The 144,179-nt window shown below is 41.7% G+C and overlaps 1 long non-coding RNA gene across 2 annotated transcripts; it reads left to right on the top strand.

Moving 5' to 3' along the window:
• Window positions 1-87,230: 87,230 nt before the first annotated feature.
• LOC142144383 (uncharacterized) lies at window positions 87,231-142,325 on the top strand. 2 transcript variants are annotated; one of them, XR_012689694.1, is made up of 3 exons: window positions 87,231-87,348; window positions 131,487-131,678; window positions 139,488-142,325. It is a non-coding gene; the product is annotated as an uncharacterized LOC142144383 (long non-coding RNA). The 2 variants fall into 2 exon arrangements; XR_012689695.1 differs by lacking the exons at window positions 87,231-87,348; window positions 131,487-131,678 and adding exons at window positions 132,132-132,886; window positions 134,272-134,705.
• The last annotated feature ends 1,854 nt before the right edge of the window (window positions 142,326-144,179 follow it).

Here is a 144,179-nt window from a genome sequence, read left to right as displayed (position 1 = left end):
CTGCCAGTTCTATTACTACGATCATTGTTTGTGTAGTTCTAAAAAATAGGAACTGCCAGTTCTATTACTACGGTCATTGTTTGTGTAGTTCCAAAAAATAGGAACTGCCAGTTCTATTACTACGGTCATTGTTTGTGTAGTTCCAAAAAATAGGAACTGCCAGTTATATTACTACGTTCATTATTTCTGTAGTTCCAAAAAATAGGAACTGCCAGTTCTATTACTACGGTCATTGTTTGTGTAGTTCCAAAAAATAGGAACTGCCAGTTCTATTACTACGGTCATTGTTTGTGTAGTTCCAAAAAATAGGAACTGCCAGTTATATTACTACGTTCATTATTTCTGTAGTTCCAAAAAATAGGAACTGCCAGTTCTATTACTACGGTCATTGTTTGTGTAGTTCTAAAAAATAGGAACTGCCAGTTCTATTACTACGGTCATTGTGTAGTTCCCAAAAATAGGAACTGCCAGTTCTATTACTACGGTCATTGTTTGTGTAGTTCCAAAAAATAGGAACTGCCAGTTCTATTACTACGGTCATTGTTTGTGTAGTTCTAAAAAATAGGAACTGCCAGTTCTATTACTACGGTCATTGTTTGTGTAGTTCCAAAAAATAGGAACTGCCAGTTCTATTACTACGGTCATTGTTTGTGTAGTTCCAAAAAATAGGAACTGCCAGTTCTATTACTACGGTCATTGTTTGTGTAGTTCCAAAAAATAGGAACTGCCAGTTATATTACTACGGTCATTGTTTGTGTAGTTCCAAAAAATAGGAACTGCCAGTTCTATTACTACGGTCATTGTTTGTGTAGTTCCAAAAAATAGGAACTGCCAGTTCTATTACTACGGTCATTGTTTGTGTAGTTCCAAAAAATAGGAACTGCCAGTTATATTACTACGGTCATTGTTTGTGTAGTTCCAAAAAATAGGAACTGCCAGTTCTATTACTACGGTCATTGTTTGTGTAGTTCCAAAAAATAGGAACTGCCAGTTCTATTACTACGGTCATTGTTTGTGTAGTTCCAAAAAATAGGAACTGCCAGTTCTATTACTACGGTCAATGTTTGTGTAGTTCCAAAAAATAGGAACTGCCAGTTCTATTACTACGGTCATTGTTTGTGTAGTTCCAAAAAATAGGAACTGCCAGTTCTATTACTACGGTCATTGTTTGTGTAGTTCCAAAAAAATAGGAACTGCCAGTTCTATTACTACGTTCATTATTTCTGTAGTTCCAAAAAATAGGAACTGCCACTTCTATTACTATGGTCATTGTTTGTGTAGTCCCAAAGTGTGTGTGGTTTAGGGGTACGCTCTCTTGTGCTGCATATAATGGAGTACAAAAATTTTGAGGATAAAGTAGGGAAAGATCAAGACCCACTTCCTCCTAATGCTGAAGCTGCTGCCACTAGTCAAGACATTGACATAGACGCTGAAATGCCATCAACGTCGGCTGCCAAGGGCGATGCCCAATCTCATATTATAGGGCATGTAAAATCCAAAAACCCAAAGTTCCCAAAAATTTGCAAAAAAAGAAAATTAAAATCATCTGAGGAGAAACTTAAACTTGCCAATATGCCATTTGCGACACGGAGTGGCAAGGAACGGGTTAGGCCCTGGCCCGTGTTCATGACTAGTGGTTCAGCTTCACCCATGGATCTAAGCACTTCTCCTCCCCCCCCTCTAACAAATTTAAGAGACTTAAGCTGTCATCAACAACTAGTCCAAGTCCAGCGAGTCCAAGGGTTTTTGTGCTTGCGAAGCCTGACCTTCCCATCACTGTACGGGAAGAGGTGGCTCCTTCAACCATTTCCAGCACGCCCTCTGCATATGCTGGAAGGATCACCCACAGTCCAGTTACAGATTTGCTAATGAAGGTGTGAATGTTGTACACTGGGAGGAGGATATTGATGTAGCTGGTGCTGAGGAGGAGCTTGACGAGGAGGATGCTGATGTGGTTATCATAAATAAGCCACCAGGGGGGGAAACAGTTGTTGTCCATGGGATGAAAAAGCCCATCGTCATGCCTGGTCAGAAGACCAAAAAATCCACCTCTTCTGTCTGGAGTTATTTTTATCCGAATCCGGACAACAAATGTATGGCCATATGTAGCTTATGTAAGGCTCAAATAAGCAGGGGTAAGGATCTTGGCCACCTAGGGACACCCTCCCTTATACGTCACCTGAAAAACCTTCATAATTCAGTGTTTCGTTCAGGACCTGTGGCTAGGACCGTCAGCAGTCCAGGGACACCTAAATCCCTTGGTCCTGTTGGATACACACCACCAACACCCTCCTCGTCAACTTCCTCCACAATCTCCATCAGATATAGTCCTGCAGGCCATGTCACCAGCATGACTGAGTCCTCTTCAATCCGGGATTCATACGAGGAATCCTGCAGCGGTACGCCTACTACTGCCACTGCTGCTGTTGCTGCTGGGAGTCGGTCATCTTCCCAGAGGGGAAGTCGTAAGAACGCTACGTCTTTCACCAAACAGTTGACCGTCCAGCAGTCGTTTGCCCTGAGCACAAAATACGACAGTAGTCACCCTATTGCAAAGCGGATAACTGCGGCGGTAACTGCTATGTTGGTGTTAGATGTGCGTCCGGTGTCAGAACTGCATGCATCCCTATGACTGCATCAGCAGAGAAGGGGGAACTGCGGTGAAGTATTGAGTACTGGACTGTAGGAGTCGTGAACTAGGTTATATTACAACTAGATAACATTACGAACTACGTAGGAGTAGTAAGGAGATATATTTGCAACCATATTCATATTGCTCATTAAGATCTGTGCTAGAGAGAGTAATGAGCTGTATATATTTCTATATTGCTGCAACCATTATGATTATTATGCTGGAGGAAGAGGAGTGTAAATAGTTCAGTTTGTGATAGAGATGGTCTGGAACCCAAATTATTCTGACTTTCATTGCACTGCACCACAAAGTGACATCACCTGTATCCCACTACTTACAAAGAAACACCTGCATGTGCAGAGATCCCCTGATCATTTACACCCATGCCCCTCAGATAGTCAGGGCTTGAGAAAGAGGTGCACTATGTAACTTTGCACACCATACCACACACAGTGACGGGGTTACATGTAGATGTAGTGAGGTTAAGTGCAAACGATTTTGAGATATTTATTTAAAAACGGAAACTTCTCCAAAGGTATGCAACTCGATGACTAAATTTGGGATTGAAATTACAGGATTAGTGATCACCACCAGAAAATCATGCTAATTTGTAATTTGATTTGCCCACTTGAATCCCGGAAATATCAGGATTACTTCTTATGGATCATGCAAAAGCCTCCATGCACAACACAAAAATAAGCGGTGATAGAGGACACCCTTGCCATGTGCCCAAGGCCGGATTAACTAGAGGTCTAAGTGGGCTACAGCCCAGGGGCCTCAGGCATACAGGGTGCTCTTGACAGAGCTCAGCAGCATTATTGATCGAGATCTCCACAGTAAGGAGCTTACAGTGACAGGAGAAGTTAAGCACTTTGGGGGGGGGGGTGGGAGGCTAACAGGGGGGGGCCTCACGGGAGGAATGGGGGGGCCCTTAGCCCAGGGTCCTCCATTCCCTTAATCCGGCCCTGCATGTATCATTGATGATTATCACTGGATCTGAGAGATCAACATTTATTTAGGCAGTGGGGCTTTTTTTTATAATGCAAGGATTCTGTGTAAACTAATTGGGCCCATACCTAGATAATTTAACACATCTCCTAAGAAGGACCAGTCTATTCTATCGAATGCTTATCTGGCATCTGTTGATAGAGGCATAGGCTGGGTGGAGGAACTGGAGGCCAAGTATGGCTTTCATCCTGTTGGCAATAAGCTTTGCATATACTTCACATTCATATTAAATAGTGAAATGGGTCTGTAACTTGGATTTCGAGACAAGTCATTCCCTTTTTTGGGTTTAGCTGAGATATGAGCTTCCAGATATTGTTTCATAAAGTCAGTGTTCTCAGAGACTGAATTGAAAGCCTGGATCATCAAAGGAATTAAATTATTCTTAAAGGATTTATAATAAGAGATTGTAAATATGTCTGGGCCTGGGCTTTTCCTGGTTGGGGTGAACTTAATTGCTTCTAATAGTTCCATGGATGTAAAAGGGAGGTCTAGCATGTGTTTATTTGCTTCTAAGAGAGTGGGAAAGTTAGCAATCTTTAAATAGGAGGCCATTTTATGCTGCTTCAGGTTTATGTCTTCCTTGACCCCTTGAGATAAATTATATAATGTAGAAAAGTAAGAGCGAAAACGCCGGCACTATATCAGTAGTAGTACGGCAGTTATCTGTGATTGCCTGGATGAACGTGGTGACTCATTGGGCACGCAGGGCTGTAGCTAACATTCTCCCAGGCTTGTTGCTCCATTGGAAGAAACAACTAGGGCACGTGCAGATATCTAATTTAACGTTGAACATTGTTGGAGGCCACTCTTATTTCCACCAATTCTGTCATACTGTCTGTGGTCGAGGATTACTTATGACTTGTCTCTAGGGCTACAAGGAGAGAGTTTTATGTAATGTAATGTAGTTAAGGTGGCACTGCTGGTGTCAGCATGTCTGGAGGGCCAACTACCAGACTGCCACAGTTAGCATGCACCCCAAGAATGCATCATGGACATATACCCTGGGACTATATGAGCAAAATGTACAGCACACATGGTCATTATTAATTACAGTCAGTCCACCTGAACTAGGGGAATGCATTTATACTATCTCTATACTTGAGGTGAAAACTACCACAATTATCTTTATACCATAGTAGTCAGAATTTAATGGATTTGGGTAAGGTTATGTGGAAAATCTATATGTTATTGATTTTTGTGGTTCATTAGTATTTCATATGGTCTTGCAGATTAATGTTTTGTTATTAATATTGATTTTTTTATTTAATCTTTTTTCTATGCTATTTTGTTTTTAGTACAAGTAACATAGAAACATAGAATTTGACGGCAGATAACAACCGCTTGACCCATCTAGTCTGCCCATATTTAATTAATCTGTGGTACCTTAAACCCTATTGGATAATTTATTCTTTATAAGGATATTCTTATGTCTATCCCAAGCACAAGCATGTTTAAACTGCTCTACTGTATTAGCCTCTACCACCTCTGATGGGAGGTTATTCCACTTATTCACTACCCTTTCTGTGAAGTAGTTTTTCCTCACATTTCCTCAGAACCTACTTCCTTCCAGTTTCAGTGCATGTCCTCGTGTTCATCATCATCATCACCATTTATTTATATAGCGTCACTAATTCCACAGCGCTGTACAGAGAACTCACTCACATCAGTCCCTGCCACGTTGGGGCTTACAGACACACAAACTGAATCATCATCTTCATTTACTGAATGCTATTATCCAATGTCATTATTGAATGACATTACTGAATCATCATCTTCATTTATTTATATAGTGCCAGCAAATTCTGTAGTGCTTTACAATTGGGAACAAATACAGTAATTATTATTATTATTATTATTATTACCATTTATTTATATAGCGCCACTAATTCCGCAGCGATGTACAGAGTACCCACTCACATGAGTCCCTGCAGTCCCTTACAGTCTAAATTCCCTAACACACACATACAGACAAACAGGCAAAGATAGACACAGACAGAAACAAACAGACACAGACACACAGACTGGGGTCAATTTGTTAGCAGCCAATTAACCTACCAGTATGTTTTTTTGGAGTGTGGGAGGAAACCAGAGCACCTGGAGGAAACCCACGCGAACACGGGGAGAACATAAAAACTTCTCACAGAAATGGCCTTGTGTGAGAGTTACACCCCAATAGTGTAACTTATCAGCTCTGGTACCTGTGCAACAAATGGGTTATCGATCGATAGGAAAGAGACACACTCAGTCTTTTTGCAGGGCTGAATGAGAATCAATTCTGACTGCCCTATAGTCAGAATGCTTTATTTATACATGAAAAGTGTGCTCGCAGGCACATTTGTTATTTAGAAATGATTGCATGTTCACAGTGAAATTGGACATAGTATCAGCTCAAGATGTCAAGGCCTGTAACTGCTTATCTCCAAGGATAGTTCATTGTCTTCATTTTCACCACGGGCTCTGGGCGTATTGTAAAACAGATATTCCATTCTGATATCTGGATTGTTTGACATATAGCTCAGCATATTCACATGAGAAAGAAACAGAGAAAAGCTTGTGTCAGTATTATATTCAGAAAAGCAAAGAAAAGCAACTTTCATTTTATAAGTTTGATCAATATATACTTTTTACCATATTAACTTTCACAGATCCTCCTTTTTATCATACTTTTAAAATGCTACCTGTCTTTTTATGTCTGTGGATTACACCTGCACTTTGCCTACTTCAATGAATGGAATCCTTTCTGGACCCTAGACGCTGGTAAAGATACATTCAGTCAAAGTCTTATAATCCACATACATTCATCTTATTAAGGTATGACAAAAGGAGGCATCCGGGGGGGCTTGTAATATAAATCAGGGGTAGATTAGGTATAAAAATATGCAGTGCACCCAGCAAGTGTCTTAGTCACTTATTTCACAAAAAGGGGAATCACCTTTTGTGCTGCATAGTTTGAATAGGAAGGTAAGTATAAGGTATCAATATAGCTGAAAAGGTCTGGGGGCGCAAAACATTTTATAAGCAATAAAACAGTTCCATAAACTAAGCAGTGTAATAATTATGCATAGTATCAGTACTGGATGTATCAGTACATTTAACATTGCAGATACTGAGGGGGACGCTCCTGTAAATACATCCCACCAATGCTTTTCCAAATCCTCCTTCAATTTGGTAGCCATACCTTTTAGCTCATTTCCTTCAATAATAGTTACCATTTTAGCATGATTATTGGTATAATTTACCTGTTTAAGATGATCATTTAGTAACTTGGTTTCATTAATTACCCTCACTATCATCCCTATATCTAAGGTCAGTTGAGGTAATGTTAAATAATTATACATGAACATTTTGTCCACCTGTGTCATTTTATCTTTTTAGAACATTAGCAACTTTCCTTGCCATTGTAAGTGTGTTACATTTATTAAGCACCCTGAGAACGGGTAAGCTAGTCCATAAGTTTGTGTTATTGCTTCATCATATGTGATGAGGCAAACCATCTGAGGAGCCACCTCTATTAATGTCTCATATTCTTTTTCTTTTGGATGCAATGTCCATATACAAATGCTGGTATCATGCTGTAGTAAACATGGTTCAAAGATAACAGTCTGTTGTGGGCATACTGGTCCCTTGTCCGTGTCATCACAGAGGTTTAAATTATGTGACCTGTTTTTGTTATCAATATAATGTCCCTTGAATGCAGGTGTCCATAGGTTACCATCCTGCAAAATCATGAGCATAACAATAAATTTACATACTTGAACTTTTGTTTTTATTGTATATGTCTCTAGAGTTCCTGCACAGAAGGTTCCTTCACATTTTATTTTTCTTCCATCTAACTTGAACCTTTCTTGGTTGGTCAGATTAAACATTTTTCTATAGAATAATATGTTTCCAGTCATAAGCTTTGTTTGTGCAGTGTCCTTCTGCTGCTTTTGATACAAATATTGCAACGTACACTGGGTCCAATTTACATATTTCGTAATGTTTACTTGTGTACTCCAGCTATTGAGTATGGTTCTGTTGTATATCTGCAAAAACTCTTTATCCCACTGTATGTTTTTAGTCAAAGGGTTAAAGACTGTGGGCATCCAATCAGCTTGCATATGAACTATTTTACTGAGATCTGCTCCGGTGTAGTAGCCTTCTTACAGTGGCTTGCATGTATCCAGGAAACCCTTCCTTCCAATTTCACTGAGGTAGGTGTAGTTAGAAGCACTTGATATGGACCCTCAAATCTGGGTTCCAACACCCTTCTGCCGTGCCTTTTTATGAAGACGTAATCTCCTGGCTCCAAAGAATGGGTACCAGATAGGCTATCTGGATCTGGAATAGAAGAGAACACTAGATCATGCACTTTAGTTAATTGTCTTTGTAACTCTCCCATATAGGTCACCATATCCCCATAGTTCTGTTCCATCTGTTGTGGAAAGTAGCACCCTGTTTTAGGAGGTCCTCCAAACAATATTTCATAAGGGCTTAGCTTAGTCTTTTTGCTGGGGGTCACTCTTACAGAGTAGAGGGCGAAGGGTAGACACTCTACCCAGGTTTTACCTGTTTCCCTCATTGCTTTCTGAATTTTTAACTTGAGTGTCCCATTCATTCTTTCCACTTTTCCACTACTCTGGGGGTGGTATGGCGTGTGAAAGGCCAGTGTAATGCCCATTCCTGCCATAATAGCTTGCATTATGTCTCCTGTAAAATGTGTTCCTCGATCAGACTCAATAACCTCTGGAACCCCATATCTACATACCACTTCAGCTAGCAATTTCTTGGCCGTATTTTTAGCTGTTGCTTTGGCCACTGGATAGGCCTCCACCCACCCCGAAAATAGGTCAATACAAACCAAAACATATTCATATGTGCCACACTTTGGTAACTGTATATAATCTATTTGCAATCTCTGAAATGGGTACCAGGCTTTTGGTGTAACTTTGCCTGGTACTGGCACAGTGTTGCCAGGGTTATTTGTTCCACATATCACACATGTCTTTACATATTTTGTGGCAACCACACTAAAACCTGGCGCAATCCAATGTTTAAATACTGAGTTGGTGATGCCATCTTTAGAAATATGTGTAGGGCCATGTACCAATGCTGCCATCATAGGGTACAATACTCGAGGTAAGCAACATTTTTCTGACGTGGCCCAAATGTCATTTTGTAGTTTTGCTCCTCTAATCTCCCACTCTTTCTGTTCTGCTTGGGAGGCCTGTTTTTGCAATTTCTTTAGTAGTTGCAAATCAACTGGTTTTCCCTGGTCTTGGATATTTACATAGTTAATGCTAATATGGGACCAAAATCATGTGCTACACCAAACGCATATCTGGAGTCTGTGTAGATGTTAGCTATTTGATTTTCGGCCAGTACGCATGCATCAATTAAAGCCTGTAATTCTGCTTCTTGAGCAGATTGGCTAGGATTAAGGGCTTTCTTAATGAGCACCGTATGTTCTGTAGTAACAGCATATCCTGTTTTGGGCTGGCCATCATGATAGGACCTAGAGCCACCCACAAATAGAATCAAGTCTGCATTAGGTAAGGGATCCTCAAAGACATTAGGGAGTCCCTGGTGCTCAGAATCCATGAGAGCCAAACAATCATGTGGGGGAAAAAAAATGTGTGTCAGTGTCATCCTCACCATTACCACTATTCCCCCCTGTTAAATCTTCTACCTGTGGTAACAGAGTAGCTGGATTTAACACAGCACATCTTTTGATGGTGAGGTTGCTGGGGCTTAGTAAAGCTACCTCGTATTTAGTTAATTGTGCTGTAGACAAGTGTTTTGTTTTTGCTTGATTCAGTATTTCCGTGACTGCATGTGGGACCTGTAAGGTCAATGGATGATCCAATACAATATCACTGACCTTATCTTTGAGCATAGCAGCAGCCGCTACAGCTCGCACCCAGGAGGCAGATCCCCTGATTACTGGATCCAATTTTCCTGAGTAGTAACCCAGGGGCCTTTGCCTTATGCCGTGTTCTTGAGTTAACACATCATGAGCAAAACCTTTTCTTTCATGACAAAAAAGAGTAAATGGTTTGGCATAGTTTGGAAGACCCAGTGCTGGGGCTTGAACAATTGTGTTTCTCATTTGTAGAAAGGCGTCTACTTGTATATCTGTAAAGTTCAGTGGTCCCTTTGTGTTACCCTTCACAGTATCATATAGAGGGTCAAGTAATGCGGAGATATTGGGAATACATTCTCTGCAATATCCCACTAAACCCAAGAATGCTCTCATTTGTCGAGCTGTGGTGGGTATAGGTGTGTTTTGTACCGCCTGTATTCTGTCTGTAGTTAGGTGTTTTTTACCTTGGGAGATGCAATGCCCCAAAAATGTCACCTGTGGTTGTGCAACATGTAGTTTTTCCTTACTGACTTTACATCCCACATCACATAAAAACTGCAATAAATGTACTGTTTCCTGTTTACATTCTTGCTCTGAAATGGCACATAAAAGTAAATCATCAACATATTGTAACACTTTCGTTCGTTGATTCAATGGCTGCCATTGCTGCATAACGGTATGTAGTGCCTCAGAAAAGGCTGAAGGTGATGTGGCCCCTCCCTGGGGCAACCTTGTCCAGCAATATTGTTTACCATCTACAGTAAAGGCTGTTATTGGTTGGCTTTCTGCTGCTAGTGGTACTGAAAAGAAAGCGTTAGCCAGATCTATTACTGTAAAGGAACTGGCAATATGAGGTATTTCATTTAGCAGTGTGTGAGGGTTTGGTACAATAGGGGTGTCCATAATCAATCTTTTGTTTACCTCTCGTAGATCATGCACCATCCTATATTGTTTTGGTTCACCTGGCAGACCCCGCTTCTGTACGGGAAAAAGGGGCGTGTTCCATGGGGAACGGCATTCCCGTAATACACCTGCGTCTAGATATTGCTGTACCTGTATGATTATAGCAGCTTTTTGTTCCTGACTAAGGGGATACTGTTTACATGAAAACTGTATAATTCCGTCCCGCAAGTGTAGAACCACTGCTTCTACTGATAATTTTCCTACATCTGTTTTACCTTTAGACCAAAGGGTCTCTGGCAATTGTTGCAAATTTGAAACGAGTGAGATTTTAATGGACGTGTTCGTTTTTGGCTTACAATCCTGTAGTTGCAAGGCAGCCAATACCTGCACATTTTGTAATAAAGGATCATTATTCTGTAAAAATACCTGTCCATCCTTATAGTGTATTGATGCCTGTAATTTGGACAGGATATCAGCCCCCAGTAGATTGGCAGGACATGAAGGGGATACCAGAAACTTAACATGAATCGGCTGTTGCTCATGGCCTTTTATCATTACTGGTAAGGGGTGCGTTTCCCGGAGCTCCACAGGTTGGCCAGTTAATCCTGTGGACACAATTTTTACTGTGGATAGGTGTTTTTCTATTTGGGGACTATATTGCAAAACTGAACGGCCTGCTCCGGTATCAAGCAAACATTTGGCCAAATACTGGACTGTCTATAACGCGTCCCCTTGATACAAGAATGCCAAAATCCTATTCTGTCCTGTTGTTTGCCCCTCCCAATGGAGGCGACGGGGGAAACTTATTTTGATTTTTTAACCAATACTGATATTTTGCACAGTTTCCTGGGTTTCTACAAAAATAACACAGCCCAGATTTTGGTTTTAGAAAACCGGTTTTGGGCTTTGTCTTTTCAGACTCCATTACATAAATGGTAGTAGGTTGTTTCTTCTGTTTTTCCTCTTCCTTATCCTCTATAGCTCTCAACACTTCCAGCATTGCTGTTGTGTTCATACTTCCTGCTTCAGGGCGAGCTTGTAACAATTTTTCCCTTAGTTGTGGTTTTAATCCTGTCATGAAACAATTTTTTAACAAAATCATTTCTCTTGGTATCGTAGTACCAAAGCCTGAGTCTTCATGATGACTTAAACACATGTCATACCATTCTAGGAAAGTCTGTTGGGGACCCTGCCTTAAAGGCGTGCCTGCTGGTAACAGGGCTTGCTGCTGGTCCCCCCAGATATTCAACCTATTGATAAACAGCATTCCTGAAGGCTCAGTTTTTTTATCTACAGGTATTGGTACTGCGGGATCTTCCTTTATAGCAAGCACATTTGCAGTGGCACTAGAGCCCAAAATGAGCCTACTAAGGTGTTCCATGTCACTCCAGCTTGCCTCATACACCTGTCTAATCCTTCCCAGATATGCTGCACACTGTCTAGGTGCTTTTCTGGGATCTGGACATCTTTCCATTATATCTCTTATTTCAGGGGGGGCACCAAGGTCTATGTTGAGTATCTGTTCTGATTACGGGATCTGCTTCTCCTACTCCTGGGGTAATCCTTTGCTGGGTTGAAACTGGAAGTATTTTTACTGATCCTTCCCTAGTTTTAGAAACACATGGGGGATCATCAAATTCTAACCTCCTACCACAAACTGGGCATTCATATTCATTGATTGGTACACACCATCCACAGTCTTGACAAACCCTGCCCTGTGGCTCTGTTATTAGAGCCAGGGTATTGTTACTTGTACCCCCCCTTGATATGGGGATGGGCCTTTGTCTGGAAAACCATATCTGGGTGGTGGTTTAACTGACCTCCTCTCACGTACAAGAGTAGGTGGGGATGAAGACGGGGAGTCTGGTATGCTTATATCTTGTAACTCTGGATACATCATGGGCGTTAGTATGGGAGGAGGAGAAGTACGTATTGCTGGAGGTGCTGATGCAGCACCATTCCTCATCCGTCTTGTTTCATCCTCTAGCTGACCGAAGTCCACCCAATTAACAGGTAGCTCCATTTCACATTTCTCAATTTCCTCTGCTAATTGTTTCCACTTTACACATTGTTCTAAATAACCTTTTGCCTTTAGTTGTTTGTGGTGTTGTTTTAACAACTTTTGCCACCTGTCTAACTTTAGCGTGCCTTTTTCTGAAAAACCTGCTGCTTTAAAAACTTTATCCATGCCCTTTATGAGGGGTGAACCGTCTGCTTTTGAGTCTTACAACTGTATATTTTTAAACTGCTTTATCTACCAAGGAGATAACAGGTCAGTGGCACTACGTCCTCTCTTAATATTTAGAACTGTTTTAATCAACAGGGCAATGAATAATATTGCAAGTATACAACAGAGTACTGTTATTCCTTCTGTACATTCAATTTGCACCCATCTAATATGGTCTTTGCACATCTCTATTCTCTATTATATAACCGCCCATACAACCCGGTAAATATTAACCTTCTGTCTGTGTGTGTGTGTGTAGAGCACAAGGTATTATGTCACGCAATATCCACGTGTTTTTCTCTCTTGCTAGGACTACACTGTAACATATCTATGCAACTTCCTCATTTGACATAATTCTTACATTTCTTATCAAGTACTTTAAACATGCAATTTCAACACAATTTTTACTTTATATAACCTCTAAAGGGGTTATTCTGGTCCAGAGCTTGGGATCTTCGTCAATCCAGACGAGTTACCCCCGGACTTGTTACCTACCCCACTTCCACAAGGACAGAACTCTAAGAGTAAAAATAAAGCTTTTTACTCACCATATGGATTTTGTCCTCTGTCCTTGGGGATGAGGTGGTCCCGTGTGCCGGAGGGTCTGGATATATTGAAGATCGCGGATGAGCCCCCACTGAAACTGTCAGAGTTACACCCCAATAGTGTAACTTATCAGCTCTGGTACCTGTGCAACAAATGGGTTATCGATCGATAGGAAAGAGGCACACTCAGTCTTTTTGCAGGGCTGAATGAGAATCAATTCTGACTGCCCTATAGTCAGAATGCTTTATTTATACATGAAAAGTGTGCTCGCAGGCACATTTGTTATCTAGAAATGATTGCATGTTCACAGTGAAATTGGACATAGTATCAGCAGAAAAGAGTCTATACATCTTTTTGTTTAGTCACTGCTCAAGATGTCAAGGCCTGTAACTGCTTATCTCCAAGGATAGTTCATTGTCTTCATTTTCACCACGGGCTCTGGGCGTATTGTAAAACAGATATTCCTTTCTGATCTCTGGATTGTTTGACATATAGCTCAGCATATTCACATGAGAAAGAAACAGAAAAAACACTTGTGTCAGTATTATATTCAGGAAAACAAAGTAAAGCAACTTTCATTTTATAAGTTTGATCAATATATACTTTTTACCATATTAACTTTCACACCTTGGTTGGGAATTGAACTCATGACCCCAGTGCTCTAGCACTTCTCTTGCTTTGATGAATGTTTCCCTCCTGTACCTAGTTCAAACCCTTAATATATTTGAAAGTTTCTATAATGTCCCCCGTTTCCCTTCTCTGTTCCAAACTATACATATTAAGATCTTTGAGTCTTTTCGGGTAAGTTTTGTGCTGTAGACCATGCACCATTTTAGCTGCTCTTCTTTGTACAGTCTCTAATGTATTTATATCCTTCTGGAGATATGGCCTCCAGAATTGAACACAGTATTCTAGATGAGGCCGTACTAATAACCTATAAGGTGGCATTATTACTTCTTTCTGCTACTGATTCCTCTCCAGATGCAACCAATCATCTGACTTGCCTTCCTCATTGCTTTGTTACAATGCTTATCTGCCTTTAGTCACCTGAAATAGTGACTGCTAGATCCCTTTCCCCTTCAGTAGTTTCCATTATTATGCCATTAATGCAATATTTAGCCTTTGGATTTTTGAGACCCAAGTGCATGATTTTGTATTTTTTTGGCATTAAACTGTAGATACATTATTTTTGTATGCACATACTAATACTTTAGGTTACCATTTAGCTCTTTAGTGATGCCTACGTACTCTGCAACCTGTATGAATCCCTTACACTATTTCTTAATGTTGGTAGAAAATCTTATCTAACGAACATATGGCACAAACCAAGTAGTCAAGATAGTATTAACATTACCTTCTGATATGGGATATCTGCACCCACATCATCACCACCTAAAACTAATAGTCAACTACAATGAGAAACTGACCTCCAGCTGAATCTCACTGAAGAACAGTCGGAGGCCATCTTTTTAAACTCCCATCACATGTCCAAATGCTTGAATCATACAGAAATGTTCATTAAATTGATTAATTGTCTCTATCTTACCCCGGCCAGACTTCATAGAATGTGGTCGTCCCACTCAAAATTTTGTTGGCGCCAGTGCTCTATGGTGGTAGATATGCTCCATGTTTTCTGGATCTGTCCAGTCCTACAGTCATTTTGGACGCAGGTCTTTGGCCTAGCTAATAAAGTTACCAACCAAGCTCTCATTCCTTTCCAATACACAATAAATACGTCTATAATCACAACTCCATCGCTGCTAAAGCTGCAGTAGCTCAGTCATGGAAGGCCGTCATTCCCCCCACTTTAAAAAATGTTATAGATAAGGCCCAAGACAGTTTTGAGATGAAGTGAGGCATGGCCTATTCCATGGTTCCGTCATCTCCACTGATAAAATGCATTAACTGGCATGTCTATGAGACAGAGGGACGGGGCGCATCAGTGCCTTGTTGTAGTTCTACCACTCTCCACCTTGTTCCTGCTTCCACTCTTAATAAGACTCTGCAATCTACCCAAGCAGAGACCGCTGGCTTCCCCCCATGTCAAGAAGATCCCATGTAGATTGTAATTACTGCTATATATATATGTTATATGTGAATTGCCGATCCTGAAGTGTTGTGTTCCTACCCCACTATGTACCCCACTGTCTTTTTCCTTTGCTTATCTCCCTTTGTTTTCAGTACCTCAAATAGTTGATAAAACCAACTATGGATTATAAAAAGATAGTATTAACCAAGTTCTAACTGGTATGGGTGTATGGAGTCTATATTTCTGGTAGTTCAATGTTCTTATACATTTACTTACTAATGAATGATAATATGTACCTATGAATGTGAAAAGCCTGTTTGCCACCTATATTGAATTTTTTGTTCTTTTTGTTTTCTCTGTATATCTAAATATTAATGCAATATAATCTATGGTAATTATCATATTGGAATGAAGAACACACTTATGAGTACTAATAAGTGCTCAAATGGCAGTGTATTTGCTTAGAGTATACAAATTTAAATGAGTCCTGGGAGTAAATGTATCAAGGTCCTATTTTGAATATCCCGCGATTTTCTCGCAGATGTTTCATCTCGCAGATGTATTAAAGTGAGATTTTATGTAATATCGCCAGAGATGTGATTCTGTCAAAATTGCTATTTCCAAAATCGATTGTTTGCCACTCTAGCTATACAATTCTCAAATGTAAGAAGTTGTGATTAAGCAAACTCTCCCAAGTTTGCTGTAAAAATCGCTAGATACAACACGTTGCTTCCTAGCTGTGTAATTAGTAAACACATCACTGTTACACTGCCCTGCCTATACAACCAGAGGTCTGGCATCTGTCAAAAGTTTAAAAATAGATACATGTTCAAAAAAAAATGTGTGGGGTCCCCCCGCCCGAACAGTATTAACCCTAGCTCTGCCAGCCTATTGCTGTTTCCGTGAAAATCAGGGAAAAAAATTGTGTGGGGTCCCCGCGATTTTCATATAACCAATACTAGGCATACCAGCCGGGGTGGTTGGCACTATAGCAGGGGGACACGCCCTGCCATAATGACAAATCAACCCCAGGCTGTTCAGCGGAGGGCTGGATTCCCTAGGGAGTGGGGTCCGTAAAAAAAAAATGAGTGGCCCCCTAGGAAGACCCAGCCCAGTGCTGAAAGCACTAGGGCTCTCCCTACTCCTGTTGGCTGTGGGTAGCAGGGTATTATTGGCGATAAGGTAATAAAACAAACGGATGCCATTTTGTTTTGTGGAACTACAAGTCCCAGGCTGCCCTAAACAGTGTGGGCATGCTGGTGCTTGTATAACTACAAGCATCAGCATACCCATGGCAGCTAGGACATGCTGGCACTTGGAGAACCACAAGTGCCAACATGCTCTGACACCGATGGCTGATTGAGACCTGTAGTTCCACAAAACAAAATGTTAAATAAACCACATCTCCCTGTTTAAAACCACAACTTTTTAATAAAAATAATAAAATCCCAATAAATACACTAAACACCCTCATTCATACCACATAAATTTATTATAAATAATAAAACCTCAATATACTTACCGATCTGAATTTTTCCTCTTTTGTCAGCAGCTTTTAATCCAAATATGTTTTAAAAACATGTCCCAAATAATTTGTAATTCCAAATGTCCATGCTTGTAAATATCTTCTGTTTTTCTGGCCAGAAGGGCCTCTTTATTGCTTGTAGACTTATTTTCTTCGGGCCAGAAGGGTCCCCATAATTGTATTCCAAATCCCGAACATGCTTGGTTAAAAAAATAATCCCTGATTACAGCGACGCAAACTTAGCTTGTGTCTAATACAAGCTCCAATAGGCAATGAGTTTAGCACAGGAGCAAGGTCTATTTATAGTCTAAGGGATTTTCCTACGCTGTCACTGGACCGTACTGCAGTTAAATGCTCTTGAATCTGTCAAAACCAGCATGTAACTGACTGTTTTATTGCGTACCCCCAACACCCCTTTTCTATATGTAAGTTTTTTTTACTTTGAAAACATCAACTCTTTATAATGGATGTCCCCTTCTAGCAATAGTATTAGCTGATGACTGAGGAGTTCCATTCTGCTGTGGGGAACCCTCAGATCCCTGGAGTCTGCTTAACCTCTGCATTGTCAGGGCCTGAGTAAGGGTTCATGTAGCCCTAGGCAAACTCATAGTGCCCGCCACAGTCTATGCCAAACAAATATACAATAGGTAATACGAACTTGTCCTTAATTTAAAATCAGACTTCCTTCCACACACCGCTCCCCCCAATGTATATGTTCCCGTGTTTTCAAAACTCAGCACCACTTGGCTTTTTGAGTTATGGTAATCCCTGTCACTCATTTTGTTTTCATTAAAATCACAAATATATTGCACAGTGGAGCCAGGAAGGAAGATTAATGATAGTGAAGATGTGAAAGTGAAGGGGGCTATCATGTCTGCGCCTGTTGTCATTCATTTCTCTCTCCCTTGCCTATCCTCAAGTGTCCGACCAAGCATGACTCATTGACTTAATACTAGAGATGCTCGGGCTCGGTTTTCTGAAAACCGAACCCACCGAAAATTAGGGGATCCGAGTAGGCTTGCGAGCCGGTTTGGTACTTTCGCGCGTCCTTGGATCTGAATCGAGGCAAAACATTATCGTTGCGTTGTTGGATCTTGCGGGTTTTGGATTCCATAAGTACCTCCCTCCCCAGGAGATCCAGCACCATTGCTCACACAGAAAACATGTACTGTGTGTTTCAAAAAATGCATTAAAAATAATCCTTATAATAAATGGATATCCAGTGCGATCACTACAAAGGTAAAATGCTTCAAGCATCTGCAAGAAAACACTTATTTTTTAACAATTGTGTATAAACTCTAAATGTGCTCAGTGACTGGTGGTGGTTTGAATTAATAACAGTGCAGGGAGGGTTGGCAGACAATGGCAAATGTGAAGGGGAGAGCTATTCCAAGGGTTTGCTGGTGATATACTAAGTGCAAAGGAGGCAAGATTAATTATATTGTAAGTGCAATGGGGACTGGCCATATGTTCAACAAAGTGATCTGAGAATGGGACCAGTGCAAGGTACACGGCAGGAAATGGAATCAAAGCAAAAACCACTAAAGTATCATCAGAGCTGGAATAAGGCACTGAGGGGCATGGGGCACATAAAACAGTGGTTTATCGTTTTAAACAAATACACAGGCAAGCTGTGTACACCACTGTGGTGCATGCAGCTCTGCGTTCACGAGCAGTACAGTGTAAAGTGGGATATACCTCCTAAATGTCTTTGTAGTCGAACCAAATCCTAACTAAGCAAGACAGTCACTCAAATTTGGGAGTGCCCCACCTGATTCAGGACTGTCGGCAGACTGTCCTGCTCTCTCATGCCTGCTCTTGTCACTTTCACTCCCTGTGGCTGCTGGTTTCTTTAGCTCACTTACTGCTTGTCTGGATTCTGGGATGTTGGAGACCCTATCTGAAAAAAAAATGGGTACATGAAATTTAGAAAACGCCAACCATACCCAGGATTAAATCAATAGCAACCACGTTTAATAATTAGGCCTCCCTGCAGCCCCAACATTAAAATAATAGTACTCACATTTGATAAATAGATCTATTTCCCTCCAACCAGCCTTGACATTCAATTAATAGTATACACATTTAATAAATAGACCTATGTCCCTCCAACCATCCCAACATTAAAGTAATAGTATTCCCATTTATTAAATAAACTTATTACCCTCCATCCAAACAGCCAAAGCAATAAATTAATAACATTTACATTTGCGTTTTCCCACAACCATCCTTGGCATTAAATAATTAATATTCACATTTAATAAATAGCATTTATGCCAAAAAGCAACCCCACATTCAATTAATAGCTGCAAACCACCCCACCATTAAAATAAAGGTCCAGTCACCCCATCTTAATTTAATAGGGCCCAGCATTAAATTAAATAGCCCCACCAATAAATTAAATTGCCCCACCATAATCCCACAAATAAAATCACACCCATTAAATAAATAGCCTCCACCCATTAAATAATTACCTCCCGCCTTAAATCATTAGCCTACCCCCACCCATGTACTACTTTCCTCACACATTATAGCATCCTCCCTCCCCATAGTTTTTTCGTGTGCAGCATCCCCCCTTATAAATATATAAAATATAGTTTTATATGTGCACTCCCCCTCCCTATAGTTTTCAATATGCAGCCCCCCTCCCTAAAATTTTATATGTGCAGCCCCCCTTCCTATAGTTTTGCATGTGCAACCCAACCTTCCCTATATTTTTGAATATGTAGCCCCACTCCCTATAGTTTTGTATGTGTAGCCCCCCCTTCCTTATAGTTTTCTATATGCAGCTCCCCTCCCTATAGTTTTGTATAAGCAGCCCCCCTCCTTATAGCTTTGTATGTGCAGCCCCCACCCTATAGTTTTGCACGTGCAGCCCCCCTATATTTTTCAATATGCAGCTCCCCTTCCTATAGTTTTGTATATGCAACCCCCTTCCAATAGTTTTGTATGTGCAGCCCCTCTTCCCTAAAGTTTTCTATATGCAGCTCCCCTCCCTATAGTTTTGTATGGGCAGCCCCGCTCCTTATAGTTTTGTATGTGCAGCTCCCCTTCCCTTATAGTTCTCTATATGCAACTCCCCCCTATAGTTTTGAAAAAGCAGCCCCCCATTATAGTTTTGCATGTGCAGCGCCCCTATTATTTTTATATGCATCCTCTCTCCCTATACTTTTGTATATGCAGCCCTCTTCCAATAGCTTTGTATGTGCAGCTCCCCCTCCCTATAGTTTTCTATGTGCAACCCCCTTCCAATAACTTTGCATGTGCAGCCCCCCTTCCTATAGGTTTCTATATGCAACCCCCCTCCCTATAAAGTTGTATGTGCAGTCCCCCCTTCCTATAATTTTATATGCAGCCCCTCCTCCTTATAGAATTCTATGTGCAGCTAATCCCTTTCTATAGTTTTGTATGTGCAGCCCCCCTTCCTTATAATCTTCTATGTGCAGCCCCCTTCCCTAGAGTATTCTATGTGTAGCTCCCCTCCCTATAGTTTTCTATGAGCAGCCCCGCTTCCTATAGCTTTGTATGTCCATCCCAACCTTCCATATAGTTTTGTATATGCAGCACCACTCCCTATAGTTTTGTATGTGCAGCCCAACCTTCCCTTTTTTTGTATATGCAGCCCCACTCCTATAGTTGTGTATGTGCAGCCCTCCTTTCCTATAGTTTTCTATATGCAGCTCCCCTCCCTATAGTTTTGTATGTGCAGCCCCCCTCCTTATAGTATTTTATGTGCAGCCCCCTCCCTATTGTTTTGCATGTGCAGTCACCCATCCTATATTTTTCTATGTGCAGCCCCCTCCTTATAGTTCTGTATATGCAGCTCCCCTCCCTTTACTTTTGTATATGCAGCTCCCCCTCCCTATAGTTTTGTATATGCAGCTCCCCTTCCCTATAGTTTTCTATATGCAGCCCACCTCCCTATTGTTTTGCATGTGCAGCCATACCCCCCTATATTTTTCTATGTGCAGTCCCCCTCCCTACAGTTTTGCATATGTAGCCTCCCCTCCCTATAGTTTTGTATGTGCAGCCTCATTCCCTATAGTTTTGCATGTGCAGCCCCCCTCCCTATAGTTTTGAATATGCACCCCGCTTCCTCTATCTCTGTATGTGCAGGTCTCCCTCCATATAGTTTTGTATGTGCAGCCCCCTTTCCAATAGCTTTGTATGTGCAGCCCCCCCTTCCTATAGTTTTGCATGTGCAGCACCCCTCCCTATAGTTTTCTATGTACAGCTCCCTCCCTTTAGTTTGTATGTGCAGCCCCCCTTCCAATAGCTTTGTATGTGCAGCCCTCCTTCCTATAGTTTTCTATATGCAGCCACCCTCCCTATAATTTTGTACGTGCAGCCCCCACTCCCTATAAGTTTTTATATGCAGCTTCCCCTCCCTATAAACTTCTCTGTGCAGCCCCCATTCCCTATAGTTTTCTATATGCAGCCACCCTCCCTATAATTTTGTACGTGCAGCCCCCACTCCCTATAGGTTTTTATATGCAGCTTCCCCTCCCTATAAACTTCTCTGTGCAGCCCCCATTCCCTATAGTTTTCTATATGCAGCCCCCCTCCTTATAGTTTTGAATATGCACCCCCCTTCCAATATCTCTGTATGTGCAGCTCCCCCTCCCTATAGTTTTGTATGTGCTGCTCCCTCTGCCTATAGTTTTCTATATGCAGCCCCTTTTCCAGTAGCTTTCTATGTGCAGCCCCCCTTCCTATAGTTTTGCATGTGCAACCCCTCTCCCTATAGTTTTCAATGTGCAGCCCCCTCCCTTTAGTTTGTATGTGCAGCCCCCCTTGCAATAGCTTTGTATGTGTAGCCCCCCCTTCCTATAGTTTTGCATGTGCAACCCCCCTCCCTATAGTTTTCAATGTGCAGCCCCCTCCCTTTAGTTTGTATGTGCAGCCCCCCTTGCAATAGCTTTTGCATGTGCAGCCCCCTTACTATAGTTTTCTATATGCAGCCACCATCCCTATAATTTTGTACGTGCACCCCCCCTCCCTATAGGTTTTTATATGCAGCTTCCCCTCCCTATACATTTCTCTGTGCAGCCCCCCTTCCCTATAGTTTTCTTTATGCAGCCCCCTCCCTATAATTTTGTATATGCAGCCCCCCTCCTTATAGTTTGTATGTGCAGCCCTCTCCTTATGGTTTTGCATGTGCAGCCCCCCCTCCCTATAGTTTTGTATATGCAGCCCCCATCCCTTTAGTTTTGTATGTGCAACCCCCCTATAGTTTTGTATGTGCAGCCCCCCTCCCTATAGTTTTTGATGTGCAGCCCCCTCCCTTTAGTTTGTATGTGCAGCCCCCCTTCCAATAGCTTTGTATGTGCAGCCCCCCTATAGGTTTTTATATGCAGCTTCCCCTCCCTATAAATTTCTCTGTGCAGCCCCCCTTCCCTATAGTTTTCTATATGCAGCCCCCCTCCCTATAATTTTGTATATGCAGCCCCCCTGTAGTTTTGTATGTGCAGCCCCCCTTCTTATAGTTTTCTGTGTGTAGCCCCTCTTCCAATAGTTTTGTATGTGCAGCCCCCCATTCCTATATTTTTGTATGTGCAGCCCCCCTTAACTATAATCTTTTATGTGCAGCCCTCCTTCCTATAGTTTTCTATGTGTAGCCCCCACCCTATAGTTTTGTATCTGCAGCCCCCCTCTCTATAGTCTTCTATGTGTAGCCCCCCTTTCTATAGTTTTGTATGGACAGCTCACCTCCCTATCGTTTTGTATGTGCAGATCCCCCTTCCTAGAGTTTTGTATGTGCAGCCCACCTCCCTATACTTTTCTATGTATAGCCCCCCTCCCTATAGTTTTGTATCTGCAGCCCCCCTCTCTATAGTCTTCTATGTGTAGCCCCCCTTTCAATAGTTTTGTATGGGCAGCCCCCCTCCCTATTGTTTTGTATGTGCAGACCCCCTTCCTATAGTTTTGTATGTCTGCTCCCTTCCAATAGCTTTGTATGTGCAGCCCCCAATAATTTTTTTATGAGCAGCGCTCCCTCCCTATAGTTTGTATTTGCAACCCTACCCCCGTAGTTTTCTCTGTGCAGGCCCCCTCCCTATAGTTTTCTATGTGTATGCCCCTCCCTATAGATTTGTATGTGCAGCCCCCTCCCTATAGTTTTGTATGTGCAGACCCCCATTCCTATAGTTTTGTATGTGCAGCCCCCCCCCTACAGCTGTCTATGTGCAGACCCCCTCCATATAATTTTCTATGTCTGTCCCCCTACCAATAGCTTTGTATGTGCAACCCCACCATAGTTTTTTATGTGCAGCCCCCCCTAGAGTTTTCTATGTGCAGCGCGCTCTCCCTATAGTTTTCTTTGAGCAGCCCCTCTCCCTATAGCTACCTATCTGCAGCCCCCCTTCCTATATCTTTGTATGTGCAGCCTCCCTCCCTATAATTTTATATGTGCTGCACCTTACTTACCATTAGATGTTCTTCTGCAGCATCGCTCCCCAGATCACACAGACAGAAAGTGATGTGAACACTTCTTGTCTGAGCGCACAGGCAGCCTCAGGCCATTCAGCAAAAGGCAGCCTCACAATTTACTACCTGTTTCTTTCCCCTGACCAGCAAATGCCTTTGGTCGTCACCCCCCCTACCCGTGGTCCCCCCACCCACAGGCCCCAGCGACTGGAAAAAAAAAATATTGAAAATAATAATAATAAAAAACTGATACAAGAGGTGCCTTCCAGGCAGCCTCGTTTGGCTTTCGGGCAGCCTCGCTCGGCCACCGGCCTACCAGGAAACTTCCTGGTAAGCCATATGCCCAATCCGGGGTGTATATTGTACTTTTTGTTTTTGCTCAGCAACTTCTTATTTTTTATGAATAGTAATATACATATTTTACCATCCATTCACAAGCCCCACCCATAGCCATCAGCTTAAAGGGAAAATATAAATCTTTTTGTGTAGTGCTATTTATTTAATACCTAATAGTAATAAAAGTTATATTAAAATGTATGTCTCTACCAAGGTTTTTTTGCCACATCATCTCTCTTTTTCCCCTCTAACTGTGTTACAGATAGCTACAGGCCTTAACTTTGTCCCTAACAGCTCACATTGGTTTTTACTGACAGACTGACGTTTTGTGAAACAAACATCCCCCTTTCTGTCCCTCTTCAACACACATCCCCCCCAATACACTTACCTTTTCGTTCTTGGTTTGATGCGGCGACTTCCACTCACTGATAGACTGTGAATTCTCCCAACTTATCAGCTTCTGGGAGCTGCCGCATTGCAAAGGAAAAATAGTAAAAAAAGAGTTGAATTCAGGGGTCAGTGCATGTAGGTCCCAGCGGGCCCCTCAGCCTTTGGTTCCGATTCTGTTTAGGCCCTACACAGTGGTACCTTCTGCAGCCCCCTGATGGTGGCCCTGTGCACAAGTGCCCAAAGGCTCAAAATCTCCTTCAAAACTGGCCACATAGCTGGCAAATTGTTTGTTCAACAAATAGTTGTTTTGGGTCAGTTTGGTCTAAATTGGTCAAGGGAAATTCTGCATGTGTGAGAAGTGTTGTCAGGATCCAGTTGTTATTATGCAAATGTATTTAAATCAAGTTAGCATTAAATGATTAAATAGCGGTTGCCTTGAGTCATCATGAGCAAGCTGAGTGTGTGGAGTAGATTTACTAAAAGTAAAAGTGAAGGTATTGCCCATAGCAACAAATCAGATTCTATCTATCTATTTATCTAGTACCTTCTGGAAAATGACAGATAGAATCTGCTTGGTTGCTATAGGCAACACCTTCAATTTTTCTATGTAGGTTTTAGTGAGTCTACCCCTATGTCCTTACATTCAAACATTAACAATATCACATTAAAATATGTTAGTTTAAACATGAATATCAGTAAGTAATCACAGATGCGTTGCAACTGGAAAATATAATCAGTCCTTTATTATTGTATTAAGCATTGGTATATCATGTAAAGAAATGAGATAAACCCTGAAATCATGTTTTGCCGTTAATGCAATTTCATACATTTTTGTTTCTCATCTGCCTGAGCAACATTCCTGTTTTGTTGTTATGGATGTAGATTGTTCTGAGTCATGTCACATAGAGCTCTGCACAGAATGGCCATGCTGAGACAAGAACTGATCCCATGGTCATTTGGTAACACTTCTTCAGAGAGACCACAGGAGAATGGCTATGCTCATTCCCCTTGTGTCTCCCCTTTCTCTCCTTTCTCTCCTTGGCTGTCTTAAACCTTAGCCCCTTTTAGGTTTATTCATGAGCTGAACTGCTGGATGAGAAATGGTTATTTGCATTATAGCATTACATTTAAATGCTATGAAATACTGGAGCCTATAAATATTTCTAGATAGAACATTTTATGAGCTGCAACATTTAACTGTGCTTTCCTCCCTGGGTTTATTTCTTGCATGTCTTGGGAAGAATCTCTAATAAATCATCATGTTATTGAATTTTAAACAGTAAATCTCTTGCTCTGCCCTTATTATGTCTTATTTCTTCAGTAAATATAAATTCGTGTTTCAATACGAAAATAAGACAAAAAGGTTTATTATACAAAACTGTCTGTTGCATGTCATATTTATTTTGCTTAAAATGTGGATATTCATCTTTCTTTTCTTTTTCTTAGTTTCAAATATGGTATTAGTTAAAAATAATACACCCGCCATCCCACCCCCTACAGATATGAAAATTATTTAGTTCCGTTTAAGCTTCATAAATGCTCCCACCCATTCATATTTTTTAATGTTACACAAAATTGAAACACTAACTACATTAAAGTTTTTTTCATCACATTGCATATTATTAGGAAAATTATTAAAATTACAATAGTTTTAAGGATTAGGAATTATCAGAGGATATAGCACTATAATTTATGACATTATAGGACAAGAGCAGACAAGGTGAACTTCCTATAATGTATATAAAGGAGAAGTCTCATTTTCCTCATTGGCTTACACAATAACATGCTACTATCTAATGGCTAAGAGGAAATTATGTGTACAGCCCGCAATACAGATAGTAGTTACAAGTTGAATCCAATGGACTAAGTTCTGGGCAGCTGTTTCATTTAAATGATAAGCAAACATACAACAGTGGGGATGGAGGCTATGTATAACCCCAATGTGGTCACTATCAATATGTATTGCTGCAGGCCGCAGTGTTACATAGAGAGGCTTCAACAGGATCTCATCACCATCCAGAGATAGAGTTATTTTTCTACGATTGCCTACTGCTGCTGTCCTGTAGATGTCTATGCGTTGTACAGAAGACTTTTGGGAGGTTCCTTAGTTCTGCAACTTCTTCAAAAAGATTATTTGTTCGGACTAGACAAAGTGAAACCACTATGTCCAGTCCAGCCCACTTGGTTTCATTATGTCCAGACTGGTAGTAAAGTGTAATGATGGCAATAGCAGAAAGAGACTAATTTAAATTATGCATTTTAATATTTTTTCAATTTAAAAAAAAAAGTGACTCATCCTTGCCAAGCTGACATATGAGTGTCATATCCATTTTATATGGTCACTAAAGGTTATTAAGTAGAGAGCAGGAAATGCCAACCACATAATGTAAAGCTAGACTGGTACTGGCCTTCAACCAAATCTATAAATGATGATGTAACAACTTAGTGAGTCTAAGATGGCATCTGATAAGCTGATCTGCTCTGCTACATACAAGAGTCTCATTTGGTAGCAGTAAAGCTATGCAATTATCATGCAGATCACATGATAAACGGTCATTTGGTCAGATATTGTAAGAGTCGGTATGCTTTTACGATCATGTTTAATCGTACCAAAGCACATCACATTATTTGACTTAGTTTTCTATTCCTCCTAAAAATCACAATCAATGACTTGAACAATGTTGGGCAAATTTGGAAGTATGTACACACTCATGACCATCTGTCCTTCACTTCTGCTGAAAGTTCCTCCAACAGCGCTGCCTTTCTGGGTGTGCATATTCAAATCTCTAATGTTGTATTCTATCTGCTGTGTTTTCTTAACATAAAAAGTAAGTACATGGACATACAGTGCAATTTCCATAGCGAATCAATAGTAAACATACTTTACATGCTCTATATGTCATCTATTTGTTCCTGTATCCAAGTATATGCAGCATAAATTGGAAATACATGTACAAATATATATTCTCAATAAAGTCTCATTCATTTACTGGTTTGCTTTGCGTAAATTTCTTAAATGTTGTTTTATCTACCTGTATGTATTGTTATTTGTGATATACAGTGACAGAATCACTGGGAAATTGGCAAGTGGCAAGTATATGTGGCCCAGGCTGTCTGTTGTATATGCTTTTAAACCTGGGGAAAGCTTCCCAAAGAGTATGTTCAGCTCTAGGAAAACTGGTAAGAGTCTCCGGGTTGTAAATTGAGAGAGAAGGGTGGGATATATTTATATATATATATATATATATATATATATATATATATATTGTAACAAAAGGAGGCATTTGGCTGGTAATATGCAGAGAAAGCAGGGAAGTAGGGTAAAACATTGGCACAGTTATGTACCTAGGTGGAGATTAAACCAGGTAAAAACATATGTGTAGTAAAAGTTGGATTACTTACAAGATTTAAAAAGCTGCTTCCTCTCAGCAAACAGACAGGGTGTATCTGAAAGTCTAAACAGAGCCAGGGATGGGCGTGTCCTTTTTAAAGAGAAGGTGGGTGTGTCACCTGTCCATCAAGCTAGGCCTGTGGGAGGAGTGTCAGGTATAAAACCCTGCTTGTTTTATTGTTCAGAGAGATCAACGCTGGGATAGCTGACTGATCTTGACAGAGAGCTGGACTATGTATAGTAAGCGTTTAGGGTCTCCATAATTGCTGTGCAAGTATACAGTGTCAAACAATTATTACAATCCTGACAATAAAGAACCATAAAAAGGAAGAAGTTGTACGCGTGTGCTTCACCAGTAGCGGGCTCTTGCCACAATATATATATATATATATATATATATATATATATATATATATATATATTTCTCGATGAGAAGCAGCAAGAATACCGAAGTGGACTATCCATCGAGCCTACACCTAACCACTGGGCACTGCTTGCAAAAGTCACCCTAAACTAGTTCAATCGAAGAAGGGAAGGGGAAGTTTCCAAAATGTTGCTGACTGCCTTCTCCTCAAGACTTTGGATCTCCACGAAGATGTGGCCGTTGCGCTTACCGAGGTTGAGAGGAAGCACTACCGGCACTTAACACATTAACGCATTGAAATTCAAGGAAAACGAGGGAGAATAGTCCCCATCTTGCTGACACCAGCCACGAAAGCTGCAATGGAACTTCTCGCAGTGAAGCATGAACAATGTGGAGTGGATATCCAACATGTCTACATGTTTGCCAGACCAGCTGCCTGTTAACACATCAGCGGCTCTGATTGCATATGACTGTTTGCCCGAGAGTGTGGGGCCAAACATCTCCACACACTGTCTTCCATGAAACTTCAAAAAGCACGTTGCCACTTACTCAAATGTCCTCAACCTAAACGATACAGAACTGGATATGTTGGCAGACTTCCTTGAGCACGACATCAGGGTGCACTGGCTGTATTACCACCTCCCAAAAGGTACCCTCCAACTCTTCAAGATCAACAAACTGTTAATGGCTCTCGAGAGTGGTAGACTGGCCGAGTTCAAAGTCAAGAATTTGGAAAAGATGTACATTGATCCGGACGGTAAGTAAAAAGTTTGGTGTCTGATGTATGCTTTTGAATTTTACAGTGGTCATTTACATATCTGTTTCTTTTCAGAACCGGTCCAGCTACTGAGTGACATGTCTGATGATCAGCAATGAATCCCCCATGACAGAGGCACAAGTGGTCAAGCATTCAGTCCACACTTCCATGTCAGAAGAGAGGCGGTGTATGGACCTGGCAACACGGGACCAGTGCGCAGTCATGGCTTTCACAGGTAGGTGTAGCACACAATTTTGCTAGGCAATAGAATTTTGTCTTCTCTGTATTTTTGCAGAGCAATAATGGATAACTCTACTTCCTTTAAGGTTGCAAGGAAGTGTGGAGGAAGACCTAGGACAGAGAGGAGGTCCAGGATGTGGAGAAATACCTGATGAAGTTTATAAAGACATGCTGGGTGCTCAGAAAGCATGACTGTGTTGCGTGCCTCATGGCTGAACCATCCACACTGAAAGATCAGAACTGGTCGGGGGTGAAATTCTACATAAAGAACTGCATAACAGCGTTAAACAGGAATCAAACTTGTTGAAATAATGCACAATGGTTGAACAGGGCTGTAACCTCCATGGCTAGGTGTCAGTGTATGCGGGCATAGGGATGTCCTCAGACGACCAAAATACATGAAACTTTGGCACTATTGTTACTGTTTATTAACATATGTATGCAGGACTGTGGATGTTCTCAGACAGTCAAAATACATGAAACTTTCCCCATCTTGCAGTCCGTGTCAGTACTTTATGCAAAGTTAAAGTATAAATCTCATGTTGCAACTCTGGTGATAAACTGCTCCTACACATACCCCTATGATTGTTCTGTCGACAGTCCATTAGGAAAGGGGTGTCCCTACACGCCATGTTCCAGACATGGGTCCCTATGATGCAATAGAAACAAGTATTTTTATTTGGTTTAAGTGATATGTGCTCTTTTATTTTGTTTTGCTTTTGTTGTGTACCCAGCTTTACTGTGGTATTCACATGCAGTCTAGGGATTGCTTGAGGAGAGAGGGTTCAAATTATTTCATTTCAAGCTGGTTAAAAAATCAGACTATCAAATTCCAATTTGCTGCTGTATAGTTCTCATTATTGAGGAAGGATTGAGAAGGATTTCATAAATGTAAAACATTTCAATTGAATTCAGCCGAATAGGTTTTTCTTCTAAATGTCTGCTACCAATAGTTTGTAAGAACTTGAATACATTGTGAACAGTTTTAAGAACAGACATGCAACTTCATTCACTTCATTTATTCATTATAGACTTAGGGCTTGATTTACTAAGCTGCGGGTTTCAAAAAGTGGGGATGTTGCCTATGGTAACCAATCAGATTCTAGCTGTCATTTTGAAGAAGGTACTAAATAAATGAAAGCTAGAATCTGATTGGTTGCTATAGGCAACATCCCCACTTTTTCAAACCCGCAGCTTAGTAAATCTAGCCCTTAGAGTGTTTGTTGACAACAAACTTGTCATTAGTGCTTAGTTTCAGCAAGCAAGAATTACCTGTGCACGACAAGTGATTATTGCTCTAATTCTGCTGCTCTAATTTCAGAGTTAGGCCTAATATTGAACAGACAATAAAGTCAAAGCAAGGGATTATATGAGGTTTTGAACGTGTAGCATCAGCTAAAGAAGAGGTTTTTGGGCCAAGATGTAGAATGGCTATCAAGTACTTCATTGATCAAAGGTATATATATTAGTTTTGCCAGTGTTTGTTCAAGTGCCTTCTTGCAATGGCTCTAGTACCCTGTGCGGATTTGCATTGAGTAACACTACTTTAACTCTTTTACTATTATGCAATTTCACAGTACTTGTAGGATTGTGACAATTGCGTGGAACAATATCTTTAGCAAATCCAATGGAGTAGCTATAAGCATAATCCATACGGCCCCTATGGGTTAAAAAAGGGCGCTTGCGTTGGGAAGTAACGCTCTTCCCCTGAGGAGGCCTGGGCTAGGCCCAAATGCATGACAAGAACCTTTTTAACACCTTAAGTAGCTTGATTTGACTAGAATGCATGAGTATCATGCACAAGTTAACTTGCACCTCATCATTCTTCTCCATCACCTCATCCTTCATTTTCATCGCCACATCTATCCAGATGTCTATCCAGACACAGGGATCTCTCTCAGCGGTCTAGAGTATCACACTCCTCTCGCTCTGTCACCCCCGGCAACCACCAACCACTCCCCACTGTCACCCCTGGCAACCACCAACCACTCCCAACTGTCACTTCTCCTTCAAGAAATATATATTTTTTTTTTAAATCTTTATAAACACTTTTAACAATTAACAAATTAAATTAACAAATTAAAAACATCTTAGTATACCAAATTTCAGCCCTTTCTGAATTTTTTTTTCCACACACACTAAGAATTTAGTAGGTCAGTGTATAACTCTGCCCAGCAGGTGGCGCTGCAGCTTGGTTTTATTTTTTACACACACACACACAGACAGACTAACACATGCCACTAGACATTTATATTATAGATATGTGTGTCATATATATATATATTTATATATATATATATATGTATGTGTGTATATATATATATATATATATATATATATATATACACATATATATAATGTGTGTGTCGTGTATATATATATATATTTATATATGTGTGTGTGTCATTTATATATATATATATATATATATATATATATATTTATTTAAATTGGGTGGCACTATTGCAGGTATAATATGAATTGGGGACACTATAGTGTGCATTTGTGAATTTTTGGTATTACTGTGTGGGATAACATTGGGGGCACTCCTGTGTGGCATAATATTGTTTGGGGGGTCACTAACGTGTGGGATAACATTGGGGGCACTCCTGTGTGGCATAATATTGTTTGGGGGGGTACTAATGTGTGGGATAACATTGGGGGCACTCCTGTCTGCCATAATATTGTTTGGGAGAGCACTACTGTGTGGACTATACTAAACTATAGGTGGGCTGCCGTTCTACACTAAACTATAGGGAGGGGGGCTGCCTATGCTAAACTATAGGGAGGGGTCTGCCTATGTTAAACTATAGGGAGGGGGGCTGCACAGAGAACACTATAGGGAGGGGGTGATGGGACCTTTAATTTAATGCTGAGGTGTTTTGGGTCTATAAATGAATGTGGGGCTGAGTGTGGGGAGGAGGGCTATCTATTAAATGTAAATATTATTTAATGCTGGGAATGGTTGTGGGAAATCGATGTATTAAATGTAAATGCTATTAATTTATTGCTGGGGCTGTTTGGAGGGAGGGTATCAGGTTTATTTATTAAATGGGAATACTATTAATTTAATGTTGGGTCTGGAGGAAGGCCTAAGTATTAATTGTGGGTCCTATTTATTTAATGCCGAGGCTGGTTGGAATTTTCTAAATGTACCCATTATTTTTTCCAAATAGGGCCCTCAACATTCCAGGATACAGACAAGCCGCAACTAAAGAAACCAGCAGCCACAGATGGTAAAAGTGACAAGAACAGGTAGGACAGTCTGTCAAATGTTCTGAGTCTGGTGCAGGCTTGGCTAACCTGTGGCACTCCAGGTTGTCACTCACCGGACTGTGAGTGCCATTTCCCGTGTGTTCAGGAACCGTGGCCGTCCGCCATCCTGAGGGTCTGCGCATGTGCAGCCCTTATGAAGCCTTCAATACCTGTTGCTTTTAATTGATTGGATGATCAGGCAACCCTCCCTATTTAAACCACCTGTGATCATTACCTGGTTGCCTGATCTTGGAGTCTCATTCCCCATGAGCCTCTGAAGCTGTTCCTGTGTTCCTCGTGTATTCAGCTTCTGCTGATTCCTGTTTACTGCTATTGTGGTTGCCAGACCACTTCAACTCTCCTGTGTTCATCGTGTCTGCACTCAGCTGATTCCTATCCGCTGCCTCCGTTACTACTACAGAGTTCCTGCTCACTTCAACTCTCCTGTGTTCATCGTGCCTGCACTCAGCTGATTCCTATCCGCTGCCTCCGTTACTACTACAGAGTTCCTGCTCACTTCAACTCTCCTGTGTTCATCGTGCCTGCACTCAGCTGATTCCTATCTGCTGCCTCCGTTACTACTACAGAGTTCCTGCTCATTCAACTCTCCTGTGTTCATCGTGCCTGCACTCAGCTGATTCCTATCCGCTGCCTCCGTTACTACTTCAGAGTTCCTGATTGTCTCTACTCTCCTGTGTTTATCGTGTCAGCTCTTCGCTGCCTCCGTTACCACTACTACTGGATACCAGGCCGCCTCAACTCTCCCGTGTTCATCATGTTTCCAGTTTCACTTACTACCGCTTCCTGAGTATTGCTTCTTTGATTCTGGATTACCTGCCGTGTGCTGCACCAACCTGATTACCGCTTCCACCCTCCAGTGGTCTCTCCTCCTGCCGGCCTTCAGCCTTCAGGTATCCCTGCACGTCGCTCTGACAGCCTGCTCTCCTGAACCGCGGTATGCATACTTTCCATTGACTTTGCTTTTGTATTGCATATCCATCTGGACTGAGTTGTGTTCTTCTCCGGAGCCTCCTATCCACTGAAGCTATTGTTACCATTGACTTTGTTTTCTATTGCCTGGATTGCTATTGAGACTTTGTATACTTCAAGCAGCGCTGGTCAGTTATTGTTGTATTGTGGATATCATCGTGGGATCAAGTTCTGTGTGCCCCGTGTATACTCTGCTTTACATTCATCTCCTCGTGCCGCTCCTTACATATATATAGCAGTGGTACAACTTGCTGACGCAGACCACTGACTCCTGTTCCCTGTGACACCTGTTTCAAGTATCCTCTCACATAGCAGTGGTACAACTTGCTACACGCAGACCACTGACTTCCCCGTTACCTACCTTCACCTGGATTCCATTCCTTCACTATAGACAGCGGTACAACTTGCTATACGCAGACCGCTGACTCTCACTACCTCCTCGCTACTCCTGGACATTCCTCCTCACTATAGCAGTGGTACAACTTGCTATACGCAGACCACTGACTCTCCTCACGTTTCCTTGTCCATCTGGATCCTCGTGTACATTCATCTACTCATTACCAGTTGCTGCTAGTCATAGACTTTCCTTGAGCATTCTCTCACCATCTGCTGTTTCTCCTGTTCCGTTGTCACCCTGCTACCAGAGAACCATAATACCAGCTATATTACTCTGGTAAGTCCATCATCTGGTGATATCCTGGGCAAAGACTCCTAGTGCCCGTGACACAGGTGTCCCAGCATACCCTTCCAGCAATAAGCTGCTATATATTAGCAAAGCATGCTGGGGCTTGCACTTTCACAACACCTGGAGTGCCACAGGTTAGCCAAGTCTGGTCTAGTGGGACAATCCCGATTTTTGGTGACTGTTCTGCCAATCTAATGGGCAGGTCAACACTGTGTACTACATTATTTATATACTACACTATGGTGCTAGCTGTCCTTCGTGGGCTGACCACTCCCCCACTAGTGTCTGGTCACGCCTCTATGATGGCTGGCCACACCCCCTCTGGTGGGCCCCTAGCGTTGCAGTCCCCCGGTGGGCCCTTCATGCCCCAGTCCGACACTGTGCCAGTCCATGAATTATTTACTGCAATAGAACTAGTGAATGGTACTTGTGATTTCTGCATGACATGTGTCCAGGGAATAGCTGGGCTGGGGCAGGCAGGGAATCGACTTACCCGACCCTGTGCCATTGTGGGCTACCTCGGACTTGGTTACTGGCTACCTGAATTTTTTTTCCTTTAAAATGTTCCTAATAGGCTTCTGAGCCGAGTTTCGCCGCCTGAGCTAAAATTAGCCAGACAGACCCTGTATGGGTCTGATAACATTATTAGTATTCCCTCTCTGTGGTCTACCAGATCTGCGTCCCACTAGTTCCTATTGACCTAGCTTTGTCCCGCTCAAGGTTGCAAGCTCTTTATGAGCAAATGTTTTGAATAACAGTCCGTGATGTGTTTGGCGGAAGGGACGTCTGGCCGCGGCCGCAGCTCCGTTCACCTAAGCAACAGCGCATGCGCTTGCAATATGATGTGAAAACAATCCTTCGTCGGCTCCGTCCGGAGCATACAAAATGATTATGAATGTAGTAATCATATGCTACGCGTTTCGCCAATAATGGCTTCCTCAGGGATAGTTGGACAACTGAGGTGGCGTCCCCTTTAAATAGCTAGATGACGTCATAGATTTCTTTTCGATTGGTCCTCATGGAAGTGGGTTGGTGCAGCTTGACCAATGGTTCTCTTTCCACGAAGTTAATGAGCAGATTCCAGAAACTGAAGTCAGCTGTGTTTGTAAACAATTGCACATAATGTACAAGTGGTAATAGTGCTGATAATAATAAATTCAGCATTGGTATAATAAGATAAAACAAAACATCAGTATAGTCATTATGGATAGCATAGAAATTTTGACAATTCAAAGTCAATGTTAAGATCGTTTGGTGTAAGTGTTTTCAAAGTGAAAATCCATTTTGTCTCCTCTCTGGACATACGTTATATAAAGTCTCCCCGTCTCCATGATGGTTGAACTTTGCAGATCCCCATAAATTTTAATAATGAAGGGTCTTTGTTATGGTGTTTCGCAAAGTGGTCTGAGACACTGTGTGCCTCAAACCCTTTTTTGATGTTCCTAAGATGTTCAGACACTCTTGTATGTAGGTTTCTACCAGTTCTGCCAATAAATTGTTTGCCACACGGACATTCTAGCATGTAAATAACCTCCTTGCTATCACAAGTGAGTTTACTTCTGATTTTATGGATTTCTCCTGCAGATTCAGATTTAAATGACCTGATTGGTTTAGTGTCTTTTTTCAGGCTGACTTTGCATGCATGGCATTTATTATAGTAATAGAAACCATTATCATTACCTCTTAGCCAAGTGTTTCCTTGTGTTTGAGTATTGGGCTGTGTGCCACTTTTCACTAACTTATGTTTGAGATTGTCTTCCCGTTTATAAATAAATTTCGGTCTAGTTGGCAGTATTTTCCTAAGATCTTCATCACCTAGCAAAATACTCCAATGTTTTCTAATGATATTCTCCATCTTTCTTGAGTCCTCACTAAAGCGAGTGATAAAAGGCAATTCAATGGACGTTGCTTTAGGGTATTTCTCCTTTCTCGCCAAAAGGGCCTCTCTTTACGTCTCTCTGACCTCAAGGTATGCTCGTCTAATGAAATTGGGCTCATAGTTTCTTTTGTGGAATTTCTATTCTAAGGTTGAGGCCTGTAGATCATATTGTTCAATCGTCGAGCAGTTACGTCTCAGATGTATGAACTGGCCTTTAGGGATGTTTTTTAACCAGTTCCTGTGGTGCCTACTTGTAGACAGAATGTATGAATTACAATCTACTTCTTTTAGGAAGGTTCTGGTTTCGATTTTGTTGTTTTCAATATATATGTCTAGATCTAGAAATTCTACTCTATTTCGACTAATATTTTCTGTAAAGCGAATATTCAGATCATTGGTGTTGATATATTGGAGAAAAGCATCCAATCTTTCCCTTGTACCTGCCCAGATACAGATGACGTCATCTATGTATCTCTGCCATATAAGGATATTGTCCAAAAAAGGATTTTTGTCCCAGATGTGTTCATTTCCCAGTGGGCCATAAACAGATTCACGTAACTGGGTGCGAATTTCGCACCCATAGCGGTCCCGCAAATCTGTCTATGGTACCCACTGGTAGCCCAAAAATAATTATGTTGCAAAATGAAGAGGATGCTATCGAGCCGAAAATCAATTTGTTCTGAGGGTAGTCCTGATTCATTAGTGAGGATGGATTGAACATGTTTGCATCCTGCATCGTGATCAATAATTGTGTATAGTGACGAGACATTGCAAGTCATAAAAAGGAAACTCTCTTACCATTCAATATGGCTAAGAATCTCTAGAGTGTGACTAGTGTCCCTCAGGTAACTGTTTTGTCGGGTCACTAGTGGCTGGACAAAAAAGTCAATGTAGCTTGACAGATTTGTGGTAAGTGAATCGATACCCGAAACGGGTGGGTTAGTAAGGGATTTATGTATCTTGGGAAGTTGGTATAAAACTGACAGTCTGGGGTTGTTGATGGATAGGAATTTTAATTCAGCTTTGTTCAGGATTCCTTCCCTTGCTGCCTTTCCAAGTAGGATATTGAGATCTTTCTGATATTGGATAACCGGATTTTTAAAGAGGCGCTCATATGTCGTAGTATCTTTTAATTGCCATTCTAATTTTGCGGTGTAATCTTCTGTATTAAGAATGGTAATACCGCCCCCTTTGTCAGCTGGCTTGATAACTATTTCTCGATTATTCTCCAGGTCCTTAACAGCGTCTCTTTCTGTTCTAGTAAGGTTAGAGTACCGAGATGTCTTCAAAACTTTTAGGTGATCTAAATCTTTTTCAACTAGTTTTTGAAAGGTGGTACATGGACCATATTATACTATTTTGTTTGAAAAAGTGATGCATATATTTGTAAGGATATATTTCTAGCACACAGTTTGTTAAATGGCCATTATTATTTATGGATAGCTATGCAGTATTATATCTATGGTACTGTTTGAGAATGATATGTGTTTTTATTTTGTTAATATTGAGAATTACAACTTCTTTCAGTTCAGCAGTGTGTGTATAACATGTGAAAGATTGTGGTCAATGGAGGAGATGGAGCTTGATTGGCCAGGGTTTGTATCTGTACAAATACGAATCAGGCTCAAAAGGAATTCCAGATTAAAGACAGTTATAATTATTATACTACACTTTCTTGTTAAAACAGTAACTGCCATTCCGTTTTTTATCTTACACTTAGTTGTCATGTTTTTGTTTCTTTTATAGCATTCATTATTATAATCCACAAGTAATGTTTATATACCGTATATATAAAATCCTGTGAATAAACACTGAGTTCTAATGTCATCATTTATAATCAGTGTGTTCTGATGTAATCACTAAAGTGTTAATGAGGAGAAGGTGTGCATAATAAGTGACAATAAACCCTTTACTATCATTTATTGTGGCTATTAGATGTCCTAGGTTTCAGATGTCGGATTTCTGTGACCTGTATCCAGGGCCGGATTAAGGAAATGCCCCCCTGTGAGCCGAGCCGCCCCCAGCCCCCAAGGCACTTACCTCCTTCTCCTGGCATTGCAGTCCTTCCCCGGCGCGCTGTACGCTCCTTACTGAGGAAATCACTTGAGAGTGAGACTCACGAGATCTCCTCAGTAATGAGACTACAGCGCGCCGGGGAAGGACCGCAGTGAAAGTGCTCAGCAGCATTGATCGGGCCGGGGGCGCCCCCGCCCCCGACCGATCAATAATGCTGCTGAGCACTTTCAAAGGCCCCCTGGATGTCCGAGGCCCCTGGGCTGTAGCCCAGTTAGACCTCAGGTTAATCCGGCCCTGCCTGTATCAAAGCAATTAGCATAGAGCCTTGTGTTATTATTTGGTCTCAGAACTCTATGGAGACTTCTAATGTCCATATAATTTACAGTATTTTACAGTAATTTACAGTGGGAGTGCATTATCCCATATATTTTAACAATACATTGTATATAAGGGAATATTTTTGCTACACTTCTATGCCTTTCCACACTAAGCAAGGATCTCAGAGACCTCTTTAGTGGTCAGGATCATCCTGAGGAAATTATTAACCACCCTTTGTCTTCTATTTTGTGCCTTTTCATTGTTCATATCATGCTCTGAGAAAACTGAAACTGACATGTGAGTATTTTCAAATATAAACCATTGTCTTTGAAGCCATGCAAAATCTGTGAATATACATCACTGAACTGTGAAAAAGCTGTATATTTGTATAAACTTATTTTTCATACGACTGACTTTAGACAGGCAGGCAATCCGCTAGTACATCTTTTGGAGGCATGATTGCCTACCCCTCTTTTCTTATTAATATGAAGCATTCATCCCGTGGACAGTTGAGTGTGGGCATATCGAATGTTCATGCGTCCATTAGCTTACAGTAAAACTAAATTGTCTTCACCAATGTGTTATCGAATGCATTGTCGTTGCTGTTTGTGGCTTTGTAGACAAATAGCAATATATTAAATATATTCTGAAGGGGACGTACATGTACGTTGTGCAACAAACCAAAGCTATAAGTTTCTATCACAACACCTGTGCTGCTCTTGAAGTCTAGTTTGTAGAAATATAAGGATTTCCTTATTGGTTATGCTTAGATACTCATTCATATAGCATGGTCTTGGGTTGTAAAGACCGAGACCACAGGAAACCACATCAGTCTCTCCACACTTCTGCTGTCATTATCATTGTTTGAGGCACATTATTCAGTCTGTAGTCTCTAAACTCCCAGGTAACTAAAGCCAGCAGGAAACTCAGTTTGATATCAAATATATTCTCTATGAAACCTTTGTTTTGTTATGGGAAGAAATGAACTCTCTTTACTTTCATCTCTGTGTCCTAATGTTACCCATTATGTGAAGAGCTTTATGTGTATGCCTCTGCCCAGCCGTTCAGCATTGACTGTGCCGAGCAACAATACATTTTCCATTTTTCTTAAGGTCTTCAAACATGAAATCGGCCATTCCTCATCGCCTTTATTTCATAACTGCTAGGGTTTGACATTTACTACATTTTTTTACTTGGTCTTTTGTTAGTTTCTTCTTTCTTGTTATATTGAGTTATGAGTATATTTTACTGCTAGTCACATTTAATATGCACATATAGTTATAGAAGGATAAATTCTGCCCAGTATATTTTATAACAGGTAATTTAGTGTATTTATATGTAATGTTAAGGACAGTTACGCATTAGATTTACAATGATTTTGCTAGAAGATGAACTGTATTTTTGCACTGGCAAAGGTCACCAGTTCCCAGTTTAAATACTATAATTGGACAGAACTAGGAGAAGAAAATAACCGATTTGTGGAGGAAAGCTGACATAAAATTCTTGAATGTTGAATAATAAGGAATTTGTCAATTGTCATTTACCTAAATTGTTGGCATGTGGCTGATTTTATCTTATTGCATATTTCATATTACAGTTTAATAAATAAACTCCAATTTAATCGTCCTAAATACATAATAATGCTTGTAATATAAAAAATCACAAAAGACATGAAAGTGTGGGGTGGGTTGAAATTTTGATCCTTAATATACATAAAGCCTTTTAAATGCTGGTTTAGTAACAAAGCTACCTTGTGAACAGCGGATTTGGTACACTGAGTTACATTGACAACTTCAGCACCTGTTGTGTAAACCTCAGGTTGAAAGTGAGTAAGCTTTTGTAAATATCAATTTTATTTTATTTTGCATGAATAAGTTACATAAAACAAACTAGTTGATTGGGGAAATAACTATGCACTTTGCTCTTGTTTAAGAATGGTTTCTATAAATCCTGCTTGTATACATAAAAAGTGGTCAGTTCAATATGTTTACATATAACTTCTGCAGAATATATGCAGAAGAATCTCTGGAGCATTGAGGGCTTTCAGTGTAGCTAAACTGGTGTCCAAAGTTTGAAAGGGCTCCATATTTTTTTTAGGTGTATCTTTAGTGCTAACTAATTTCTGTCCAGGTATCACATGATTAGTTATGGGGATCACCTCATACAAACAACTGTTTATTGTATCTTATATAATTTCTATGGAATAACAAGATCATCTGCAATATAGATAGTTAAATAGAGAGGGAGTTGTTGCAACGCTACTGGGTTTCCAATTATCCAAATTCACAGAAATAAATTATAGATATAAGAAGAAAGAGTAATATGAATCTTGTCGGATGTTAAAACAACATGCACAAACAACTATTGACTTTATAAAATAACCATATCTTTCCAAAGTCACAGAAATAAATTGTGGTCATGAAGGGAGAGAATAATTAAAGCTTTGCTGAATATTTCAACAAATGCACAAACAACTACTGACTTTGTGAAATAACCGTATTCTTCATGCACTGAATAAGATTGCACTGAAGATCGACACTGAATTTCTTGGAGAAAACGGCAGCCTGTCTTTCTGCACAAGTAACTGCTACGTGACCGCCAAACACTACGTGACTGTAAGTCCATGTCTAATAGAGCGTAATTTGGGAAATCTTATTCAGTGCATGAAGAATACGGTTATTTCACAAAGTCAGTAGTTGTTTGTGCATTTGTTGAAATATTCAGCAAAGCTTTAATTATTCTCTCCCTTCATGACCACAATTTATTTCTGTGACTTTGGAAAGATATGGTTATTTTATAAAGTCAATAGTTGTTTGTGCATGTTGTTTTAACATCCGACAAGATTCATATTACTCTTTCTTCTTATATCTATAATTTATTTCTGTGAATTTGGATAATTGGAAACCCAGTAGCGCTGCAACAACTCCCTCTCTATTTAACTATCTATATATTTGATTTGCAGCTTGTGTGCAGTTGTGTTAGGAGTTGTTATCTGCTGCAATTGGTAATCCAGCACTTAGTGTGGATCTACATCTGTTTAATACAAGATCATCTGCAAGGGCTTTCCTCTGACAAGGTTTCCTCATATCTTCAGAGGTCCGTGAAAGTGAGGTGTTAAGTCGTGGTCCATACTCTCCAGAAAATTGTGTACTGCAGCCATAAAACAAGGCTTACAGCCTGGCACTATTTAGAGTTAGATTTGCATTTAATGAGCCATTCTTTCAGAAAGTTGGTCGTAACTTGAGTATTTTTTCTGAATGTGTTAAATCATTGCCTGCTTGAGTTTTTGTTTAGCATAACTTGAAATCGAAAATTGTGAATGTTTAACTAGTGGACTCACCATTGATTAAATTGCTTTTAGACTGACCATACTCAGAGCCATCATCGTGTGACCTCTGTCTGTAAAATTGAAATAGGTTGTTGAAAAGGGGTGTGACCTTTGACCTACTAACGTAATTTTGTCCATCAGGTCAACAGTTGTTCCACAGAACATCAGCAATTGTCTTTTTCTTTGTGTCACAAGTCTCTTGAAACATTATACAAGGATAATTAAGTGTTGAATAAGGGTCAGTGCGGACAAATAAATCAAACTGATAGTTGGAACACAGACTGATTGAGCAAAAACAAGGAACTTTAGCATGCCTGTTACAGCATCTCTTCTGTTAACTGACTGTTAACATTAAATCCAAAGGCAGCAAGTGGGAAAGCTTTGTACCGAATCAAAAGCTGAGCAAAGAGACATGAGCTTTAATTGTCTAGCTTTATTTTTGGAATAAAGACATGCAGTGCATCAATTTAACTGACTTTAATGGAGCACAGAACTGAATCAATTCTTTAGAATACTAATTGACTTTAAAGATTCTTCTTGCTTGCAGAACAGGACAGAACAGACAACGTAAAAATCAGAACAAAGTATTTGAAAACGCATTTGGAACAAATCCAATGTTATACATTTTCAGTTCTCCCGGACAATGTAAACATGGAATACGGTGATTGTAATAGAGCCTTATGCATAAATACTGTGCCCCAAACACAGCAGATGGTGTACGGAAAATCTCTCCCCACCAAAAAGCCAAGGATCAAGTTCATTGACTTATGCAGAACATTTCAGACTGAAGAGAGTAGACATTGATTTTTACACCCAGCAACAATAGACAAGGCAAAATATGTCCACTGTGGAATAGCCAGTGCACAGATAATAAATCAAGGGTATAAGTAGATAGTGGACTAAAAGCATATTAGATAAAACAGGGTTATAAGTGGACAGGGGGCTAAATGTTAACTAATAACACTGTTACAGATCTTGCTCCAGTCCTCGACTTATTTTCACTTTATTCATTATGCAAAAGTGTATATATATATATATATATATATATATATATATATATATATACATATCCAAAATACAGGAACAGTTATTTGTTAATAATAAATATTTAGATATTAGTGATGTACTACACTATATTTATTCATGTGCTCCAGTTAAGAATAATTTGTAATAATGTGAACCACTAATGTTAAAGTTTAAAAAATAGCATATTGTCCATGCAATTTTTTAGCCTAATTCTATAATTGGACATGTACGCAATTCAAATTTTAAAATAATTACAATATGGAATTTCAATTCCTGGTAACCTACGGAAAGATTTCATGTTTACTACGTATGAATTCTCTGTAGTTAGGCATTGAATATAATTTACCAAGTTTATAGTTTTTTATACTGTATATAAAACAACAGTCAGATTTTCTTGTGAGGATAATAGTATTTAGCACTTAACTGATCTATGGGAAACACTACATAATGTATGAGAAAGTTTGCTTAGATAGGTGTAATGGATTAGGGCAGAAGATGAAGGGCAGCTATACCGTAACAAATCAGCCTTTTTCTTAAAGGTCAGGACATTCTGTCTGGGTCCACTTGAATTTTTGATTCTGCCGTTTCACTATTCAATGGCACAATGTAACTGTCAGTCTCAGCAATGATTCCTGGACCCACTGGCTCCACTGCTCACAGGGTAACACACGATATTTCACATGACAAAGCAGTCCAATGTCTGTGTAGGCAAACCATATGATTGCCATGGGGAGCAATATTGACACACACCGCTGAGAGCTCATGGGATGGAATTTAATCCATCATCCCTAAGATTTTGTTTCCAGTGTATAGACACCATGTATGGTGGCAAACTAAGATTTTGTCAACATCTAAGAGTGTCCTTTTATGTAAATTATTTAGATATATAAGTTACACATAGATGTTCTAAACAGAGTATATATATATATATATATATATATATATATATATATATATATTTCTTGATATATTATTACTGTTTTAATTTTACTAATATCATTATTGTAGGTATATTTATTATAACCCTATCCTAATCCACTTCTGAATCTCAAGAGGGCCAGGCTTCCTTATACTACATGTACTACATGGCAGCAGTATTGAAAATAGTTGTGGGGACTTACAAATATTTGCAGTATAATACTGTATACATGTACTGCATATATTTACAGGTAACTGTATTCATAAATATATAATATATGTATATATTATGTGTGTATATATAATTATTTTTTCCCAAATACTGGAAAAGTGGCAACCCAAATATTTTACACCAATTCATTTTTGAAAACATGAATATTTAAAATGGTATAATAGTGTTATTTCTCAGCATCTGTAAAATAATAGTGTGAGGTCTCTCTTATTTTGCACTGTACCAGCCTATATAAGTGTGTGTAACCAAGTGAACCTGAAATAAGACAAAGGGCTAGATTTACTAAACTGCGGGTTTGAAAAAGTGTGGATGTTGCCTATAGCATATAGACTAGAATGAAAAGCTCAACAATACACCATTGCCTGCAAGTCAAGTGCTAGTGGAAGCTAAAGTGTTACTGAGAAAAATTAACAATTGCACACCAGTAGCGCCGAATAAGCCACAACACTAAACTGTTGTAAAACTAAGGTTTGCATTAAATAACTATAATCACAAATAACTATGCACAACATACTGTCAGCAGCCGCGGCGGCCTGCGGGCACCGCCGCGACTCTCTCAGCTCTGCTGGTGGCGTGCCAGCTGTCGCTATGACGACCGGGCGTCACTTCTGGTTTCTTTGTCCCGGTTGCCTGGGCAACAACCAGGACGCCTCGGTCTCCCTGCCGCCACGCCCGGCCAGCTGTCAAACAGCCGGACGCGTGTACGCAGGGCTGTGCAGCATCAGCCAATTATGGCTGATTAGTTTTAGGATCCTGCTGGCACTCTGCCTTATCATTGGCTACAGGGCCTGTACTTAATTATGCAAATGCTGGAGTACTGGCAGGGCTCTTGCCCTGATTGTTCATCTGTACTATTTAAGGCAGTGAGGACTGAGCCTCACTGCTGGTTATAGCGTCCTATCTCAGTACTACTGCCTGCTCCTGTGCTAGTTTTGTGTTGAACCTTGGATTGATTTATCTGTGTATGACTTCTGCCTGTCCCTGGACCCTGAAGCATTGCCTGTGACCCTGACCTTTTGCCTGTACCCGGATTACGAACCATTGCCTGTGACTCTGACCTTTTGCTTGTCGCCGGACTCTAAACAATTGCCGGTGATCCTGACCCTGATTGTATTTGACGTCTCCACATGTGCTCTGTCCGCTCAGCAGATCTCTGGCCTGTCCCTATTCCATGTACTACCTCCTGTACCCGTGCGCTGCTGTGTGAACATAAACTTGTACTACACTGATTGTAAGTCCTGGGGGCATCCAAGTACCTGTAAGCATAACCAGTCTCTACGGGAAAGGCGGCTGCTATAGGTGAAGACCTCTTCTGCTAAATTCAACAAGTTTATGCCGCACTGGTAACCATAACATTATAACCAGCCAGTGAAGATTGGAGGTAATTTTCTCATGGACAACAGCGAGCCGAACCTTTCTCCAGCCCAGGTCCTGGCAAATCAGATCCAGGCCTTGTCACAAGTTGTACAGAATTTATCTCATCACTTGTCAAGGCCTTCTCTCTTTCACCAGCGAGTCCCTCCTTACAAACCGTGGATGTCTTCTTCCAGGCCTTGGGTCTGCTATATAACGACCCAGACAGAGTGACCTCAGATGAGTCCCATCTCTGGGCATTAAGACAAGGACTTCGCTCTGCTGAGGAGTATTGTGCAGAATTCAGGCGGTGGTCAACTGATAATGAGTGGAGCAATCCGGCGCTGCAGAGTCAGTTCCGCTTAGGCCTTACGGAGCAAATCAAGAACTCCTTAGTTCAGTATCCTACACCTACCTCACTTGAGAGTTTGATGCAACTTGTAATCAAGATTGATCACCGAATCAAAGAGAGAAAAGCTGAAAGAGAGTCATCTTTTCCTCCTTGCTCACCACCGGAGTCTGGTTCTACCTTTCTGGAGACCCCAGAACCCATGCAGTTGGGCGCTTACCGTCTGCCTCCTGAGGAACGTTCCAGACGGAGCTTTCTGGGTCTCTGTTTGCATTGGGGCCAATTGGGCCACCTAGTTCGTTCCTGTCCTAGCAAGTCGGGAAATGCCTAAACTTAAGAGCTGGTGAAGAGGTGCGCTTAGGACTCCAAGTAATCTCTTCAGAAAACTCATTGTTTAGAGCACAGGGATACAAGGCATATGGCCTAATCCTGTTGTGCAGGTATTGTCAATCATTGACCTTTACTAAATTGATCAGTCTTTGATCGCATTAATTTGCAAGTCAAGCATGCATCTGAAATCAAAACGTAGTTAGCAAGAAGTGCAGAGCCTTTGTCTTTGTGTGAATGTGAAACTAACTCACTGACCCTAAAGGCCCCATGAAAGGCCATGGAAAAGGCTGTAATAAATACAAGAGTCTCATAGGAGCACAAGGTAACTACCGCTAGTGTGATCAATATTTATTTTGAGAATTTCAGGTCAAATGGGACGTCTGCGATCTGCTTCTCTAGAGCAAGACTTGGCCCAACCCCTTAACACTTTAGAAATGACAAAACACTTAGTTGGATCAGCTACACCTTGCAAGCGCGCCACGAAAAAAATGCCTGATCACATAGACTGCATCGCTGTCTTTGACACCCCTTTTTGATACCTGTCCTGCATGAAACTGAACATCACTTTGTGTTGGTTTGCAGGACTCCTGACTGCAACACCCTGAGCAATTTCAATTGTTTCCAGGCCTTCCTGTTTGCTTTCTTTGTGGCCTGATTCAAGGAAGCTTCGGCTATGCCCATCATCCCGATTCAACCAGATGACAAGTGGAAGGGGGACAAGGTTTTCCTATTAAATTAGCTTGGGGTGCAAGTTTTCTAAAGCGGCGCCATTGAAAGCGTGACAATGCATCTGCAAGGTCATTTGATGTTCCTGGTACCCATGAAAATTATGCTATTTTCCAGGCACCTAAAGATAAGTTTGTGCAAAAGATTAACCGCTGGAACATAGGAAGCGCTCTGCCGAATTTATCGCTTGTACTACCCCCTGGTTAATGCATCAGAAAATGACAATCCTGTCAGCGAGGGCATAAAACAATAACTCCATAGCTAACACAATAGGTAAGAGCTCCAACGTTAATCAATTACGAGAAAGGCCAATATGATGCCAATGCTCGGGCCACGATGCGGCACACAAATCGTCTTGTAAACAAGCTCCAACGCCATGAGCCCCTGAAGCATCTGTATGAAGCGCCAGAGCCTGATTGGATATTGTTTTACTGGGCAATATACACAAACCATTACATTTCTGCAGGAAAACAGCCCACATCCAAAGATCCCCTCTAATGTCAGCAGAGAAGCGCACCCTAGCATGCGGACGTGAAAACCCTGCCGTGGCCAATTTGCCATTTTCTACAGAAAAATCCAGCCCATGGGAATAACATGACATGCAAAATTGAAAGATATCAATAATGATTGAACCAGTTGGAGAGTGGGAAGGGAAATTAAGCATTTTTAATATATCGGCTTCCTGCTTGGCCACCGTATCTCTAGGAAGCCAGTAGCAACCAGCACTGATATCTACCTCAATTCCTAAAAGTGAAAGGCAAGCTGTAGGTCCTTCTGTTTTGTCATGAGCTATCGGAACCCATCTCGGCAAACAGTGCTCACGCCGAGAAAAGATGATCCGCGCAAACTGAAGAAAAGGGTGGGTCAATAAATACAAAATCATCTAGGTCATGCACAATATCAGAGTGGCCCGTTCCTGCTTGTATATGATAGCAGCCGCGACTCTCATCCTCCTGTTGCAGGCGTTCCGGCCGTCTCCATGGCGACCGGGATATCACTTCCGGCTCCCTCGTCCCGGTTGCTTAGGCAACAACCGGGATGCTTAAGGCTCCCCGCTGCCGCGCCCGGCCAGCTGTCGAACAGCCAGGCGCGCGTGCGCAGGTCTGTTTAGACTGAGCCATCTATGGCTGATTAGGTTTAGTATATTGCAGCCCTGACTAATTATGCAGTTGGCACTGCATCCTCATTGGCCACCAGCGCTACTAATTATTTAGGCAAGTCCTGGGGATACTGGCAGGGCTTTGCCCTGATTGGCTCTTAGTACTATTTAAGGCAGTGAGGACTGAGCCTCACTGCCGGTTATAGTGTTCTGATCCCAGTTTTTTTTCCTGCTCCTGTGCCTTGTTGGTGAATACTTTCTGGACTACTTTCCTGTGTATGAACCCTGCCTGTTTCCTGGACTCTGAACCTTTGCCTGTTGCCCTGGCCTTTCTGCCTGTACCCGGATTCTGAACCTTTGCCTGTGGCCCTGACCTTCTGCCTGTACCCGGACTCTGCGAATCCAGCAACAGGCAGAGGGTCTGTGATCCAGACCCGGCTTGTACCTTATGTCTCCGCCTGTGTCCTGTTAGGCCAGTTGGACATTGTTATCTCTATCCACAGACCTCTGGCCTCTCCCTCCTTTGTGTACTACCTCCCACACCTGTGTGCTGCTGTGTGACCATAAACCTGTACTACATTGAGTGTAATGCCTGTGAGCATAACCAGTCTCTACAGGAAAGACGGCTGCTATAGGTGAAGACCTCTTCTGCTAAGTTCTACAAGTTTATGGTGCACTGGTCGCTGTAACAGTATACACCAGTGCAGGAAGGAGCTAAAGCTCTCGAAGTACACGCATGACACCGAGCAACCCACTGGGAGACACCTATCAATATAGAATCTGTTCTCCAATTTAAAAACCATGAAACGAAAGGAATCAGGGATCATGTCATTAACAGAGAAACCAGGGGGGCTGAAAAGTTTTAGATCAGACACTCGCTCACTGCTGCTCCACTGGCCTCTGCTTCCTCCCCACTGTTGCCTTCTATATCACGGGTTACCAGAAGCCAGACTCATCCAAGAAGAGCTGCAACCATTGCTCCACCAAAGAGGCCCCGAAAATCCAAGTAATTGGTTTTTTTTTTTAATAATAGATAATGGAAGGGCGCAATAATAATAAACAGACTGACAGACAACGGTAAATGTTTAAGGCTCTTTTGAGGATATGGTTTACCATATCCTCAAAAGAGCCTTAAACATTTCCCGTTGTTTGTCAGTCTGTTTATTATTATTGCGCCCTTCCGTTATCTATTGCCAATTTACTATAGGAGCTGCATTCTTGATGAGCGCTTACCTTCGTTTTTGCTTTAATTGTTTGTTTTTGTTTTTTACAGTGTAAATAAAATCTATAATGACATACTTCTTAGTTATGTATGTTTTCTTTTGTAAAAAAAAAAAAACTTACAAGAGAAGTAGATGTCCAGGACATATTGTTTAAAAGTCACAGCATCAACTGATTCAGCAGGGCTGTGGTCAGCATCTAACACCTCCTGGCCAGCAACCTCGGCCTCTTCCACCCAAGGAACCCCACTCCTAATGGCGATGTTATGGAACACCACACACAGAGCAATGATATCACACACAGTGGTTGGAGCATACATTAGAGCACCACCAGACCGATCTAGGCAATGGAATCTGGCCTTTTAAAGACCAAATGCCCGCTCCACAACCGATCTAGTGGCTGTATGTGTGGAGTTGTATGCCATCTCCTGCTCCGTACGTGGGTTCAATAGAGGAGTGAGGAGCCAAGAACTAAAAGGGTATGTGTTATCTCCTAGAAGGGGTGACAAGAAGGAGAAAGTGGAAAAATATGAATGATATAATTGTAGGTCCATCAACAACATAGCCAACATGTTGGATGACAAATAGTGGCAAATGAAGCAATTAGACACAGATATTACTTCAGAGAAGCTTACATAACATACTCAATGTAATTTGACCAAAGGTTTAATCTTTTGAAAAGCTTTTCATGTGGGGAGCTATCCAGGTAGGATTTTAAGGTAAACATCCCAATTGAATGTACCTGGGAATAATATTGCAATGTGCCTTTGTAATATGTCTACTTAGCTATCAAACTTAAGTCATTAATATTTCCACTTTAAAGTACTACATACATGACATGTATTTAAAAGAAAAAAACAGTACCTAATAGCCACGCATCACCATTCGGCCTTGCACCCCCTTGCCTCTGTTGCAATCTTTGTCCCATCCCTGATTGCCGGAAGGCAAAGGAGTCATGTGTACTCCCTGGCCACATAGCTACCAGGTCACGAATCTGGAGAGACGCGTCACATATAGCTTGGACATTTATAGAGTGAAAATGCTTGAGATTCAAAAAAATTGCAGCATTCCCACCGGAGGGGACCAAGGCTACATGAGTCCCATCTACTGCCCCTATGACGGGCGGGAAACCGGCTATGTTGGAAAACTGCAGTTTGATCTGCACAAGGGACTCCTCATCGAGTGGCAGATGTATGAATTGCCTGAGCCGCGACAGGAACGCCCCCAGTACAACCTTTAGCACACGACTGAAGGACTTCTGGGACATCCCTGAAGCGACTCCCACAGTGATCTGAAAAGACCCTGTGGCGCAAAAGTGCAATACCGCCAACAGTTTGTTCAATGGCGGTATTACTGTTGGGATGTTGCACTTTGGCTCCAGGTCACTCTGCACAATGCGCAGGGTGTCCAGGATGACACAAGGCGGGAGCCGATAACGACGCACCACCTCAGCATCAGACATCCCAAAGAGGTTGACAGGTGGCCTGAAGACACGCTCCCTGGGCCGGCGATGATGGACTAGTTGCTGATTTTGGAGGCGTCGACGCTGGTTGCCCTCCCGTGCTGCCACATGTGCCATTTCTAAGAAACGCTATATTTGAAAGAGAAGGTTGTTAAAAAAAAATAATTAACTCATAGTTTTGGAAATGTCAATCCTGTTTGCACAGGAAACATTTGTCTCAGAGGGAATAAGAAATTATTCCTTCTCCTTCTATGCTATGTCAGGTTGCAGACCTAGGCCCATGTTACTTACCTCAAAATGGAGGGAGGGTTATCCTGTGGTGTGACACACAAATGTCAATGGAAAGCTAAATTAAGAAACAAGAAAGTGCAATTATTCCTCCTCCTTATATGCTATGTCAGGTTGCAGACCTAGGCCCATGTTACTTACCTCAAAATGGAGGGAGGGTTATCCTGTGCTGTCACCTACAAATGTCAATGGAAACTAAAAAAGAAAAAAGAAAGTGCAATTATTCCTTCTCCTTATATGCTATGTCAGGTTGCAGACCTAGGCCCATGTTACTTGCCTCAAAATGGAGGGAGGGTTATTCTGAGCTGTGACACACAAATGTCAGTGGAAAACTAAAGAAAAGATCCCACCAAGGAAACTATTACATGAAACAAAGTATTACACCCAAAAAAATACATATCTCAGAGGGAACCCCCCCCCCCCAAAAAAAAATAATAATAAATGATAAACAATAGGCTAGCAGTAAACAGACACTTTCAAAAATCATAAAGCAATGAAACCCTAATAATACCTTAAAATATATAAAGCAAACATACCAGTATATCAGTCAGCAGTGAACAGGGCACATGATGTACTCAGAGCTTTATAGCACTGTTTAATTGGCAGAGAGTATGCAGGTGAAAGTCAGCATTCGTCATGGTCACATGGCGATCCTGAGAAAAATTGGTGTGTGTTAGTGGCTCAGCACTGATAGATAAACTAGACCCCGAGCAGGTGCATAAAATACGCCGCCAAGCACGAGATTGCATGCGTTCGCACAAGTCTGACTTTGACGTCGGTACTCGGGAACGCCCTCATTGTGATTTGACTACGGCACCACACCCCATTACCACCCTGTTCACGCCCCAAAGTCGTAAGTCATCGCAAATGGAAATTGCGTTCACACCCGGAGACCTTTCGCGTTCGAAAATGTGTGTTCGCTCGACTGCTGAGCATGCATACAACATTTTGCGTACGGTACGCATTGAAAATGGACATATGTTCCTTAATGACTCAGGCCCGCTGTCTTTAGAACTTCTCACATGGGACAGCACCTGTCATGTGGTGCATGTCCCATGTGACAGCTAGGCTCTCACAGATAGGAGGGGGGGCGGACGGATCAGGAGGATCCGCAGCCAATATGAAAGGTGTCTGGTCCCGGAGGCAGGGCCAGCCACCGCTCAGTCCACCATCCCAAAATAGATTATTTCTGACCGGCCCAGCCTGCCCCTGGATATGGAACCTCATTTTGCCTTTATTGCCCAATGATCTGCTGACTGTAACAGATTCTGGATACTATATTACTAATCTTGATTAGCACTGGCTTACCTGAGGTGCGGAGTCTAACGATCTCCCCGGTGTTCACCAAGAACCGCCGCAAGGCGGGGTGGGCTTTGCTGCCAGGAGTCGCAGGTCGCGGTCCCCAGGTTCGCCTCAAGATGTAGTACAGCGGGATGAAGCGGTGGTAGCGGAGTAAAACAAGCCGGTTCGGTACACAGGAATGGAGTCAGGCAGAATCAGAAGGCAACTCGGAGTCAACAAGCCAGGTTCGGTACACGGGTCACAAGAATAGGAGAATGGTCAGCAAGCCGGGTCGGTACACAGGGATAGTAGAGCCAGGGAAGTCAAACAGGCAGAGATCAGCACACAGGAAGACACTGCAATCCACGAAGAGCAGGAGCCAGGAACAGATAAGTGTTGCTCTGACACTCAGCGAGTGTCAGAGTGAGGTTTATATACTGAAGGGGATTCAAAATCCCCGCCTCTAGGTTTGTGGTCATGTGACCGCCTCTGGGTGCAGTCACATGGTCCTGAATGCGGAAGTGCGGCTGGACGGAGCGGCGGGGATCAGGTAAGTCCGTGACAGTACCCCCTGCCATAAAGGTGGACTCCGAACACCTAATAGGGTTTCAAAGGAAATTTTTTATGGAAGGATTTAAGTAGAAGGGGAGCATGTAGATCAATGGCTCTTACCCATGAGCACTCCTCAGGGCCGTAACCCTTACAATCTACCAAGAATTGTATGGCACCTTGAACTTTACGAGAATCTAGGATAGTTTTAATCTCGTATTCAACTTGATCCAGATCCACAGCAGGAGGGGGACTTCTGGATGAGGTGGAGAATCTGTTGGTTACCATCGGTTTTAACAAGGAGACATGGAAGACATTGGGTATGCGTAAAGAGGGAGGCAGACTCAATCTAAAGGCTACGGAATTAATAATCTCAGATATAGCGAATAAGCCAATAAACTTGGGAGCAAATTTTTTACTGGGAACTTTTAAACGAATGTTCTGGGTGGATAGCCATACCCTGTCACCAACTGCAAAACTTGGAGTCATTCTTCTCCTTTTATCGTAGAATTTTTTCGAACGGGTAGTTGCTTGCTTTAAATTTGTCTTGGTTTCTTCCCAAATATCAGAGAAGTTACGAAACAGAGAGTCCACTGCTGGAACTTCAGAAGATGAGACTTGAGAGAAGGGGAGTTAGAGATGGCCTCATGGAAATGGTTGTTATGGGCGAACTCGGCCCAAGGGAGAAGGTCCACCCAGTTGTCTTGGTTACTAGAGATAAATATTCTTAGAAACTTCTCTCATTCTTGGTTGGTTCTCTCAGTAGCCCCATTGGACTGGGGATGATATGCGGACGAAAAGTCAAGCTTAATCCTGGATTTATTGCAAAAAGACCGCCAAAATTTTTATATGAATTGTGATCCCCTATCGGAGACAATATGTTGAGGACAGCCGTGGAGGCGAAATATTTCTTTAATAAAAATATCGGCTAAGCAGGAGGAAGAAGGAAGGCCTTTGAGAGCAATAAAGTGGGCTGTTTTAGAGAAGCGATCCGTGACCACAAGCACTACAGTACAGGATTTGGAAGGGGGAAGGTCCGTGATAAAATCCATGGAGATCTGTGACCAAGGGTAATCAGGAATGGGTAATGGGAGCAAGCATCCATAAGGCTTCTTCCTAGAGGTCTTGTGTTGAGCACATTTGGAACAAGCAGCAACAAAACTCTTCACATCCTCCAGCAAGGAAGGCCACCAGTAGCTTCGGGACAATAAGTCCCAGGTCTTGCGAATGCCGGCAAGCCCAGAGAAGAGTGAGTGATGAGCCCAGTGAAGGAGCCGGGTGCGTAGATGTGGCAAGATGAATGTTTTGCCTGGAGGACAACCCTTTTTCAGGTGTGTGGCTGCCAATACTTGACATGGATTTACAATGAATTTATTATCTTCCGAGGATTCCATGTCAGCTGGATCAAAAGAGCGAGATAAGGCGTCTGCCTTCGTATTCTTAGATCCCGAGTGAAAAGTGATGTTGAAATCAAAGCGTGAGAAGAATAAGGACCACCTTGCTTGTCGAGGGTTTAGACATCGAGCAGTGCGTAAGTAAAGCAAATTCTTGTGGTCGGTATATATGGTGATAGGATACTGCGCTCCTTCTAGTAAATGTCTCCATTCGGAGAGAGCCAATTTGATGGCCAGGAGCTCTTTGTCGCCAATCCCATAATTCCTCTCAGCAGGTAAAAAGCGACGGGAAAAGAATCCGCAGGGATGAAGTTTTCCAGAAGGACCTCGCTGTGATAGTACGGCTCCTGTGCCAACAGAAGAGGCATCTACCTCCAGGACAAAAGGACGAGAACAATCTGGCTGTTGAAGAATGGGTGCAGATGAAAAGAGAGACTTTAATAATATAAAGGCTTGGATAGCCTCAGTGGACCAAATACCAGCATCAGCAGATTTGCGGGTCAATGCTGTGATGGGAGCCACGAGAGAGGAGTACCCCTTGATAAATTGACGATAATAGTTGGAGAATCCTAGGAAGCGTTGAGTGGCCTTAAGGCCCGAAGGTTGGGGCCAGTCAAGTATGGCTTTCAATTTTGTGGGATCCATCTGTAGACCGGTGCCCGAAATAATATATCCCAGGAAGGGAATTTGTCTCTGCTCGAAGGTGCATTTCTCCAATTTGCAAAATAACTGATTTTTTCGGATACGAGAGAGGACCTCTAATACATGAGTACGATGAGATGCTAGATCTTGAGAAAAGATGAGAATGTCGTCCAAGTAGATGGCTACAGATTGGTACAAGAGGTCTTGAAACAGCTCATTCATAAAGCTCTGAAATATGGCTGGGGCATTGCATAGCCCGAATGGCATGACCAGATATTCAAAGTGGCCTTCTCGGGTGTTAAACGCCGTCTTCCATTCATCCCCCTCCTTAATGCGTATAAGGTTATACGCTCCTCTGAGGTCAAGTTTAGAAAAGATGGTGGCACCCTTAATCCGGTCAAATAATTCGGAAATCAGTGGCAGTGGATACCGATTTTTAACGGTAATGGCATTCAGGCCTCTGTAATCAATGCAAGGGCGGAGGCCCCCATCTTTCTTTTTTACGAAGAAGAAGCCAGCCCCAGCTGGGGAGGCAGACTTACGGATGAAGCCCCTGTTTAGATTTTCTTGGATGTACTCCTCCATAGCCTTAGACTCCGGGAGGGAAAGGGGGTAAACACGGCCCCTGGGAATGGGTTTACCAGGTATCAGATCAATGCCACAGTCCCAGATTCTGTGAGGAGGAAGTCTAGTGGCCTCTTGTTGACAAAAAACATCAGAGAAGGTTTGGTATGGCTCAGGCAGGAGAGTCACAGGAAATTCTTGGGAACGTCTGGGACTATTCGGAGGAACCACTCTCTGTAGGCAGCGAGAGAAGCAGGACTGTCCCCAGGACAATATGTGACCAGATTTCCAGTCCAAGGTGGGAGAGTGGACACGAAGCCATGGAAGTCCTAGGATGACTGGGTTGGTAGATCTCTGTATTACTAGAAAAGAAATCTTCTCCCGATGAAGTGCTCCTATCTGAAGCAGAAGAGGAATAGTGCGTACCAGAATGGACCCCTCAGGAATTCTTCCCCCATCAATGGCCATCAGAGAGATGGGTTGTTCCAAAGCTTGTGTGGGAATAGCGAATTGTTTAACTATTGTGGCAGAAATGAAATTTCCTGCGGCTCCGGAATCTAGAAGAGCCGACTGCGGGAAGGTCTTTTGTCCTAACTGAAGGGAAATGGGAATAGACAGGCAATCATTACTATTGGGAACTGACTGACACTGAGAAAAGAGGCCCAACGATACAGCTCCAGAACTCGTTAGGCCCTGTCGTTTCCCGAGCGTTTGGGACAAGAACTCAGAAGATGGCCACTCTCTCCATAATATAAACACAACTTGTTCCGAAATCTCCTCTCCCTCTCTTCGGCTGATAGGCGGGTCCTCCCAAGTTGCATGGGCTCTTCAGGGGGAAGAACAGGGGTTTGGAAGTTGGGGGCCAAGCGAATCATACTACGCCGCGACTGTTCCTTCTCGGAATTACGTTCCTTGAAACGCAAATCAACTTTGACACAGAGGGAGATAATGTCGTCCAAAGACGTAGGGAGGTCCTGGGATACCAACTCGTCTTTGATTCGGTCTGAAAGGCCCTGCCAGAATGTAGCTACTAGGGCCTCATCGTTCCAGCGAAGTTCAGAGGCCATAGTTCTGAAGTGGACCGCATACTGCCCCACAGACTGGTTTCCCTGGCGGAGACGTAGTAAGCCGGAAGCGGCATTGGACACCCTTCCTGGCTCATCAAATATTTTCTTGAAGGTGGACAAGAAGAGGTTGAAGTTATGTAGAATGGGGTCGTCCCTCTCCCATAAGGGGGAAGCCCATGCTAAGGCTTGCCCGGACAATAACGAAATCACATAGGCCACCTTCGTTTTCCCGGAGGGGAAGTTCCCAGGTAGAAGCTCGAATTGTATGGAGCATTGATTTAAAAATCCTCTGCAATTTTTAGGGTCTCCATCGAACTTGGGTGGGTTAGGTAACCGTAGCTGCGAGGAAGAAGCTGCTGCTGCGGCCTGAGGTACAGGGGCCACTGCCGGCCCAGGTGATCCACCAGCCACTAGGGTGTTCTGGACAACATCCAACCGAGTGGATAGACTATTGAGGAATTTTAAAAGTTGCTCTTGATTAGCTTCTTGCTTATCCATCCTTCCTACTAAATGCTCCAACAGATCTTTAGCTGTGGTATCCATGGTCAGAGCAAACTGTAACAGATTCTGGATACTATATTACTAATCTTGATTAGCACTGGCTTACCTGAGGTGCGGAGTCTAACGATCTCCCCGGTGTTCACCAAGAACCGCCGCAAGGCGGGGTGGGCTTTGCTGCCAGGAGTCCCAGGTCGCGGTACCCAGGTTCGCCTCAAGATGTAGTACAGCGGGATGAAGCGGTGGTAGCGGAGTAAAACAAGCCGGTTCGGTACACAGGAATGGAGTCAGGCAGAATCAGAAGGCAACTCGGAGTCAACAAGCCAGGTTCGGTACACGGGTCACAAGAATAGGAGAATGGTCAGCAAGCCGGGTCGGTACACAGGGATAAGAGAGCCAGGGAAGTCAAACAGGCAGAGATCAGCACACAGGAAGACACTGCCATCCACGAAGAGCAGGAGCCAGGAACAGGTAAGTGTTGCTCTGACACTCAGCGAGTGTCAGAGTGAGGTTTATATACTGAAGGGGATTCAAAATCCCCGCCTCTAGGTTTGTGGTCATGTGACCGCCTCCGGGTGCGGTCACATGGTCCTGAATGCGGAAGTGCGGCTGGACGGAGCGGCGGGGATCAGGTAAGTCCGTGACACTGACGACCATCAGGTTCTGCACCTGATCAAGTTGTCCTGAACCCACACTGAGCTCCGGCGCCGGGTTAACTAACTGAATTGCTGCTGCCGCAGCCAGTAGTGGATGGCTGATGTAGAGATCAGCATTGATCCCTGCATCATTTAAAATGGCCACGGGAGGGATGGAGGGGAGCGTGGCCAACTGCGGGCAACCTGATCGCTTCTGTAAACTATCAGCCAGCCGGACAGGAAGGGTTCTAGAGCAGCGGGGACGGGACATACTGACAGGGGAGAGAAGAAAAAGGAAAACAAGGAAGAAAGACAGGGAAATGAAAGCCTGACAGAACAGGTAAGGCTAGACAGGAAAACGAGCAAAACGAGCATGGTGAGGTAGAAAGGAGAAAGAAGACAGGAAAGCACAGTGAAGCAAATACCCAAGGTTGAGCAACCAAATTACAAGAAAATACTATAATAAGTAATAATAAAAAGTTATATAAGTGATACAAAGCCTGTAATCCCATGTGCTCCTTATCAGTGACAGCATCCTTTACTCACTGGACTTATACAGCATATAAAGAACCTTCCAGTGACCTCTTACTGGCATCGCTTAATGTAAACACAAGAAAACTTAACCCCTAATGGTAAGTTCCTATTCAGAGACCCAACACATAATTTTTAAAGCCCTCCTCTTACTGCTTCAATTGTTCTTATATGGGAAATGGACACCTTATTTTGTTTTGTGTAGCAGGTGCAAAAAATAGTCACTGTACACTGGAATTGCATTATAAGCATGTCAAGTAATCAGCCATTGGACAGTGCATACAGTGTTCTGAGACATATTGACCACTTGCTATTGGGCATGTAGAGTATACTTGGACCTGTAAACTCACTTTGAAATTTCATGTTTGACCCAGCAATCATATAAAATACATATTTGGCTTACATTTTAAAGTAGCTTTACATTGTTTTCCTCATTTAAAATATATCACTAGGGTACAAAACTGAATCCACTGATAACTTTCATGCAAAAGCTTGACTCCTACATTCGAACACAGCTTTGAATATTGTCGATACATAATTTACATGGGCATTTCTCCTCTGAATCATTTTCTGCCATGGTTTCACTGTAGATGTACCACAAGGCACCTGGACATTGTATGTAACACAATGCATTGGGGAAATAATTGCACTGGGGGAGATAACTGCAGGGTCCTGACATTGCCGCTTGAACTTCAGATTTCTGTATGTTGCTCTGCTAAGTGGCGTCTAACTGAAGTGCCGGTAACCAGAATGTTCTGAATTAGTAGCTGTCAGCATGGCGCTCTGTTCGGAAATATCCTGTGTCGCTTTTAGGTGTGTATTATACACATGTCGGTTTTATAATGATCAGGTTTTTTTGTAGGTAACCTCACTGTCGGCCATTTCACAGTTGGTAAAAGGTACCCAACCCACCTATAGTAATCACCATTTTTCTAACATTTTAAAGACCTGTGAAGTCTCAAAATCTTTACTGGGAGATGAATTCATTGGGGTTCATGTGGATTTTGACAGGTTTGTGCCAAAAGACACATGCATGAAAAAGTGCATTTACATGCCTATATCCAGCTGAATGCATCTCATAATACGTCCAGTTCTAAAACATTTGCCTATACACTAGGTTTACCTCAAGAATAACAAGTGTATATATTTATGTACCATAATAGCAAAGGGAAAGCTTAGAGATGGGGCTTTACAGTGTTAGTAAATGTGAGTCACGTTACCCTACTTGTACACAATATAATAATATAATGAACTATAGTGTTACATTGATAGTGTTAATAAATGTGAGTCACATTTACTGTATAAAGTACAACTAAACATAAACACAATTATTAATACAAAAAAAATAAATGATACAAACATCTGTTGTTTCTCCATTTACAAAGCAAATGGGAATCTTCTTTCCTTCCACCATCCATAGCATTCAAGTAATGCAAATAGACGCCCACATCTTCATATAGTATAGCAGCCACACAAATAAATTAAGTACTCAGCTAGAGAGGTCAATCCACAATCAACCGATCAGCAGCGGCTAGTGTTGTCATCATCATCATTATTGCATTCCGTTGCTGCAGCTCTCCAGCACGAAAATATGGTTAGTGATCATTGTTTATGCATCTGCGTCCAGGTTTACTTTAGTTGCAATTATGTGAACCCACCCTTACTGTACTTGTCCTACGTTCACTCACCTCTTCCCTTGCCCTTTCTATCTATCCAGTCCTAAGTATAAGATGCAACAAATTCTGCATAAGGACATATGCATATGTGGAGCTGCAGCAAATGCTGTGTAGGAGCCTAACAGAAGAGCCTACCTCATACAGCAGTCAGGAGCAGGTAATTGTATTGGTGTCAGTATTAATGTTAGATGGTAGTATTGGAGAGATGTATTAATGTTATGTGGAGGCTGGTAAGTATGCGAGGTATTAATGTTTGGTAGTGACTCTTTATTAAATGTAGGGGCTGGTGGGAAGTATCAATGTTATATGGTGGGTCTTCTTTAAATATTGGGGTTATTAATGTAAATTTGGTGGCACTATTAATATATTGTAGGAACTTTTAATACAATGTGTGACCTCTATTAAGTGTGTGTGCTTGTATTGTTAGGGCCCGCAAGGGAATTAAGCCCATATATCTTTTTAATGCTATAAATTTATTAGGACCGGATGGGGGGGGGATATAGGCCTACTTATGATATGGCAGTTTTATTTACTTATTAGTTGGGCTGGCTCTGTGGAAATATATCTATTCATTAAATGTGATTGCTATTAATTTGACATCAGGGGGTAAATGTATCAAGCCGCGATTTTGAAAATTTAGCGATTTTCTCGGGAGAATCGAAAATCACTGATGTATTAAACTGAGATTTGATGTAAAATCACCGGAGTTGAGTTGTTTTTTAAAATCGCTGGTTTCCAAACATGCAGCAAATCACTGTCCCGATTTTTCCTCCCTCTTGCTATACATGTCTCCAAATGTATGATGCTCTGATTTTGCTAACCCAACAGAGTTTCAAATACAAATCGACAGATACAACACGCTGCTTTGTAGATGTGAGATTGCCAAACACATTACTGTTACACTGCCTGCCTATACAGCCACAGGTCCTGGCGGCTGTCAAAAGTTTAAAAATAGATTAATGTTTGAAAAAAAAATGCGTGTTGATCATCCCGCATCTAGGAAGAAGCGTGTTGCATATGGCAATTTTCACCTAAACACGGAAGAGTTAGCAAAACACGGAAGAGTTGGCTAAACATGGGTGTGTTTTAATTACCCGCAAATTGCTAGAGATGATCAGTGATTTTGAAAATCAGATTAGAAAACCTGCGATTTCCTGCTGAAAAAAATCAGAGCTTGATACATTTACCCCCAGGACTGCTTGGGGGATGTGTACATTTGAAATAGATAAATGCTATTAATTTAATTCCAGAGCTGGTTGGTGGCAAGGAGGTCTATTTGTTTAATGGAAATACTATAATACCATTGTCAAGGATTGTTTGGCAAATCTAATGCTTTAATATTAGGGCTGGTTAGGGAGCGGGAAGCCTAGAGTGTTCACTCATTGCTTGACTATGCAGGAAGTAAATAGTACTTATCTCTTTTTACAAGTTTGCTTGCAATAATTCCTTTTACTTTTCAATTGGTATTTCTATGGTGTCTATGGAATCCAACCTAACTCATGTTTGTTTTCTCTGCAGTCAAAAGATGTTCATGAGGTTAGACAAACTGTTCGGCGGTTAAGATCTATATGGAGAAAGCTTCAATTATCTTTGAAACACTCATTTAAAATTGGTAATAAAGTGTGGCATTCTACAAAAAGTATCAAGTTGGGGAAACTAGGCTTGGCTAAGATCAAGTGTAATATCTGTTCCTCTCTGCTCCTCCAGGCAGGAGTTACAATTGAAAGCCCCAGACAAGATGTGCCTCCTGAGTGGTGAAATGGGGGGGTGCCAGAATGTCATTGATGCACGTGATTTGCTAGTTTTAAGGCACTTTTTCACATTCTGACCATTTTCTTTTACGCATTCCCTCCTTTTGCCACTGCCTTCTGGCTGGGTTGGAGAATTTTAAAAATTGCCTGACCATTACTCTGGGGCCCTACCCATATAGTACTATTTATTTCACTTCTTGTTTGTCACCTTCATTTTTATGTTCTTCACTGGACCTAGGGAGTGTTGTAGGCCCTTATGGGATCTGTAATTCTCCAATAATCTTGAGGGGGCAGTGTGGCCCTGAGGTTCCCATCCCCCTAAAAACCTCTGATGCCCTCACTTCCGTGGGACGGGCAAATTTCCGAACCCTGGGAAAAGCTTTGTCGATGTCAGTCTTGAGGCAAAGGGGGGGTCTGAAAACCCTTGCTCTCGAAGGGACCTTTTGGTCTTGGAGGTCGGGGATATAAGGGCCCTTCCTCTTTTGAGGAGGGCCTGAATTTGCTGCACCTTTTTGAACATTTTTATTTTTGCAATAAGGGGTGAAAAAAATTACTTGGTCCTTTGGAATGGATATGGTTCGTAGGGGAGGTCGTGGGTACTGTTTATTGATGTTCATGCCAAAAGGTTGAAAACATAATTTTGTAAACTTTTGCATAAGAAAACATTTTAGTTGCCCCTTGACCCCTCAAGTTGGGGCTATTGTTAGGAGCGCAGACATGCTCTACCTCCTTGTGATCAAGTTATTGCACTGCAGTAAATCACTGGTTATGATACCAAGCTGTGGTACTATCGGTTTAGTCTTCTTGTTCCTGTACGATGTCTGCCTATCATTATATTTAGGTCTGATTCTGATTTTGACCCCAATTTTTAACCTGTTTACTTTCCAGAGTGCTGCTTGTCCTGACCTCTGCGTTAGATCCTGATCTGATGACTCAAGCCATAAAATCCACCCTATACTTCATTTCAGGTCCCAAATAAGGTAAAACAATTGCAGGAATCTCCACGTATCATATTAATTTTGGTGCAACAATTAACAAGTGCACCATGGAAAAAGATAAATATTTGGTGTGAAAAAAGTAATAGCTGTGAAATAACTGGGACGCAAAAAGTTCTATGCATTCAAAAATGTATTGGCATTGCTAGACAAATACATTGGGCCTGATTCAGAGTTCAATAAAAAGATGCCCTATAAACATATCAACAAATATGCAACATTCATCATCATCAACTCCCAATCTTCACCCTGTTTATGTAGGTACAAATTTTCACCTCAAAGCTAAGCTAAGCTATGCAAAATATACATAACTTCAAATAAGATACATCGCAAAGGGGACGGGGGGGGGGCATGCTTAACTTACTTAACTGCATGCTCTTAATGTACAGCATTTTTATTATTATTATTAGTAGTAGGGCGCCAAATGTGGTCCGTAACGCCGTGCAGAGGGCAAACAACAATATGGTACATGGTATAACAGTACAATACAGTAGTATAGGTAATGAGAAAAGGAGGGAATAGTGCCCTGCTCACTAGAGCTTACAATCTAAAGGGAAAGGGGAATACAAATGGTTGACACATTGGGTGTGCCAGTACCAGGAAATTTGATGGAAAGAAGCAAGAGTGGGAGAGATAGTGGGTGAGGAACAGGCGCGGTCTGGCAAGATGCAGCCCGGGGGGCGCACAGGCGCATCGCGTGTCATGTGACGCGACCGCCTGTGTGCTGAGGCGGGCGCGTCACATGACATTATTACCGGCGACCGTCATGTGATGCGGCCTATAATTAGGTTATAGTGCAGTCGGGGGAGGGGGAGCTGAGCGGCCCTAACAATGGATAAACTGAGCGGCCCGGGGGACCGATGCCCCCCTGCTCCCCGGGCCAACCCGCCCCTGGTGAGGTATACTACATGATGAGATTCTTAAGCAGAGGATTGGTAGGCTTTTATAAACAGGTGGGTTTTCAATGACCCTTTGAAACTATACAGACTATGGGATAGTCTGATAGAACAAGGGAGATCGTTTCAGTGGTGGGGAGCAGCACTGAAGAAATCTTGGATAAGGGAGTGAGATGTGGTTACCAGAGGAGGAAAAGCAACAGTCTTTGGAGATGAGGTTAAAAATGTAGGAAGCAGTAGAGTAGTAGAGCTCCTTGTATGTGAGGGTGAGGAGTTTGAAGAGGATTCTGAAGGGGAGGGGAGCTAGTGTAAGGCTCGGCAGAGAGGAGAGGCAAATGTGGAGCGGCAAGAAAGGTAGATAAGTCTAGTTTCTGTGGAGATGTCCCCGGAGCCTGTGCCCGTGAAGAGGGCGAAGATTCCGGCGGTCGCTGTGCCCCTGGAGGGGCTGAAGACTCCCCGGATGGCGTTGCCCTACAGCGATCCAGTGCCGGTGAGTATCGCTTCTTTCTTCTAGGTTCTGTCAACGGAGGAAGGATGAGCCAATCAGGGCTCATCTTTCCCCGCTGGCCAATCAGCGGCCGGATATGCGAGCCAACCGAGGCTCGCGCCCGGACGTTTGAAAGATTGGTGCTGCGGTGAGCCAATCGGCGCTCGCGGCGGCGTCTAGTGATAACGCCGCGCCGGCGACTATAAAAGTCGCCGGTCAGGGCCATTTCTTCAGAAGTCTGTCGGCAGAGGAGAAGAGCAGACGTCTGGAGCAGCGGAAGAAGACTACAAGCAAGGCTGCCGGAGCAGAGATCGCCGCCGGCTGGAGGGTCTGGAAGGGAGAAGACGGCGTGGAAAGTTGAGCATCCTGCACAGAGCAGGTAAGTACACTTAATATTAGGTCAGGCACTAGGCCCGTGGCCACGGTCGGGCACAAGGCCCGTAAGCATGCATTAGGGGCGCAAGGCCCAGGGAACATGGCAATAGGCCCTAAATGACAGGTAGTGGGTTGGTAGCCCAATAGTGTTGTATGGGCACAAGGCCCAAGTTACTTAGTTAGTTAGGGGGCAGAGAGCCCCAGGTGTATAAGGGCACAAGGCCCTTAGTTAGGTAGTGGACTAGAGGCCATAGGAGAGGCCACAGAGCCAGGTCAGGGGGGCTATAAGCCCATAGGCTGAAAAGGGCACAAGGCCCTAGTAGTTAGCAAGGGGCTATAAGCCCAGAGGTAGAAAGGCCACAAGGCCTAAGTAGGCAGGGGCTAGTGCCCCTAGGTAGCAGGGCATAAGGCCCTAGGTAGTGGGCTCAGAGCCCTGTGTTAGAGAGGGGGCTAAGGCCCATAGACAGAGCACAAGTCTCTGTATGTAGCTGGGCAGAGAGGTCCATGGTGTGTAGGGCATAAGGCCCTGGTGGTGTGTTAGAGGCGTGAGAGCCTTGTGAGTGTAGGGCACGGTCCTGTGTGGTGAGTACACTGGGAGTAGGAGGTACAGTAGAGCGGAGGCTCCTGTTGGTGCTGTAGCAACCGTCTGGTTGGCTAGCAGTTGTGTGGTCTGGTGAGTAACATGCAAAGTACTGCATTACTGTATTTATTCTGTCTGTGCGGCGAGTATTGCTTTACATACAGTTTTTTTGGGTGTGCTACATAATTGTTTCCAGGTGCAAGACGTCAGGCCCCCATTAAAGGTAGGCTCTTGTTTCCTGTGTTGTCCTGTACTAACCCATACTGTGGGGACAGGTGTAGTTACCTGCTTACACATAGTCAGGGAAGAACACAGTTTTCCCGTCCCTTAGGTCCCTGGGGTCACGCTGGTATCCAGAGGGGGTGACTGAGTGAGTCAGTGGCAGTACAGCACAGCTTAACTCAGTTCCAATGGCGGCCCGTGGTTCTGGTTGAGGGTCCCCAAGCCTGAGTTCCATGCAGGTTTCCCTGGTGGTTCCGGGTGTAAGGACGCGTGTTCGATATCCGGGTGAAGGCAGTCGGGCGGTTCAGTTTCGATCGGCTGTTCCATGCGGCAGTCGGCTTCCGGGTTAGTGTGCTGGTCCAGTGAGCCTCAGCCGGGCCTTGTGCAGCTGGTCCTTAGGGTCCGTGGGTGACCCCATAGTAAGGAGACAGTCTCCTTGGTTAGACCTGGGTGAGGGGGTTAGGAACCGCCCTCCGGTATAGTCCGTGAACACCGGCTGGTGTTCCCCGTAGTGCGTAGTGAATAGTTCCCTTTAGTGCACCACACCTAGTTAGTTATAGTGTTTGACTTAGTTGCGTTGGCGACCAGTAGAGCGTTGTTAGGGTCGGGTCGCTGTTGTAGTTAGTTCAGTGTTGTGGGTGCACTCCTTAGTGTCACGGATAGCGCAGAGGGAGGCTGTGTGTTCCTTGTCATCCGCAGGTGTCGGGGAGGTGCAGGAGAACAGGATCGGAAGTGGGAATGTCCCGGTGAGTATCACGCTCGATTCCCCCTTTCGGTTAGGCCCTCACCGGGAGGTATGCAAGGTACTTGAGAAGGGACTGTTCCTGGTCTCATCATCATCATCATCAACATTTATTTATATAGCGCCAGCAAATTCCGTAGCGCTTTACAATTGGGAACAAACATTAATAAGACAATACTGGGTAATACATACAGAGAGGTAAGAGAACCCTGCTCGAAAGCTTACAATCTATAGGACAATGGGAGTTTGAAACACAAGGGCATGTGCTACATCATATTGCACAATGGACCAGCCAGACTGCAAAGGTAAAAGTACTGAGTGGGCTATGTGTGTTGGTCAGAAGGTTGTTGTCTTGCTCTAGCGGTGTAGAGGATGGTAATAGGGTAATCTAGGGAAATTAAGATGATGGTTGAGGAATATCATAACCTTGTCTGAAGAGGTGGGTTTTCAGTGAACGCTTGAAGGTTTGAAGACTAGAAGAAAGTCTTACTGTGCGTGGGAGGCAATTCCACAAAGTAGGTGGAGCCCAGAAAAAATCCTGTAACCGAGAATGGGAGGATGTGATGAGAGTGGAGGAGAGACGTAGATCTTGTGCAGAACGGAGGTGTCGAGTAGGGAGATATTTCAAGACAAGTGAGGAAATGTATGTCGGTGCAATTTTGTTGATGGCCTTGTATGTTAGTAGAAGAATTTTATATTGGATTCGTTGAAATACAGGCAGCCAATGTGGAACTCCAACTGATAAAGGAAGCTGAGCGGAGGTGGATCCAGAGAAATTAACACTGAAAGAGCGATTAGATAGGTAGGATGAGAACCAGGATAGGACAGTGCCTTCAAGACCTAGGGATTGTAGCATTTGTATGAGGAGAGAGTGGTCAACAGTGTCAAATGCAGCAGAGAGATCCAGGAGAATTAGAAGAGAGTATTGGTTATTATTTTTTGCTGTGATCAAATCATTGACAACTTTGGTCAGCGCAGTCTCTGTGGAGTGTTGAGAGCGAAAGACTGACTGAAGAGTATCCAAAAGGTTGTTTGCTGTAAGAAAGTGTGTGAGGCGTGTGTAGGCAATTCTCTCGAGAAGCTTGAAGGGGCATGGGAGCTGGGAGATTGGGCGGTAATTTATGAGAGAGTTAGGGTCAGAATTCTGTTTTTTTTAAAATGGGAGTAATCATTGCATACTTGAATAGTGAATACGGCCGTTCCTGGTAGGCACGGCCGTAATCTCTGTCTCAAGTGCCTGTAGTCCCCTACGCCTTGGAAAGAGCAAAGCGAGGAGGCGGCAAGGGAGCTTTGACTAAGAGTGTCTTTGCTCATTGCCGTAGTCTCCGACAGCCCTTTTCTGGTAGGCACGGCTGTAATCTCTGTCTCTTTCTTAGAGGGACGTGGTTTGAGGTGACAAGGGTTGCGGTTGCTGATCTGCTGGGATCGGACAGCGGCTGGGACATCGGAAGTGGACTGGAGGTGACCATCGTTTACAAATTAAGTTCTTCTGTGTGCGTCTGTCCTGTTCCCCGCAGGCGCTTACACTGCAGCATTAAGTATAGATCAAAGAGGAGTGAGATGGGAGGGGGGAAGGTTGCAGAAGGTTGCAGTAGTCGAGGCAAGAAATGACCAGTGAGTGTAAAAAAGGTTTTGGTGGCATCCTGGGAGAGGAAGGGCCTGATACGAGCAATGTTGCAGAACTGGAAGCGACAGGATTGAGATTGAATGTGAGGGACAAAGGAGAGGGAGGAGTCAAGGATGACATCCAGGCAGCTGAGATGGGCAACAGAGGAGTTAATGGTGTTGTCAACAGTGATAGAGAGGTCGGGAGGGGAGGAGACTCTTGATGGAGGGAAGACACTGGGCCCTCTGAGTTCACTTTTGCCCATGATAAGCTTTTGAAATCCTAAGGACATCCAGGAGGAGATGGCGGAGAGGCAACTGGACACCTGATAGAGGAGGGAAGAGTAGAGGACCAAGAGCCCTGTAAGACTCCTAGAGGAAGGATGGATGGGGGAGAGGAGGAAACAGAGGTAGAAACAGAGGAGTGGTTGGCAAGGTAGGAGGTGAACCATGAAAGGATGGTGTCAGAAAGGCCAATGGTGTGAAGAATGTTTAGTAAGAGATGGTGAACCATGCTATCAAAGGCCACAGAAAGGTCCAGGAGGATAAGAAGGGAGAAGCGGTCCCAAGAGAAAATTGTCAATGACTTTGGTCAAGGCAGGAGACATCGGGTTCACAGGGATAGGGACCTCACGGCTGGCCAAGATCCCAGTTCTAGGCCAAATCCAGAGCCTGGTGTGGAGCCGAACTGAATATCAGAGTCCTGGAAGTCGGAGCACAGGAGGAGGCCATCAATGAATCATGTAGAATAAGGTCTGTCTCATCAAGGAGAGGTAAACCAGTCATTGTCTAATGGTCGTCACGTGGAGACCCCAAATGGAACTGGATAAAGGGCCTCCCTTTCAGTGTTTTCAATCTCCTGATTAACTTATCAGGGGGCCACGAATTCAACATTCCTGCAACTCTAAATATGCACATTTTTCGCCAAGAAGCTTGTGCAAATGCATTTAATTGCAGTTCTGCACTGCGTTCTTATTCCATTTGTTATGTTTCTTTTTGGTAATTTTGATATATCTAATTAAATTATATTGTTGTTTGACTTTAGAAATAATTGCATTAAAAATAGCTGAATAAAGCATATCAATACAGTTTTTTTTTCCATTTTTTTATTTAGCACTTCAGAAACTATAGATTTTTGGATGTGCATGTTATTTTGTATTTTATACAATACATTTCATTAACAGACAAATAAATTACTTGTTTTATTAAGAATAAAGAGAATATAGAACTGCCAAATAATTATTCTGCAGCATAAAGTAAACAGATCATAAGTTTATAATAAATTTGTATGTACAGAAATTCTGTTAATAGAAGATAAAATGATATATCACCATGTATATTTCTGAAGTCACTACTACATAAATCCCTGCAGACGAAAAATAACAATATTGGAAGCCAAACAGATAATCATAGAAGTGCAATAGTGCAATGCAATGGAGTTTAATGAAAGGTGTATAGAGGTATAAGGGTTATATATGGAGAAAGTGGAATATGTGTTTTACTATCTTGTTTTGCTAAAATATATGCACATAATACAATCTGTGGACATCCAGTCTAAGTAATACCCACATGAAACTGTTACCAAGAATGACATGTTTATTTTATGGATTCTTCCTCTTTAAGCTTTTCACAATAAATATATGCACCTTACACAGCAGGTGAGGGTCACTAGGAATAATGACATGAGGCGGACATCCCCTGCTCTCTTCGCAAATGGCATTGTTATACATTTAAACATCCCATCCAAGGTGGGAGTAAATAGAATTGTTTCCTGTCTGAAGATGTACTTAGCTTACCCCCTACAAGATGGGAAACCTTGTGCGTTCAGCAGTCCATGACAGGCACATGTTGAGCCAGACAAATCTGAACTGGAACACTGATTGCCTGATGGACATCTTGAGCAGGGGACATTTGTGATTGTAAAGTCTGCATCTGTCACACTTACTAGGAGGTAATCAAAAAAGTCACTCAGGATATCTATGAGAATGGCTCATCTAAACTAACGTTTCAAGCATATTGTTCCTGCACGATGCATCTTACTATAAATATGTATTTTTTTACAAGCCTTCCATCCTAAATCAGTAAACAAACATATTAGAGGTATTTAAGTTTAATGATTGAATGATTAAGTATGTATTTCTAGACATACTTGTGAAAGTGTCTACATGGAATTTTGTATTTTTAATTAAAAATAATTATTTAAGGAAAAGGTGTAAGATGGCAATAGGATGACAGCATTGATTTAACTGAAATTACTGCAGTGTTATTTGTCCTGCTATCTGTATCTGTACAAATGGCCTAGCATTTCTCCTCATATACTACTATCTTTTGCAGAGGCTGTCATTTTTGTTTCTGATTTCTATTTTTATCCTACTGACAGGTGAAAATATAATACAAAACAATTACAATTATACCTTTTATATAATGATGATATACAAATCTCACTTTACATCAAGTGCCGTAACAGTTAATATTGAATAGTCCATCATTTTGGTGCAATGGCTATGGACCCCAATTCAAACTTGCATGTCGAAATTTGCAGCTTCCATTCATTGTTACCAGTTGATGCTCATCATTTGAGTTCAAGGTTCACATTAAAATTATTGGGGTTTGTTTTTTTATATATATTGTGTATATATTTTTTTAATTAGTATAAAAGTATCTAAAAAAACTCTACTACTGTATTCACTGTTTGAGGTTCGCGTTTGAGGTTTGTTATTTGCAATAAAAAGAAAAGCAACAAAATTATACAATACTTACTCTAATGTGCAAACCAGCTCAAATATGTTCAACTTTTTTGTCTAAAGTTAGGTACATTTTGTTGAACTTTTGAATTTTAGAACAGATTTACCATACTGGTTTAAATGGCACTGCAACAGGTTTAAATTTCAATAGTTGGTAATCTGCTGGATCATACATTCACTTGTGTCTAAGGGGTCTACTTATCATTAGAACCCAGATTTCTAATTGCGACAATGGAAAATCACTTATGACATAACTTAACAAAAAAGTGATACTCAGCTGCCCCAGTGATACGGGCCTGGGGTGGTAAGGGTTAACTTTAACTTTCCGCTTTGCCAGCCAGTCTTTCCGTATGTTTACATGCACATATGGAAAGCTCACATTTGTGCAGTGGAACTGAAAGCCCAGATTTAAAGAACAGGTATTATGGCAATAGAGTATTGGCAAACTAATTGTTAAATTGCAAAGGCACTGTTATTGTCGGTGGCAACCCACTATTGTATGGGCAAAAAACGAAAAGAAAAAAAACCCCATTGTTGACAGTAAAATAAATTTTTGACGTCAATATTGCTTTAGCAGGTGTGAGTATACGTTAACGCAGGCAGACACAACACTGCAAAATAACCGTCAAACTACCTACCAGTATGTTTTTGGAAACCAGAGCACCTGGAGGAAACCCCATGCAAACACAGGGAGAACATACTAACACCACACAGAGAAGGCCTTAGTTGGAAGTGAACCCATGACTCCAGCGTGTGAGGCAGAATTATCATTTTACACATATGGGTGCACCTTCCTGTATACTAATAGTTTGTTTTTGTATCTGATTACTAGTTGTTGGCCTCTGTTAACTTATTATATAAAACTTTTTAATCTTTGTGAATAAATTATTTAATTTGTATTTTACTAAACATAAACGGCTAGTGATGTACATTGGGACTACATTATGATCATAGAAAGGAAAACCTCCCTAAAACATGTACAGATAAGCACTTCATGGAAAATGCTAAAATTTGCAGATCTATAAGCATTTTGTATATTTTTTGCCCCCCCCTCCCCGCTTTTACTCTGTGAGAAGATATTTAAGCAAAAGATTAAAAAAAACAAAAAATTATCACTAGTCTAGTCCTGGAGCATCAAAGGTGGCCTATCCTGGGGGATATAAATGCATGTAACTATGATAAGCTCTCTCACCTCCGCCAGGACCTCTGTGCAATGAATTCTCTGTGCCTTACACAAGTTATTCTCTATGCTATACATAAAAGTGGTCACACCATTGATCTTGTTTTCCAGATTGGGCTAGAAGTCCCTAGCCTAATGATAAACCCAGTTACTTGATCAGACTACCACCCCATTTAGGTCTCAGTTGAAATCCCTCAAAATAGAACATTGCCTATGTGGATGACCAGGTATCGTCCAATGAGAGGTGCTACTTCCCAGGCTCTGGCAGCAAATCTGGATGTCACTGATGTAATGGGTGCCTGTGAGGATCCTTGTTCTCTTGTCCAAACTATAAAAATGATTTCAAAACAATAATCCCCTAGCACACCTATAAAAATAAGAGAGCAAGTACAGTAGACCTGTGTATTCAAACTAATTATGGTCATAAGTGTAAAGAGTGAGTGTAGGTTTTAGGTGCTTGCCCACTCTAAGTGGAGCAGATATTGGAACAAGGGCAATTGTATAGGGCATTGGTTCCCAAACTTTGTTTTGTGGCTCCCTAGGTTGCCACGGCGATCTCACAGGGGTGTTGCGGCCAGGGTCGGTGGTAAGTGAAGAGTTGGGACTAATTGGCAATTATTTTGGCTTAGGGATGCCTTGAAAAAATTATGGAGACCCTAAGAGTGCATCGAACTGAGAAAGTATGGGATCCACTGGTATAGGGGATCAGGAAAGGGGCTCACGGCGCATGCGCAGTGAAGGGCAGGTGGGTGGTACTTTGACATATAACATAGTGGGCTTGATTCATTAATGCACGTAAAATTAACGTATCGTGGCAGGAGCACACTTCTGCTGAAACACATGAGAACAACTTCTTGCTTTTTACTTTGTTTTAATGTCAGGATGGTAAAGTTTCTGATGCCATAAAGATTCTATATAGTTTCTTGTGACCCAGGGACGGGGCAAGGTGTCTTTGAGCCCTAGGAAAACTTTCAAGCTACGCCCATCCCCCACAACACACGCCAAATACCCACTTCTCAGAACCTCACACACTTCACTTTTGCTAATAAAAAAAAAAGCCTTGCCTCCTCCAGTGGATGCAGTGATGTTTCATGTAGAACGCTGCCCAGACTCCACTACTGTCCAGAGGCAAACACAGGATTTCTAGAGGAAAAATATCCAAGTGTTAGATATGGGAACAACAAAACTTTTGGGAATGACCCCTGCATCAGAATGTCCCCCCCTGCTTGAAAATGTCCCTACCCCACAGCAAACTGCCCCCCCCCCCCTGCGTGACAATGTCCCCCCGCAGCACAATTTTTTTAAAAATTAAAAAAATATTTTTTTCCATAAAATACATTTATTAGGATATTATTAATGTCTACTGCACATAAAATAATTTTTTACAGTTGCTCCTGATTGCAAACACTTATTCTTGCATGCATACGCGACCGTCATCTCTAATAATCGGCACTTACATCTGACCTGTAGCTGGTGCAACAGAACAGAAAAACACTTATCTTTGAGATGCCCGAATTTGAATTGGATTCTGCTGCGTGCACTCGAGCTAGCCACGCCCTTACTGTACAATGAGTACGTGCATACAGCCATTCTCTCCCCTTTTCTATAATAAGTCCTTTGCGCTCAAAGATGAATAGACATTTCTCCATATGGTTCTTATCTGGGCATGCGCTGTGTGATTTTATGAAAAATACTGCACATATCTGCATTTAAGTGCCTTAATGCATTAGGCCCAGTATGTCACACAGCCTTTTAATGTGGTGTATGTTCTCTTTTGCTTAAACTATGAACTATCATGTTCCAAATAAAAGCAGTATCTATCTACTTATAACTACAAAGCAGTATTTTCCCCTTAAAATAATCCTAATAAATAAGGTATTTACATGGCAGAGAAAAATGACTGCACCAAAATTTAGTTAATATAGAAAAACTCTATGGACATTTTAAAAGGAGAAGACAAATTTACCAAAGTTTTTGTAAAAATATATAGCTTACAGTTATACAATAGATCGGTTAAATATCTTCTAATTAACTTTTAATAGTGGCCATGGGTGAATAGCTGATGCTGCAAATTGAGTGCAAGGGAGGTCATGCCTCAATTATTTATGCTGTTTACTGTTGCTGACTAATTGCTTAGTAGGTTTATACATTTCTTTTTAAAATAATTATTATGACATGGTGCATTTTGATTAAATGATTTTCTTAATTGTGGTGCATTAAAAACATAATTAAAGACACAAATATAAAGTTGGAGAGTATTTAGTTATATAGATACAGACTGTAGTAAACAATGGACAGCAATCATGTTTTACATCTTATTTTCCTTAAATTTAGATTTTATGCATACTTACTTTACATATTTATAATACAATGCATGCAACTGATAACAAAACATTTTAAAAGATATATTGGTACTTTAATGTCAATCTGCTGCATAAAATGCAATACTCAAGTCACTATCTAATTTGATATATTTTAAGAAAAAAACAACAAATCTTTAAAAAAAAGTTGTATTTACATAGCTATATGAACTATTTGATTTGGGGAACAGGATGTTTATATTGTTACTGGGTGCAAAGTGGGGTCTGGTTTGTTAGAATTCCAGATGTGTCTGTAGCATGCCCATGATCAGCATTGATTTCTGCATACCACAGCTGGTCCATGTAAATGTGCCATATTGCAGGCCATCTGCTCTGAGAGTGCACAGTGGTTCATCTCTTCCTGACGGTGGACCATTTTATAGAACACTATAAATATTGAAATTCAGAGGCATGAAGCAGCAGATTTTTAATGTTACTTAGAGAGTCATTTAAGCCACAACCTTTGGCAGCAGCTCACACTGTTAGAGTCTTAGTGAAATGTGCACCATTTGGTTCAGACTCATGAACAACTTTTCCAGAGATTTCATGGCTCTCCAACCCCAAGTAAAATGGAGTACAGACCCTGTGGGACCATATTTAGTGTGAATGTCACCCTGCATACAATGTGCATCAGGGATATGGACGTTCCAGCCCAGAGCTGTGTTAACCATATGTTAATGTTTTTATATTCAGAATAGATTGGATTAGGGAGCAATAAAATTTCATAACTACAAATAATAGTCTTTCTGTTATAAAAAAAAATGTAAGTTATTCCTTTGAACTAGTTTTCAAAAGCCTATGCAATTTCCCAATTGAAAAGACAATAATGCAATGTGATGCCAAATGTAATAGCATCTTATTTATTTTTTATAACATTAGGTACGCTCATTTTCTGCTAACACATAAACATCCTTATTAATTGTACATAGTGTACTTTTTCTGCAAATAACTACATTCTTACATGGCTGCTTACAGTAAAGATCGAAGATTGAAGATAAAAAATGAAGATTGAAGATAATGTCGGTGACGCATCCATTATAGTTATTTATATTCTAAAATATGTATTCAATTTGTTTACTGTAAGTATTAAATATTGCAATGTGTGCACAAAACGTGACATTTTAAAAAGAACGTCTGCAGGCAGCAGACTGGAGTTTAGTTCAGTCTAAAGATTGGATCTGAAAGTGCCATTTGTATTTCAATTAAAAAAATGATATACTAATGTACAGGTTGTCGGCTTTTACATGTTTGCAGATTTCTTCTCAATTACCAAAACAAACAATCTCATTAATGTGACAGAATATAAACTGTGAATTGAACTTGGCAGATGTACCTCATACAGATTGTACCTTCTTTATAACAATGGATCTAAAGGAAAACATCTAGATAAAGTTTGACTAAGAAAAGTCCTAGAAATATTTTGAGAGGCTGAATATTCCAGCCGCATACTTCTGTACGAACAAAACACTTCTGTACACCAGCTCCCTAGGCTTCCAGTCAGCTGACTTGTGTAAGGTGGCAGGTTAATCAATGCGACAAACTGAAATCATTTGTACCAGATTATCTCTCCTTCCAAACTCTGACAGATGCTAAGTCCAGCTGGTAAAAAAAAGTTTATAGGCGAGCTGGATCTGGGGTCTTCACACACTCTACAATGTTGGCTACCAATACTTGTTTTAATGAGTCACGAATTGCCTGTTTATCTTCTGCTCCCTGCTGTTTCTGCATTTTCTCTTCCAGAACAATCCCAGAAACACATGCTGCTACAGACGCTGGAGCAATGTGTACAGAAATTTGAGCCAAATCATTACAAAGAAAAAAAATTTCTTTGTGATATTAAAAAGGCAGAGAATTGCACATTGCCTAACAAATCGTTAAGTCAGATGTTTCCTGTGACATGATCAATATGGCTTAGCACAGAAAGTTGGAGACAGCTAAAACCTTAACAACTCTATGAAATTATACTGTAATTGTTGGGTTTGTTGTTCATGTTCTGGCTCTGATAGTTCTGTTCTAAACACTCTGGTTAATGATGTTACATTATGACAACACATGGCATCTATAGAGCAAGTCATCATGTTTTCACATGGACTACATAAAGGACAGATGGACTGGCTGCCAGTAGACAAACTATACAACTTCTATCAAAATGTGAATTTTATTAGTGTGCTCACTTTACAATCACACCCACATAAATGTATACATCTAACCACTGTACAGATACAATAACTCAACTACTAAAGCCCATTACTCTACATAAATCTGTCAAACGTGAACGACTTGTATCAACGTCTCATTTTCTATCAACATAGGGCTAAGAAACATGGGTTCTGATCTGTGTTTCTATAGAGAGTCAAGTAAAGAAATGTGTATTGTAGTGTTACTGCATGATTTATGTTGCCTTTGTTTCTAACTGGACTTCCTGACACAAAGATATCCTGTTGACATCATCATATGGCCCTCAGTATGAAGGCAATGCTTTGTGCGCTCTTGCTTCACTTTGATGGTTATGTGCACAGGCTACAGGATTAAAAACCAATCAGCACTGGGAGGAGTATAGTAATGTCTAATCTTGCTGCAGACCCAACCCACAGGGCATATAATCAGAACTGAAAACAGGAGGCAAGCAATCTATTCATGGATAGGTCAAACATAACAGTGCTTACTTACAATAAGAAGTATCATCTTCAATCAACAGTCATCCTCTTGTTTTAGCTGTGCCCTCTTCCAATTCGATAGTAAACTATCCCATGAGCAGGGCCCTCCTTACCCTTTGGTTTCATGTCTGCTTTTATTTGGACTACCCGGTATGTCCTTGTTTTATGGATGTCCCTTTTTCCCCACGGTCTCGCATTGTGGAGCACTATGGCACCTTACAAATCAATGGTAATAATAACCTTAGTAAAGGGGAGAATTCAAACAAAAGAGGAATCAGCTCAACATATAGACAAAAGTTTTCTTTTCTTTCCATTGTTTTGCACAGAAACAGATGAAAAATATTTATCTTCCCAGATACACACTTCCCCTTCATGATGTGTGTGTGTGATGGGATATACTGTATACCCATTGATGAGAAATGCAACATGAAAATATAAATTGTCACCTGCAGTTTTATGTTTTATCTTGCATGTATGATATGGATATGATTTGGAGTTGGACGTAAATCCAATTACAACATGTAAAAATGTACTTTCCACACTGCGCATGAGCAAACATTCCGGTTGAATTTAGTAGCACCTGGAGTACATGTAGAGGCAGATCGGTGCCGTAAGGGAAGTTAGACTTGGCTGCATCTCCATATATTCTGCTTAGGAGGTACATAATTTGCTCATACTTATGGGCTGGTGTAAAAATACCTGCTGGATGAAACACAGAAAAAAAAAAAGAGACTGAGCATTACAGACAGAGTAGAGGTAAGAAGTCCCTTCTTTCAAGCTTGCAATCTATAGAACAATGGGTGTTTGATATATGAGGCTAAGGGCTACATATTGCATATAAGTCCAACTAGATTTCAAAGGTAAAAAGTGCGCAGTGGCTATATGATCCAGTTACACAGTAATGTTGCTCAGTTTTTCAGAGGGTTGTTTGAGTATAGAAAGAACACATGTAAGTCTTGTATGAAGTGTGTAGAGGGGTGGTAACAGGGTATCTTTGGGCGGTTAAGAGTGGTCAAACAGGCACCCTACTGCACATATGGTGGACATGCCAGAAAATACTCCACTAGTGGCAAGAAGTCTTATTTTGTCCATCGCTGACATTCGCATGCCCGTCTCTGTATTATATACACTGTTGCCCAGGCCCATCCCTGACACCCGTTTCCACTTACAGAAATTGATCCGATACATAGTAAATGCAGCAACATACCTCATAGCCGCCAACTGGAAAAACGTCTCCCCACCTCCAATGTCTAGCACTATTCTGAGCGCGTGGGACACGTACCGAATGGAAAGCATAACCACCACGCTGCACAACACTCCTTTCCTCTTCCAGGCTGTTTAGTCGCCACGGATCACCCACTACGGAGCTACCCCTCCTTTAACCACAACATACTTCCACTTGCTTAACTCTCCCTCTCTTTTTCTTTATCTCTGAGCTAATGATGATCAGATTTTGTTCTATACTTTTAACGCTTTCCTTCTGCCCTCCAGAAGAGAAGTAAATTCAAAGGAAATCTTGAAAAACATAAAACTGCCACATGTAGTAGAGACCAATCCGGTGTGTCCTCCTACTCATTGTTAAATTAAGCCATAAATGATGCTAAACTCAGAAGTATTATAGAAGAAAAACAGAAATGTTTTATTTACCAAAAGGGTTGGTTGTAAAGTGGTAGGGGATTGGACTGGATGGAACGTTTGACTTTGACTCAGATTTTTCCTCCTCTATGCAATCCCAGGAGCACTACTAGTTGTGATTTAAAAAAGGATCAAAATAGTAAGCTCGCTATTGTTTTCTTGAGTTTTTCCTTTTGTAATAACCAAAGAAAACGTCATATACTTTTAGGTTGTTATTTAAATGGACTTAATTTTTTGTCATTTAAGTTCATATGTGCAATACAGTCTTCCCTTTCTCATTAAATATTATAATTTAAAATCAGGCCCTCATAACCATTTTTATACTAGGTTAGCTATTCTATCCATACAGGCCCTTAAAATATACAGATTTATTTTATGACTATGTACTGCTGTCTTAACTGTTTTAAGAGTATGCTAATGAGCAAAATAAAACATGGACATAAAATATTGCAAGCATCAGGAATTAGTATGGGAGGCCACAATTGGCACCAAAGCATGAAATCTCATTCTGTGCTTGCATCTATAATGGCGTCTCTATAGGTCAACAGCTCTGAATTGTATGAGCTCTCTCTGGCTGCATTCATATAGAAGAATAGAGTCAGCCAGGGGAAATAAAAGCAGAAGTCACCCTTAGCTGCCCTGTCTGCTGTGTTCTGCAGTTGATTCTTGGGCTCCCCACCAAGATGTCATTCTCTGACCAGTTTGCTTTAAAACAGTTTAATTAGCTGAAAGAAAAGCTGTGTCTGAGCATGTTTGTGTTGCAAAAAAAAAGGCTTCATCCATTCAGATTGCTCATGCTCTATCTTGTCGGAAATCTCTGGTTTTGAAACGAAACAACATTCCTTCCATACAGAATTAGGACCCTGACAACAAATTCTCCTGCATCAGGAAAACAACAGGTTTTAAAGAATTTACTGAGTTTTATACAGCCCACTCACTATACAACACCCACTCTCAAATTGGCAACAATAGTTTTAATTAGGTGATGTTTCTTTTGTAGTTGTTTGTGGTTTGTGCAGAATTTAGCTATGTGTAGCAATGCAGTTTGATTGCTTGTTTTATTAAAATTATTAACTTATTTATAGGGCACCACAGATTCCGTAGCTCTGGATGAATACAACAAATAAAGAAACAGTACCAAAAGGTGCTCTAAAGAAATGCAGCACGTCCTCACCCTAAAGCAATACACCTGGATATTGCTGAAATAATAACTAAATAAATGCAGGGTGAAAAAGTTGGTGCAATACAGATAAGACATAACTAATACAGTGAGTAAAATACGTGAAAACAGTTACACCTAAGTAGCAAAAATGAGTGTGAGTAAAAAAACCTGTATAGAATATTCAGCATTATCCTTGATGTGCCTTTGTTATAAGTGCAATTGACACATACCTAAAGAAATTATCTCAAATGGCAGCATTACTGTGAAGTTTTTCTAATTGCATATTGAAGGAGCCACAATTAGCTTTTATCTGACTGGTTACTGCAATAAATAGAAGGAAGTTATTCTGAGTAGATATTATTGTTATGCCTTGCACCTCAAACGAATTGAAAGCAAACAGCTCTCACACATAAGGAAACAGAAACAGATAACAGAAGTAGAATTCTAACAGTATATAGACAGTGAATGTTGTTTTTGTACATGTTTCATTGTTTCACTTATGAGCCGTCACCATAACTTTAGGCACTTGCCTAGGGCTCCCATGTGCCCTGGTTGTCCCTGAACAGTTCCCCTCTTTTTGACTAAAAATATTTAACTCACCATGCTTACTTCTCCAAAGTTCTGACTTCTGATGCACCTAGGATATGAAGAAGTAGGTTCCTATAACTGTTTTACCTTACTTGGGACCTCAAAGAAATAATTGGTGAATTTTATGGTCTGAATAAGCTCAGGTCACATGGGTCTCACATGGGTCTGATTTTATTTGAAAATAATGGGAGCCCTGAACTAGGCACTAAATACAAAGGTAATAATAAGGTTAATGAATTTCTCCTAATGGTTATCACAAACTCATATAGCTGGGACTTTGGTATATTGTACCTCAGATGACCAAAATATCTAAATAGCAGGCAAAAAGTCTGATTTAAACAATACACTTGTTACTGTGTCAATGCCTGTAACACTTCCACTTATTCAAAATAGAATTCCATAAGTGGATGTAGTAAATGTTCCCAATAATTATTGTTATTAAATGAGATGTCACACGTTATTAAATCTAAAGGTGCAAATACCTTTTTACAGCAAGGAAAGTTTTGTATAAATAGAGATACTTCACTACAATGTACAAAAGTCCAAATATGTGGTGAGCCATACTAATCAACCATATATAAGCTTTAATCAAATTAATTAAGTATGGCTCATTGGTGTGCCCTGTTTTCCAGAGCATTGCAGAAAATAAATTAAAATTTTAACAGCAAGATTATTGTGATTAGATAAAGCCGTGAAAAGGGATCTCAGCATAGGAAAACCCTTTACTAGACGGTGATCCCTTTACTAGACAGTACCCATGTCCCCACACTCTCATTAATAATCTAAGCTGTATATATGGCTCAACAGAGCATCTTAAGAGTAGTAGTGGTGCATCTTGAAGTGCATTGGATGGATGGTCTTCATAAATTAGTTCCAGTGGAGCTCACTGAGAGTTGGATGTATTCGTGCACCGAAAATACTGTAAATAGGAAAAGAAGCACACAAATAAGTGTACTTACATGTGTATGTTGAATCAGATGCATCTCAGATTAAAAAAAAACAGTAGCATATGGGCACAGCATAAGTCAGGCTTACAAATTTGTATACGTCTGCCTTATGATACAATAGTGTTGTGGCATGACAGTGTTAGAAGTAGTCACATACCGTATTTGTACACAATATAGTAACATAATGAAGTATCATATATACAAGAGAGAAAATTGTCCTTACAGTTATTACCAAATGGTAAAGTTGCATTTTCCTTATGAAATCTAATGGAACACCTCAGCATCTGCTATTTTTAAAAATCAAATGTGAATCTTCTTTCTTGCAGTAGCTGAAATGGAAATGTCAGTTAAGCAATACGAAAAGACAGCTGCGACTTGACATAATATAGTCGCAACGCTAATAATAATAGTACTACTATCAGCTGGAGGAGTCAATAAGCAATCAGTCAATCAGAAGCGGCTAGATCGTGCTGCTGATAGGCATTATCATTGCGTATCTATGCACCAGACCTCCAATCCCCGCAAGAGATATGCGCATGGTTTATGGCTTAACGAATAGGCCCATTACAATGATTCATGCAGCCAAATCAGAGGCATATCTCCCTGATACATCTTATCTTTAATTTAGCCCTCCTACTTGGTGCTATAGAGTTATGGGCACTGTATACTACACATCAGTCAATGCCCTAGTGGAGCTTACTGTCTAAATTCTCCACCACACAAACATAACACACATTCTAACATCCATGTAACTGTGGGAGGAAACCCATAAGGCACATGTAACACCCACTGACTCACACTCTAAGGGTGTTACTGAATGTGTCCTGTATGTATGTGCGATCTCTCTCTTACTGCTGCAGTATCTGCACCCAAATCTTCTCTAACAGCTTCTCGGAAATGTGTTTAGTGATGACTTTGACCAAGGGTTGACCCAGGAGACCCATTATACCTTATGCGAGTACCTCAAATTTATTAGGATAAGTTGAATAATGGTGAGATCAATAAATTATCTGTTGGTTGTGAATATGAAACAGAGAACTCACAGTATATCAATTGTAAACAGTGCAATTAGAAGATGGAGTCAAAGGAGTACAGTAAAATACACAGACTTCAAATCTTTAGATGCTCTTTGAAAACCCTTCTCTCTTTTAGAGGTGACCTTATCCTCGATAACACTATTCACACTAATGCACCCCCACAACTGTCCCAGTCTCCACTCTGAGCCACATTTGCTCCTCTTGTTGTAGCTGTGCTCTCTTCCACTAAGAAAGTAAGCTGTCTAATTAGCAGGGTTCTACATACCCTTTGTTTTCATGTCTGCATTTATTTTGACTACCTTTATGTCCCTGTTTTATGTATGTACTGTTTTCCCTACTGTACGGCGCTACGATAATAATAGTAATACTAAAATAACAACAATTACAATAGAACAATGACAACAGAATAGATACTGTTGGCAGGGACGGATTGGGCATAGGCCTTACCGGGAAGTTTACCGGTAGGCCGGTGCCCTAGCGAGGCCGTCTCATGTGTCCCCTGGATTTTTTTTTGCTACTCTTTTTTTTTTTTTACACCTGGCGCGAAGGGTGGATGACAGTCAGAGCGTGCAGGGAAGGTTAACTGACAGTGGGAGAATGAGTTCGAGGGGGGGGGTTAGCAGACAGAGTGATGCTCGCAGGGGGGATGAGGTGACAGTAGGAGCGATGAGTGCAAAGGGGAGGCTGACAGTAGGCAAGATGAATGCACAGGGGAGGCTGACGTTCGGGGTGAGGAGCGCGGAGTGGGGGGCTGACAGTAGGGGTGATGAGCGAGCAAGAAAGGCTGACAGTAAGGGTGATGACTGCATAGGGGAGGCTGATATTCAGAGTGATGAGCGCGGGGGGGGGGCTGACAGTAGGGGCAATGAGCAAGGGGGGCTGGAGGAGATAATAGGAGTCGCATCCTATTTTCCTATTTGAGATCTGCCCTAGACTTCCTTAGTTGCTAGGGGTGGACCTGCCATTGGAGAGCAACAGGCAGTGAATCGGTGCTGACTTTTGCTGAGTGGGTTGGGGGCTGCGGAGGCATGCTGATGTAGGCGGGAATAGAAACATCTGATAATGGCTACTCCACAGAACAATCTATACTTTTGAGCAAGGTATTTCACACAAGTTATCTCTTAAACACCTGTAGTTACATTGTGTCTTCCAATTCTTTTGTGGGGGTGAACAAAGGCACTTATGTACATATGTTTGGGCCCTGCTCACTAATACAATTATTTTCAAAAATGTAAATCTGTTCAACATCTTTTGGGTTATCTTGCAAGTACCCCAATAATGACTGACCAATTTGGGCCATATGGCTTGATACTCTTCTTACTATTTAATCCACAGACTCCTCAACCACTGGCTGTGCACCAGTATAGAAATAGATATATTTTTGTGCACTGTGTTGTGAGAAGTAACTTGTTTATTGTGTTAAATGCTATAGGGCATGTTCCTATCTTACTTTATGTACTCTCTACAGGCAATTAGGCCATATTTTAAATACAAAAAAACACATGCTAGCAAGTTATAGAGGAAATCCTGTAAAAGTGGGGGAAGGAAAGCATGGAGGTACATTGTCTGTAAATTGAGGTAAATATAATATTCTGTTACAAAAAATACTTTTTGCTTTTACCTAGGAGGGCATTAAGGCAAATAGGACAACAGCTTAATTTGTGTGGCGGTCACAAGACTGTTCTTTGTATTATATGTATTGTATGTATTAGGATGCTATCTGTATTGTATGGCAGCCACTAAGAAACTCTGTGTATTATATGGCGGTCACTACGATGCTCTCTGTATATCAGTCAATAGGATGCTCTCTGTATTGTATGATGGTCACTAGGATGCTTTCTGTATTATATGGTGGTCAATATGATGCTTTCTGTATTGTATGGCGTTCACTAGGATGCTCTCTGTATTGTATGGCAGCCACTAGGATGCTCTCTGTATTGTATGGCGGTCATTACGATGCTCTCTGTATTGTATGATGGTCACTAGGATGCTCTTTGTATTTTATGACGGTCACTAGGATGCTTTCTGTATTGTATGGCGGTCACTAGGATGCTTTCTGCATTGTATAGCAGTCATTAGTATGCTATTTGCATTGTATGACAGTCACTAGGATGCTCTTTGCATTGTATGACAGTCACTAGGATGCTCTTTGTAAAGTACATGTATAACTAATACTGGCCAAATTACCATGTAGAGCAGTATAAACCTTGCAATACATTTTCTATGGCTCCATGGGAGTATGTTCGTTTAATTCGAAAAAGAAACCCACATTTTTTTAAATTGTTCATGCTAGTGTGTTTACAAGTAATAACAGTTCATTTAAAAGTATGTGTTTTTTCTCTTAAATCCCACCCCTAACCCCAAGAAGAGGTACAGAAGGTATTGGACTGAATAGAGGGCATTGGGAGGGTAAAACAGTTTCTTGGGGGTATGGGCACACACCACCATGGTTAGGTCACCCTAATGTTTTGCATACAGCTAGGCAGAGGTGTGTTTTTTTGTTTTTTTTATTTATACCGTTAGAGAGTCTACTATTAAATTACTGCTAACTCTGGGAATTCCCTGCTGCTGGATTCAGCTGCTCGTCTCACATAACCGATGTGTACTCCACCCACTGGTGTGCTGACTCTGCCTGCTTTTGTTTGTTCCACCTACTAGTGCAATGGTTTGACAACTCGTGTGTTAACTTTACCAATTGTGACAGGTGGAATCTGCCTACCATTATGTATTGCATTTGCTTTGCCTAAACCCTATGTGGCTAGGGCTGGTGTGCTAACTCCGCCCACTATTGGCCATGCCTACCATTTATTTGGTGCAAATCTACATGAGGCCACTTTCAGGATTTTTTCCAGGGCCAATTTAAGTTCCCAATCCACCCCTGACTGTTGGTAAACTGAGTTATCAATAGAATAATAGAAAGCAATAAAAATTTATTAGTGTAAATACACTATATAGACAAAAGTATTCAGACGCTTGACACCACCAGGGACTGTATTGACAATGTATTGAAATATGTATAATTTAATATGGAGTTGGTTCCCCTTTTGCAGCGATAATGGCTTCCACTCTTGGAAGGCTTCCACAAGATGTTGGAGTGTTTCTGTGGGAATTTGTGCACATTCAGTCTGTAGAGCATTTATGAGGTCAGGCACTGATGTTGGACAAGATGGCCTGATTCGTGTTCTCCATTCCAGTTCATCCCAAAGGCATTCAATGGGGTTGAGGTCAGGGCTCTGTGCATACCAGGCAAGTTCTTCCACACCAAATTCATCAAACCATGTCTTTATAGTCCTTGCTTTGTGCACTGGGACACAGTCATGCTTGAATAGAAAAGGACCTTCCCCAAACTGTTGCCACAAAGTTGGAAGCCTAGCATTGTCCAAAATGACTTGGTCTGCTGAAGCATTAAGATTGCCCTTCACTGGAGATAAGAGGTGTAGCCCAAACCCTGAAAAACAGCCCCATACCATTATCCCTTGTCTACCGAGCTTCACAGTTGGCATAATGAAATCAGGCAGGTAACGTTTTTCTAGTTTCTGGCATCCGACAAACCCAGACTCGCCAATCTGACTGCCAGACAGAGAAGTTTGATTCGTCACTCTGCAGAACTCATTTCCACTGCTCCACGGTCAAGTGTCGGTGTGCTTTACACCAATCCATAGAACGCTTTGCAGTGGTCTTGGTGATATGAGGCTTGCATGCCGCTTCTCAGCCATGGAAACCCATTCCACTAAGCTCTCATCACACAGTTTTTGTGCTTACATTAATGCCAGCTGAAGTTTGGAACTCTTCAGCTATGGAATCAGCAGAGTGATCACAACTTTTACGCACCAGGCGCCTTAGCAGGCATTGATACCGCTCTGTGATTTTATGTGGTCTTCCACTTCATGGCTGAGTTGCTGTTGTTACTAAACGTTCCAATTTCTAATAATATCACTTACAGTTGAGGGGGTAATATCCAGCAGGGATGACATTTTACGAACCGTCTTATTGCAAAGGTGGCATCCTATCACAGTACCACGCTTGAAGTCACTGAGCTCTTCAGAACGACCCATTTTGTATCACAAATGCTTGCAAATGGAGACTGCATGACTAGGTACTTGATTTATACAGCTCTGGCAATGGGTCTGATTGAAACACCTCAATTCAGTAGTTAACAGGTATGGCCAAATACTTTTATCCATATAGTGTATCTATTTCAATAGATGAATAAAATGGATTTGTATTCCTACAGTCCTACTACATTGACAATCACGACCAATCTGCTTTCATTCATGTGCTCTTGTCTGTCTGGCAGTTGTGGCACAGTGCAGAATAATGATCAATCACAGCAATATATTAAATGACCACAAGGATTATCGTAAAGAAATGCCTAGCCTACACTCCACACCACGCTAAGAGCCTTGCTAGGTTATTATTTCTCACATGGACCAACACATGTTAAAAAAATATAATATATCAACCATATTAATGTTGGGTACCATTGGTGTACATTTAGTTGGTAACCAGGGTTACTTGGACTTGCAAAATATAGACAGTGTAAGCTCTCAGACAACTCTCTTAGTTGTACAATAGTTAAATGCAGTATGTATTGGATGGCTCCTGGACAATAAGGTATATTTTTTGTCCAGCCTTTAAAGTACCGTAAAACAAACTGTAATTTTGTGTTAAAGCCTAATATGCCGATTCCTAGCAAATTAATAGGTGCATAGTGTTTCTGCTGTCTCCATACCAGGACTCCTATTGGCTTTTACCTGTGCCAGCCAGAGAAGAGTGCACCCAGACTAAACTGGAAGTGATTCTAGCACCTAGTTAAAAAATCCAGGCTTATACCTCAGCCTTAACTCATGTCCTTAGTACATGCCCGGTACCCTGGATGTGGGTATAGAGTTTACACCTAAGCAAAAATCTGAAAAAAATATACATTTAATTGTAGCTTTTAAACATAACATAAATATTGCTACATTTAAGTACCAGAGGAAGTGCCACTGGCATTCTTACCAATGAGTGGGGGCCTTAGTTGGGCTTTACCTTTGTTAACAGTGGACCACCGGTACCACAAACCCATTACAGCATACTTGCCAACTCTTCCAGAAATTAGGGTCTCCCGGACTCCTGGAAACGTTGACATTTCTCCTGCATCCCACAATTCCCTTTGTAAAACAATGAGATTCTCAGTGAATCACGTCATTTTGGCCTGCCCCCCGTGACAAAAGGGTATTTTACTCATGGGCGCCCCACCCCTTCTCACCCTCTAGTCACGCTCCTCTCCCGGATGTCGCCTACTGAAAGTAGGCAAGTATGCATTGCAGATGCTTTCCCTGTGTGTGTAGGTGACAAGTGTACTATAAACTATTTGGACACTTTTGGGGCTCATGTAGATGACATCTGTTTTATTTATGTAAGATAGATGATACTGAGTAGGCAAGAACATGCATATGTAAATATACAGATTTTGGGGTATCTTACACTTATGACTTCTTATGCTTGAAGAGGTGCAGTGGCAGAGGGAGATATACCTCTTGCGGGTGCTGGAAGAGTGGTACAATGATGCAATGATGACGATGATTATCAGCTCCAGTAGCTAGTTGCTTCTGAATGATTGGTTGCTATATTATACAAAGGTGTGATTATCTATTCACATTACTTAATGGATATTTCCATTTGGACTACTGCAGGAAAGAAGATCCCCATTAGATTTTAAAGGGGGGATATAAAAGATGTTTGTTTTTAATTTCAATTGTATTTGTATTTTACATGCGTTACTAGCTCAATAGTGCACAGCTTAAATCTTAACTCTGTCTTAATTTGCCTGACTGTACACTTTATTTGACATACTACAATACCTCACAAATCTAGGATTATTTAATGAAAATGCCCATTACCCATAATTATTGTTATCCATAAAACAGATATTTTTTAACTTATATGGCACCAGTCAGTGATGTAATAATTGACGTCATATAATACAAAATAATACCACCATACATATTTTCTTTCAAAACAGACAGAATAATTTGAGCATAAAAATTATTTCAAACTTTCTGGACAAGCAGGATCAGCTCCAGACAGGTAAGTCACTAGAGAGACAGCAGCACCACTGAGGATTTCTAATTCACTTCAGAGTAATGGTTGTCTCACAGTCAGCACTCAGGCACAACAGTCCCCTTTGACATGACAGGCTGAATAGGAGTTTGTTTTCTGATTTTCATGGTTCAGACCTAGGCCATACAAAGTAAATATTTGTTAATAGATATTGGTGGGTTCAAAGTAAAACTGGACAAGGTCCGTCCCTCCCCCAATTTTTGAAAGACTGTGAGGACAGTGTTCACATGTGAATCAATCTGTTTGGGATCTTTGAAGTGATCTTGTTTGAGAAGAGTGAGGAAAAAAAACGTGTTGTGAGAAATGGTGGGGTGAAAAGTTGAATTATCATTTCTCAGCATGATCAGTGACAGGTAAATAGGGATTAATGAAAAATAACCTGTTATTTTGGAATAAAAGAGCTTTGAGTTTTACCCAGGGCCGGATTAACCATAGGGCTAACTGGGCTACAGCCCAGGGGCCTCTGGCATCCAGGGGGCCCTTGAAAGTGCTCAGCAGCAGTATTGATCTGTCGGGGGTGGGGGCGCCCCCGGCGCGATCAGTGATGCTGAGCACTTTCACTGCGGTCCTTCTCCGGCGCGCTGTAGTCTCCTTACTGAGGAGATCTCATGAGTCTCATTCTCACGAGATCTCCTCAGTAAAGAGCGTACAGCGCGCCGGGGAAGGAGGAGAAGGAGGTAAGTGGGGGGAGGGGTGGCTCGGATCATGGAGGGGGGCCCTCATGGGGGAATGGAGGCCCCCTTAGCCCAGGGGCCTCCATTCCCTTAATCCGGCCCTGGTTTTACCTTGCAGTTAGGAACTGTATGCCAAGCATAAAATTGTGTTAACATTTACTACAGACATGCACCTTATTTTCCTTTAACATATCAATATTATATTGCCACTTATCTTGCCAAACCCCATTTTCAGTAGCTCTCAGATAAATTATGTAAACAGTATCAAACTCAGCAAAGGTATTAATACACAAATTTAATCATTTTTGTGGTGCTGTTTAGTTTCTGTGTGTGTTTATTTATTAGTGCATTTATTTATTTAATCAAAGAAAGAGTTACCAACAAAACTTAGGCAAACATTTTACAAATACAAAATTTAGACTCTCAATATATATATTACATATCATTTAATACTCACCCGTTGTGAAATATAAGGTTCCGTTGTGAAATATAAGGTTTCTAGAAGTGAGCAAGTTGCTACAATGTTCTGCTATCACATGGTCACTTTTTCAATTTGCTTTGTATACTCTTTAATGCTATAGCAGAGGTATGACTATGATATGTTACAATAACACAAATGTATTTCTATTGAAGGCTGAAGTGATAACTAAACACAATTCTTATAAATATATAATCACTAAAACTAGCTCCATTATAGAAATTCCTGTTTACTAAAAACCTATTAATTGTAACAATAATGCATACCTGCAAATTATATGATAGGCGTACCGCATGTCTTCTTGTGCACCCCTAATTTTTAATCGCCAACTATACATCTTTTCCATTGACATTCCATCCCCCATTATATTCTGTGTATGGGGCCCAACTGTAATGGGTTGGAGAGGTGTTATACCTTTTATTTTTCAGCAAGCAAAAAATGCCACTTTAATCATGTGTATCTGTATACAGTATATAGGTGGAGCAACCATGTTTTATTAAAACAAAAAAACCAAAACAGATCCGTGAATTGTATCATAGTGAATCCAAAAAAAATCATCACTTCCTCTTGCATGTCAAAATGCAGTAAACATTGTTATATTTATCCTTCCTGTTAACTATCTGAATCGTATTCTGTGATTTATTTCCAAAAGGCCATTCATAATATATATATATATATATATATATATATATATATATATATATATATATATATATATATATATATATAATCATATATATGTATATACTAAACAGTTTTGGCAATATTTCTGTTCTTAGAGTATTTTAGGCCCTGTACCTCCCCCTGATGGCACTTCTATTTTGTTTCTGGCTATAGAGTATAATTTGAGTATTTGCTATTATTGCTATTTGAAATACCGGTAGTTTTATTCATGTTCAAAGCTTTGCAGTTTTATTTTGCAGTTTTAAGTTTTACTTTGTTAGTTTTGTCTTTTCAAAAATATTTGTTACTCTTAGAAAAAGCCTTTTCACCCCACTTTTGTCAGTCATGAAAAGATATCATGATTGTTTTGCATTAAGATTTGCCGGCTATTACTAGTCCTCCAGCATGGTTATTTCACACATATTTGACCACTTGACATTAGACATAGGGGATGACTCTACAGGAGTGCCCTGTTGCTGTAAAGATGTAACTGTGGAACTCTGTGAGAGAAAACAAAAGGGTTCAGTGGCAGGACAGCAATCTGTCATGTAGAACGCCTGCCCTCAAAGCCAGGGGAGAGAGCACAATGATACATAGCCTTTACTTTTCAAACCAGGACTTTGAAGCACCTTGCAGCTACCAGGCTTTACACTCTGTGATGGACCACCTGCCAGGAGATGTGTAGCTGACTGACCTCTCTCAGCCCTGTGTGAATTATTTTAGAGGGCTATGTGTCATATACTGCTGTTGGCTTGGATAAAGCTCAAGAGAAAAGATTTATAATGATAAAATATTTTCTTCTTTGAAAGTGAGGCGGTTCTTCGGGATAAAGGCTGCATATTGTCAAGGGTCAACACCTCTCATGACAAGTTATTTAGCCCACTGTTACCTACGGCCATTTGAATACAAATCATGGAGGGTTTCCTTCATCGTTTGCGTGCAGAATTTTTTATCGTAAGTGAAAATCAATTGAATTTAAAAGACAATGATAATTTACTATTGATAATTAAAATGAATGATAATTAATGTAGAATTTATTTAAATATTTTACAAGTGTATATATTTTAAGTCCCTTTTACCAAGTGTAACAATTATTCTTTTTATTTCCAATTGATTTAAAATATCTGAAAATAGAAATAGCAATGGTATCTTATAGAACTTTATATAAAGAAGCAAGAAAGAAACTACCCACAATTCAAAGCTGCAAACTACATGATCAATAATAATATCCTAAATTATTATACCTACCATATAATATCCCTTCTACAGCATTATTTCTGAAATGAATTCATTACTGTACTTATGAATTATAGTTACTTATACCCCACCACAGTCCAGGCATTCAGCAGCAAAAGGGGGCAGATTTGGGGTTGGCCTTGGTGAAACTGGGGCTCTGGATAGAATGCGCTCAAATGTGGCATTTTTTGGAAGTATCGCTGATCAGTGTCTCAGATATATGTACAGTGTTTATAAGATAACTTGCCATATTTCCATAGTTGTTTCGATAATGAACATTTAATAATATTTTCCAGAGATTATTTGTTCCTGAGACAATGTGTTTCAAGCCTAGAAAATAAAAATAGATGGCAAGAATTGCAGCTAACATAGGAAGCATAGGAATATCCAGGGAGAAATCTTAAAAATCTGAGACTCTCCCTGCAAATTAGGGACAGTTGGCAGTTGTATTTCCTAATGTGAATACACAATAGAAAAATTGCAATAGTTACCAGCAGCTTCTCTTTTCAAATGACTAAAAAGAGCAAAATGCATCTCCTTATATCCTTAATTAGGCATATTGGCCATGGTAAGCTTTTCACCATTCAAAAGGCAACATATATTTAATTAGCTATTGAAGGAATAGTAGTTTTTACTTTTTTTGTTTTCTAAATAATAATTCATAATACCCATAACATTGTGAAGGCATCTATGTTCATTTCTTTAACATCTCTCACTGTGCAGAAACCTCTCTTCTATAACATCATCAACATCATCATCATCAGCTATTTATATAATACCACATATTGTATATTATATAGCCAGTGACTGACATTGATGTCCATGATGTGACCTCTGTCAGTATATGGTATATGGGGCCTGTCCAGCATGGAATATTGGGCTGTCTATCACTGTATATGTGAAGATACTGGGTCTATCTGACCCAGTCACACTGACTGGCCACCCATGGGTGCCTTACTATGCCAGGGAAGCCTCCCAGTATCTTCTAAGGTTCTTATAGTCACTCAAGCAAATGCATTTAGAAAAGTACAACAGTACATTTATTGTAATAAAAACATCATTGTAATAAAAACAACACTAGAATATTATATACAAACAGTAAATAAAGGCCAGGTAGGTTTACCAAATCATCTGACCCTTACCCCACTAGTTTAAGAAGTTACAGTCACCTGGCTGTCCTGACTTGAAGACTCATGGATCTACAGATGAGGTTGACTGGTAGAGAACGGCAACTCAATACCAGATCTTGCACCCTCCAGGAATCAAATAACAGAATGAACAACCCCTTCCCCCCCTGGAGTGGCTCCTTATATCCACGGTCAAATTTCCACAGTGCTTCCCCTCCTTGTAACTACAGCCCCCTCACCTGTATCCTGGAACCTGATAGCCATAACCCACCTGGCTACATTTTAAGAACAATGAATAACAGCTTCACTGCAATATCAACAATATACAATAACCAATATATAACCAATAACCAATATACATGTTTATAATGACTACAAAATCCCCTTTTCTCCATGTATTTGGACACTGCAGTTGTAGTCTGGTGAGCTGGGGAACAAAACCAGGGCTATTAAAAGTACATGTCATAATCCACATTTTGTGAGAAACGAGGGACAGGCTAGTTAAGGTGTTATCTAACTCGTTTCGTCACATATACCTCCCCATTTTTAGCCCTTGTTCCCCAGTGACTCACTTGCCCCAGGTAAACCTTTCTCCCCAAAGTCTAAAGTCTCTGGCTTGCTGTGCTTTCACCTGGCTCTGATGGTAAAGTAGACAGTAGTACACAGTTCCTTGATCTTCCACCAGGGTCCCATGGGTGTGGGCATATCATTTCACCCAGCTGGAGTGGGGCTTTATATTGCCTTGTGTCATATGATGAGACAACAATAAAACTGGGCCACGCCTGTGCACACATCTTTGGTAGGAGAGTTGTGGTCCACTATCCCTTAGGTGCCTTGTCCACACTCAAATGCCCAACTGCAAATAGTCCCTTAGCATGTCCTCTGTTTCTGGAGACCATGCTCTTCTCCCCCACATACTCGAGTGAAAACTGCCCATGGGCAGGAAAACTTTGGGGCTCCTTTCCCGGTTGTTTCTGGCAAAGATCCAATTCCCCCTCCCCCAAACGCTCAAGTGACAACTGCCAAGTGACAGGAGAATTTTGGGGGCACTTGTCCGGTTCTTTCTCCCAAAGATCCAATCTCCCCTCCCCCAAACACACAAGGGACAGCTCAGCTGTCTAGTGGCAGGCAAGCTTGAGGGCTCCATTAATTCTTTGCTGCTGGGAAATCCTCTGTGCCCCTCCCAAATCACTTGTGGGTGTTCCTGTATGTAGGTTGGGGTGTATCTCCCCTCCCTTGCTACCACATCCCCCTGTTGCACTATTTCCCTCGCGCGCATCGGGGTAGTGTAAATCCTCATTGGACCCATACATGTTGTCCTGGCAGCAAACCAGTGTGGATAGTCCAGTTCAGGCCTCTAGTATGGGGTCTTGGTTCCACTGATTTGAAGCTGGAGTGCGGTGCTCCAAAGCTTATGGGGGTGGAGAATCTTGCTGTGCCGGTGCCCTCTCAGACAGCCACTCAGTGAACATCTCCTCATCTGCCAATTCTGCATAGGGAAAGGTGTAGGAGTAGTTTTCCCCGGGCCCCATGGTATTGGCCTCTGACATGACAATCTGTTTATCCTCACGTTAATTCTGTCATACAGTCTGTAATCATGATTTCTGCTGAGATCATATGTTGAGCAAGTTTATTTTTCTCTTCTGTTACAATCGGGTACAGCTGTACATCATTGCACCAGAGAACACACATGTGGTATCCTGCGCTAGTTCATTGGATAAAACATTTTCAGACACAACAGGGGTGGATACCTGGCCTTTTCTGCAATTCTTCTCTAACTCAGACACAGTCTCAGGTGCCAATTACACTGGCAAATTATCAGAAGATGCTACTACATGGTACTTAGTAGCTCTTTTCCAACCAAATCACCAAATGGGAGGATTTCTCCTAATCCTTTCTGAGTAGTGAGAGGTACAATATTTTCACCAATCAGTTCTTCTCCAGCCTCCCCCAAGATAGTAGATTGGGCAACTGTGTATAATCCACTGGGATGGACCTCCCCCTGATTAACAGACTGAGCAGCCATTTTTTTAGAATGTGACAATAGATATTGTAATTAACATTTTTCAGTATTCATTCGATAACAGTGATCCTGCCACATTTCAGTGTCAATAAGTCCTTGTCGCCATACCTCATCCTCTGCTTCTTCAAAACTCTGTTGCAGACATTGCATTTGTTCCCAGAGAGGTATGTGGGGACCTAAAGTAAGCATTCATTCTATAGACACTATAGGCATTGATGGGATTCTCCTGATCCTTTAGAAAACATTTGAGGATGTCCCTGTGCGTGCAGTACAGGTACGGTACACCGCAGATTTGGCATTCCACTATCAACTCCTCTATACTCATAGTCTCTAGTAGATCTGAAGAATCTGCTAATGGGACAGATTCTATTAGTATATTTGTAGGGGATTCATCAGGCATGTCCCTATGCTGTAACAATCCATTTTTATCTTTGCTTTCCTCTATCTTGTCAATGTCATTTCACATGGGCACTGCTGATTGTTGTTGTAAGTGGATTTTCTCTTGACCAGATTCTTCATAGTACAAATAACTTCATCTGTAAACTCAGCCCATCCTGGTTCACCCCGAAAAATCCAAGGCACTTGCTTCCCCTTTCAACATTAGGAACACATGCAACAGGTGCTCCAATTTCTCCGCTAAGCTGGCTCTTTTCCACATATTAATCTTTGGTTACTCCTCATCCCAATAATCGAAAATGCTCTGCAATTTGGTGGGGTGGTGGAACACATCCATATCCTCATCCTGCAGACACTGCCACAGTACTTCATCCCTGAAACCCCTTTCCCGTGGGTGCACTGGACAGGTTCATCCCTTCTTTTGGGACCTTTCTCAACACTGGCTGTGGTCTGCTCTTCAAAGAGCTCATATCCATTTTATTTCCATGGAGCACCTCACTGTGATTTCCCCTTCTTGAAACATGGTTCCATCTGCTGTTCTAAACTTGTTGGATGCGCCTCCCCTTATCAAATTGGCACTTAGGTAGCATCTTCCCTCACCTAAAGCCCACCATGCTTTACGTGACACTTTCTACCTTAAAGGGTTTAGGACTAAGCTGAGGATAATGTGGTAACTGGTTTCTAGTGCTAATTGCTTTGCAGAGACCTGGAATGTATCACAATACAGTTCCCCTGCAGCTCTACCCAGAGAAGACCCGGGTCTGAGTGACCCCACTGTCTGCCACCAAATATGTGAAGATACCTGATTTTCTGGCCCAATTCTACCCACTTCACACTGGCTGGCCACCCACGGATGCCTTCTTATGCCAGGGAAGTCTAGCCAGTACCTTCTAAGGTTCAAATAGTCACTCAGGCTAAATAAATGCCAGGTAGGTTTACCACATCATCAGTCCCTTACCCCACTAGCTTAAGGAGTTACAGTCACCTGGCTGTCCTGACTTGAAAACCCATGGATCTGCAGATGTAGTTGACTGATAGAGAATGGCAACTCAACACCAGGGGGTAAATGTATCAAGGTCCGATTTTTTCAGCGTGTTAAAACCGCAGCAAATCGCAGTTGTTAACGGGTACTTAATCCAAAACTCATCAAATGTATCCTGGCAGCTGTCAAAACTGTAAAAAGTAGATCAAAGTTAAAAAAGAAGAAGCATGGGGTCCCCCCTCTATTCCCTATAAACCCTAGTGCTGCCAAACTACTGCTGGTTCTGTGAAAATCGGGGAAAAATTTTGCGTGAGGTCCCCCCGATTTTCACTGAACCAGCACTAGGCAAACCAGCCGGGGTTGGTGGCACAATAGCAGGGGGACATGTGGCAGGGGTCCCCCTGCCATAATGACAAACCAAGCCCAGGCTGTTCAGCGCTGGGCTGGATTCCCTAGGGAGTGGGGTCCGCAGAAAAAAACCAAGCTGGCCCCCCCTCTAAGGACACCCAGCCCAGTGCTGAAAGCACTAGGGCCCGTCCTACATTCATGGGCGGTGAGTATATGGTAATAAACGGCGATTGTAGTATAAAAAAATAAACTGACGTCATTTTGTTTTGTGGAACTACAAGTCCCAGCCAGCCAGAGTGCCATAAATAGTGTGGGCATGCTGATACTTGTATAACTACAAGCACCAGCATACCCATGGCAGCCAGGGCATGTTGACACCCACGGCTGGCTGGGACCTGTAGTTCCACAAAAGAAAATGTTAAATAAACCACCACACCCTCATTAAAACCACAATATTTAATAAAAATAATAAACCCACAATAAAGACTGTAAAACCCCTCATTTATACTACATAGTTTAATAAAAAATAAAAAATGCCCTGATACTCACCACTGATATTTTCATCTGTTTTCCCGAATCCCCTGAATCCTCCCCTGAAATTAACCCCTTACACTACTTTGTGATGTCACAGGATCCCCAGCTGTTCCATGCTTCCTGTAGAGAAAGGAAGGGGAGAATGAAAGTAGCTACAGCCCCATCACCTGTATCCTGGAACCTGACAGCCATAACACATCTGGCTACACTTTAAGAACAATGAATAACAGCTTCACTGCAATATCAACAATATACAAAAAACAATATGCATATTTACAATAAGCTTCAATGTCCCCTTATCCACATGTAATTAGACACTGTAGTTGTACTCTGGTGAGCTGGGGAACAAAACCAAGGCTATAAAAAGTACATATGTCATAATCCACATTTTGTGAGAAACGAGGGACAGGCTGTCTAAGGTGTTATCAAACTTGTTTCGTCACAGTGTGTTATACATTATACAGGGCCCAATCAAAGTATATAGAGCCCAATATAGTGCATTATAGTATACTGTAGCTCTTATGCATTGCCAGCTGACTGGTTTGCTGGAGAGCAGCCTTATGTGTGAAACTGGCACCCAGTACCCTAAGTAGGTATGAAATCACCTAGGCAATTAGTGGATAAATCCGAGAAGGTGAGGAAAAGTACCAGACTAGGGGGTAAATGTATTAACCTGCTGCTTCGTTAAATTTCCAATTTGTGGTGACTTTGATGGCCATATGTAAACCAGCAAATCTATTAAAACTGCTGGGTTTGAGTTAATAAAATTGTTATTTAAATATGGCAATCAAAATTGCCGAAAATCATTGATTTGACAAATCCACAGATTAATACATTTACCCCCAGATCGTATGTCTAAATATTTTCTTTGTAAGTGTGCATACCCTACTATCAACTCCCTTCTAATTGTACTATATCCATTAGTCTCTGCTGACAATAATTTTATAGTATAGGAAGGTGTTACTACTTAAAATAACTTAATGAATAATCTAAACAGTGTTGAAGAACAAGAAGATAATTTGTGTACTAATCTGACAGACAAATCACATTAATTCATATTATATGAATAAAAGAAAACCTTTATTATTCATTAATTTAAAAATGCAGTCCATTCCTTTTGGATCTTTAAAAATATCAGCAAAATATTCTTAAAATTATTTGATATGTGAAGGGTATGTGAGTTATAAACTGTATGTTGAGTTCATTTTATTAATAATTCTGATACATTCCCTCAATTTCTTCTATACAACTTTTATGTCACTGCTTATTGTAAATAAATGGTGATGTTAATACTCCACTTATTGTTCTCAGAGTATATGTCATGATTGTTAGCTCATTCAAATTCTCTATCAGAGACCTCCAGGGTTGGATAGGGAACTTAAAATGGCCCTGTAAAAAATTCTGGAAGTGGCCTCACATGGGCAGGGCCAAACAAACTATAGGCAGGAACGACTCAAAAATAGGGCGGGCTTAACACAATTATTCATAACCACATTGATCATCAGTGGCAGGCGAGGCTAATGCAACTCACAGTGGTAGGCGGAACCATAGCAACACAAGGCGGAGCCTGTCACAGTAAGCAGTACTGTGTTCTATTCCAAGTATTTAATGAATATAAAGAACTGAAAACTGTGGTGCAAGAGGAGTGTGACTACATTGTGTAAATAAAAAGACATTTGATCCTATTGTCAAAGTTATTTTTGAATGAAGCCAATATATTAGTAATATATATAAATAGATATATTTTGTCTTATTTTATTTAACGTGGTATTTTTTATCTGTTCGTGTGACCTGAAAGGAAAAGAATGTAGCAACATTGAAAAAGTTAGTTTCATAGAACAGATGTTCCTAATCAGTAATGGACAAAGACATTCCACGTTTTTTAACTCCAGTATAGACTTGAGATCTCAAGAGATCAGGAAACACCTATGCATTATCTCAGCCAATTGTAGTATGCCATTTGAACTGTTTTACAACCTGTTGTTTCTTTTCTGCTAAAAAGGTTTTCTCTGTGTATAGAAAGCAGAGATTCAAATGTAAAGCTTGATGATAATTTTATCACAGTGCAAGCTTGTATTTGTAATTAAACAATTATACTTTTTTTCTTAAAGTTAGTTTGCTGTAGAAATTCAATTATTACTTTAACAAAAGTGGAGGCACTGCTGAGATTTCTCTACATAGTTCGCAGTTGAAATGTATATTACTATCATAATCATCATCATTTATTTATATAGCGCAACTGATTCCGCAGCGCTGTACAGAGAACTCATTCATATCAGTCCCTGCCCCATTGGAGCTTACAGTCTAAATTCCCTAACACACACACAGAGACAGACAGAGAGAGACAGCCTAGGGTCAATTTTGATAGCAGCCAATTAACCTACTAGTATTTCCTAGTACTAGGAAACTGGAGCACCCGGAGGAAACCTACGCAAACACAGGGAGAACATACAAACTTCACACAGATAAGGCCATGGTTGGAAATTAAACTCATGACCCCAGCGCTGTGAGGCAGAAGTGTGCTAACCACTTAACCACAGTGCTGCCCCAAACTATAACACTATGCACTCATGAAGGAACATCACTAGTCCTCCCTCTGACAACAGCATATCGCACAGACAGGCCAAGCCAGCCTCCTATCTATAAAAAGTAATTCACTACAGAGACTCCTCTCCCTTCCTATACCCACCCCCCATCATTGAGCTCTGACTAAATTGTTCCTCATGTGTGCGAGTAAGTGGTAGGTAAATTATATTGTAATTTACACAGGGACTGATGTGCATGAATAAAATGCTGCTGTTGTACAGCTGTATGGATCATGTTTGTAATGTATTATATAAATAAAGAGTTATAATAATAAGTAGATTTTCTAAAGAATAAGCAAGTTTCCAATTTATAGGATAATCCATTCAATTCCTAATGAATTTACTTGCAAAACCTGCTTAAAGTTGATTAGGTAGATAAATTAAGAAAGACGCCAGTGCAAGAATATTGAAAGCACAGCAGCACTGTCATGTGTGAGATGACCACTGTTCTGCAGTAGAATCAGAGCCTTAAATACTAACATACAATGAGGATGAAATACAATTATGGATGCTATAACACACAGAACTGCTCCACATGGAAATTCTGTTGCCAATGATTATCTGATATTAGTATGCCAAATAGTGCCCCTAGATCACATCATACCAAATAGTGCCGCCAGTTCATATCATTATATATATATATATATATATATATATATATATATATATATATATATATATACACAAACACATCTATCTATCTATCTATCTATCTATCTATCCATATATATAGGGATGGGACGCTTCCAGGTGGCCCCTACCAAGAGGTACTGCCATTCTTCCAGGACTAACTTGATTGCGAGGAGTTCCTTATCACCAATGCCATAGTTGGCTTCACAGGGTGAAAATTTGTTGGAGAGAAATCCACAAGAGGAAAAGGTGCCAGCGGTATTTTTCTGGAAAATAACTTCCCCCTCACCTACTGAAGAAGCGTCTACTTCAAGATAAAATGTTTGATGCTGGTCAGGTTGTCTCAGAACAGGAGCAACAGAAAAGGCCTCCTTTAGGGATCTAAAGGCGATGATAGCCTCCTGAGGTCAGTCTCTCACTTGTCCCCCTTTGCGAGTGAGGGAGGTGATAGGTGCGATTAAGGAGGAAAAATGTTTGATAAACTGTTGGCAATGATTACAGAAGCCTTGAGTGGCCTTGATACCAGAGGGTTGAGGCCAATCAAGGATAGCTCATACTTTCTTAGGATCCATTTGCAAGCCTGTACCAGAAATTAAATAGCTAAGGAAAGGTACTTGTGATCAAATAAGCATTTCTCTAATTGGCAATACAGACGGTTCTCTCGAAGACGGAATAAAATGTTCCCGATGCGAGGCAAGATCTTGCGGAAAGATCAGCATGTCGTTGAGGTAGACAACCACAGATGAATATAGCAGGTCTCTAAAAATCTAGTTAATACATTTCTGGAAGACTGCCGGGGCATTTCAGAGCCCAAAGGACATGACCAAGTACTCATAGGGACCATCCCTGTGATTAAAGGTGGTTTTCTATTCGTCATGTTGATGAATCTGAACCAGATTGTAGGCTCCTGTGAGATCTAGTTTAGTAAGTAAAAATTTGAGCTCCACAGATGCGATCGAAGAGCTCCAATATGAGAAGAAGGGGATAGCGGTTCTTGACAGTTATAGTATTCAATTTGCAGTAATCAATACAAGGCCTGAGAGAAACATCCTTTTTCTTGACAACAAAGAATCCAGCATCAGCCGGAGAAGTTGATTTACGGATAAAACCGTGATCAAGGTTTTCGCAAATGTAAGCTGCCATAGCTTGAGTCTTTGGTAAAGATAGCAGAAACACTCTGCCCAGAGAAATCCTTTAGCCAGGGATAAGATCAATGGGGCAGCCCCAAGGACGGTGAGGCGTCAGAGATTCTGCGGCTGTCTTGCTAAACACATCCAGAAAATCTGAAGAGGCTTCAGGAAGGTTTGGTTGAGAAGTTGAGGCGAAACAAGAGATCGAGGTCCTGGCAGGAAGTACCGGAGACAGACATCAATGCTTGCATGTGGGGACCCAGGAGATGACCTGAGCATGGTGCCAGTCGAATTGAGGCAAATGTGCCCTGAGCTAGGGTAGTCCCAGAATTACCGGGTTGATGGACTGTGGAACAATTAGATTGATTAATTCAGAGACTCTAACTCCTACCGACAACCTAATGGACTGGTAATGCGGTCAATGGAGCCGTTGGTGACATGGTAACCATCTATCGCAATCAGAGCCAAAGGCTGTGGCAAAGGATGAATGGAAAGATGAAGCTTGGAGGCCAACTCGGTGGATATGAAGTTACCAGTGGATCCAGAGTCCACGAAGGCTGACAACTGCCGGTGAAAAAATAACTACAGACATTTGGAATTTGGCATCTTTTGCAGAGTAGGGAGTAAGGGACCTGGATCCTAGGACGACGCCCCAAACATCACCTTGGATGGGGCGTTTCCCGGTCTCTTGGAACAAGAAGAGAGAAGGTGACCAGATTCAACACAATAAAGACAGAGATGATTTCTGATGCGTCTGTCATGTTCCTCTTGGGAGAGACAGGATCAGCCTATTAGCATTGCCTTGGATGTGGATACGGCAGGTTGAAACTGAGGAGCCAGACGGGGAAAGGATTCTCCTTGTTACGTTCCCTGTGGCGAATATCCACTTTGATACAGAGAGAGATTAACTCATCCAGGCTGGATGGAAGATCACGGAAGGCCACACTGTCTTTAATACATTCATTGAGCCTTTGCCAAAAGGTAGCCATGAGTGCTTCATTATTCCAGCGCAGCTCAGAGGCTAGGGTCCGAAACTAAACTGCATATTGGCCAGCAGTTAAAGATCCTTGATGAAGGATCAGCAATCCCGAAGCAGCGGAGGAAACACGGCCCGGCTCATCGAATACCTTCTGGAAATTCTCGATAAAGCAAGAGGTCTGGTGCATAGAATTATCCCTCTCCAAGAGGGGGGGAAGCCCAGGTTACAGCCTAGCCCGTGAGAAGAGAAATTATGTACCCCACCTTCCAAAGCAAAATTCTTGGGAGCCAATTGAAATTGGATGGTGCACTGGTTGAGAAGCCCCCAGAATTTCTTGGGGTCGCCGTCAAATGTTTCAGGTGAGGGAATACGTAAACCTCTGGAGGCAGATGTACTGACTGTGGAAGCTGAAGCGGAAGATGAGACTGTGACCACCACGGCTGCTTGGCTTGCTGGCAGGGATCCCTGGAGGGTGTCTAAACAGGAAACTCCCCTCTGGAGGCACTGCAGAAGCTGAGCTTGATTAGACTCTTGCTGATCCACTCTATGGGCGAGATGAAGCAGAAGATCTCGAGCGGAGGGTTCCTCCCGGCCACTTATCATCTTGGCCAGAGTATACTGTCAGGATCTATGAAAAAGCTACTAGTTGGTATTACCATTGCTGAGCAAGGAGGCACAGAGTCTAACGCACCCCCGGTGTTCACCAGGGACCCTCAAGGGAATATGGGCTTCGATGCAAGATGGTGCACAGGTCGCGGTTGTGCGAGTCAGCCACAGGTGTAGTAATAAAGAGGACGGAGAGTAGTCAAGAGAGTAATCAATCCAGGTTGGAAACAACTGGACACGAAGTACAAAGAGAGATCCGAAGAATAGTCAGTGGTAGGCCATGAATCAGGAAACCGGAACTAGCAGTAAGGTGCCAAAGCGAAATCCAAAAGGAAGGTCAGAGGAGATAGCCGGGTCACAACAGGAACAGGTACAGAATACAAACAAAGTGCTGGAGCTGGGTGAAACCAATACTCTGGCACCCTAATGATGCCAGAGGTTTCTATTTATCTCCCGAGGTAAGCTCTGATAATTGGGCGGGTAACCTGCGGTCACAGATGCTGACTGCCAACCAAAAGCCAAATGGCGTCCCATTGCCTAGCAACAGGACACAAGGCTAGCTGTGCATGCGCGCAGCGTGCCGGAGACAATAGGAAGTCTCCCGTTGTCTACAACGATAGAGGCATCACAGGCGGCCGCCTCTCACACCTAATGTCAGTGCTGAGGCGGCGCCTGACATCCAGCAACAAACAGGGTAAGGCAGCAGGTAATATAATAGAATATCAGGTTTCAGCAACTCAGCAGGCTTCACAAATAATGCAGGACATAAAAGCTGTACCAGCATAGGAGGCTAAGCCCACCCTGCCATTAAAGTAGAGAGAGCCAATCCAATTGCAAAGACAGAATAAAAATGGTCATGAGACTGGGAAACCGAACACGGTGTCCTGACTGGACGGAAGACGCAGGGTGTGTGGGAGCAGGCGCAAGTAGCGTAGCGGCTTATAACAGGCGATTGGTTATCGATGAGCTACCAGTGGATGCCCCTTAATCTACTTGTAGATTGTGGTCTACGTTTACACTGTCTGCCTTACAGTAAGTAAGTACAATTATAGCAAAACTAAAATTGTACCTCCCGGTAAAGAACAGGACACACAAAATGATAAGGCCCTTCAAAACCTATAGATTGTAGTGTTGAGTGGTGTTTCATAGAATAAACAACCCAACTTGTACATTACAAACTCTGTTTGCCAAATGCATCCATGATGGGTCTAGTTGTACCACGCAAAAACTCCTCTCCCCTCTTTCTACTCATCCTGTTTTAAACTACCTAAGCAGATGTTATTGCTTGCATGGAAAAGGTAAAGTCAATAGAGACGATGATGGCTGCAGAGATCGGAGCATGGAAGTAAAAACGTGATTATTTTATCAAAATGAACTGTTTCAACACAGATTAGTATTGGATGCAGTTAACATCATTATCAGCTATTTACTCCTATTTACATATTTACCAATTCCACAGCACTGTACTGAGAACTCACTCACATTAGTCTCTGCCCATTCAGAGATTACAGTCTAAAATTCCTAATATAGACACACACAGACCGAGAGAGACTTAGGTCAATAGCAGCCAATTAAGCTTCTAGTATGTTTTTGGAGTGTGGGAGGAAACCCAAGCAAACACGGTGAGAACATACAAACTCCACACAGATAGGGCCATGGTCGGGAATTGAACTCATGACCCTAGTGCTAGTTTCTGAGTCAGAGGAAATATTGTCCCATCTTCTGCCATCCAGGGGGTAAATGTATTAACATGCGGGTTCTTCAACACCCGCGAGTTCAGCGTCTTCGGCGATTAAATTTAAAGCGGCGTGGCATTGTAAAGGGAAGTTTCCCTTTACAAGGCAGCGCCTCTTTAAATTTAATAGCCGAAGACGCTGAACTCGCGGGTGTTGAAGAACCCGCATGTTAATACATTTACCCCCAGGTATATTTTGTTACCTGACAAATCTTACTGATACCCATGTTGGCCTGGTCTGATTGGAGGATGTGTGTTATACAGCTCTCTGCACCCACAGCTCAGTGTGGAGCAGAAAAGCATTGGTCAATTCTATATGTGTGAAAACAATGAGGCAAAAGAGCTTATTTTTGCACTGCAAACTGCAAAATGTGTGGTTATATGTGGGTGCAGAAACTTAAAGAGAAAAAGAATCACAGACACAATAAGATTTGCACAGGATCCCGGAATTGTCGCTTCAAAGAAGAATAGTAACCCAAGCCTGCTGTAAAATGTACTCTCTTGCATAGACTTTCTGGCATCTCGAATGGTGTTGCTAAAGGTGCCTGGCTTCAATACAAAATCTGAGTTTGGTTCCCCTCACATTTCCTTTTAACTAAAAACACCCACCACGCACATACATTTTACCAGCATTGTCTGTCTTGCTGGGGCTCCAAATTTAAACAACCTCACATAACTGGTAAAATACTGGCAACCATGTCTATAATAAAAGTGCTACATCTATTGCAATGCCACTGTCAGTAACTTTTCTGACATTTTGGTAACTCGTATCCTTGATGACACCATTCTACAACTGATTGTGGATGACTACATAGCAGTGTAAAAGAGCATTATAACAGAATATTAAATGTAATGTGAGACAGAGATATAGCAGTGTTAGTTTAAATCAAAGGTGCTACCTAACTCTTGAAAACATGTAGGATTGCATTGTTTTGGTGTAGCCCAGTCACATTCAGTGGGTATCTGGCTTTGGCATGAATAAAATAGACCCAGCATGCTAAAACAAGAGCGTGGCATGCCTTTCCTTAAAATGAATCCTGCTCCATCTATAATATTGATTTCCATTATGTAATAAGGCTAATAATCTTATTCATAGTGTAGTTGCAAAAGAACTGATGACATGAGGGCAAGGTGTTTCAAACCCTACCCATCCAGGCAGCAATCCACATTCACTGTTAGCATCACCTCCCTGCTGGCTTCCACAGTCCAGAAGGTTCCCGCCAGCCTCACTCATCATACTGAATTATCGTGCGTGTCTGCTTTTGCATGGCAGCTCTGCACAGCAGTTAATGGCAAGAAGATTTATTGCTTTTTTTGACAATCTGTTATCCGCTAACTGAGCATGACACGTCTGGGATTATGAGTCTTCGACCTGACATCAAACAGCAGAACAAACCCATTCCTTATTAAAGGAGTGTCAGTTGTTTGCTATTTTCCCCTAAACTTAATGGACTTGTTTATAACCAGGAGGTCTCAGTAACACACACCTGAAATATGACTTATAATCTGCAGAAATAAATATGCTCTCATGTTAAGCAATATGGTGATTAACTGGCATTGAGGAGGCAGGATCATTACTGTGCAGCCCGTCTTGTCAGCTGGCATACAAATGTAAGGAAAAATAGTTTATTTTATCCTTATTGACCTGTTGGGAGCAACTGATCAAAAAGAAATAAATATGAATTGCTAGTGTGTCTGGAGTATAACAGGTGGTGAAAACAAACTAGGATTTTAGCTCACTGCTGAGAATAGACCAGATTAGTCATATACCCTTTGCAGCTTCATTTATCTTCATTTAGTTTATGCATTTCTAACCAAAAATTATGTGCTATACATTCTTAACTATCAGTAAAGAAAACATCTTATTCTGACACATAATAACTAATTAAGAGACTGTATATTGAGAATTATCTATGTATTTTATAATTATAATTATTTTTGTGATAATGAAAAGTATTCTCATTTCAACTCACTTTTGGAAAACATTTTAAGAAATTCAAAATCTTCTAAGCTTTGGATCCCTGCTCCCTTATGATCAAGGCTGACTTTACATACTATCATAACTTCACTTTACACACAAGTGACTTTGCGTCTGCGAGCAGGACGCACTGAAAAACTAAGGAATAAATCATACTAGCCTACTTTACTAATTGCCCTCATTGAGATCTCGGAGGGAGGTCGGGTGACAACTGGGGAGCGCGATGCGGTGCTTTGCGTGATTTGGTCCTGCTCCCCATGGTGAAATTCCATGATCTCATCATTGCTCTGCGGGGAAGTTATGCGATTCACTGCAAATTGCATCATTGAGGCCCCTAGTCTCCCTGCAGTTTGGGAAATGTGGGAATCTCCCAGTCATTGCTCGAGAGTAAACAAGTATAGAGTAGATATCACAAAAATCATCATCATCCTCATCTATTTATTAAATATTGGAGATATGGGAAAATACTTTAGAGGCAAAGAGGAGAAGGGAAATGGGGCGGTAGTTAGAGAGTGAGGTGGGGTCAAGATTGGGTTTCTTAAGAATAGGTGATTTGAGAGCATGTTTAAAAGAAGAGAGGAAGATGCCAGTGGAGAGGGACAGATTAAAGTGGTGAGTGAGTTGGGAGCAGGTGGAAGGGAGCGAAGGAGGTGAGAAGGGATAGGATCCTGGGGACAGGTAGAAGGGGGGAGGATGAAATAAGAGAGTGGACTTCCTCGCCCGTGGTAGAGCGGAAGGAGTAAAGGAGTTGGTGGCTGGGGGGGAGAAGAGGGGTGAGTGGTGGGGGGCAGAAATGTGAGTGGGGCGATGGTGGAAGAGTGAGCGGAGGAGGAGATTTCAAGTCTGATGGCCTCGATTTTAGAGGAGAAAAAGGATACAAAGTCAGTGGCAGAGAGGGAGGGGGGAGAGGGGAGACAGGAGAGTGTTGAAGGTGGTGAAGAGGCAGGCGGGGGTTGGAGGACTGGGAGGAGATGAGGGATTGACACTTACTGGTACAAAACCAATTTTTATTTAAGTGTTAAAACACCCAGAAAAAATATTGGTGTTCTTTTTGCCACACACTGGACATGATTTACAATAGGCAAAATCAACACTCAGAACAATGCAGCAAAAAAACAGTTTTGGACCAACCATGTGCCTAGAATTCCACCTGGATGTATAGATTTGCATAGCAAAACAACTGCATTTGCACAGGAGCTCAAGTATCCACAGGCAGAGGGAAGAAGTTGGGCAGAGAAAGGTGGTTCCCACTTGAGTATGGAAGAGGCGCTCTGGTGTGCCTTGTTTTGCAAAGCAGTGCAGAAACAATATTTAATTTTTCCATTTCTATTATGTACATTCTAGCAGACAGGGGTTAAAGTAAGCACTTTCTACACATCTGCAGCTGCTCTTAAATCAAGTACAAAATATTTTCTAGCTGAATTTGACATCCGCTGCCAGATAATTGTGTCCAGTTCACCTGGAGAGTTCATTAGCCTGGCTTGTTCCTGGTCTTTTTTGGTTTCCAAGTTGACTCATGTTTGCTTGGTGGATTCCATGGTCTTGACCATTAGCTCTTGCTTTCCTTCATCTACCTTAAACATAGTTACTTTTGCCCTGATGTGGACTAACACGTTATTTGTGTTGTGCGTTCTATTTACAGGATGTAGTTTGTTATGCATGTCTAATTGCTATCCAATAGCAATTGTCGATTGCCGATGTGTGGTTCCAAAGCACAAAGTAATTTAATAGCCAAAAGTAGCAGATTAACAAATCCAAACAAAACAAGTACAGCCGTTACTTATCGCAGGCGCCCTGGATCCAATGTACAGTCATTCAGGTATGAAGGCTGTGGTCAAGAAGACTGTCCACCAGGTCCAGAGACCCTGCCTATATACAGTCAGTGAATACAGTAAAACAATGCAGATGATGTGGCTTGCTTCTATTGGTCCAGGTTTCAGGAAGGTCCAGTGTACTGCAGGTCATAGGCCAGTTCAAACCAAAATATCCAAAGGTAGGGGTCAGCTCTCCAGGGGATGTACTCCGATTTTCCCACCCAGAATCCAGTTTAAACTAGTCTATTCACATTATACAGTCAGCATCATTTTAAACATTTAATCCCTAACATCGCTAACTAGAGTATGCAATGTGTGATCCCTTCGGCGAATGAACAGGTGTCACGGGCACTAGGAGTCTTTGCCCAGGATATCACCAGATGATGGACTTACCAGAGTAATATAGTTGGTACTATGGTTCTCTGTTAGCAGGGTGACAACGGAACAGGAGAAACAGCAGATGGTGAGAGAATGCTCGAGGAAAGTCTATGACTAGCAGCAACTGGTAATGAGTGAATGAATGTACATGAGGAACCAGATGGACAAGGGAACGTGAGGAAAGTCAGTGGTCTGCGTATAGCAAGTTGTACCACTGCTATAGTGAGGAGGAATGTCCAGGAGTAGCGAGGAGGTAGTGAGAGTCAGCGGTCTGCGTATAGCAAGTTGTACCACTGTCTATAGTGAAGGAATGGAATCCAGGTGAAAGTAGGTAACGGGGAAGTCAGTGGTCTGCGTATAGCAAGTTGTACCACTGCTTATGTGAGAGGATACTTAAAACTGGTGTCACAAGGAACAGGAGTCAGAGGTCTGCGTCAGCAAGTTGTACCACTGCTATATATATGTGAGGAGGCGCACGAGGAGATGAATGTAAAGCAGAGTATACACGGGGCACACAGAACTTGATCCCACGATGATATCCACAATACAACGATAACTGACAAGCACTGCTTGAAGTATACAAAGTCACAATAGATATCCAGGCAATAGGAAACAAAGTCAATGGTAACAATAGCTTCAGTGGATAGGAGGCTCCGGAGGAGAACACAACTCAGTCCAGATGGATATGCAATACACAAGCAAAGTCAATGGAAAGTATGCATACCGCGGTTCAGGAGAGCAGGCTGTCAGAGAGACGTGCAGGGATACCTGAACGGCTGAAGGCCGACAGGAGGAGAGACCACTGGAGGGTGGAAGCGATAATCAGGTTGGTGCAGCGCACGGCAGGTAATCCAGAATCAATGAAGCAATACTCAGGAAGCAGTAGTAAGTGGAACTGAAAACATGAAGAACACGGGAGAGTTGAGGCTGTCTGGTATCCAGTAGTAGAGGTGGAGGCAGCGGAGAGCTGACACGATAAACCCAGGAGAGTTGAGACGATCAGGAACTCTGTAGTGGTAACGGAAGCAGCGGATAGGAATCAGCTGAGTGCAGGCACGATGAACACAGGAGAGTTGAAGTGAACAGGAACTCTGTAGAAGTAACGGAGGCAGCGGATAAGAATCAGCTGAGTGCAGGCACGATGAACACAGGAGAGTTGAAGTGAACAGGAACTCTGTAGAAGTAACGGAGGCAGCGGATAGGAATCAGCTGAGTGCAGGCACGATGAACACAGGAGAGTTGAAGTGAACAGGAACTCTGTAGAAGTAACGGAGGCAGCGGATAGGAATCAGCTGAGTGCAGGCACGATGAACACAGGAGAGTTGAAGTGAACAGGAACTCTGTAGTGGTAACGGAGGCAGCGGATAGGAATCAGCTGAGTGCAGGCACGATGAACACAGGAGAGTTGAAGTGAACAGGAACTCTGTAGAAGTAACGGAGGCAGCGGATAGGAATCAGCTGAGTGCAGGCACGATGAACACAGGAGAGTTGAAGTGAACAGGAACTCTGTAGAAGTAACGGAGGCAGCGGATAGGAATCAGCTGAGTGCAGGCACGATGAACACAGGAGAGTTGAAGTGAACAGGAACTCTGTAGTGGTAACGGAGGCAGCGGATAGGAATCAGCTGAGTGCAGGCACGATGAACACAGGAGAGTTGAAGTGAACAGGAACTCTGTAGTGGTAACGGAAGCAGCGGATAGGAATCAGCTGAGTGCAGGCACGATGAACACAGGAGAGTTGAAGTGAACAGGAACTCTGTAGAAGTAACGGAGGCAGCGGATAAGAATCAGTTGAGTGCAGGCACGATGAACACAGGAGAGTTGAAGTGAACAGGAACTCTGTAGAAGTAACGGAGGCAGCGGATAGGAATCAGCTGAGTGCAGGCACGATGAACACAGGAGAGTTGAAGTGAACAGGAACTCTGTAGAAGTAACGGAGGCAGCGGATAGGAATCAGCTGAGTGCAGGCACGATGAACACAGGAGAGTTGAAGTGAACAGGAACTCTGTAGAAGTAACGGAGGCAGCGGATAAGAATCAGTTGAGTGCAGGCACGATGAACACAGGAGAGTTGAAGTGAACAGGAACTCTGTAGAAGTAACGGAGGCAGCGGATAGGAATCAGCTGAGTGCAGGCACGATGAACACAGGAGAGTTGAAGTGAACAGGAACTCTGTAGAAGTAGCGGAGGCAGCGGATAGAAATCAGCTGAGTGCAGGCACGAGGAACACAGGAGAGTTGAAGTGGTCTGGAAACCACAATAGCAGTAAACAGGAATCAGCAGGAGCTGAATACACGAGGAACACAGGAACACCTTCAGAGGCTCATGGGGAATGAGACTCCAAGATCAGGCAACCAGGTAATGATCACAGGTGGTTTAAATAGGGAGGGTTGCCTGATCATCCAATCAATTAAAAGCAACAGGTATTGAAGGCTTGATAAGGGCTGCACATGCGCAGACCCTCAGGATGGCGGACGGCCACGGTTCCTGAATACACGGGAAATGGCACTCACAGTCCGGTGAGTGACAGTACCCCCCCTTTTAAAGGTGGGCACAGAACACCTGGAACCGGGTTTGTCCGGAAACTTGGAATAAAACTTCTTAAGAAGAGCTGGAGCATTAAGATCTTCTGCTTTGATCCATGACCGCTCTTCAGGACCAAAGCCCTTCCAATGAACGAGGAAACGAAGAACTCCTCGCAAAATTCCAATATGTGAGTAATCTCAAAGTCCTCCTCTTGATGAATTTGAACTGGCCGAGGTGCTGAAGGAGGGACCGAGAAACGGTTGATGATAAGAGGTTTGAGCAAAGACACATGGAAGGCATTGGAAATACGAAGGTTCTTAGGTAGTAGAAGTTTGAAACAAACTGGATTTATCACTTGAATGATCCTATACGGACCAATAAAACGAGGAGCGAACTTCATAGATGGGACCTTCAAACGAATATTTTTGGTTGATAACCAAACACGATCTCCGATTTTAAGTGGTGGAATAGCCCGTCTCTTTTTATCTGCAAAAGACTTATATCTGGCAGATGTCTTCTTTAAACAGGTTTTAACCTGAGACCAAATATTTTTGAAGGTCTGACAAACAGTCTCTACAGCAGGAACTTGGGTGGAAGGGAGGGCGGGAAATTCCGGAAAAGACGGATGGTGACCGTAAACCACAAAGAATGGAGTTTTAGAAGATGACTCATGATACATGTTGTTATGAGCGAATTCAGCCCATGGAAGCAAATCTACCCAGTTGTCTTGGTTGGCTGAAGAGAACATCCTTATAAAAGTCTCAAGATCTTGATTGACCCTTTCGGTTTGTCCGTTTGATTGAGGATGGTAGGAGGATGAGAGTGATAATCGGATACCCAAGGTCTTACAGAGGGCCCGCCAGAATCTGGAAACGAATTGTACTCCTCTATCTGAAACAAATTTTGGAAGGACATCCATGAATACGGAAGATTTCTTTGATGAAATAATCAGCCAGAGTAGATGAAGAAGGTAAACCGGTCAAAGGAACGAAATGTGCCATCTTCGAAAATCTGTCCACCACTACCCAAATGGTATTGCAGTTTTTACTAGGAGGAAGATCAGTAACAAAGTCCATACTAATATGGGTCCACGGCTTGGAAGGAATGGGTAGTGGTTGAAGCAAACCCGCTGGAGTTCTGCGGGGAGTCTTGAACTGGGAACACAATTCACACGCAGCCACAAAATCTTTGACATCTTTCCTCATAGAAGGCCACCAGTAACTTTGAGAAAGAATTTCAAATGTCTTGCGTTCACCAGAGTGTCCAGAAATACGAGAAGAGTGAAACCACAAAAGGATTTTCTTCCTAAGAGCAGGAGGCACGAGGGTTCTCCCAAATGGTAGCACCTTAGTGGAAGAAGCAGCCAGAGAAACACATTTGGGGTCTAATATAGAGTGGTTGGGACCATCTTCAACGTCTGAGGACGTCACAAAAGCTCGAGATAGAGCGTCTGCTTTTTTATTTTTTGTAGCTGGTTTGAAGGTTATGATTAGTTCAAAACGAGAAAAGAAAAGAGACCATCTTGCTTGACGAGGATTCAAACATTGAGCAGACTGTAAATATGACAAATTTTTATGATCAGTAAAAATTGTCACAGGATGATGAGCTCCCTCCAACAAATATCTCCATTCCTCTAATGCTACCTTAATAGCCAGCAACTCCTTGTCCCTGATGGTATAATTCTTCTCCGCAGGCAGAAGACCCCGAGAGTAAAGGGCACAAGGATGAAATTTTTGTTGCTCCGATCTTTGGGAGAGAATGGCTCCTAAACCAACATTAGAGGCATCTACCTCTAGGAAGAAGGGAAGCGTCACATCAGGCTGTCGAAGAACAGGAGCAGAGGAGAAGGACTCTTTGAGAAACTGGAAGGCTTGAAGAGCCTCAGAGGACCATTGTTTAGTATTGGCCCCTTTACGAGTGAGGGCCACAATAGGAGATGCAATCGAGGAAAAATCTTGAATGAAGCTTCTATAGTAATTGGCAAAACCTAAAAAACGCTGAATTGCACGAAGAGTAGTTGGCTGAGGCCAATGTAACACAGCATTCACCTTTTCTGGATCCATCTGAAGACCAACTCCGGAGACAATATATCCCAGAAATGGAATCTGGGGCAACTCGAATGAACATTTTTCTAACTTGCAGAATAATGAATTTTTCCGGAGTCTGGAAAGGAGCTCTGCCACATGTTGATGATGAGAAGGCAGGTCCTGCGAAAAGATCAATATGTCGTCCAGATAGACGACGACACAAACATATAACAAGTCCCGGAAGATCTCATTAATGAAACCCTGGAAAACAACGGGGGCGTTACATAACCTGAAGGGCATTACTAAATATTCATAATGCCCATCTCTGGTGTTGAAAGCTGTCTTCCATTCGTCACCGGACCTAATTCGAATTAAATTGTAGGCACCACGAAGATCCAACTTGGTAAAGATCCGGGCTCCCTTGATACGATCAAATAACTCAGTAATTAATGGAATGGGATACCGATTTTTGATAGTTATGGCGTTAAGTCCACGGAAATCTATGCAGGGGCGTAATGACCCATCCTTCTTTTTACGAAGAAAAACCCTAATCCAGCGGGAGAGGTAGAAGGTCGAATAAATCCTCGCTGGAGATTCTCTTGGATGTATTCAGATGTAGCTTGAGTTTCAGGTAACGAAAGTGGATACACACGTCCCCTGGGAGGGGTCTTGCCAGGTTGAAGATCAATCGGACAGTCCCACGAACGATAAGGAGGAAGACGTTCAGACTGAGTTTTATCAAATACATCGGCAAAAGAAGCATACTGAGGAGGAAGTCCCGGGGAACAAGGTGAAATGGAGGATTGCTGTATTTTGAGAGGAACGACTTGAGAGATGCAACGAGGATGACATTCAGGCCCCCAAGACGTAACTTGAGGAGTGTGCCAATCAATCTGAGGAGAGTGACGTTGAAGCCATGGAAGGCCTAAAACAATAGGACTGGTAGTAACAGGAAGAATTAAAAATGAAATTTCTTCCTGGTGTAATACACCAATTTGAAGGGTTACTGGAGACGTACTCTGGGTGATGAGACCATTAATAATGCGTGATCCATCGATAGCAGTCACAGTAATAGGTATTTTCAAAGTAATCACTGGTAGGGACCATTGATTCACGAGGGATTTAGAAATAAAATTTCCTGCAGCTCCAGAGTCAATAAGTGCTTGGGACTTAAAGGATTTGGTAGCAAAGGAAACTGTAAAATCAAAAGCACAAACTTTTAATTTCGTAGAACATGGAGAGGACTCCAGGGACCCTAACTTCACCTCTCCAGAACTGGTTAGGGCCTGGCATTTCCCGATTTTTTAGGGCATGAATTGAGCATATGAGTAGAATCAGCACAATAGATACAAAGTCTATTTTTTACTCTTCGGTCCCTCTCCTCTGAAGTTAATTTAGAGCGAACTATCTCCATGGGTATCACCGGAGATGAAACTGGGCGAACTTGAGGGCTTGAGCGAAGAGGTGCTTTAAATTAAGTTGTTTTTTCAGACTCTCTTTCACGAAATCTCATGTCTACACGGTGGCAAAGAGAAATCAAATCTTCTAGAGAAGTAGGTAATTCTTGAGTAGTCAGTGCATCTTTAATTTTATCAGAAAGCCCCTGCCAGAAGGCGGCAATTAACGCTTCAGTGTTCCACTGAAGTTCAGAGGCTAATATCCGAAATTGAATGACGTACTGGCCTACAGTACGAGAACCCTGACGTAGACGGAGGATGCTGGATGCAGCGGAAATAACACGACCAGGTTCATCAAATATACTTCGAAACGTGGAAATAAATTTGGCACTATCTTGTAATAATGGATCATTTCTTTCCCACAGAGGGGAAGCCCATGCGAGAGCTTGTCCGGAAAACAAGGAAATGAGATAGGCCACTCTGAAACGATGAGTAGAGAAATTGTGAGGTTGAAGCTCAAAATGAACTGAGCATTGATTTAGAAAACCCCTGCATGTTTTGGGGTCTCCATCATATTTTGACGGAGTAGGCAGGTGAAGCGTGGAAGCAGTAGACACCTGGGATGGCACTGGGGAAACGGAGGAAGGCACAGGAGCATCAACAGTAGCTGTGATATTTTGCTCAGACGTTCTTTGGGAGGCTAACGCCTGGTAACATTGCAGCAAATGTTGTTGGCGAACATCCTGTTGTTCAATACGGGTAACCAGATGCTGCAGCATCTCTTTAGCTGTAGGCACCTGGGTCTGTCATGGCCTGATCTTACTGTCACGGGCACTAGGAGTCTTTGCCCAGGATATCACCAGATGATGGACTTACCAGAGTAATATAGTTGGTACTATGGTTCTCTGGTAGCAGGGTGACAACGGAACAGGAGAATCAGCAGATGGTGAGAGAATGCTCGAGGAAAGTCTATGACTAGCAGCAACTGGTAATGAGTGAATGAATGTACACGAGGAACCAGATGGACAAGGGAACGTGAGGAAAGTCAGTGGTCTTCGTATAGCAAGTTGTACCACTGCTATAGTGAGGAGGAATGTCCAGGAGTAGCGAGGAGGTAGTGAGAGTCAGCGGTCTGCGTATAGCAAGTTGTACCACTGTCTATAGTGAAGGAATGGAATCCAGGTGAAAGTAGGTAACGGGGAAGTCAGTGGTCTGCGTGTAGCAAGTTGTACCACTGCTTATGTGAGAGGATACTTGAAACTGGTGTCACAGGGAACAGGAGTAAGTGGTCTGCGTCAGCAAGTTGTACCACTGCTATATATATGTGAGGAGGGGCACGAGGAGATGAATGTAAAGCAGAGTATACACGGGGCACACAGAACTTGATCCCACGATGATATCCACAATACAACGATAACTGACAAGCACTGCTTGAAGTATACAAAGTCACAATAGATATCCAGGCAATAGGAAACAAAGTCAATGGTAACAATAGCTTCAGTGGATAGGAGGCTCCGGGGGAGAACACAACTCAGTCCAGATGGATATGCAATACACAAGCAAAGTCAATGGAAAGTATGCATACCGCGGTTCAGGAGAGCAGGCTGTCAGAGAGACGTGCAGGGATACCTGAACGGCTGAAGGCCGACAGGAGGAGAGACAACTGGAGGGTGGAAGCGGTTATCAGGTTGGTGCAGCGCACGGCAGGTAATCCAGAATCAACGAAGCAATACTCAGGAAGCAGTAGTAAGTGGAACTGGAAACATGAAGAACACGGGAGAGTTGAGGCTGTCTGGTATCCAGTAGTAGAGGTGGAGGCAGCGGAGAGCTGACACGATAAACCCAGGAGAGTTGAGACGATCAGGAACTCTGTAGTGGTAACGGAAGCAGCGGATAGGAATCAGCTGAGTGCAGGCACGATGAACACAGGAGAGTTGAAGTGAACAGGAACTCTGTAGAAGTAACGGAGGCAGCGGATAGGAATCAGCTGAGTGCAGGCACGATGAACACAGGAGAGTTGAAGTGAACAGAAACTCTGTAGAAGTAACGGAGACAGCGGATAGGAATCAGCTGAGTGCAGGCACGATGAACACAGGAGAGTTGAAGTGAACAGGAACTCTGTAGTAGTAACGAGGCAGTGGATAGGAATCAGCTGAGTGCAGGCACGATGAACACAGGAGAGTTGAAGTGAACAGGAACTCTGTAGAAGTAACGGAGGCAGCGGATAGGAATCAGCTGAGTGCAGGCACGAGGAACACAGGAGAGTTGAAGTGGTCTGGAAACCACAATAGCAGTAAACAGGAATCAGCAGGAGCTGAATACACGAGGAACACAGAAACACCTTCAGAGGCTCATGGGGAATGAAACTCCAAGATCAGGCAACCAGGTAATGATCACAGGTGGTTTAAATAGGGAGGGTTGCCTGATCATCCAATCAATTAAAAGCAACAGGTACTGAAGGCTTGATAAGGGCTGCACATGCGCAGACCCTCAGGATGGCGGACGGCCACGATTCCTGAATACACGGCAAATGGCACTCACAGTCCGGTGAGTGACAACAGGACAACTGCGGATGAATAGGGGATTAAAATGACACTAAACATGACATAGTTCCTGCAACCTGAACCTTTGATTTCACTAACATGTATATAACTTATAATATTGAATATAAACACTGCTATATTTCGACATAAATAACTATAAATAACTATGTGTTCCAACCACAATTAATGTGTACTAATTACAAATGTGTATGTTCGTGTGAATGTGTGTAAAATTGTAAAACCTGTTATTGCCACGTGTCGCGGCTGGATATGCTTCTCCACGCCGTAGCGTGCTCTATGCATAATTTCAGACTAAGACAATCAAGTTTGCTCGATGTTAATTGAAATGATTTTATCCAATTTGCTGACTTCGACAAGTAGAAAAGTTGACAGTGAAAATGTAGACAGTAAAAATGTCTATGCAAAAATTTTAACAGTCATAATGTCAACACATTTATAAGTTCAACAATCATAATGTCTATAGTTTCGTAATGTTGACACAGTTATAATGTCGACATATAAAATTTGGATAGGGTTCTAAAGCGACGTTCAAAATGTCGATATAAATAAACATTGATGTAAACAAATTAAAATGGCATGACATGTAAAAAAAATAAAAACAATAAACCCCATAGGTTTAACCAGCCCTGTGCTGATAGCACTAGCGCTCTTCCCACACCCCTATGGGGTGGGGTAATAATTGATTTTTTGCTGGTTCTTGTAGTATGCACCCACTGTAACCGGGAATGGGAGTATGCAATGAGAGTGGATGAGAGACGCAGATCTTATGCAGAACAGAGGTGTCAAGTTGGGAAATATTTTGAGACAAATGAAGAGATGTATGTTGATGCAGTTTTTTTAATGGCCTTGTAGGTTAGTAGAAGAGTTTTATATTGGATTCATTAAAAAACAGGCTTCTCTTTTTGATTTTGCCAAGGCGCAACCTGTGGGTAGATAAAGGGGAGGGGAGAGAGAAGGAGAGAAGAAGGGGGGAGGGAGAGAGATAGAGGGGGGGAAAAAGGTGTAGGGGGGTGGGGATTGCGTATGTAGAGAGAACACAGATAAGGCTGGTACCTATAAATATACTTACGGGGCTTCTAGTGGTTTATAGCTCTTTTGCCGGTGTGCGTCTAGAAGCCCTGTTGTAAGCCCTATTGGCACTGTATATTGTTGGGGTTAGGTACCTCCTGTGAAGGGTGTGATTATATGTGAATGGGGGGTTTTGAAGAGCTCTTATATGGCTAGAGCTGATAAGAGAGGCAGTGTGTTGTGTGATTGCCTCTATTTATGTACTGTGATGTGGTGTGGGATTTATACAGGCGTGTATATGACTATGTGTGGTGGTCAGTGGGGGTGGTTGAATGTGTGTTGCGGGTGTGCGGCTTTTGCTTTGGAAGCTCTTATAAGAGCATTTGATAGCTGGCAGGCGGTCTTACTGTCCTGTGGTTTGGGCGCTGCAGTCACCGGGTTTCTGTAGCGTGTCCGAGCGGTGTTCTGGCTGTGGGTTAAGCGGGGATGTTTTCTTTTCCCCTAGTAGTCGCTTGTACCGGACTTCCGGTTTTGGTGGAGCGCAGACTGCGTTCCACTGCGGGCTCTGGTTTTTTCCTAGTTGTCCTGTTTATTCCTTCTGTCACGGGCACTAGGAGTCTTTACCCAGGGATCACCAGGTGGTAGGCTTACCAGAGCAATGTAGATGGTAACAGGGTACTCTGGTAGCGGGGTGATCACGGAACAGGAAACAGCAGATGATGAGATGCTCAGGAAAGTCTATGACTAGCAGCACTGGTAATATGGAGGTAATAGTACACGAGGAACTGTAGGACAAGGACACGTGTAGGTAGTCAGTGGTCTGCGATAGCAAGTTGTACCACTGCTATAGTGAGGAGGAATGTCCAACAGAAACGAGGAGGTGATGAGAGTCAGCGGTCTGCGGATAGCAAGTTGTACCGCTGTCTGAGTGAAGGAATGGAATCCAAGTGGAGGTATCCGGGGAGTCAGTGGTCTGCGATAGCAAGTTGTACCACTGCTATGTGAGAGGATACTGGAACAGGTGATACTGGAAACAGGGATCAGTGGTCTGCTACTAGCAAGTTGTACCACTGAATATATATGTGAGGAGGTGCACGGGGAGAGACTGCAACACAGGATATACACAGGCACCTTATATACGATCCACAGTAACATGCACAATATATATATATATAAATGACTGAACAGATCTGCAAATATAGGAAGTCTCTTGAAGTAGTCCAGCACAAGTTAACACAGTCAATGATGGCAATAGACTCAGCGGATAGCAGACTCCAGAGGAGAACCAACACAGTCCAGCAAGATATGCAATACACCAGCACAGTCAATGAGAAGTATGCATACCGTGGTTCAGAAGCAGGTAGTCAAATAGGAGTGCAGGGATACCTGAGCGGCAGGAGGCCGGCTGGATGAGAAGTCCCAGGATACCTGAGGCAGCGGTCAGTAGGTGCAGCGCACAGATAAGTAGACCAACAGGGACACGAATCCACAGGAATCAATAACACGTGGAACTGGACTCACGCAGAACCCAGGAGAGTGGAGATGATCCAGCAGAGGAGTAGTAGATGAAATATAAATCCAATGCAGACAGGAGGGTAGACCTGCGGGACACGTGAAGGCGTGGAGAGCGGATAGTAGTAGATGGATGATAGCGCGGTCAGCAGCAGCAGGGCTCTGCGGTACACGGAGGTCACCAGTAGCAACCAATAGTTGTCAGTAGCGATGGCACACGGGATAGCAGAGTAGACCAGGAGCTGTTGATCACGGAGAGTAGCAAATGGCAATGAGAGCAGCAGTCTCGAGGAAACACAGAAGAGCTGAGAAGAGACTGCAGTGCACAGGAGCAGCGGATAGGAATCAGCTAACTTGTCACGATGATGAACACAGGCGAGTTGTAGGCTGGAGGCTGTAGTGCACGGAAGCAGCGGGTAGACATCAGCTAACAATCCCGATGATGAACACAGGCGAGTTGTAGGCTGGAGGCTGTAGTGCACGGAAGCAGCGGATAGACAACAGCTAACAGTCACGATAATGAACACAGGCGAGTTGCAGGCTGAAGGCTTGTAGTGCACGGAGGCAGCGGATAGGAATCAGCTCACTGACTTGATGAGGAACAGGTGAGTGGATGTAAAGTAACGGTTGGAGTGCACAGAGGCAGCGGGTAGGAACCAGCAAACAGTCACAGTGAAATATAATAGCGATGATGTGGATCAGAGGACTGAAGTGCACGGAGGCAGCGGATAGGAATCAGCAAACAGTCACAATAATAAGTAATAGCGTTGAAGTGGTTTGGAAGACTGTAGTGCACGGAGGCAGCGGATAGGAATCAGCTAACAGTCACGATGATATAGTTGATGGTAGAAGTGGTATGGGAACCACAGTAGTAGAAGTGGTTTGGAAACCACAGAGGTAGAAGTGGTTTGGAAACCACAGGAATCAGCAGCGCTGAAAACACGAGGAATACAGGAACACCTTCAGAGACTCATAGGGAATGAGACTCCAAGATCAGGCAACGTGGTGTTGACCACAGGTGCTTAATATAGGGAGTGTTGCCTGATCTGCCAATTGAGTTAAAGGGACATACACAGAAGTATAGGAAAGGGCTGCGCATGCGCAGACCCTCAGGATGAAGGACGGCCACGGTTCCTAAATGTCCGGGAAGAGGCACTCACGGTACGGTGAGTGACAGTACCCCCCCTTTTAAAGGTGGGCACAGAACGCCTGGAACCGGGCTTGTCCGGATTTTTGGAGTAGAACTTCTTCAAAAGGGCAGGAGCATTAAGATCTTCAGCTTTGATCCAAGAGCGCTCCTCAGGACCAAAGCCCTTCCAATGAACGAGGAAACGGAGGACTCCTCGCGAAATTTTTGCATCCAATACCTCAGTAATCTCGAAATCCTCCTCCTGATGAACTTGAACTGGCTGCGGAGCTGAGGGAGGAGTTGAGAAACGGTTGATGATAAGAGGTTTGAGTAAAGACACATGGAAGGCATTGGAAATCCGAAGATTCTTAGGAAGAAGAAGTTTCACACATACTGGATTGATTACTTGAATGATCCTATATGGACCAATAAAACGAGGGGCGAATTTCATAGATGGAACCTTCAAACGAATGTTTTTAGTAGATAACCAGACACGATCTCCAATTTTTAGTGGTGGAATAGCCCGCCTCTTCTTATCTGCGAAAGATTTATATTTGATAGATGTCTTCTTTAAACAGGTTTTGACCTGAGACCAGATATTTTTAAAGGTCTGACAAGCAATCTCCACCGCAGGAACTTGGGTGGGCGGGAGGGCAGGAAATTCCGGAAAAGACGGATGGTGACCGTAGACCACAAAAAATGGAGTTTTGGATGATGACTCATGATACATGTTGTTATGGGCGAATTCAGCCCAAGGGAGCAACTCTACCCAGTTGTCTTGATTGGCTGATGAGAACATCCTTATAAAAGTCTCAAGATCTTGATTGACACGTTCAGTTTGTCCGTTAGATTGCGGATGGTAAGAAGATGAGAGTGCTAATCGTATGCCCAAGGTTTTACAAAGGGCTCGCCAGAATCTGGAAACGAATTGTACTCCTCTATCCGACACAATCTCAGACGGACATCCATGAATACGGAAGATCTCTTTAATGAAATGTTCAGCCAGAATGGATGAGGAAGGCAAACCAGCCAGAGGAATGAAATGAGCCATCTTCGAAAATCTGTCCACCACCACCCAAATAGTGTTATGATTCTTACTAGGTGGTAAGTCAGTAACGAAATCCATACTAATATGGGTCCACGGTTTGGACGGAATGGGTAGTGGTCGCAGCAACCCTGCTGGAGTTCTGCGGGAGGATTTAAACTGGGAACATAGCTCACAGGAAGCAATGAACTCTTTGACGTCTCTCCTCATTGAAGGCCACCAGTAACTTCGAGAGAGAATCTCAAAGGTCTTGTGTTCACCGGCGTGCCCAGAAAAACGAGAGGCATGGAACCACAAAAGGATTTTCCTCCTTAGAGTAGGAGGCACGAGGGTCTTCCCAAATGGTAGCGTTTTGGTGGATGAAGCAGCCAGTGAGATACATTTGGGGTCTAGAATGGTATGGTTGGAAACCTCTTCTATATCAGAGGACGTCATAAAAGCTCTAGATAAAGCGTCAGCTTTTTTGTTCTTGGCAGCTGGTTTGAAGGTTATTATTAATTCAAAACGGGAAAAGAAAAGAGACCATCTTGCTTGACGAGGGTTCAAGCACTGGGCAGACTGGAGATATGACAAGTTCTTATGATCTGTGAAGATCGTCACCGGATGGCGAGCTCCTTCCAGTAAGTATCTCCATTCCTCTAATGCAGCTTTGATAGCCAGTAACTCCTTGTCTCCGATAGTATAATTCTTCTCTGCGGGCAGGAGACCCCGAGAATAAAAGGCACAAGGATGAAATTTTTGCTGTTCCGAGCGTTGGGAGAGAATAGCTCCTAAGCCCACATTAGAGGCATCTACTTCCAGGAAGAAGGGGAGTGTCACATCAGGCTGTCGAAGGATTGGAGCCGAAGAGAAGGACTCTTTTAGTATTTGGAAGGCTTGAAGAGCCTCAGGTGACCATTGCTTAGGATTAGCCCCCTTCCTAGTCAAGGCCACAATAGGAGATGCAATGGAAGAAAAGTCTTGAATGAAGCGTCTATAGTAATTGGCAAAACCTAAAAAACGCTGGATGGCACGAAGAGTAGTTGGCTGGGGCCAATGTAGTACAGCATTCACCTTGTCGGGATCCATTTTCAGGCCAACTCCGGAAACTATATACCCCAAGAATGGAATCTGGGGTAATTCGAATGAACATTTTTCTAATTTACAGAACAATGAATTTTTCCGTAGCCTGGAAAGGACTTCTGCCACATGTTGGTGGTGAGAAGGCAGGTCCTGTGAAAAGATCAATATGTCGTCCAGGTAGACGACGACACATACATATAATAAGTCCCGGAAGATCTCATTAATGAACCCTTGAAAAACAGCGGGGGCATTACACAGCCCGAAAGGCATTACCAGATATTCGTAATGCCCGTCTCTGGTGTTAAACGCTGTCTTCCATTCGTCACCGGAACGAATTCTGATTAAATTGTAGGCACCACGAAGATCCAACTTAGTAAAAATACGGGCTCCCTTGATGCGATCGAATAGCTCAGTGATCAGCGGAATGGGGTACCGATTCTTGATAGTAATGGCATTGAGTCCACGAAAATCTATGCAAGGGCGTAAAGATCCATCCTTCTTTTTAACGAAGAAGAACCCAGCTCCAGCGGGAGAGGTGGAAGGTCGAATAAACCCACGCTGGAGGTTCTCCTGTATATACTCAGATGTAGCTTGAGTTTCAGGTAACGAGAGTGGATAGACCCGGCCCCTGGGTGGAGTCTTGCCAGGTAGAAGATCGATCGGACAATCCCAAGAACGATGAGGAGGAAGACGTTCAGACTGAGCTTTATCAAAAACATCGGTAAATGAAGCATATTGAGGAGGGAGTCCCGGTGAGGTAGATGAGATGGAAGATTGCTGTACTTTGAGAGGAATGACTTGGGAAAGGCAACGATGGTGACATTCAGACCCCCAAGACGTGACTTGAGGGGTGCGCCAGTCAATCTGGGGAGAGTGACACTGAAGCCATGGAAGGCCTAAGACAATTGGACTTGTCGTAACAGGAAGGATTAAAAACGATATTTCTTCATGATGCAGGGCACCAATCTGAAGGGTTACTGGAGACGTACTCTGAGTGATGAGACCGTTGATGAGACGTGATCCATCTATAGCCGTCACAGTAATGGGTGTTTTTAAGGTAATCGCAGGTAGAGACCATTGATTTACTAATGATTTGGAAATGAAATTTCCTGCTGCTCCGGAATCAATCAATGCCTGTGACTCAAAGGTTTTGGTAGCACAGGAAATCGTAACGTCAAAGGCACAGACTTTAGATTTCATGGACGATGGAGAGGACTCCAGGGACCCTAACTTCACCTCTCCAGAACTAGTTAGGGCCTGGCATTTCCCGATCTCTTAGAGCAAGAGCTGAGCATATGAGTGGAATCGGCACAATAGATACAGAGTCTATTCTTTACTCTTCGTTTCCTCTCCTCTGAAGATAATTTGGAACGTCCTATCTCCATGGGAATCACAGAGGGTGAAACTGGACGAAATTGAGGGTTAGAACGAAGAGGTGTTTTAGCCGAAGTTGTTTTCTCAGCCTCTCTTTCACGAAATCTCATATCAACACGATGGCAAAGAGAGATCAGATCTTCAAGTGACGAAGGAAACTCCTGGGTAGTCAGTGCATCTTTAATTTTATCGGAGAGCCCCTGCCAGAAGGCGGCAACTAGAGCTTCAGTGTTCCACTGAAGTTCAGAGGCTAAGATCCTAAATTGAATGACGTACTGTCCTACTGTATGAGATCCTTGTCGCAGACGGAGGATGCTGGAAGCAGCGGAGGTCACACGACCTGGTTCATCGAACACACTTCGAAATGTAGCAATGAATTTGGCACTATCTTGCAATATTGGGTCGTTTCTTTCCCACAGAGGGGAGGCCCAAGCCAGGGCTTGTCCAGAAAACAAAGAGATAAGATAGGCCACTCTGGAACGATGGGTAGAAAAATTTTGAGGTTGGAGCTCAAAATGGACTGAACATTGGTTAAGGAAACCCCTACAAGTTTTGGGGTCCCCATCGTACTTTGACGGAGTAGGCAGGTGAAGCGTAGAAGCTGTAGACACCTGGGATGGCACTGGGGAAACGGAGGAAAGCACAGGAGCCTCAGTAGTAGCTGTCACTGTCTGTCCAGATGTTCCTTGGGAGGTTAACGATTGATAACACTGAAGTAACAGCTGTTGGCGGGCATCCTGTTGCTGTACACGGCTGACCAGATGCTGCAGCATCTCTTTGGCTGTAGGTTCCGTATCTGGGTCTGTCATGGCCTGATCTTACTGTCACGGGCACTAGGAGTCTTTACCCAGGGATCACCAGGTGGTAGGCTTACCAGAGCAATGTAGATGGTAACAGGGTACTCTGGTAGCGGGGTGATCACGGAACAGGAAACAGCAGATGATGAGATGCTCAGGAAAGTCTATGACTAGCAGCACTGGTAATATGGAGGTAATAGTACACGAGGAACTGTAGGACAAGGACACGTGTAGGTAGTCAGTGGTCTGCGATAGCAAGTTGTACCACTGCTATAGTGAGGAGGAATGTCCAACAGAAACGAGGAGGTGATGAGAGTCAGCGGTCTGCGGATAGCAAGTTGTACCGCTGTCTGAGTGAAGGAATGGAATCCAAGTGGAGGTATCCGGGGAGTCAGTGGTCTGCGATAGCAAGTTGTACCACTGCTATGTGAGAGGATACTGGAACAGGTGATACTGGAAACAGGGATCAGTGGTCTGCTACTAGCAAGTTGTACCACTGAATATATATGTGAGGAGGTGCACGGGGAGAGACTGCAACACAGGATATACACAGGCACCTTATATACGATCCACAGTAACATGCACAATATATATATATATAAATGACTGAACAGATCTGCAAATATAGGAAGTCTCTTGAAGTAGTCCAGCACAAGTTAACACAGTCAATGATGGCAATAGACTCAGCGGATAGCAGACTCCAGAGGAGAACCAACACAGTCCAGCAAGATATGCAATACACCAGCACAGTCAATGAGAAGTATGCATACCGTGGTTCAGAAGCAGGTAGTCAAATAGGAGTGCAGGGATACCTGAGCGGCAGGAGGCCGGCTGGATGAGAAGTCCCAGGATACCTGAGGCAGCGGTCAGTAGGTGCAGCGCACAGATAAGTAGACCAACAGGGACACGAATCCACAGGAATCAATAACACGTGGAACTGGACTCACGCAGAACCCAGGAGAGTGGAGATGATCCAGCAGAGGAGTAGTAGATGAAATATAAATCCAATGCAGACAGGAGGGTAGACCTGCGGGACACGTGAAGGCGTGGAGAGCGGATAGTAGTAGATGGATGATAGCGCGGTCAGCAGCAGCAGGGCTCTGCGGTACACGGAGGTCACCAGTAGCAACCAATAGTTGTCAGTAGCGATGGCACACGGGATAGCAGAGTAGACCAGGAGCTGTTGATCACGGAGAGTAGCAAATGGCAATGAGAGCAGCAGTCTCGAGGAAACACAGAAGAGCTGAGAAGAGACTGCAGTGCACAGGAGCAGCGGATAGGAATCAGCTAACTTGTCACGATGATGAACACAGGCGAGTTGTAGGCTGGAGGCTATAGTGCACGGAAGCAGCGGGTAGACATCAGCTAACAATCCCGATGATGAACACAGGCGAGTTGTAGGCTGGAGGCTGTAGTGCACGGAAGCAGCGGATAGACAACAGCTAACAGTCACGATAATGAACACAGGCGAGTTGCAGGCTGAAGGCTTGTAGTGCACGGAGGCAGCGGATAGGAATCAGCTCACTGACTTGATGAGGAACAGGTGAGTGGATGTAAAGTAACGGTTGGAGTGCACAGAGGCAGCGGGTAGGAACCAGCAAACAGTCACAGTGAAATATAATAGCGATGATGTGGATCAGAGGACTGAAGTGCACGGAGGCAGCGGATAGGAATCAGCAAACAGTCACAATAATAAGTAATAGCGTTGAAGTGGTTTGGAAGACTGTAGTGCACGGAGGCAGCGGATAGGAATCAGCTAACAGTCACGATGATATAGTTGATGGTAGAAGTGGTATGGGAACCACAGTAGTAGAAGTGGTTTGGAAACCACAGAGGTAGAAGTGGTTTGGAAACCACAGGAATCAGCAGCGCTGAAAACACGAGGAATACAGGAACACCTTCAGAGACTCATAGGGAATGAGACTCCAAGATCAGGCAACGTGGTGTTGACCACAGGTGCTTAATATAGGGAGTGTTGCCTGATCTGCCAATTGAGTTAAAGGGACATACACAGAAGTATAGGAAAGGGCTGCGCATGCGCAGACCCTCAGGATGAAGGACGGCCACGGTTCCTAAATGTCCGGGAAGAGGCACTCACGGTACGGTGAGTGACACCTTTGTTCCTGGAGATTTTTGTAAGGTGTGGTTCCAGGGTAGAGGTGAGTATTCAGGTAGTCGCTTCTTGGGGTGTGTGGGGTCCAACGCGTTTCGTCCTTAGACTTCGTCAGGGATGTGTCTTCATTGTGTGCTTGTGTTTTTATACTGGAGGGTTTGCTGAAAAAAGCGGGAGAGCGGGAGGGGGGGGGGTGGCGCTATTAATTTGTCGGGTTAGTTGTTTAAACGGAGCCATAATTACGGAGTTTTTAGTTTAAAGTGTTAGGCTGGGGGCTTTTAGGTGGCGATACATGAAGTTTTTAATGGACCTTGTAGCGCTAGTGAGCTGGACGTTATTGCCGGGTGTTGGCTGGCCGCTCCGTGACATGCTGGATTCTTTATTTAATTTATTATGGTATTGGGATATTTATATGCCAAATTTGTTATCGGATTGGTGACCTATGTATTGGTTGTGGTGTATTAATGATATTATCGTTGGGGAGTTCTTATTAGCTAGATGCTGGGGGTGGGGATTGGACGTGGGCGGGTATGAGAGTTTTTATTGTGGCTAAGATGATGATTTAACTTAGATATAAATGCGTGTGTGGTCTCTGGACGGTGTAACCGTGGGTTGCTACGTAGATGGAGATTAGGGTGCAGTGCGTTCTTTCGTTTACCTATGGGTATGGGGTAGTTAGTTAATGTTTGGGTCTTTTGTTGGGTAGGATCGTGTGGTGGGGGAGGAGGGGCTGGTGAAGGGGCTGGCCGCTGATTGGCCGGAGTCGGATGTGTGGTGAAGCGGGTCCCTATTTTTCCGTTGCTGGCTTACCTTGACAAACGACTGCTCGGCCACATATCGCGTTAGTGTGTATAATTCCATGATGAACGACAGTCGTGCCAAAGTGGCGATTGTCTTTCATTTGGTTGGTTGGTCTATCTTAATAGAGTTTTACAGAGTCATGGTCTTTTCAGCGGATGCCGGCAATAAACATGTCCCAGTGACTAAATGTAGAGAGTGCTGTAGATGGAATCATTCATTTGTTCATTCTGAGACTGAATATTTCCTTTCAGAGTCACAGAAGCTAATGAAATTCGTTATGACATGTGGATAGCTATAACAAGACTGGTTAATGAGTGTGACAGGAATGAATGCCTATTGTGCTTACATTCTCTAAACGACTATAGAACCAGATGAAGAGTACAGATTTGAAGGTAAATCGTGTGTAGTGTGTATGCATGAATTGCCCGACCAGTGAGACCTTTAGTTGTAGGTACAATCGTTGTAAATAACAGATTGGTTGGACAATTCTCCAGTGTGTGCCTAGCCTTACCCTGCTTCCGTAAATTTAAAACAAAACCAGCTTCAGGCAAAACATGATAAAGCGCTACAGAATCTGCTGGCACTATATAAATAAATGCTGATGATGATGATGATGATGATGATGATGAGAGTTCGGTAAACCCCTCTAAGAACAAAAGCAGCCCAAATAGACAAGATACTAGGTTATTCTTTCCAGGGGGGGCAAATCAATTACCCACAGAATACCGCTGCAGTAAACTTATTACTGTTAATATGGTGTTTTTAACACAGATTTCTGCTCGCAGCTCAGGGAGCCGCGAGCAAAAATCCGGCATTGAAATTACTGTATTAATGGCAATTACGCACACATTACCGTACTATCAGTAATAGTGCACAGGCCGCATTACTTTTTATAGTAACGCTGAATTCCCCCCTTGTGTTGCCAGGCTCCTGAACCAGCCTACCTATACTGCCTCCATCAGGGACCAGAGTTCTCCAATACTTAACTCAAAACCATATGTTTCACTCCAGACACATCAACACAAACATCTAAATTAGAAGTGCCACTGGATGTGATCTTGTTGTCAAGTTAACTACACCAACCACTCACATTTTGTTTGTAAAGGGCACCACCACACCCATATCCTTCAGTTATCCTACAACTAGCCACTACCAACAATGGAAAAAACTCAAGCAGCATCAGAATACTTAACAAACCCTTTTCCTCCGAGCTGGATGGCCCTCTCTTAGTTTCCCACAGTATTTAGGGACACTCTCCCCTCACATCGTGAAAAGTCAGGGGAGAGCAAAGACCGGAGCAGCACTGGTGGCAGGCAGATGGGGCTTGTGGAAACTGCTACCTTGGTAGATACGCCCGTGCCAGTTATGAACAAATTGTCACAAAAATTCAGATGTTTCTCAGACAAAGAACACATTAATTTGGCCTCTATGTGAACCAAAGTATTATACCCACCAGTACCCAGCATATTAATGTCAGCATTCTTAAAATAGAAAAGTGTCCAAAATATTCAGCAGTAATAAATATGTTGTACCCACCAGTACCTAGTATATTACATTCAGCTGTAAGGAGCTGTATACATATTTCTTTATTGCTGCAACCATTATGATTATCGTGCTGAAAGAAGAGGAGTGTAAATAAAGAGTTCAGTTTGTGATAGAGATGGTCTGGCGCCCAAATTATTCTGATTTTCATTGCACTGCACCACAAAGTGACGTCACTTGTGTCCCACTACTTACAAAGAAATACCTGCATGTGCAGGGACGCCCTGGTCATTTACACCCATCAGCTAGCCAGGGCGTGAGAAGGAGATGCAATGTGTACCCTTTGCACCCCACACTACACACAGTGACAGGGGGTTACACATCAAAAAGATTAATGACCGTCAACTCAATTCCAGAATCAAACATATTGGGTGTGGCTATTCCAAAATGCTTCACATTGGACACATTAAAAAATAGCAAACAAAGAAGATTGCTAACAGGCAAAGCTGCAGATAAAGTCATCAGACCTGGTCCTTTACATAGAATGCTTGGAGCTCCCGTGAAACAGTTTTTTGTTTTTTTTACTGACTGGGTAGACAGGAGGTTTAAGCTGCATAGTTGCCAACATTGGGAAGTGTTGCTACATGTAGTGATTAAGCGAAATTAAGAGTTATTGCTGTGCAAATTAGCAGGTGTGGCTAAAAGTTGTAAATTTGTTCATTTAACTAATAAATATAATAAACTTTTCGATATTAGATTATTAAATACAAACTAATAGTTTGATTAATTTTCCTTTGTTATACTTACATTTTAAGAAAAAGGCTTTAAACATTCTAGTAAAACTATAGAAGTGCAGGGTGACAAAGTGCTTGGCCACTGCTGATGAATCTTTGGCACACTCTATATATGCTACATATAGGGTTTTTATAGCAAATATAATATATGCTTTTTTTTATGGAAAAACATACAAATCACGTTGCTCTGCAAATATACAGTTTGCCCATACTAGAAACAGCAATGCAACAGTTTCTCTTCATATTTTAATCATCACAGATGAGTATTGAGGGCATCTGTAATTCACTCCTACACTGGCCAATAAGGAACTTTGAATTCAAAATGGATTAATTGCTGATCCAAACAATTACTTCTAGATCTACTACACACATGAAAATAACATATTGTACTGATATTACTTTGATATTTATGAATTTCGACAGTTTTATAAGTTCTAAACTCCAAAGATGGTCTCTTGAGTAGAAGCTTATCATGGTTCCTGTGACTCGGAGTCTGAGAGGCAACCCTAAAGCCCAGAGAAAGGAGAATGTTACTAACAGATCAAGTAAGAGGGCAAAATGTCACAGTGAGAAAACCACTTGGGGTGGCTGTGGTAGCAATCCGAGATACACAATGAACAGACAAGCTGCTTTTTCCGGAGAGGATTAGTTCTGAGTGACAAAGCTAGTCGATGGATTGGAGAAGATAGGATTCTGAGAGACTTAGCCAAAGTCAATGAATTAGAAAATGTAGTATCTTGAAGGATGAAGCAAAAGTCAATAAACAGGTAAACAAAACAAGACTCCTTTAGTTTTGTTTTGAAATTAAATTAAAATTCCAACTTTACTTGTGCAAAGAGTGGTAGGAGTGAGGGGCTTATAAATGCTTCATATATATGAGGTCTCTTAGCCCTAAATTACTTGATGTTTAGCAAAATGCTGATTGCAGTAAGTCAAAAAGAATGTGCAGTTGTCAGTGTTCATGGTGCATTGCCACCTATCTCTGTAGCTGGTATTACGGCAGATCCTCATATGTTTCAGTTATCAGTGTTCATTGTGCATTTTCACCTTGTGATATGTAGCTGGCGGATGCTCACAAAAAGCAAGCAGCTAATTGCTTCCCTCCAAAGAATGTGACCCACTAGTCACATCTTCTTTGTGGGAATGACAAGAAACTATGTTGACCCTCGAATCACCATGCAGGGGCTCTCTTACACTTGTAGTGCCACAAGCAGGCAGTGTAAATGATGACCCCATCCTGTTTCCCCCATCAAATGTAATTGTTGCCCCTGGTAGCTGTCAAATAAAACTGCCCCCTTAATTTCATTATAAATTTTGCCCCCTAATCAATATAAAATGCTTCCACCATACATCATAAGTTAATGGTGCTTCCTCTTATATTACAAGTGACAACATAGCTCAAACAGCATGCTATTTGAGCTACCTAGCCTTCCAGAAGCAGGTTTAAAAAAAATCTGTTATTATTCCAGTGGTTTTTCTGGCAATTTGGACTAAACCACTGGCAGTTTTGAAATCGCCAATTACTTTGGTTGTGCCTTTTAATATTACGTTTTTAGCAAAACTATTAGGAGAAGTCTGGTAATATGGAACAGCATATTTATAGAAATGTATATACCATTTGAATTTAGTTTGTGTTTAGTTGTTTTGTAAGATACTTTTGATATAACCATGCTAAATAGTTGCAAAACTCATACTCACCAATTTGTATGTGTGATTTCTCTACTTTCACTGTATTCGTTGTCCCCTGCTACAGTGACCAACCTTTTATTTGTTTGCACGTCTCAGCTAAGTTATCTTATGACATTTAAAATGCTGATGTTTATGATAGTGATTTTTTTTATCACATGATTGTAACCAAACATTAAAAGAATGGCGGTAAAAGAATGGTACACTTTAAAAATCAGTCAGTCTAAAATTTGGTACCATCTCTTGTTAATCCACGTACATTTAAAGCAAATCCTAACAATAACGAATTTAATTACATTACATTTTAGCACATGATATGCAATTGAAGTCAATGAATAATAGATAAGAAAAATAAAAGCAAAGTGGATTCATCATTCTCCATCAACTTGGGTATCACTCACAATTTCAATGATTACCATGTAAATACAATAATGATGTCTCCAAGTGACATACCGTCCACATCCCAGAAAAATGCTGAAATATAAGAGAAACTGACAGTCGCATACATTGTGTTCTCATAGGCTGATCTGTTTTACCTGTGCCTGCCGCAGATGGGACTTTCCTCTAGTGGGGAAGGTAAAACACTTCTCATTAATCATAGCTAAAATCCCTCTCAGTGGGAAGACCTGAGGTTAGTCATCATTTAGAAGTAAATTGGGTGAAAAATTGTTCTGGCAATAAGAAGTCTACACATTATTCCCTAGTGAAGTCTTGACTGGTGTGAAAACAGATCTTTCCAAAATGAAATGATCTGTCAATGTTAAGAAGATATTCTAATTTTGGTTTATGCTATGTACTATTCACATGTATTTTTATTAAAGAGAACTAACATCTATATAAAGGGATATGCTACATTTTTCTGTTTAATTTTACATTACAGATTCAAAATACCTAAAACTACCTAGAGGAAAGTCTTCATATCAGTGTTTTATGGCAAATGGATCAGCTTGTGAACGTCACTCAGTTTAAAAATTCATGAACATCTTGAACACTTAAACAAAATTGTGAGACTGCCCATTCTTATAACTGAGATCTTCTGTCTGTTAGTTGGTTTTGAGATTTGGAAAGAGAGGTAGGTGATCTGAGCTGTCTTTAAAATATTTTATCATTCTTCATCCAAAGCAAATATTAGCTGATACACTTTGTTTCATTTTTTATTACTATTTATTCTTATCTCTTTTATTTATATTTCATTTAATCTTTTATCACTGTTTTTTATTTGATTTACACTCTCACCCAGAACTCACATACATCTTACAAACAGACCCTTTTTTTGTACAGAATTTGTTTTGTTTAATATTCCATGACAAAACACTCTAGACACAGCGATGCACCTAACAGACACATGCAGAAACACACATGCCCCAATATTGTTCTCTTGTTTCTTGCATACTCATTTTCTTCTTTTGTTGTAGATAAGTTAATAGTTAATTATTTAATTTGAAATTATAGTTTTATAGTCAATCAGCTCATTTGTGTTACAGTTAATTGGTTGATTTGTTTTTCAGAGTTTATTTATAATAATTTAAGGTTTATTAGCTGATGTTATTTAATAGTTTTAACTTTAAAGTTTGGTTGATTTTATTAATCATTTGTTAAAGTGTTTTGTAGTTTTTCTCTTATTACATGAGTAGTGCAAACTGGAAGAAGAGAGAAGGGAAAGATCTTTTTTGCAGGTAATCAAAGGGGAGAAGCTGGTTTGGCATGCCAGCAGTGGAGACAAGTGTATTTCAGTACCTGAAGAACGAATCCCCACAAATGAAGACTTTGAGTGGACCAATAGGAGAAAAATAGACACAAAATGAAGAGCTTGCCCGTGTTGGCAGCAGAGCACTGAGGTTTATTAATAACACTCTCCTCAGGTATGTCCTGCACTTCAATGATTCAATCCGTGCCAAAATGTGTTTTTTTTCTAAGCGGGTGACGTGCCTTCTTGCATTTTGAGTCCCCAGATTGGAATAAGCGCTGGGGTATGGGATTCACTGCATGTCTGCAAACTCTAGCTAACAATGCATGATGTGACAAACAATTACAGATGCAGACAGTTCTGTTGGTGTGACAGTCAGAAGCATCAACATCTGTCAGAATTATTTCCATGACTGAAAGCATACACGATAAAGGTGGAAAAGATCAAGGAATATGTATGTGTTATAGGAGAAGAAAAAACACTGCAGATTCAGTTTCTTGACTAGGGGAGAAGCTGAAGGAATAGTTGTGGCAATACTTGTCAAAGGATGCTCAAGCTTATTGACAGAAAGCAGCCTGCCAGTTTAAAGCCATGTAAGACTTTGTCAACTTTTAAAAATAAATAAATAAACATAGAGTTTCTAAAACATAAAATAAAAATATGCAAACAACCACTATCATCATTCTCCATTATTTTATAAGGCCCACAAAACTCTGCGCTGTCAAATTGTCTGTAAAACAATTCATACAAAAAAATAAAATAAAGACCTATGAGGTTCATGGTGAAGGTGGAGGCATGATACAAAGTGTAGAGAGGGACCTGGTAGTGAGAGCTTACAATCTAGAGAGAGAGGGTAATGCTGAGACAATAGAAGCTAAAGACAAGGAATGGTAGCTAGTAGTGTCCAAGGGGGGTAATATCAGATAGGGTTAGGATGGGCTATAGTGAAGTGGTGGCTTTGGAGATAGTTCTTGAAGGAATGAAGGCAGGTAAGGAGTTCCATAAGTGGGGAGTAGCAAGGGAGATGGCTTGAAGGTGGTAGTGAGAAATCACAATCAGAAAGGGTGAGAGACACGGGTCAGAGGTAGATCTAAGAGGGTGTGGCCGAGAGTATTTTATAACAAGGTTAGAGATGCATATGGGATAGGTACTAGTGAATACTTTGAAGTGGAGGGTGATTAGCTTGAATTTGATTGTTTATGCTATGGATAGCCAGTGTAGGGATTTGCATAGTGGTGCAGTAGATGTGGAATGGCGGGAGTGGAAGATCAGTCTTGCTGTGTTATTTGGGACAGATTAAAGTGTGCATAGATGAGTGAGAGGAAGGGAAGGCAGTTGCCGTAGTGAGGGCAGGAGATAATGAGAGAAAGGATAAGTATTTTGATAATGTCCTGAGTAAGACAGGGGCATATTCTGGCAATGTTTTGAAGAAGGTAACAAAAGGGAATGGGATTCTGAAGTGAAGCTCAGGGTGAAGTCAATGATGACACCAAGGCAGTGGGCATGGGGATTTAAGCTCTTAAATAAACTGTGCCCTAAATTCCATGTGTTAACTTTTGGGCATTGATACCAAATTACACACTCCCTACAGGCCAAAAGCCAGCTGGAAAGTAGAGTAAGTTAACGGTACTATTAAGTATAAGTTGAGTAAAATGATGGCTTAGACTGAGTTAGTGTGACCAAAAGCATTGCCACTAGTACTGCACAGCATCAGAGCCACTCCTAAACCACCTCTTAACCTGTCACCTTTGGAGACTTTTTGGTCAAGATCCATACTTGATGGTAGATCCCCAGAATGATATAAGTGTAGGAAAGAGTAACAGTGAAGTGACTGTCCAATATCTCATTAAAATGAGCAAACAGCTAAAACAACAGCAGCAGCAAGGTTTAAAACTCCTGTCTCCAGGTATGCCAGGAACTAACTGTCATGATATTGAAGCAGGAGAATATGTAATGATCCAAAACCTTTTGCACTCAGGTTGTACAGTAGACTATCAGGAAGGGCCATATCAAGTGTTGATGATCAGCACCACATCCTTGAAGGTAACAGAGAGAGACACTTGGATCCATTTCACTAATTGTAGGAGAGTCAATAATCCGGAAGAGGTTCTGGACGAGGCAAAGGTCGATACAACAACACCGTCACTTGTGAGCTTGTGTCAAGAGATTTGAATTGCAGTGAGAGTAGCCTGAGCTGAGAATGGACTGACTCTATTACTCTACCATGGAGCATCATTATTTCTTTTTTGCAGTACACAGAATTTTTAGTGTGATGTCAAGGCCATGGAGATCAGTTTTGAGAATGGGATTGATGACGTGGAGGATGAATTGATGGTTCACCCGGTTCGGCCCCACACTCTACTCAACTCAGGGGTCAATAAACGATCTTCCACCGTGGAATTCGGAAACAATGTGAGGGGTTATTGTCTGAAGAGTACTGCATTTGTAAATATTGTGGTCTAGTAATAAAGAAAGGTGCATCCAGTGATGCCAATCTAACTGTAACCTTGATTTTGACAGACATCCTCAATATCACTGTCATGCTTTCCCTCCCTCTAGAATGCAAGCTATCGTGGGTAGGGTTCTCTCTACCTATTGTCCCATGTCTGTCTACTGACTCCCTTGTTTGTACTGTCACGTCTTTGGCTGCACTCTGTGTGAGTCCTCATAGCATTATTAACACTCATCTGTGGTACTTCTATGTAATACCTCATCTATTTATTACTTGCTTCTGTATATGGTGCTACACAATCTGTGGCACCTTATAAATAATAATAATAATAATATTAATAATAATAATAATAATAAATGCTTTAGTGGGAAGTGTTTTAAATCAGAGTGATTTCTGGGTGTGCTCCCATGTACCTCAGGTACAAGACAATGTAGAATTAGTCCCCATTTCATTAAATGTCTCTGAGGTTATTCAATTACATGAGGGAAGGCCAACAGATGGAAAGTATAATGTTAGGAAATCCCCTAGTTTGAAACTTCACCATTACTCAGTAGACAGGTCTTTGATATGTATAAATTTCACCAACACCAAGAAACATGGTTATTGGGAAGTAGGTAGGCTCAAACCAAGTGATATCAATCAGCTAAATCTTATCAAAGATATATCTGGTTTCCAGAGAATGACATACATGAGAAAAGCGTCTCTTGGTAAATTGCAAACAGGATAAATTCTAGTAACTATCCAAGCAAATACTTGTTTTGAACAGATGGGGACTTTGGGTGTGGGTATATTTACTAGAACTTTATGTAGCTCTATTCTAGGTTACTCTGTATCCTATATTCTCCCCAAGGATGTGTATTATATCTGCAGGTGTAAAGCCTATAAATTGTTATTTTCAAACCCCAAGGGAGTAAGTTTCATAAGAAAATAGTCCCCGGCATCATGACTTTATCACGTAACAAGATGCTCAGTATTCACAGATCTACCCCTCCTCCATATGTAAACACACAGTATGAACACAGATTTAAAAGAAGCATGTAGGGGTTGCATGAAAAAACAGTCAGTATTTAACTTATGTGCAAAACAGAATGCTAATTTGCACCCCTTGCATTGTAACATGGTTTTGTCCAGGGGACTGAAATAAGAAGTTTTATCAAGTTAAGATCCTTAATGAATCAGGCCCCTTATTCTTATATTTAGTGTCCTGTTAATAATTTATACGCTTTGCAGGTATGTTCCTGCTATGTTGAAGGGTGGAAGAAGAGCAACCAACTGAAAATAATACCACTGATAGTAGGGCTATGGTATTAATGAGAGCTACCAACATGGAAACGGGTTCTAACATAGGAACCACATTACAGCGCATATTGTACTAACTTATAATTTAGATATGCTTAATCTATACCAATATTCATTTACTGAGTCTTTGTCCAGATTCAACATAAACTTGGGATGTGAAAGATTCTTTATTACCTCTCACTATTCTACATTGTATTTTATTAGTATAGAATTCTATTGTTCTTGTCTATGCTAAATTCACTAGTTCTTATCCTAACATCAACATTGTAACAATGACCGTTGTCCTTACATGACTTTTGTACCTGAAATTGATGTTGGCAATAATTTGATTTATGACCATATCCCAGTGAATAAATTGTACTTCCCTGACCATTTGAAGGCAAAGTATCCCAGTGAAACTCTTCTGCTAGAATAGCCGTGTAGGATAGTCTTGGTAAGATATTTTTGTTCTGTTAATTTTTCCCTTTCCATGCATTTGATTATTATTGTAAAATCTTTATTTGTTTTTGTTTTAGTACGTGTTCCTCTCACATGTTAATAAATAGTTTTTATGCTTTGGAACAAGAGCGAACAAATCAATTACATATTTATATCTATTTAACTGCAATAAAAAAATGTAACTTTTGCTTACAACTTTTAAACAGTTTCCTGATCCAAAATGTAATGGTTTTATTTTATAGCCTTGCTGTTTTTTTAATGAAATAGCTACTTTCAGCAAAATCTATCCTCTTTCCTAAACTTGTTTTCAATTGTTCTATAGATCTGAAAAGAATGTTCTAAATGTTTCTTCCTGTCAATGTATATTTGAAATATATTTTACCCAGCTCCTAATTTTTAATTGGCTTGATATCAAGCCAATGAAACACCCTTTCAGTTATTTAAACATTTTCTATTGCCAACAACATGTTTACCATGATTTAGATGTCTATTATACGCATGAGTGACTTGTCTACTTAATTTCATCAGAAAATGAACCCTAGTAAGTGGCACAGATGCTAGTATGACGGTAATCAAATTAGTTTTTGGACAGGTTTACGGCCACTAGCTGTCAACCAAACTCTCTTTGGCTATCAACACTTCTAATATTGTTTTGATGGTGATTAATGTCTCCATTAATACTTTGTTTGTTCTGTGACAGACATTGTGCTCTTGGCTTTTCTGCTATTTTGATGTGCACTGCATTTGTAACAAATATGTTGTGCCCTAGTCAGTAATATAGCAGAACTGTAGCTCTGTTGTTAACTTCAAATGAAAATATCCATGTTTGTAAATTCAAGGAATACAATATTTGTGTGCAGACCACCTGAACACAAATAGTGTTTGTCCTTGTTTAAGTAAATCTAGCCTAATTGCTTGCTCTTTAACAGCAAACTCTGGCGATGTTAAAGTCTCTTATTGGAGGTAAAGCACAAAATGACAACTGGATCTTCCTTCTTATAGGTCGCAGTTAATGAATAGGGGATGTTCCCACAGGCCAATTCATAGCTTATCAGCCATGTCAAAAATAAACTAGTTGTTCTGCTTGGTATTAATGGGCAGGTCAGTTGTGCTGCAGTGAGAGTTTGGTATGTTGGATTAGCTAGATACTTGGAGGTAGAAGTTCCAATGGCCTTAGTTCTAAACCCAATTTCCCACTCACCCTGTACCACAAATTATTTGATGTATAGAAAAACTGTTCTAAAAACTTAGGCTTGATTTAGAGTAGAACATAAAGATGTGCCTTATGCTCATGCAAAATTTCACCTCAGGAAAACACAATACCTCTCTTCAGCTCCATACTCATTCCAATGAACTTCAGCCTGGCCTTCAATTAAGTACTTAAGTAGACCCCATACCTGACTAATATCTAAGATTCTTTCAAGCTCATAGTCATGTTCTCAAGCCGCAATTATTTTTCTGTTCTAGGTAGGATCACAGATATCAACAATAATAAATAAAATACTATGGGAATCCTCATACACAGTAGCAAATCTAAATGAAAAGTAACCAATTTTATGATTTGGATCTTATCGGGTCCAATATATCTTGGACCTAACTTAGCAGAGAGTTGCCACAGTTCAATATTTCTAGCAGATAGCCAGATTGTATCTCTGACTTTACAACTGGGAGAACACCTTATGCAGTTGATCAGAAAACAACTTATACTTGGAAATGGCATGTCTCAAAAACAATGGACCTTATTCCATACCTGTTTCTTCTGCCAGGCAGTGCATAATCACAGAAACATTGCTTGTCTGCAGAGAAGTGAATGAAAAAGAATTATGATGATACCCATAGACATAAAAAAGGGATATATAATTAATAGTATGTGTTGAATTATTATGGGCAAACTGCTCAAGATAGATATTCGGACCATTGATCTTGGAGGTCGAAAATATATTAGCCCTAGTATCTCCAGAGACTGATTGGTACATTTAATTTGGCCATTGCTCTGAAGATGATAAGATAAGGATAAGTCAGTCCCTAAACAACAAACAAAACCTCCAGATTCTGGATAAGAACTGTGAACACTTGAGAGAGACAATATTAACTTGAATCCCATGATGTCTAAAGATATACTGAACAAAAAGGAAATCCAATACCTTAGCAGATAGTAACCCACTAAGAAGCACAAAATTACTAATTTTACTAAAAGTGTAGAAATACCCATAGATGGAGATAATTCAATAATAAAATCCACAGACAAATGTGTCCAGGGTCTAGTGAGTATTTGTAAGGGGATGTATAAAGGAAGTAATGGACAAGAAGGGAGAATTTTATTACGAACCACTGTACACATGATAAATTACTAGAACTGGTCTTGAGGAGGTCTTTATTTTTAGCAACCCCAGTTTCCATAGAATGCTATGTACTTGACTGTCCTCACAACTCACGTTAGTAGTATAATAGTGGCAATAATAAACATGAATAGCCTTGTGACAGGTTTCGAAATGAAATGCAGGCTCAGTAGATGTAGTAAATTACAGAAACTTGAGGTAAATCGGAGAATACAGGCAGAGGTCAGTCCACACAGAAAACAAAAGCAGAGCTAGATACATGAGCAAAGACTCAAATACAGACAACAAACAAAGCAAAGTCCAGGTACCCAAGCAGAAAGATCAAATTCGGGCAGCAATCCACAGTAAAGTCCAAGTACACAAGCAGAAGGGTCACAATCCAGGTAGCAATCAAAAATAGTTTTTACTGAGAAAAGGGACTCATCATTCAGCCCTCCCAGAGTTGTGGTCCTGTGACAGCAACAACTGCAGCCAGGACAAGGAAGATGGTGGCCGCCAAACTAAAAGCAATAACGCCATAGAAATTTTAGGAATCTTATTTCTAGCACATATCTCACAGTCAAGAACATATTATTTGGTGTTCCTTTTGAATGAAGGCCACTACATTATGTAGGCAATAAATTAATATTATTAACCACAGAGTGACCCAAAACTTATGCATTACAGAAAGAACCAAGAAGTTCAAAGATGTTCATGAAAGAAGAGGAGATAAGATGGAGTCTCCACAGGGATTTGTTCCTTAGCAGAGTCGGCTCATTTCACGGTCTGAATGGGCGGCCACCTGAAGGCATGGAGTGCTGGGGGTACCAGCATCAAGATTTCCTCCTCAGCTGTGAGTCTCATTCACAGCTGAGCAGACAAGGTGGCACCGATCAGTGCTTTAAGCTCTGCACCCAGCATTCACTGCATATTGTAGTAACACCCCCCTTCCTCCTCATTGGTGGACATAGGTTAAGGGGGGGTGTAACAATTTAAAAGCAGACAATATAGGGCATGTGTCAGGATTGTGAACGGAGGTTAGAATAGATTGATGCATTTCAATATATCTCAGCCTATTTCCACTGTTTACATTGTTTATCTTGACTTCAATTAATTTTCCTAACACTCAGGAGTTTGGCATCAATAATCATTACTGAAAGGACTGGAATGATTAACTTTTGGGATTGAATCCAGGTAGCTTTATATGGATTTCAGAAGCACACTCTAATTTTCTGTTATAGCTTTAGCTTTCTTAGACCCTGCGATCTGCAATTGTTTTGTTGTCGTTGGATTTTTGACCCAGTTTATTGATCATTCTTAACTGCACTTACCTTAGCCTGTATATTGATTAAATCATTGTCTGCTGCCTGCCCTGACCACAGGTTGTGACCCCCATAGCCGCCTGCTACTATTTTGGATTGTACCTGACTATTCTGCTACTTGAAACAAAAAATAACAGTAACAATAACAGGGGTGGAGGTTATGAAGGCAAATAATGAACAAGGTAATGAATAACAGGGATTGAGAGTGATGAATAACAATGGTGGAGGTGATGAAGGGGGATGATGATTAATATAAATGTGGATGAGAAAGGGAGATAACGAAGTAGGTGATGAATAACAAAGGTGGAGGAATGATGAATATAGCAGATGAGGGGGGATTAGAGGAGATGATGGATAATGTATATGTTGATAAAGGGGGTGATGAAGAGATATAATGAAGAGTGGCTGATTATAGAACAAGGCTGGAGTGGACTTAGAGGGAAGGTGGGAAGAAGAAGGAAAATGGGACTGTGGGGGGGAAATGAGTAAGTGATATATATCCCAAACTAGTGCTGCAAAACTGTTGGACAAAAAAAGAGCCCAATATGCCTGTCTATGGTTTAACATTTAGGGAGATTCAATCAACTGTAAATTATTATGATCTGTGTAGACAATATCCTAGGAAAAAAGGAACAAAATGTAACATCTTTTGCTTTGTTTACCAACCTCTACATCTGATGCATCTACAGGAATGATAAAAGGAAAATTAATATTGAGATGTTGGAGAACTGGTGTAGAAATGAATGTTGTGGTCACAATCTCCAATTCTGAAAGGACCTAAATTGGACATTCTACAGGGTTACAATCCTGCTTAGTAAAAATTGTAATGGGGCTACTTTGGTGAAGAATCCCTTAAAAATTAGCATAATGGAATTGGCAGAATTGGCACATGTAATAGTAGCTTGACCTTGACAGAATCCATGCAAGAAGCAGTATTGGAAAGATTGACAACCAGAATAGATCACTAACTGAATTCACATTTTTTAATTTAGGAAATAATTCGTTCTCCCTCTATTCTCCTAAAACTATGTTCACATGGGTATTATGTTCAACCCAGGAGGAGGAAATTAAATAGACTACCAAACATTTTGGTGAAATAACCCATACAACAATTTATTTGATGAAGTCTTGAAAAACTGCTGGCGCATTGCATAAATCAAAAAGCATGACCAGTTGACCAGTTACTCATACTGACCATCTTTAGTATTAGAGGCAGTTTTCTTTTTATACCCCTGCTCAAATTAATCTGTTTATATGCAACTCTTAAATCAATTTTGGAAAAACTGGTGGCAGTCCTAATCTGATCAAAAAGCTCAGAATTAAAAGCTCTAATCTATATAAGGATTTGACCCAACATCTATCTTAGAACAGAAGAAGAAACAGTCATCATAATCATCATCATCACTTATATAGCAATTCCATAGCACTGTACAGAGAATATTTATTATTCACATCAGTGCCTGCCCCATTGAAGCTTACAGTTTAAATTCCCTAACACACACACAGACTAGTGTTAATTTTGTCAGCAGTCAAATTACCTGCCAGAATGTATTTTTGGAGTGTGGGAGGAAAACCGGAGCACCCAGAGGAAACCCATGCAAACACGGAGAACATACAAACTACCAAAAGACCATGGTCGGGAATCAAAGTCATGACCCCAGTTCTGTGAGGTACAAGTACTAACCACTAAGCCACTGTGCTGCCCCGTGCTTCACTTTTGGGGAATCAATCTGATATTGAAGAGTAACCAATTTTCTGCTTCTCCCAGCAACAGAAACTTCATATGTGAGTAGAAACATTTATGTGTTTTATCCTTTTTATTTTACAAGAAACCATTGCATTATGTATTCGTATCTCATTTGCTAATTGTTTTATCTTAAGCATTGTCAATGTATTTTCCATATTAAAGTACACTTAATAACATGGGAGAACATTGTGGGTTATGGTAACTCTGATTAAAGTCAATTGTGATAGATGGTGGTGGCATAATTGGTAAGCGAAAGCTAGCATGTGTCATAAATAGGGAATAATGCAATCATTTTAGACAGACCAGGTGGTTGTTTTTGTGCTTCCAGTGCTCTGGACTCTCTATCTGAAAGTCCTTTGGGTATTTTGAACCAACAACTATATCAATAGGACAGTAAAAATGCCTATGGGTAGGCAATTTATCAGCAGACTTTTTTTATAAAATACATTATCTAATATATAAATGTCTAGTGGCGCGTGTTAGTCTGTCTGTCTGTCTGTGTGTGTGTGTGAAAAAAATAAAACCAAGCTGCAGCGCCACCTGCTGGGTGGAGTTATACACTGACCTACTAAATTCTTAGTGTGTGTGGAAAAAAAAATTCAGAAAGGGCTGAAATTTGGTATACTAAGATGTTTCTAATTTGTTAATTTAATTTGTTAATTGTTAAAAGTGTTTATAAAGATTTAAAAAAAATATATATATATTTCTTGAAGGAGAAGTGACAGTTGGGAGTGGTTGGTGGTTGCCGGGGGTGACAGTGGGGAATGGTTGGTGGTTGAGGCCTGGGCTATGGCCCAAATGCATGACCAGAACCTTTTTAACACCTTAAGTAGCTTGATTTGACTAGAATGCATGAGTATCATGCACGGGTTAGCTTGTATAATATATAATAAGTATAGGGTTTAAATATGTTTTGCAAAATGAGAACTACCAACAAGACATTGCTTATGACAATTACTGTTCCATTGGACAATGTCACTCACATTACAATTAATAACTGGATATCCAAAACTGCTCCAAAAACCCCAAATAAATTATTATTTTTTTCTGTGCAGGTCGCACTTTTTCTTTTCTTATTTTTCCTTGCTATAGCGACTACAGCTTAAGCAGTACAATGTACTGTTCATTTCTGTGTCTCCATTTCTTAGCAATGTTCCTCATTTAGCTGCACCCCATGAGTTAAAGTCATCATACTTTGCCAGTCATGACATTTTTTAAATTGAGCATTATGGTTTAGTAAACCTAACCTATGGTGATGCAATGAGTGTGATGTGGTATATACCACTCTTAATAAAATGAAACAAAAATGTGTAACACTGACTGTGGTTGGCTTATGATTTCTACTCATGTGTGCAGACAGATATGGAGAGCTTTTACAGTTCTGGTATTTTTTATTTTTTTTTACTGTTAGAGCTCTGCAAAGACTTACTGTGGTTCATGTTATCTAGCTGGTACAGGTGAACTTCTGCCACTATGCATGAGTTATTCTATAACAGTGGAGTAGGTAGAAAATATAGCTAAATAAGATCAACATTAAAATTATCCTTAAAATAACACAAAATCACCCAATTCATAAAGTAAAGTGCAAAGATTTTGGAGTAGCCTAAAGTTGCATTACCCTATTTGTACACAATATAGTAATCTAATGAAATGTCATATACACAACGTAAAATATTATAATGACAGTATTATTAATAAATATGACAGTCAAATTCCAATAAAATATAATCACATACAAACATATTCTGTTTTCCCCTTCAAAACCATATAGGTAGCTTCTTTCCTGCAGTAGCCCAAATAGAAATATTATTAAGTAATACCAATAGATGGCCATGACTTGTAATGTGATCGGCGCAACATAATTAAAAATGATAATGTTATAATAATAATATAGCTGTGAAACTAAATAATTAAGTACTGCTAGAAATGTGAATACATAATCAGCCAATCAGAAGAGACTAGCTAGTGCTGCTGATAGTCATCAGAATCATTGCATATCACTGTACCTCTCTTCCAGCACCTGCAAGGGATAAGCCCTCTAAAAGGTGTGTCTGTGGAATATGTCCACATCCAATTATGTCGCAATTGCATGAAAGTGTTCTTGTTGTACTGAACTTATACTCACTTGTTTATGCTCGCCCTGTTCCACTTCGCTAGGCGTAAGGAGATGCAAGTCAGTGATATGCAAAAGTCCACATATGAACATATGTGTACACATTTGGTCGCACATTCACATTACAGAAATGTTTATCTTTTTCTAGGTTTGTGGCAGAGTTGGTGGCCTATGATTCTGCTCAGCAACACCAGGAA

Source organism: Mixophyes fleayi, chromosome 3, assembly GCF_038048845.1.
Source record: "Mixophyes fleayi isolate aMixFle1 chromosome 3, aMixFle1.hap1, whole genome shotgun sequence".
NCBI lineage: Eukaryota > Metazoa > Chordata > Amphibia > Anura > Limnodynastidae > Mixophyes > Mixophyes fleayi.
Note: the sequence above shows the minus strand (reverse complement) of the source record. Positions and strands in the feature narration are given on the sequence as shown.